This window comes from Chanodichthys erythropterus, chromosome 20 (assembly GCF_024489055.1).
Source record: "Chanodichthys erythropterus isolate Z2021 chromosome 20, ASM2448905v1, whole genome shotgun sequence".
Classification (NCBI taxonomy): domain Eukaryota; kingdom Metazoa; phylum Chordata; class Actinopteri; order Cypriniformes; family Xenocyprididae; genus Chanodichthys; species Chanodichthys erythropterus.
In genome coordinates this window covers 12,702,441-12,820,332 of record NC_090240.1, presented here as the reverse complement: position 1 = coordinate 12,820,332, position 117,892 = coordinate 12,702,441, and the positions used below count along the sequence as shown (strand labels likewise).

Here is a 117,892-nt window from a genome sequence, read left to right as displayed (position 1 = left end):
TTTCTTTCTTCAGTCGACAAGAAACGAAGGTTTTTGATGAAAACATTCCTGGATTATTCTCCTTATAGTAGACTTCAATGGACTCCAAACAGTTGAAGGTCAAAATGACAGTTTCAGTGCAGCTTCAAAGGGCTTTTAATGATACCAGACGAGGAATAAGGGTCTTATCTAGAGAAACCATCAGTCATTTTCGAAAAAAATATAACTGTATATGCTTTATATACACAAAATATCGCCTTGAACGTGCTTCCGCTTTCTGTATTCTTCAAAACGCTTACGCTGTATGTCCTACGCCTTCCCTATTCTACTTACGGAAAAAAAAAACCGAACTGCCGCCGCGTTCGTTCCGTAAGTAGAATAGGAATAATCCTAGAATAGTAGAAAAATCCTGGATTGTTTTCATCAAAAACCTTAATTTAGCAAAATTTTATTTAAAAGTGGACTAAGCCTTTAAATAGCTGAATTTTCTTTAAGCAAGATTCATAATACATTAGTTTTTTTTCAGATATTTTATGGATGTATATATTTTTCAGTTAATTAATTGATATATATATATATATATATTTTTTTTTATTATATATTTTAAACATACATTACCGTTCAGTCAGTAACATGTTTAAATAAATGAATATTTTTATTCAGCAACAACACATTAAATTGATCAAAAGTGACAGTAAAACTTAGGTAACAAAAATATATATGCTACACATACATAACTGTGTGTAAAGATCCTTAATAGTCATCTAAACTGAAACAACGTCCTAACAATTTAGATCATGTTTTAATATTATAGTAGTAATTTAATAATTGATTATAATAATATACATTAATTGAACAGAGAACATTTGACAAACCTATTAGAAGCCACAAAAAAGACGAGGACAGTAGTTATACATGAATAAACTGTCACAAATCCTAAAAAAACTAAGTATTAAATATGTTATATTTTACTATATATATATATATATATATATATATATATATATATATATATATATATATATATATATATATATATATATATATATATATATAATCAGTTGATATATATTTTATTCTTTTTATTTTCAAGATTTTTATTTTATTTTTTTTTTAAGAAATTAATACTCTAATTCAGAAAGTCGATCAAAAGTGACAGTAAAGACATTCACAATGTTTCAAAATATTCCTATTTAAAAAAGTTCTATTTATCAACTTTTAAATATTATAATATTTTTTTAAATGATATTTTATAATATTTATATTTTTTTCCTCTATTGATTTAAGGGTGACATGACATTTCATCCAAACATAAGGAAACAATTCAGCCAGTCAAAACTTTCTCAACATTTTATTAATTATTTGAGGGGTATTAATGCACAGTTAATACACCAGGGGAAAAAGAGAGAGAATAATAGTTTAGATTCAGAACTCTTGCCAACCTAGTTAAAAACTTTAAAGGAATAAAGGATCATTTTGTCCATTACTTGATAAGTATTAATAGATTGAACAGTTTCTAGAGTATCTGAATAAAATGCACTCTTTTGTCATTTTGTACCTCAGCCCAGGGCCGTCGGGATGTGTCCCATCCACCGGAACCACAGGACACGGCGGCCCTGCTCCGAATCACTTCAAATCAATCACAATGACTTTTGTTTGTAAACTTCTTTGAGGATGATCTCCGTCAGAACACGGATGGGTCAAATTCTAACATCTGAAATCCTCATTTCACACAAAAGTTGAAGTAATGAAAAGAATGATTTTTAAAAACTGGTAGGGGGCTCCACTTTCTACAGACCCCCTTAGTACAAAATTCCACAGCACACAATCAAATTCACCAAAATCTCTACCGACACTCCATATTCAAGCCTATTTCATGGGATTACAAGTGCACTAGATACAGAAATACACACCTACACACATTCATGCTCGCACGCACACACACACACGCTCGCACGCACGCACACACACACACACACACTGTGTATAGCGTTTTTGACAAAAGGACATTTTCAACATGTACTTCGACCTGTATAGAAAAGCGCAGGATCATATTCAAATAGTTTAAAGCAACTATGTCACAAAGAAAGAAGCAAACAAGCAAAAGAAAGTGAATACAGTTCGCACCAAGCTTTGGAAATCATATTTAACGTTGCAGTAGTGCTTTCGACTGCAAGATATTGCTGTAATTTTCGAAATAAATCTGTTGCAATGTCATGATCGTACAACGTCTGCATATGTGTACGCCACATAATCTAGGAAGACGGGTAATTGAAGCCACGCACAATATTCCTAGCAGAAACTACACGTCCATCTTCATTTAACATGAGATCGAGCAATATCACGTGACAACTAAACTTCCATTGAGAAAGATACATTCTACTGGGAGAAACTCAAAGCACATTGCTTGTCTATGTTAAAGTAGTTGGTTTTATGGACCCAAGATGGCAACATTACACCAGCTCTGTGACGGTATAAAGACAACTTAATCAGAAATGTCATGGAGCAACACTGAACTCCTACCTCAGTTTTAACCTGCAACATGCTTGAGACTTATGTTGCCTTGACCTCTACTGAAATGTTCTCTAAAGAGGACACCTTTGTGAGGAGAATCTTACTAAACCTGTGAAGAACATGCCAAAATTGTATGTTATCACAAGCTCAAATGAAAGAAATTATATTTTTGCTTAAAGGGGTCATGAGATGAGAAATCAATTGACAAGATGCAAGTTTCATAGATTAAGACATCCTCAACATAAACAAAGTACTTAATCAACCTCAAAAATGGCTGATGTTGAGGGATCTGTGATGTCACATGGTCAAATACATTTGCATATGCCTGCCTCTAGAGCAAGACATCGACGAATGGTTATACATCATCGTGCCATAGGCCCCGCCCACTGGCATTCAGCCACTTAATGGCTGACATTTGCCTACACTGGATGTAATCGTGTTGCGTCAAAAGCAAATAGCACCCATTATAATCACTGTCACGGTCTACACTGGATACAGTGTACAGATGTGCATTCATTTTCCGACATACTCCATGCGCTTGAGTCTGTCGACAACAGGACGAATGGAAGAGTGAAAGAACCTTTGCTTTTTTGACGCGTCCAGTTTAAACAGCACGTTTGCGCCTCTTTACAGACTACAGAAGGATCCCAGCGTCGGAAATAAGTGGATGGTTTATATTGTTGGGGTCCCAGAGGATTTTATGTTTGTTCGGAGCATTTTGTGTTGTAAAGGAGGTACAGTGTAATGGAGAGTTTGCAAAGAAACTTTTGGTGACAGATGAAGCCAACAGTGTTGGATCAGTATGATGCTTTGTCTTTAAATGACGGTTTTATATGGATAATGTTTTCTAAACACTTACTCACGTTCAATAGCGAGTGGTTGTTGATACACTCTAAAAAATGCTTGGGATTGGGTCGTTTTCACCCAGCCATTTTTTTTCAACCAATTTTGCATTTATTTTTTTTAGCCAGCAATATAGTAATATAGTAAAAGGCATGTTTTTGCTCACCCCCAAGTAGGGGCAAATTTTTGGGTTATTTTAAGCTGAAACTTGACCAGACAAAAGACTTATATTACATCTTGTGAAAGAGGGCATAATAGGTGCAATTTAACCCAACCTGCTGGGTTTGCCCATATTTAACCAAGCTTGGGTCGTTTTTAACCCTGCATTTTTTAGAGTGTACCGTTTCCTATGCAATGACGTTAGCCAATCATAACAGTGGGCATTTACTGACGAGCCTTAAAGGAGCCGCATCTTAAAAACAGATCATTTCAGACAGTGTCAGAATGAAGGTTGATAATAATTGTTTTTCCACATATTTATTTGTTTTGTTTTTTGTTCAAAAACCCTTTAAACTCTAAAAAATGCTGGGTTAAAAACAACCCAAGTTGGGTTGAAAAAGGACAAACACAGCGGTTTGGTTAAATGTGTGCCCAACGTGCTGGGCAGTTTTATTTAACCCAATTATTGTTTAAAAATGACTATATGTCTGGCTTAAAATGAACCCAAAACAGATTGGAAGTGAAACATCAGACACATAGTTACTAGAAGCAACAATAATAATCGATAGGTGAACATTTATTAATAAGCAATTTAATAAATGTTTATTGTTTAATTATTAATTAAAATTATTAATAAATGTTCATTTACTAAACATATTCATCCATGTTAATTTTCAACATACTTTAGGTTCATTTTATGCAAGCAATACAGTCATTTTCAAATAAAAGTTGAGTTTTGAATAAAACTACACAGCAAGTTGGGTAAACATTTAACCCAATCGCTGGGTTTGTCCATTTTCAACCCAACTTGGGTTGTTTTTAACCCAGAAAAATCCATGTCATGACCCCTTTAAAGAAACGTATGCTTATGTACAGTATCCAGACATTTATATATATATATGGATGTTCTTCAATGATTTTGTGAGATTCCCCATCAATCTTTTATCAGACCAAATGAAAGACCATTTTTACAGTGCAATAGGGGGATTTCATTTTTATTTGCCATTTAATGCTTGACGCTTTGTTTCTGATGCAGGACAGGTAAAATGAGATCTGCTACAGTATTTCATGTCATAAACGTGGGACTCGATGGCAAGTTTGACTAACTGGTTCACAATTTCATGCGCAACATTCCTTAAGGTAGATTGGCTACTAGCACCTTTTGCCTAAAACCACGACAAACCAACCCTAGTTTTCTTAAGCAACTATGAGATTAAGATCACATTTACAAGTATTAGTATAAAATAAATGTATGCAACCTTGAGCTTATTCTTTTTTTCTCATTAGATAAATATATTTTTAATAATTTATCCTTTTTTCTGTTTGTGACCTGTATGTTAATCATTTTATGGCAATTCTTTTTCATGATTTCAAGTACCTCAGTTAGAATTATTAGGGTTTTGGAATACATAATTTCTGTTGCAAATGATATATATTTTTTTTCAATCTATAATCTTTTATACAAACTGAGGAAGAATAAAAAGACACACTGCTTCCATTAGTCACCTTCGAGGGGACTGTTATGGCTTCAAACATAATTTTAATTTCATATCTGACATAGATTTGCTTTCTAAATTGGGAAACGGAGGACGGGCTCCCTTTGCACGTATCACATGGATCACATGGCAGGCGTTCGGGGTGGCCCGTCTGCGATCAGTTTCTCAAACTCTCGTGGATTTATGTAAAGGAAACTGATCTGAGATCTCACAACACAGAGCCACTCATTTAAGGTTGGGAGAATGGAAGCCTAACAGTGCCTGCAAAGTGCAAGATAAGGAGGGAGGGGGAGGAGGGGTTAAAGTGCAAAACGAGCATTTTTCTCAAACAGGCCTTAATCGGAAAGTTGGGAATCAGTATGTGCAGGACCATTCAGATGTTCAGTTTGTTTTTGGACAGACGCTCTGATTCGGAAACGTTCAGATATAAAGCCTACCATTCTGATTGTGCTCTTCGATGCTTTACACAACATGCTTGTGCACCCAAAACACTCTCACTATTGCATACAGTCACTGAGGTCCTTAAGTGCATTCCACACACATTGCTTGTATTCCTATCAAAAGTTAATGGCTAAATCTCGCAAAAACATGCCCATTTCACCTGAAAATCAAATAGAACTGATATTTTGCATAAATAAAACAAGATTGTTTGCATTGTTACATTATTCTCACATTTTCCTGCCAAATTCTTATTACCGTAGTGCAAAAGAATCATTATCATTACTGTGATAATTTTTTAAAAATTTAAATTATGTTAGGCATTACAACAAATACTACTATAATGCATAAATACATATTAATTTAATATATCACATGAGTAACGAGTGCAATATCACACAAGTGCAGTTTTTGTCCTGAACAGCACGAGTGCAAATGTGGTTTTTTTCTTTTATACAGCAGTTTAATAAATAAGAAGCTAATATTGTGTTATATTTTAGACACAAAGTATTATTTGCTGTATTTATCTCCTTTTGTTTTGTCAGTTTTTTTGCTGCTATTCTAGTTTTTATTTTGTTGTTATCATTTAAAAAAAAAAAAAACAAACAAAAAAAATTCTCTGCTTCTGCTCAAATTTGCCAATGGAAATATTACCTATAAAGCCACAGTAGAACTGTTATGCGTCTCCAAGCAACACACAGCGGTACTTCGTTTCTGAATGAATCCACGATTTGAGCGAATTGTTCGGGTGAACCAATGATTCAATGGCCCATTCATAAAGAGAGCCATTTACAAATCAAATGAATGAATGACTCAATTTAGACATTTACTGCCACCTACTAGCAGTTTTAGTTTCATATTTAGAGTATCATTTCATAAAAAAAAATTGTCCATTTTAAATCAAAATTTCTTTTTTCTAAAGCTACTTTTTGATAATGTCTATTTGATGCTTTTCTCATTTAACACAATAATGACTTTAAATCATCTTTTGGGGGTGATTTCTTAGCTACATTTAATGTGCGATTAATTAGATTGATCACCATGTCCTGTAATTAATTAGATAAAAAATTTTAATCACTTGACAGCCCTAATAAATACTTAACATTTTAAATAATGCATCATTGTTTTATATATATATATATATATATATATATATATATATATATATATATATATATATATATATATATATATATAATTATGAACCAGGAATAAAACCCTTTTTGCATGACGGTAATAAGATTTGGGATGTAAAATGGGCTTAACTGTCATACAATAATTACATAAAAGGAATGAAAACCCTTTTTGCATGACGGTAATAAGATTTGGGATGTAAAATGTGCTTAACTGTCAGACAAATAATGTTGCAATACAAATAAAAATGAATAGTCCTAAAAAAGCTTAATTTCCTTTTAGTGAAATATAATTTTTTTCTTTGCTTTGATTTTGAGGTAAAATCACTCTTGACAGGTTTTGTGAGATTCGCCCAAATTTCCGTTTTTTTTTTTTCTTTTTCTTTTTTTTCTCTACTCGACCACTATAATTTTCATTGGAGCCAGTTTGAGTCTAAGGGGCCGTTCACACAGAAAGCGTTTTTGCATTCCATTGCGTTCCCACATTGTTTTTCTATGTAAACATGCGCTAAATGGATGTGTTTGACCATTGAACGCGCATTCCATCTTTTGCAGCGTCTAAACGCATCTATAGAACTTCCACAAAAATGGCCCCTCAAGTTTAAGCAAGGACTGTTGACATCACAGATGTCAATGGGCATTCCTGTGCTTTGAAGGATTCAATTTGTCCTGCCAACATATTTGTATTCATTTATTAGGCAGCGCATGCCTGCTGCAAACGTTCTATTTTGCTATTGATTTGAATTTCTTTAATCGTCTGCACTGTATATTCCTTCAAAGTTAAGCACCACAAGCTCTTATTCCCATAAAAACAATAGAAAAAAATGAAAGCACACAGCTCTACCAATTTTCGAAGCATTTAAAGGTTTTAACAAAGACCTCCGGGTCAACTGCAGCAAACTACAAACTACTGCAAACAGCCCAAAGGGATGCGGGATAAGGAGTTACACAAGGCTACGGGCTTAGACCCCTCACGATTCTGAGCAAGAGACAGGACAAGAAACCACGAAAGCAACACTATTGCACAGCAGCACACTGTTACAACAGCCGTCGATCTAAATCCAACCCTTCCTTCAGCTGCCACTTACTAAAAAAACCCAAACACATCTGAGGAAAAGCAAACTAAACAATGACCAACTTTTTTTTGACGCACCTTGTTTGAAACTGATGGACGAAAATGAATTGCTTTGAATATATTCATATATAGATATAGATATTATATATACACAGCAGGGTATTACCGGGATAGAATGCAGTAAATTAGCTCATCATGCTAATTGAATGAGTTTGATATTCTTTTAAAAAAAATCGCTCAAACACATTATGAAACCACCGGACATGTTGACGTACTGTAGCTACCCAAAAATTACGTAGAAATGTAACTTCTGCTCTAAAAAAAGATATCAACTGGGAGCTTAAATGTTACTGACCCCTTCAGAGTGAACAACTTATTAAAATAAACTATAAAAATGGAATGAAAAACCAACAGGAGTGATATATATCAGTATACACAAGCACACACATAATGTATATACTCAGCTTAAAAAACACAAAGATCAGTGTGAAATCAATACAAGAGCAAATCGTTGTTTTCTGCTGTTTTTCATCCCCTCGTTCTTCCGTTCATCTTTCCGAGCTCTTTCCTCCGTGTCTTTCTTCATTTCCGTGACCGAACTGAATAAAGTTTACCGGTGTAGTTCGGAAAGCATCCCTTCCGGTGCCGACATAGTGAAAGCCGTGTCACTCAGTGGTCGGCGCTTTCTTAGGTTTGGCTCGTTTCTTTATAGGGGGCGGTGTGTCTCTGGTTTGGGCTGGATTCCCACTGTTCACTGGGACAGAGGGTTTGGTTGGGGTGTTGGTGATGGGGTTGGGTGCAGGGGTTTGGGTTTCTGAGGCTGAGGCTACGACCTGGGGAGGGATCGGAGCTGGAGCAGGGCTGAAGCTCTTAGTCTCTGCTGGAAAGGAGGCTGTCACCAGGTGGTGCTCTTTGGGCTTTCGTCCTCTCTTCTTCCCAGGCACTATGTTTTTCATGTCCTTCTGTAAGCCATTACTCTCTGGCTCTTTTCTCTTGTTGTTGGCCACCTCGTTGGTAGATGCCCGAAACCAGTTCTGTGCACATAGAGACACATCAAGTTCAAAAAGGAAAACAGTCTAAATGCCTGTTAATGGATTTGCATGAATTTTCAGCAGTAGAACATTTTAGAAGGAAACTATTTACTACCCTTTGACATAAAATTTCACAAGGTGATTTTGTGCATGGTACAACATTTTTAGACAATAACAAAGTTATCTTTGTGTACTAAACCTGAAACTAAAGATTGATTTAAAAGCATATATAGAAATATTTCTGTTATGCCCAAAAGATATATAGTGCTACTCAAGTTTGCATCATCACAAAAATATTTTAACGATCAACGCTTCGGTCAATCACTTGCAAGCCTGAGGATGGTCGACTGACCGAAATGTTGCTCAATAAAATATTTATGTGATAATGCAAACTTGAGTAGTATGTGGGATTTATCATTTTCAATATTATATTATTCAATATTTCTGTAATAAAATTATCTCTATATGATGGCAGAAATGTTGCTATTATTAAAATAATAGGGATCATTAATATGTATGACCCCAATATTTGCATATGCCAGCCCATGTTCAAGGCATTACACAAGGGCAGCCAGTATTAATGTCTGGATCTGTGCACAGCTGAATCATCAGACTAGGTAAGCAAGCAAGGACAATAGTGAAAAATGGCAGATGAAGCGATAATAACGATGATATCATGATATTTTTAGGGAGCGCACGATTTAAAGGGGCCGTGCGCTGAATCGGTGCAATTAAAAAAAATCTATGGGGTATTTTGAGCTGAAACTTCACAGACACATTCAGGGGACACCTTAGACTTTTATTACATATTTTGAAAGAACATTCTAGGGCATGTCAGGGTTCTGTCACTTCAGTCTTGTTTATTTCTTGGTTTTGTGACAGAGCTCTGACACTCCCGTTCTTGTCGTGTTTTTGTGTGAGCGTACGGTCTCGAGTGTTCTCGGGGCTGTGCGCTCTCTTGTCTGCGTGCCTTGTTTCATGTTGGGAGCGTGGCGTTCGGATCCCGGCACTCGTGTCTAGTTTGGTTTCGGTTTCGTGTCGGGATTCGGACACTCGCGCTCCCAGTCCTGTCTTTATTGTGAGCGCACGGTTTGTGTGTACTTTCACTTGCCGTGCGCTCTTGTGTCATGTTTTGTGTAGCACGCGGTTATTTCCACCTGCCGCGTGCTTTCATGTTGTTTTTGTCTTGTGTTGTGTAGCACGCAGTCTGTGTTTCAAGGGCTGCATGCTCTCATGTTTCGTTTTGTGTGAACACGTGACTTATGGGTTCTCTCATAGTTGCGTGTTCATGTCTCGTCTTGTGTAAGCACATGGCTTGTGATTTGTCTTCATTGGCCATGTGCTTGTGTTTTCTGTTTTGTTTGGTGTGAGCACATGGCTTGTCATGTGTTTCTTTGTGCCATGTGCTCTCATGTCTATTGTCTTGACCCCGCCCACCTTGTTACCTCATTATTTGTTGATTTGCCCCACCTGTCCTCCCTCGTTACCTGCTTTGTTTGCTCTCCTATTTATTCTCCTTGTGTTTGCAGTCCTGTGCTGGTTCGTTGTCATATTTTCCCTGGTGTTTCCGCTCAAGTCAAGCCAAGTCAAGTCGTGTCCTGTTTTTGTCAAGTCTGTTTTCCCCCACGGGGTAGTTTTTGTTGTGTTTTTGTTTTATTTTTATTAATAAAAAGCCCTTCTTCTCTTGCATTTGAGTCCTCGCTCCTTCCATCACCCACCCAACCTGACAGAACGAACCAGCCATTAGAGGACTCAGCAGAAGGATGGGCATCTTCCTTTTCCCCTCTCCCAGCCCCTCCGCTCAGCTGATGGTGGATCAGCACAGCAAGCTCCTTTCTCTTCAGCAAGGGGGAGCCAGCGTGAAGGAGTTGGCTCACCTGTTCGTGTTCACAGCGGAGGGGCTCAACATCAGCGACGCAGCGCTCAAGGACATTTTCAACAGCAGCCTTAATGAGCCCGTCAGCGCCTGGGAGATGGGAATGCTGGGGATTTTGTCTTTCTGGCAGTTTGTGGGGTATGTATACAATCGCGGAGAAGGTGGCCTTCCCCCTCTTGGTCCACCTCCCATTCCCCTCACAAGCTGCCAGGTCCCCAGTCCTCCGATGACCTCTTCGGGGAGAGGGAGGAGGAGGAAGAACAGGTCAGCCTCATCTGCCACCTGCCCAGAGGTGGCTGAAGCCACTGCAGCGTCTCCAGTGGTGGTTGTGACCGCTGCAGTCTCCCCCGAGGCGACCAAGGATGCTGCAGCACCCCCAGAGTTGACCGAAGAAGCTGCAGCGCCCAAAGAGGAGGTAGGCACAGTGCCACTGCCTCACCCTCACAAGAGGAGGAAGAAGCCTTTCTCCAACCGTCAAGGCCCGGAGGCCTTTCCAGAGCCCGCTTCAGGCCCGGAGGCCTTTCCAGAGCCCGCTTCAGGCCCGGAGGCCTTTCCAGAGCCCGCTTCAGGCCCGGAGGCCTTTCCAGAGCCCGCTTCAGGCCCGGAGGCCTTTCCAGAGCCCGCTTCAGGCCCGGAGGCCTTTCCAGAGAAACGCTTCAGGCCCGTGGGTCCGCTCCAGAGCCCGCTTCAGGCCCGTGGGTCCGCTCCAGAGCCCGCTGTAGGCCCGTGGGTCCGCTCCAGAGCCCGCTGTAGGCCCGTGGGTCCGCTCCAGAGCCCGCTGTAGGCCCGTGGGTCCGCTCCAGAGCCCGCTGTAGGCCCGTGGGTCCGCTCCAGAGCCCGCTGTAGGCCCGTGGGTCCGCTCCAGAGCCCGCTGTAGGCCCGTGGGTCCGCTCCAGAGCCCGCTGTAGGCCCGTGGGTCCGCTCCAGAGCCCGCTGTAGGCCCGTGGGTCCGCTCCAGAGCCCGCTGTACGCCCGTGGGTCCGCTCCAGAGCCCGCTGTACGCCCGTGGGTCCGCTCCAGAGCCCGCTGTAGGCCCGTGGGTCCGCTCCAGAGCCCGCTGTAGGCCCGTGGGTCCGCTCCAGAGCCCGCTGTAGGCCCGTGGGTCCGCTCCAGAGCCCGCTGTAGGCCCGTGGGTCCGCTCCAGAGCCCGCTGTAGGCCCGTGGGTCCGCTCCAGAGCCCGCTGTGGGTCCGCTCCTGAGCCCGCTCCAGAGCCCGCTGTGGGTCCGCTCCTGAGCCCGCTCCAGAGCCCGCTGTGGGTCCGCTCCTGAGCCCGCTCCAGAGCCCGCTGTGGGTCCGCTCCTGAGCCCGCTCCAGCCCGTGAGCCCGCTTCAACCCCAGAGGCCATTCTTGTGCCGCCCGAGCGCCTTGCCCTGCCGGCGCCACCCCAGCTGTCTGCCCTGCCGGCGCCAGCCAAGCGCCTTGCCCTGCTGCTGCCTGCCAAGCTGTCTGCCCTGCTGGAGCCTGCCTGGATGGTCCCTCCAGTACTGCCCTGGTCCTCAGCCAGGACCCCAGACCAGCTGAAGCCCCCCTGGTCTGTCCCGCCGGTCCCGCCCAGGTCTGTCCTGCCTTGGCCCTCAGCCGGGACCCTAGACCTGCCTGAGCCTCCCTGGCTCAACCCTCCCGTCCCTCCCTGGTTTCTTTAAAGACTTTTCATTCTGTTTTGTTGTTTTACTGGCTGACTTGGCTCCCCTCCCTCCCTCCCTCCCTCCCCTCTTTGTCTTTGAGTATTGATTTTCTGTCATGTTGTCTTGTTGGTGTGTTTTTGTCTTGTGTCGTGTATGTTGTCATGTTTGTCTTGTGTCCCTCGTAGGGACGCCAGGTGGCGTCCCTTTAGAGGGGGGGTAGTGTCAGGGTTCTGTCACTTCAGTCTTGTTTATTTCTTGGTTTTGTGACAGAGCTCTGACACTCCCGTTCTTGTCGTGTTTTTGTGTGAGCGTACGGTCTCGAGTGTTCTCGGGGCTGTGCGCTCTCTTGTCTGCGTGCCTTGTTTCATGTTGGGAGCGTGGCGTTCGGCACTCGTGTCTAGTTTGGTTTCGGTTTCGTGTCGGGATTCGGACACTCGCGCTCCCAGTCCAGTCTTTATTGTGAGCGCACGGTTTGTGTGTACTTTCACTTGCCGTGCGCTCTTGTGCCATGTTTTGTGTAGCACGCGGTTATTTCCACCTGCCGCGTGCTTTCATGTTGTTTTGTCTTGTGTTGTGTAGCACGCAGTCTGTGTTTCAAGGGCTGCGTGCTCTCATGTTTCGTTTTGTGTGAACACGTGACTTATGGGTTCTCTCATAGTTGCGTGTTCATGTCTCGTCTTGTGTAAGCACATGGCTTGTGATTTGTCTTCATTGGCCATGTGCTTGTGTTTTCTGTTTTGTTTGGTGTGAGCACATGGCTTGTCATGTGTTTCTTTGTGCCATGTGCTCTCATGTCTATTGTCTTGACCCCGCCCACCTTGTTACCTCATTATTGGTTGATTTGCCCCACCTGTCCTCCCTCGTTACCTGCCTTGTTTGCTCTCCTATTTATTCTCCTTGTGTTTGCAGTCCTCTGCTGGTTCGTTGTCATATTTTCCCTGGCGTTTCCGCTCAAGCCGAGTCAAGTCGTGTCCTGTTTTTGTCAAGTCTGTTTTCCCCCACGGGGTAGTTTTTGTTGTGTTTTTGTTTTATTTTTATTAATAAAAAGCCCTTCTCTTGCATTTGAGTCCTCGCTCCTTCCACCACCCACCCAACCTGACAGGGCACCTTTAACCATTGTTAACCAATTTAATTTCTTCATTTAATAATAAAATGATTAGGCGTAGTTTATAACCTTAACCTAGATCAACTCCTCCAATATAAATATATACATTAATAATGTTTGTCTTTTGTAAGCTGCAGTGCATTTAAATTTAACTTGCTTCATAAATCTGAGAGGGCATGTGCCTCCTCGGTTTTACTATATAACAGTTCACTCTTCGTACAAATATTACGTGAACTGGTAAATTTGTATAGATCGTTTGTCTAAATTATGTTTTTTTTCCCCCTTACATAACATAATGTTGCGTTTTTATTATTGTTAATTTATGATTTTAGCTGTTCAATTATTCAAAATTCAACAATTGCAGCTGTTTTGCAAAATGTCCCTTTGTTCCATTTCGCAAACGACTTTGAAATGCAACTCATTTATTTTTGCCGCGGTGGCTTTTCCGCGGTGGGTAACTCGTTGGCAATAGGCATTCTGGTTATATATATATATATATTCAAAATTGTATTTAAACTTGAAAATATTGTAAAATGTAAAAAAAATGTATTGCTTCAATGGAAGCATTGAAACATCACAGATGGTGTACTTTATTTTTTTCTTGTTCATTTATATCGAACTTGATGTGAAAATATCTTAACAGTACACATTTTGTTATACTAGAAGACTATGAAGGGCAAGTGTTCAGATTACTTTGCAATGAACATACAATTTGACTGAGTGTTTGGTTTACCTGAGAGTGCGTCTTGCTGATATGATACTTCACGCCGCTCTCAGAGTTAAACTCCTTCTGACAGAGCAAACATGTGTACTTCCCTACGTCGCCCCCTCCCTGTGTGGAGAACAATAAGAACAATAACAGCAGTGAAACTGATACAGTATCAGCAATGTCTGAGTCTAAATGTATAACATTATATACAGTTGTAAAATTGATCTATAATTTACAGCTTTTACCTTGTTACAGCTTGCCAAGTGAGCTTTAAGTCCAGATACACTGGAGTAAATAGCCTCACAGTTCTGTTATGGAAATTAAGAGAAATTTAAAGAGAAGAACTGAACAACAAAAACAGCAATTTTCAAAAAAAAAAAAAAAAAATCAGCATTTTCCAGAGCTCTTCAGTTTCTCAAGCAAATCTATATCTACTGATATCATTCAAGGCAGCAGCTGTTAAAGTAATTATTAAATTAAAAACAAGACAATGTTCTTACGCAATTGGGGCAGCAGATAAATCCTTTTTCCTTCACCTCATTCTTCCAGGTCTCCACAGTTTCAGGGCTGAAGTTTGGGAGGCCTGGTCGTGTGTAGTTTAGCTAAAAAAACAGGGTAACACTTTACAATAAGGTTCATTAGTTAATCATTAGTTAAAGGTCCCGTTTTTCGTGGTTTTTTGAAGCTTTGATTGTGTTTATAGTGTGCAATATAACATGTGTTCATGTTTCGCGTGTAAAAAAACACATTTTTCACATAATTTAATTATCTGTATACCGCTGTTTCCACTGTCATAAAAACGGGCTGATGACTTCCTTGTTCTATGAAGTCCCTCCTTCAGAAATACGTAACGAGTTCTGATTGTGCCAGCAGTTCCTGTGTTGTGATTCAACAGCTCTGAGCGCACATTGCCCGGAAAAGTCACGCCTCTTACCATAACGTGGAGATGCACACGCTCAGTGTTATTGTAAACATGTCTTTAATTTTACCATATTAATTTGAGCCGGAATCAGACCCGGTGATTGAACTGCGGGATGAAAATAACAGCGTTTCGACGACATGGCGACAAACACACTCTACAAACGCAACTCTTGTGTATTCCTGTGGACGGAGGTTAGTCAAAAAACTGTTTTAGTGACGTCATTGAAGAAGGAAGTAGAGGGATGTAGTCCAAACTGGCCGTTCGATGTAGGCGACTTCTGTTAAATAAAATATCTCGCTTGGCATTGAACTTTGAGCTTTAATATTTTACAAAATTTATTTATACTCTAACAACAACATTACACACTAACTAAAGTTTGAAACATGGGATCACGAAGAACGGGACCTTTAATATATTAACTAACATGAACTAACTATGAGCAATACATGTGATACTGTATTTACTAATCTTCGTTAACATTAATTAATGACAATGCAGTTGTTCATTGATTGTTCATGTTAGTTGAAAGTCCATTAATTAATGTTAACAAGATTTTTATAATGTATTAGTAAATGTTGAAATTAACATTAACAAAGATTAATAAATGCTATAGAAGAGCAGTTCATTATTAGTTCATGTCAACTAATATAGTTAACTAATGTTAACTAATGAATCTTATTGTAAAGTGTTACCAAAAACAGATATGAAACAAAGTGTGTACAGGAAGTACAAAATAAGTAGACAAATGTGTATATAAGTAATTACCAAAATATACAATCACTACTAGTTAACTCATTTTTTAAGTAGCACAACATTAGCTTTTTGTGGCAACATGTAGTTGTACAGTGTGACAGTGTGATATTTTCAGCAGCTGTTTCCAACCAAAGTTGTGAATTTAACTTGCGCACAAAATTGGAATGTCACATAAATCATTTGCAAATAAAGCAGTGTTTCCATCCCATGTGTTTAAGAGAACAAAATCTTCACTTCCTGGCAAATAGACACAAAATATCTGCAATAAAGATGGAAGTTTCTGCAACCAGGGAAGCCACTGTGGCTTTTTTTTCGTACATTATAAAATACTTGCGCCTCAGAGATCAGAGACAAAATGCTGTCAATAAACACGGTCATATAATCTTTTGTTCGGACGCCTGGTGTTTGAGAACACAATCGTGCGAGTCACTTCTGGGAGGTAATTATGCCAAATCATTTTGATGTTAGACTTGACACTTCAAAATGACTAAAACAACATTTAAGAAGCTGTGCAATGAAATTGGTCTGCTGGTTATTCCAGTTATCCAATCGCATCCTCTGTTGTGGCGAAGTCACGTAAATTTTTTTTGTTGCGCATCGAGGGATTTAATCAGTAAATGTGTTTCCATCATAGTTTATGTGCATGTCGTCTTATCAGAGAAAAAAAAAAATCATTTTTTTTAATGTCCATTTTTAAAATGTATGTTTTCCATCCAGCATTTTTTATGTTATAACCCAAAATTTGCATAAAAATAGGTTGGATGGAAACATAGCTAACTCTGATTCACTGATAAAATAAATATAAAATTTATTTTTAATACTTTATTTTAATTTTTAAATACAGTTTAATACTGTTTATATTTTCATAACTTTTTTTATGAAATGACAAAATAATTGAGATCCTCATTGTTTGTGCCATATAAATACTGCTAATTAACAGATTTAAGACTTATATAAATTACATATTTTGACAAGCCACTTTTTGTCAGTAACTCATAGGTCCGGTTTCACAGACAGGGCTTAGACCAAGCTAGGATTAGGGCCTAGTTCAATTAGGGTATATAAGTAGCTTTTATAAATGTACCAAAGAAAAAATCATTTCTGGTGTGCATCTTGAGACAAATCAATGGCACTGACATATTTTAAGGCATGTCAGTGCAAGTTACATACAGTTAAAACAGCTCAAACATGCATTTTAGTCTAGGACTAGCTTAAGCCTTGTCTGTGAACCTGGGGGATGGTGTTTCAGTTTCAAAGTAGCTTCAGCACTGCCATACCCTTTTGATGTCTGGTACGAGGTCGTCTTTGATGCGTCGTTTATTGCCCCAGTCTTTGGCCAGCTCGTCCTCTGCGATCTCCTGCAGGTGGAACACTGCCACCTGAGCCGAGCGCCGTCGCACCCTGCCGCTGGGCGTCCTCTCCAAATCCAGCAGCTCCTCTACCTCTGTTTTCTCCTCCTTCCTCTCCTCCATCTTCTCCACCTGCTCATCTACTCTTTCCTTTGCCTTCCCTCTGGCATTTTTCAGCTCAGGCTCTTCATCCTCCTCCTCCTCCTCCTCCAGCACATCCTCCTCATCTTTGCTGTCTTCCTGTTTCCAGTCCTCAGAAGTGAGCTAAATGGGGGAAGAAAAAAACATTTTGTGAGATGAAGCAATCTGCCTATAATGTGTATATAACAGATATTTAATCACTGATCAGTAGCATCACACTGGTCGTGACACTTTCCACATGATGCCAGATTAGGACTATGAAGTGTAGTCTGTTTGTGTATTCTCACCGAGTGAGTGGACAGGGCGGTGACAGGATGCTCAGTGCGCAGGTGGTAGTCACGGCCAGCTTTGGAGCGATAGGTCTTTCCACAGTGCTGGCACAGGAAGACAGGCTTCTGAGTGTCTGGCAGCTCTCTGCCACAGCGTTTCTGATGATACTGATAACCCATCAGACTGGAGAAATGAGCTGAACAGCCCTGTTTGACAGAGAATCAAACACACTTCATTAATTCACTCATTGATCTGTGGGTTGACAGTCTGGGTACAGCGTTCCCTTGAAGGGCCTGTTTGTTAATACAAACTGCATTAGCATACTTAGTAACAAATAAGATATTTTTTCAAAAATGTCCACATCTTCTCCCCTCCTCTCTATATTTCTCTCCTCATCTCTTTCACCACACGTTTGACTCAGACTGCCCTGCTGAAAATACAAAATTAGAATTAATTTCCTTGCTGGTTTACACTAGTCTAGACGGCGTACAAATACATCCACGCTTATAGACAGACAGGCAGAGATACAGACAGACACTAATAAAGACAGACAGACAGACAGACAGATAGATAGATAGATAGATAGATAGATAGATAGATAGATAGATAGATAGATAGATAGATAGATAGATAGATAGATAGATAGATAGATAGATAGATAGATAGATAGATAGATAGATAGATAGATAGATAGACAGACAGACAGATAGATAGACAGACAGACAGACGATAGACAGACGATAGATAGATAGATAGACAGACAGACAGACAGACAGACAGACAGACAGACAGACAGACAGACAGATAGATAGATAGATAGATAGATAGATAGATAGATAGATAGATAGATAGATAGATAGATAGATAGATAGATAGACAGACAGACAGACGATAGACAGACGATAGATAGATAGATAGACAGACAGACAGACAGACAGACAGACAGACAGACAGATAGATAGATAGATAGATAGATAGATAGATAGATAGATAGACAGACAGACAGACAGACAGACGATAGACAGACGATAGATAGATAGATAGATAGATAGATAGATAGATAGATAGACAGACAGACAGACAGACAGACAGACAGACAGACAGACAGACAGACAGACAGACGATAGACAGACGATAGATAGGTAGATAGATAGATAGATAGATAGATAGATAGATAGATAGATAGATAGATAGATAGATAGATAGATAGATAGATAGATAGATAGATAGATAGATAGATAGATAGAACAGAGAAAGTGAGACAGAAAGGAGACAGAAATTAGGACATATTAAGGACAGACAGTGCCGTCTAGGGAGATAGACAGACGGCAGTCACCAGTGACAAATTCCTACCTCGTTGGGACATTTGATTCGGCCCATCTGTTTGAGGACGCGGCGTAGCCTCTCTCTCTCCTCCTGCTCCTCCCCAGACACATTTTCACTTGCAGAGGGCTTACAAATGGGAAACAAATACAATGCAGCACATTAGCGTCTCTCCAGAAACTCTTCCACAAGTCTTTACATCAACGTGCTTCCAATTTTCTGAAAGCCAGATCCCCGGCGCTCTTCAAAACCTTTATAGAAGGGCCATTACTCAAGGCATGTTAATGGCAATTGTCAAACTGTATTTTATACAACACTGTATTTGGTCTATTGAAAACATCAGCAGAGGAAATGAGAAATAAGAGGTATCTAAACAGGACACTAGACACCTCAACTCAGCACCTGAGGGTGAACGCTAAGCCTGAGACGCAACTTCAGGCCATTAGGCCACGTCTGCCCCAAAACTGTTAGCAAGTGAAAATGATGGCTAAAATCATGCAGTGTGTACCCAGCATTAGAGTCTCTACCAACCACAATGACTAGTAGCTTTCTGCTTTATAAATTAAGAAGTCACAAACTTCAAAAGGAACCAAAAAAGACACTTAGGAGGAAATCAAGGCAGAAGATCACCCAGCAGAGTGGAGAGTTACAGATAATCAGCCCCAGAAACAAAGTTTTGCAAAGACTGAGAAATTGTATGGTTGATAAACTAGTTGTCCTCACTAACCAGCTATTCAATTATTGTCAACCATCGTTTTGCAATTTGATCATGACTCCCTAAATCGAAATACTGTAAAATTAAATCATTGAGGCACCTAAAGATCCCCATCCCTTATGCCCTTACACAAGTAACTTCTGAAGCAAGATGACTTAAAAGTATTTAAATAAAAATAAAATTGTTAATATATTAAAATAAGCAAACTCAAATATGAATACAAAATGCTAAAAAACATAAAATCAAGATGTAAATTGAAATCATATTTATTTTCCCCCTCAATAACTAGTGTTTATAATAAAGAACATATAGTTTTTAAAATTTCAATCACTAAATTAATCATGGTTGATTAATTTAATACATCAATACTCCCAGTTTCTGTTAATAATGATGAACAAGCAGCTTTTTCATATTACATATTACAGAAGAATTACTGAAAATTATGACCTTTAAAAATTTTGTTGTACAATGGGAGATCCACTAATGCAAAGTCATTTTGATCCACAAGCAGTATTGTACAGTATATTTTAAAAGTTGTCAAGATGTTATAACAGTTATGTCACCTGAAGGAAGAACATATAATATTTATAATATAATTTTTAGTTAGTCCAAAGAAAGTGAAATGATAATTTTCAAGTGTGTCCAGAAGTTTCACTTTCGGCCAAGATGTTTCATTTTGGTGCATCACTATCTTTTTTATATTCTGTTTTGAACTACCTTAGGCCCTGTTTCCACCTGGTATTAAGATGCGTTTTGGTTAATCGGATCACAAGTAGATGAGGGAAACATACTCGTTTACACCTGGTGTTTTAATCCGTCTCATTTTGTCCACTTTCAACCACTTCTGTCCTGATTTCTTCGAGAGGAGGGTCTATGGGCAGGTAAATGTATGGGTTTTTTTTCAGATCTTTCAATCTAATGGAAAAAATAAGCTCACACAAAATTCATATGAACACGTCTGGAGACGACAGAGAAACGTATAAAGAAAGCAGCAGCTTTTGTTTCTGCTTTGACTGCCACAACGAACGCAGCAAGTGTTAGAAATCAGGAATGAATGAGAATATTTTGTCTTGGGTCGCTTGGGTCTTCAAGCGACAACGTTTTAATCCCATCTGGCTAGCGCGCTTCCCATAATATTTACGCGTTATCTTAGTAGGTGGAGAGTAGGCGGTCTCTTGTGGCTGTTCAAATGCATTTGACCACATCTACACTATGAAAGTAATCTGGTCGAATGAGTTTTTGACTACCTCTGGAAGTGGTCGAAAGTGGACAAGCTCAAAACATTTTAGACCCCGTTTACACCTGTATTTAGCATCATCCACTTTTTTTTGATCAACCAAAACACATCTTAATACCAGGTGTAAACAAGGTCTTATATAACCTACCCTAAATTCTCTTCACACGCTTGACGCTCTCTTCTTGTCTAAGTGAGCGCTTCTTGGCTAGAATACTCTGCAATGTGGCCCAGACCTTATGCTGATTCTCAAATGTTTGGCTCAGTCAGACTACTCAGCACCTGGCTCAAATAACAAATCAGAGACCGAAATGCACATCCTCATTGATGTTTCATACTGTTTCTGAGACATTTGGTTGTGCATAATTTAACACATTTCTTTGGAAATATTGTTTGCAGCTAATGCTTGAGCTTGGCAGATGGAGCTTATATCCTCATGGCCCTCTTTATCCAGTTTTTCTCTCATGTTTTTACGCTAAACCTCACAAGGGTCACAAGGGACACCATCATCATTACAGGATGTGCTGTTCCTATTCAGATGTTGGTGAATTTCACTGGAAAAAACAGATGAACTTTACTCATAAGGCAGATTACCATGATTTGCTGTGAAAAAAGATTACTGGCAGGAATGGTGTTAATAGCTCAGGAATGCTGAGGAAATTATTACAGTAGAGAAATCAGGCTGGGGAACAGGAGACAAACATTGTAATTGAAATGCTGCTAGAAGACTGATTTAAAAGGCATTATTAGACATGAGCTAGAACTTTTCCCATATGTCCAGTTAATGGTTAGAGCATAATGGATGCTTTAGGTCTTAAAGTAATGCTGGAGTATGGAGATGGTGTCAGATATAATAGAGATTAGAGGCTGATGTGGACATAGGGCAGCCACTGGTCTCTGTAATAATCACTGAATGTAATATTAAACACTGTTCTGCTGCACATATTGTACACACACAGCTCCACTAGTTCATTAAAAGTATTAAACTACATCTACCTCTGTTGGTTCATATTAAAAGCACATTTCATATAGGCTACATTATACTATAGTTTCAGAATCTGATTTTATTTTTATTCCTGCCTTTTTGCTTGTGGACAGAAATAAAGAAAACCTCACACACTTCCAGAGACTGAATTTTTAATTTATATAGATATATACATTTTTATAAGGTGATGCAATTTTACCGGATAAATAATTTTATACATTTTATTTCTAATCATATTAATTTTGACATCTTGCAGATGAGCTGTACTGTAGATTTATAGATGAATTGTTACAAAAAGATGACGTAAAAATTTGCTCACCTTGGTATGGTCAGCCATGCTGTGGTAATCGAGTCCAGCTTTGGATCGGAACTGTTTCTGACACTGCTTACATTTGAGAGCGTCCCGCAGCTAGAAAAAAAGCAAGAAAGCAAGAAAAAAAAAACAGTTTATGATGTCAACATCAAATATCATGAAATCATGGGTTCTAAATGTGACATTTATATTTCAACATACCAATTATAATCATTCATACTTGACTTATTGATGTGAAATAAATGGTGCAAATAATAGTGGCATTTGTGCTGTATATTGTGGACTGTGAACTGTGATTTGTACGCTTATTCACCTGAAAAGTATCAAAATATTGAACTTGACAAATTTTGACTGATTTTGTTTGGTAATGCTAATGGCACAGAAATGTACACACTTGATCTTTTATAATCTGCTAAAATTTAATAAACAATATTTAATATATATATATTATTTAACAAATTAAAGGCAAATTTTCACCATGAAAAAACAGCTGCCATGGACTTCTTAATACTGGCAAAATTTAATTGTATGTGTAAAGGCTTACCAGTTTGAACATTCAAGTGATTTTACACCATTCAAGAATAACAATATGGAAAACACCCTACTTCAGTGCCCGTGAGCTGTTTTCTGTGACACAGAGAGCCGAGACGTGAAGCCAGATCACTTTCACTTGCATCTTCACTAAACTTTGTCAACTGTATGTGTTTTAAGACTTCCCAGTTTGGACATTTAAGCGATTTTAGACCATCGGATGTGTATCATTATATTGAGCTACTGAGCTGATGCACTGTAGCACACAAGCACTCATACAGACAGTAGCTCACACATCACGTGAAGATAGTGTCCACAGAGGGGAGCACAAAAACTCGTTGTCAACGCTGTACTGTGATGTATCACTAAAGTAGCTTAGAAAAGTCTTGGTTACATATGTAACTCTCATTCTCTGAAGGAGTGAACGGAGATGTCACGTCGTGACCGACGAATTGGGATATTGCTAGAGAGGCCAATCTACTTTGAGTTTAACTAAAACGAGCCAATGCACACTGGCATGCAATATTTGCATCAGCTGTGCCGCCCCGCAGTGTGGGTATTTAATAAGCAGCAGGTGCATCGCATACTTCAGGTTTTCGCTGAGGAGGCGGGCCGGAGTTGGTGACCTGGCGGTACAGCATCTGTGGCGACGAGACGTGATGTCTCCATTCCCTCCTTCAGGGTATGATGGTTACATACGTAACTAAGATGTTCTCTTTCAGTCAGTCACGTCACGACTGATGAATTGGGATCCCTACCAAACACCACAGGTGCTGCCCCTTCCAGTGCCCTGCATAAGCCTGAACCTTCTGGAGGATGGGACAGGGCTTACGCAGAGAAGAGGGACACTGCCCACACAATGAACTTGGATAACACTGGGAAAGCGTACCCTTTCCATAGGAAAAGGAATGCTGCAGAAGCCACATCCTCCACAGGAGTACTAGTGGAGTATATAGATATGGACTAACTCCTTAGGGCCGTACTTCATATGGAAGTCTCTGAGGTGGCCCTCACCCAGTATGGAGGCTACACGTGGCAGAGCGGACTCTGTCAAGGGAAAGACAAAGGCTTCCGTTTAGGAGATTTACCTTGGAAAATACACATAGGATCCCCACAGGGTCACATTTATGGCACCCAGCCTAAAACTGGTTCACATGGATACAACAGTTATAGGCCTGGTGCCAGATGCTCCGCCACATCCGGCTGCTGGGGGTGATGGAGGACTCAACAGGGTCTGCCTGTAAGACTCTCTGGAGCAATATGGCATGTATTGGCACAGCAAGCCAACACTAGGCCAGGGCCTTTAGGTGTCTCTGACTGGAGAACTAAGGAGTAGACCGGCTCAACACGAAGGCTATAGAATCTAGCGAATGTGTTAGGTGTTGCCCAGCCCGCATTTCTACAAATATCTGTCAGCGAGGCACCACGTGCCAGTGCCCAGAAGGATGCAACACTTCTAGTAGAGTTAGCTCGCAACCTGAGAGGGCAGGGCACGCCTTGTGCTTGGTAAGCAAAGGCGATGGCATCCACCATCCAGTCGGCCATCCTCTGCTTGGAGACAGCCTTTACCTTCTGTTGGCCTCTGTAACAGACAAAGAGATGGTTTGAGGTCCAAAAGCTTTGTGTCCAGTCGACGTACATTCATAATGCACAGACGGGACAAAGCAAAGCTAGGGCTGGGTCTGCCTCTTCAGGGGGCAGAGCTTGAAGGTTCACTACCTGGTCCTCGAAAGGAGTGTCAGGAACCTTGGGCTCATAGCCAGGCCGGGGTCTCAGTACCACGTGGGCATCACCTGGCCCAAACTCTGGGCATGATTCGTTGACCAAAAATGTCTGCAGGTCCCCTATCCTCTTGATGGAGGCCAATGCAAACAGTAGCAAAGTCTTTATAGACAGAAACTTTGAATCTACTGACTGCAAAGGCTCGAATGAGACATTCTGAAGTGCTCTAAGCACCAGAGTTCCCAAGAGGGTTTGGAGGGAGGTTGCGGAGGATTTAACTACCTCTTGGGGTGGGTCACTTAGAACCTCCACATCCCATCCAGCGAGCAGACATGGATTTTCCAGAGGTCTGAACGAGGGTGCCATAGGGTGCCCCATCTCTGAGAGGGCTGAAGGTTTGGCGACAGGCCAGTGTGACTTTCACCCGGTGAGTGCCGTGCTGCCATGCCCAACTCGGGACTTGGCCGTGAAGCCAGTGCTGAAGCAGTCTCATATGAAGCAAACCGAGCGGTCTTACTGCTGCTGCGGCTGCCATATGCCCCAGGAGCCTCTGAAATAATTTCAGTGGGACCGCCATCCTGCCTTTGAACATATTCAAGCAGTTCAGCACCAACCGAGCATGTTCCTCTGTAAGGTGTGCTGTCTGTTTGACTGAATCCAACTCCGTACTGAGAAAAGAGATCCTCTGCACAGGCAAGAGTTTGCTCTTATCCCAGTTTCCCCGAAGACCCAACTGGCTGAGGTGACCAGGTCCCTGAGTTCGCATAACTGATCTCGGAACTGTGCTAGTTGTTGAGATAGTTGAGGATGCGAACACAGTGTTCTCTCATCTCTCATATGCTTGACCATCAAACGCAAAGTGCAGGAATGGCCTGTCGAGGGAGAATCGAGAAATGAAAGTACATGTCCGTCAGGTCGATCACTGCAAACCACTATCGGGGACGGTTGATTTTCGAAAATGTGTTTCTGCATCAACATTTTGAATGGTAGCTTGTGTAAGGCTGGGTTCAAAACTCGCAGATCCAGATCCACTGCCTTTCTTGGGTACAATGAAGTAGCTGTAAAACCCTGACTTCATATCGGCTGGAGGAACCGACTATCGAATCCTTCGCCAGTAAGGACTGCAATCTCCGTTTACAAGACATCGAATACAAGAGGCATCGGCAGCTTTCACAGCTTCCTGCAGTGTGCTCTCACTCTCGTTGAAGGTGCCCTCTTACCAGCTGTGACAACAACTTTTCAGCGCTCAACAACAGCGCACTGTAACCAGCTGTGAGAACAGCCTTTGAATTCTTGCTCAACGAAAGGCAAAAAGAAAATGAAAACAAATGAGAGGCTCGACCGCGCTACAGTGCCGTGACACCAACTCCAACAAAGAGAAAAAGAGAGGCTTCTTCCCTGAAGAACAACTCGAATTAGAACACTTTGTTCATAGACTTGAAGCAGAACAATACAACCGCTTGGCTCCGAAGAGAAAAGCTGAAGTATGCAATGCACCTGCTGCAAATATCGCATGCCAATGTGCACTGGCTCAATGTAGTTACACTCGAAGTAGACTGGCCTCTCTAATGAGATCCCAATTCATCTGTCATGACGTGACGTTGAACGTGACAGACTGAAATTGAACTGAACTAGCTTTTATATTTTTCTAATTTTGAAGTAACTACTTACAACCCACAGCTTCACAATTATTAGAGAGATGGTATGACTAATTCACACATGCAATCGCTCTTTCATTAATGCATTCAAATAAACATACTGGCACTGTGCTAATTTGTCTGTATCTGATTTGTAACAAAGACTATAGAATAACACAAGACGTGTCACTCGTATTGTTTTGAATGGGAGAAAGTGTAACGCGCAATATGGTGGAATAAGTCCCGCCTTCTAAAGCCAAGAGCCAATCGCCGACTAGTAAAGTCATTGCGTCACTTCAGCGGCCGTTAGAATCACCGGTTTCTATAGAAACAGTCAGATGCCGCAGAGACGCACATTTAGGTCTGCGCATGCGCATTAGCTTGATCCAGCCTGAAAAAATAGTTTAGAAACTAAATTTATGAGTCGGTTGTTTTTAGATTTCATTGGTGATTTCAAATATCAAATTTAATCGTAAGGTTGACGAACAGTTTTGGAGAATCTGATATTTCCCCATTCAAAGAGATAGGAGCTGCATGATGCCCAGGATGCCCGAGAGACGTTTCAAAGATGGCCGCCGAGTGAAATGACTTGTCTTAAAGGGATTTTGTTTGCAATGAGCAGCAATCTGTAAGAAACGTTACGAACCATAGATTAAATAACTGCTGAAAGTGAGCTGTTATGTAGGAACAATCTTTCATTAGGTAAAAATATCCTACCTTCAATAGTCAAGCATATTTACAGTACAAACCTCGTCAGTAAACTATAAGGGCAAAAAACAAACAAAAAAACAATAAAAAATAATTAATCATAATGGAGGAGATTTTGATTTTAGGTCATATCGTCCAGCCCTAATAATGAGTTTATACTTAATAATACTTAATTGATGCATTACAGTTTAACTAAACCCATTATATTTTATTCGACTAAATCTACTGTAAATTTAGCCAAATAAAATCGTATGATATTTATTAGTCAACTAAAACTAGACTAAAAATAAAACAATTCAGATGACTAAAATATGACTAAAACTAAAAGGGGCCGTTCACATATCGTGTCTTTTGCGTGCTCAATTTCAAATGTAGGCATGCGGCAGGCTCGCTCATAATGGAAGTGACGGTCGCGATGTGCATGTGGTGCATTTTCCAGGCGCATCGAGATGAAAAATTCTCAACTTTTCAGAATGCTGCAAGAGCACTGCAGGTCATGTGACAAGAACCAACCAATCAGCTTCAGCCTTTCCATAACAAAACATTGAAAGCTCAGCTGAACAGCTGATCATAGCTGTACAGGGTGTTTTTTATATCTCATCTCCATAAATATATCTAGTAGTAAAGCTAATGCAAGGGCTAGAAATCAATTTATCCTTTGCTGAAACTTCCTCATTGTCGTGGAGAGCACAGTTCATGGTTGAATGGCGTTCTAAAACTAAATCAAAATTTGCTGTCAAAATGAACACTGAACTGATGGCGTGTGAACATTATGTCGACAATTTGCTTGTTGCGAATCGGCAAATGTTTACACTACAGTTCAATGTCTGGAGTTTTTAAAGTGATGTTGAAAGAAGTCTCTTCTGCTTACCACTGCTGCATTTGTTTGATCAAAAATACAGTAAAAAGAGTAATATTGTGAAATATTACTACAATAACTTAAAATAACTGTTTACTTTTTGTATATTTTTAAAAATGTAATTTATCTCTGTGATGGTAAAGCTTCCAGTCTTCAGTCACATGATCCTTCAGAAATCATTCGAATATGTTGATCTGCTGAATATGTTGAATGTTGAAAACAGCAACATAAAATCTTTTGTAACATTATAAAAGTCTTTACTGGTACTTTTGGTCAATTTAATACATCCTTGCTGATTAAAAGTATTTAATTTCTGCATGGACATACACAAAAATACAAATGAGAATCAGATCAATGATTATCATTTAATACCTTTTCTTTTCCATAAAATGCCCTCTCCCTTAATGCCCATCACAGCCATCATTGATTTCACACAGGGCTGAGGAAGAGGCCAGACAAACTACAATTACTTGTGACCCCGCAATAACACAGCCGATCGATTCAACCTTTAATAGACATGTCATCATTTTTATAGAGTTGTGCTATACACCGGGCTGGCACCATAAGACTCTCCTCCAGATGCACGCTGGGTAGAGCCACTCACTGCATTGCTCTCACAGACGCTCAATCAATAAAATGCCCCTAATGACTCCCTCTGGCCCCATGTGCGACGAGGTCCCGAGAGAGGTGTCTAATTGCATGCCTGAAACATTCTCCTCTCCGCTTCCTCTGTGGTTTGGTTGTATAAACAACTGAGGGAGAGTAATACATTAAAGGTTTGATTCTGTCTCTTTCGTTCTTTCGGCCTCATTCACAAAACGCAAGCAGAACAAATTTCTGTGTAAATCTCTCATAAATTTGTTTATACATAAACCGTCTAGATGAATTAAAGTCACAATTTACGTACAAATGTTTTTACATACAATTTACATTCAGAAAATCTTTCTGCTCGTTTTTCATGAATAAGGCTTTGTCTTTCTTCATATGGAAGAGCTTGTGCACATCTGCTACATTATGTTTGATGTGTTTAGAAATCTGAGACAGATGTTGTCTCAATCAGAGAAGTGGGGTTGTACATACAACACAATCCATTGAAGTCCACAAGGGCAGTTTGGGTTACTAATACCTGAGGAAACAGACCTTCAGGTGGCTGAAGTATCGGTGTGGATTCCTCATGAGGTCAATGCAAACGTCAATGACAGCAGTCTGTCGGTGGCGTCTGACTAGATATTTTCTATTTTCGTGTAGTACATTAGATTTCATGGTTGCTGAATAGAGTGAATTGGCGTCAATATCTTAAAAGGTTAGTTCATCCAAAAATTAATTGTCATTAATTATTCACCCTCATGTCCTTCCAAACCCGTAAGACCTTCATTCATCGTCGGAACACAAATGTAGATATTTTTTAATGAAATCTGAGAGCATTCTGTCCCTCCATAGACAGTTACATAACTACCAGTTTGATGCTTCAAAAAGTTCATAAAGAGATCGTAAAACTATTCCATATAAATTGAGCAGTTTAGTCTAAATTTTCTGAAGAGATTTGATCGCTTTATATGATGAACATATTTAATTTAGCGTCAAAGTGTCAGTAGCGTAGCTGTCAATGGAGGGACAAAAAGCTTTCAGATTTCATTAAAAATCTCTTAATTTGTGTTCAGACGATAACCAAAAGTCTTACAGGTTTGGAACGACACGAGGGTGAGTGATTAATGACTGAATTTTCATTTTTAGGTGAACTAACTCTTTAAGGAAGGATAACATGTTTCTCACATGGAGATCAATGGGTTTGATTTAAAGGTAAAGTGAGTCATTTTTCATCACACACTTCCTGTTTGATTTTTGTCCAACAGATCTTGGACATGCTTGGGATGCTCAAACCACCACAAACTCCACCTTTAACCCTTAAATTTATGAATATTTCACCATTCATTATTACATATTGGGATCTTTAGTTACCCTGATCTATATCTAACACGGATGCTCTCTAACTGCTGCAATAGTATAAAACTCTCTTGATATTTTACAATTACAACATTTTTTAACAACACAAAAAATAAAATAAAGTATATTTCGTTAACTTGGAAGAGTTCAACTTAAGCAGATGCTTTTTTATCATCATCACTGTCCTCATCAGAGCTCATTTCCCCAGTACATTCAGCATCTGACTAATATTCGCAATCTCAGCCATATTCTCAAAACTATCTGAGCCATTTCAAGTTTTGCTGATGATACTTGTGTATTCTGTTGTTTTATGCCTTTGGTAATTATGAGTGAAACATCACCTCATCATTGTGTATAAGACATTACCACCTTGAGGAATAAAGGTGAATTGCTCTTACTGAGTCATCAAAGATTCAATTATTGTTGCACAGAAAAAAATTAACTAATTTACACTATTACATACCTCGGCTCCCTAGTGACCCTATACACACACAAAAAAAAAAAATCGAAAACAGACATTCTTTTATAATTTTGTTTTCTTGTTATACTGTTTATAATTAATAGATTGAGGAATACTAAGAAGGTTGATGTCTAACTTTAAAAAATGAATGAGGAGAGAGGGTAGTAAATGATGTACCGGGTCGCTAAAGACCCGAGGTATGCGTTTAAGGGTTAAACACATTGTTTCATTGGGAATGTTGAGATTAATGTGTGAAATAATATGTCTAAGCCTGCACTTGTGTTGTGCAGCTATCCAGAGTGAGTCCTGACCTTTTGACAGATCTCCATGTGCTTCTTAAGGCCGGGGACGGTCTTGCGAGTGACAACAGAGCAGGTGGGACAGACCACTTCCCCTCTCTCAGAGATGGTGTTCTGCCATTGGGCTTCAGCAGGGGGCACTGAGACAGAGACATTAACATAAAACACATTTAAATAATATTACAGTAATGTAAGTTATAGTATTTTGTATTTTTTGGTTTGTTTTTGAAAGTCTTTTATGTATACCAAGACTGCATTTATAAGATCAAAAATAGAGTAAAAACAGTAATATTGTAAAATTTTATTAAATAACTGTTTCCTATTTCAATATATTTTAAAATGTAATTTATTTCTGTCAAGTCAAGTCAAATTTGTTGTATAGCTCTTTTCACAATACACAATACGCAACTTTATAAAAAATCTGAATGTTTGTGTTTATAATATCATAATATCTCCATTCCTTACAGATGCATTTAGCAGATTTAAGCTGGGTGATAATATAGATATGAAAACTTGTTTCTGCCACTGAATAAAAAAATAAAAAAGATAATTGAGACTTTTTATATTACAATTCTGACTATTTTCTCAGAATTGCGAGCTATAAAGTTGAATTGTGAGATATGAACTCGCAATTCTGAGAAAAAAAAAGTCTTTTTTCCCTTCAGAATTGGACTTTATAACTTACAATTGAGAGTTTATATCTCACAATTCCGAGAAAAGAAGTCAGAATTGAGTGATAAAAAGTCACAATTATCCTTTAAATTGTTTTATTCCATGGTGGAAACAAGCTTCCATATATAGTTATATTTTGCGATGCAATAAAAACAAATTGCTATATTGTATATAACTTTACATGAGTGTAATGTGTGCATGCGGATAAAGTTGGATATAATATACATCCAACTTTATATATAGAGCTGTGTGATAATTAGGCATGTGACGGTATCAATTTTTCATGTTGCGATTAATTGCTAAAGATTTTATCACGGTATACGTTATTATCACGGTATTGAAATAAGTTGCAAAAAAAGTGTTGTTATAGTATAACAGGTTTAAAAACTCTATTTTTTAATAACAAAAAAAACCTCTAAATGTTTAAATACAATAATAAATACACAAAAAATATATAAAGTGAAATTTTCAAACAGATTAAAATGCAAAAGAATTAGGCTATAAAGAACAACAGGTTATACTTTACAATAAGGTCTCAATATTTAATGCATTGACTAAGATTGAGCAATAGCTACATTTGTTACAGAAAGTGTTATTTTTTGTTAATGTTAGTTAAGAAATACAACTGATAATTTCAGGCCCATTAAATAAGTTCTTTTGATTTTAGTAATGATATTAAACAGTAACTAAGAAATTAACATTAACTAAGAATAAATAATGCTTTATAAGTATTTTTCATTGTCAGTTTAATGAATTAACATGTTAACTAATGAAGCCGTATGTCTCAAAGTTTTACTGAATAATAACAAATAATCAGAACATTTCTAATCATTAGGGCATGTGTTAGTACAGATTAAAATATATGTTTGAGGCATTTTAAAAACTTCACCAGCGCATTTGCTTTGTTTATGGGGTGTCCGGGGTAACCGTTGCACTCTGCTGTTCCATCAGCGCCCTCTGCTGTCAGAGAGTGAACACGCACTTTCATTCAGCGCATCTCCTCCACTCGTTCCGCCATGTGCTTCCCGTGCACGTTGGGATTGTTTACATCTGAGCGCGTGTTTTTTTTAATGCAGAATACAGCGGTGTTGTGCATTTTATATGGTTGATGGGGAAAGTATTCTTAAATGCATTATAAAAATTGTAATAATTGGTAACAAATTATTATTTACGGTATTTTGAAATATATATCATGCATATTCATTATCGCGATATATCGTATTACCGAATATCGGCACAAGTCTAGTGATAATACAGTGATTTTACGATATAGATTTTTTTAGGATTCTTTGATGAATAGAAAGTTCAAAGGAGCAGCACTTTTGATCAATTTGCTAAACAAAAGTATGGTGACGTGAAAAACAAAACAAAAAAAAAAACAGATTTTTGAATGTTATTGTACATTTTTATAGTATTCTATTTCTTATTACTTTATTTCACATTTATTCAATTCATATTTTATTGTTTTATAATTAATTATAATAGTACTTATTTACTCGGTTTGTTCTACTGTAATTTTGCTTTATTTGAGCTATTTTGCACTGATTTAGCAATACAAATGTACTGGGCCATGCAGAAAGACTTACCTGAACTGATGGCAGCAGGTTCTTTTCTGGTGTGAGCTTGAACCGACTGCTTCCTCTGTGACTCCTCTGTGAACAAAGTGCCTTCCGCCCTCTTCATCCGACCTGCTTTTAACTTCTCCTCCACCTTATTCATTCCTGTACAACACATAAAAAATTTCATTCAAGGAAAGCAGAGACCTCACAGGGCACAAAAAATACCACTAAAAAGAACAAACAAAGAACAAATGAGGAAATGAAATTCTCAGACTCTCCTGGTGGTTAAAGAGCTTTGTTATGTTGTAATCTGTCTTGTGGTGCAAAGTTTCTTGAACATGTACCATAATAACTTCAACAGGAAATGAAACACCTCTAGAACAGACCTTATAGACCCCCTATTAGCACCAACAGGGGTAATTACTATCTAAGAGTATAAGCTTGCTAATTATAAACATACAGGAGCAAAAATACCACTGAAATATCAAGGAGTATTTGAATGGAGGCCTGGACTAAATTCTAAAAAAGTCAAAGTCTAACAGATTTACTTCAGATATAACAAACTTTTGACAACAAACACCACCATGAAGCAGTCATGAAAAGGAAGGGTCATGGCAATCTAGTGACAAAAATGCAATAATAATGACAAAAATGCAATACTAAAATTGTAAAAAGATTCTGCTATTTTTTATTTAACATGTTATATTTGTTATTCTGGTAACACTTTATAATAAAGTTCCATTTATTAACATTAGTTAACTACATTAGTAAACATGAACAATGAACAGTTGTATTTTTATTAACTAAAGTCAAGAAAGATTAATAAAAACTTTAAAGGGAACCTATTATGTAAAGTTCACTTTTATAAGGTGTGTTCGCAGTGTGTGAGAACAGCCAGCCTAAAATGGTAAAAATCCACTCACTCATTTTTTATAATTCACATAAATCAAAAGCAGTCTCTTCAAACGAGCTGATTCAGATTCCCCCCTTTGAACCGTGCCCGAGCGCGTTTGACCCCCAAAGTCCAGTTCGTTTGACAAGTGTGATTGTTCCGTGCCCGGGCGTGGTTCGTTTAGACTGGCCCGCTTGGAAGAGGTGGGCCAGAGCATGATTCAATTAGGCTGGAGCGCAGTTCGCATGCAGTGTGAGCGCTAACCGTGCCAGAGCACGGAACAGTTACTACTTTTGTGTGCGGTACTGTCATCATTATGACGGCAAACATCTTTATTACTGCTTTGATAGTACACTTATCAATTCACGTAATTGATTCGAGTGTATTTGATTTTATAACGGGTCTGATTCTTACCTTACTGATGAACAGGAATTGTAGTTTCCGAGTAAAGCTGCAAATTCCTCCATTAACGTCAGCTGCCTTTGTAATAATCCTCTGATACGTGCTATTGAAAATCGCTGTGCAGCATAAGTTATAAATAGCCTATATATTAGGCAGTATCTTAGGGAAAGTGCATTTTTTCATGTTTTCTTCCATTCAAAATGTTGCATCGTATATGACGTAAGCGTGCTTCGGCCAGGAAAGTTAATTGCAGTGTGAGTGCAGGCCAGCGGGGGAGTGGGGGACAATCACGCTCGGACTCGGTTCAAGACAACTATCTGCTTATCCAAAGGACATCCAAGATGTAAGTGACTTTGTTTCTTCAGTAGAACATAAATGATGATTTTTAACCCCAACTGTTGCCGTCTGTCAGTCATATAATGGGAGTGAATGGGAACTCGATCAATAACAGTCAAAAAAACATGCATAGACAAATCCAAATGAAACCCTGCGGCTTGTGACGACACATTGATGTCCTAAGACACGAAATGATCGGTTTGTGTGAGAAACTGAACAGTATTTATTTTTTACCTCTAAAACACCACTATGTCTAACTGCGTTTAGCACTCGGTTAGTGAGGTCTGATTGAGCTCTGACAACGGCAGTGATCTCTCACGCTTATACTTCAATGAGAGCGAGAAATCACTGCCGCTGTCAGAGCGCGATCAGACCTCACTAACCAAGTGCTGAACGCAGTTGGACATAGTGGTGTTTTAGAGGTAAAAATTATATAAATACTGGTCGGTTTCTCACACAAACCGATCATTTTATGTCTCAGGGTTTAATTTGGATTTGTCTGTGCATGTTTTTTTGACTCTTATTGATCAAGTTCCCATTCACTCCCATTATATGACTGACAGACTGCAACGGTTGGAGTTAAAAATCATCATTTGTGTTCTACTGAAGAAAAAAAGTCACCTACATCTTGGATGCGCTGGGGGTAAACAGATAAACATCAAATTTTCATTTTTGGGTGAACTATCCCTTTAATATCAGAAATCACTGGTCACAGATCAGGCATTAGAATTAACACAGTTACTCACATGTGTTTAGCGATACTGTTATAAAATATTTACAGCTGTTTTTCTTTTTTATTTTGATTGATTTGTTTGGTTTTAACTGCCATATTTGTTAACTGACTGATTTGGTTTTATATTTTTATGACTACAAAAATATGCCCTCATAAATCCCTCTCAAAATCAAATCCAGAGGGCAAATATTGGGCCTTAATAAAAGTAATTTACTGGTTAGAGGACCAGGTGTGAGGATAGGAAGAGTGCGTATGTGTGTGTGTCAGGTTTTTCATAGCTAACATGGAGTTTCATAAAGGGGAAAAAAAAAACTTTTCACATATAAAATTCCAAAAAGTAATAGGTTAAAGTTAGTCTATAGTAATAACAATTAGCTTTAAGAACAACAGAATTCATTGGAGGTCCCTACCATTATAAAAAAAATGTGTGTATGAGTGTGCCTGTGTTTGTATTACCTTTCAAACCAAATGTTCCTGAAATAGACGGCTGCTCCCCGGTGAACTTCTTTGGAGTTTTCTGCTTCCTCCCTGGCTCAAATGGAGAAGAACAACAACAAGAGGTCAAACATCTCAATAAGAGCTACATTCATGGTTGCTCTATGACAAAATGCAGTGCACTCATGAGTTACAGTCTCATTAATGATGCTCAAACTTCAGCACACCAAATGCGAAACAGCACCTGCTGTTGTTTCACATGCTGCAGTTCCTCCAGTGGAGAAACTGACATGTCATGGGAGCAGAGATCGGATATCCATATCTATATGTTAGCATAGCCTTTGATCGTCAACTTATGTCACACAAACTCAGCTGCTCTAGTGCTTTTTTCTTGACATTTCAGACATCTACACACACACAGATGCACACACACTGTCCTCGCCTCTGGCTCTGGCATAGAACAACAAACGAAAGGATCGTGTACCCAAACAAAAGGCCATAAATAGCGGACTCACAGCATGAGCCACGTCGACATCTCGACACACTGCGTCTGTGCCAGGCAGAGACAGAGACAGCAGCCGCCACCAGGTACCAGAGAGACTTAATGACCAGCGGCCCTCAGTCCTCGGATCTAACACAGAGCACTTACACACTGCTGTTTAAAGGGCCAGGACACCATTTTTTACTACAGATGTCAATGAGGGCATTCTGGGACGTGTTCAAGAGAACTGTTATAGAAATACAGAGATCAAATCCCTGGAAATTGTAGTACAGAAACTACTGGGAGCTTCATCCTTTTGAGTGGGACTACTTTTCTAGATGATGGAACTTCTGGTTATGTATTACTAACATAACCTTTGTTTGCAGAATCATCCACAAGGCAAGTTGTATTGCTCAGAGTGAAACTGCATTAGCATGGAAAATTAAAATTACTTTGCTGCAACAAATGCAAACATTTTAACTGCCAACAACACACAAAAAATAGAAATAAAAAAATGAATTTAAATTTTTAATTTTATATTTACACAATTTATATTTACATTATTTTATATTTTACATAATTTTTAATGCATTGTTTTTTTACATGAATTTAAAATATATTTTAAAATTATTTTAGAAACATTATTGATTATATATTTCTACACAATATAAAGTGTTTCTTTTTTTTGTAAAGAATTTAAAGAATGTAATTTTTTCCCACATTTTCACTGGCAACAACACAGATAATTATTTTTAATTTCATAAAAATTAATAATTTTATATTTACATTATTATTTAATATCATTTTTAAATTATTAAAAAAATATATTTATTATACATTTCTACTCAATCCCAGTATAAAGTGTTTTATTTTTGTAAAGAACTTACAGAATGCAACGTTTTCGCCCACATTTTCACTAGTAAATAAATAAAAAATATATGTAACATTGAATTTAAATATACATTTATAATTTTAAATGTATAATTTTTTCATTTATTTTTTATTATATAATGTTACACATACAATATGTTTTTTATGTTTTTGTATGTTTTTCTTTTTTAACATAAAGAACAAGTCATCACAAACATCACAAAACAATGTTAACGACTTGTCAGTTCACTAGTTCATTACTTACCTGTAAAGTTTAAAAGAGTTGATGAGCAGAATTCATATCCAAAAGTCACAGAAAATCAAATGTTTAAGTTTGCAAAGCAGGCCATACTTGTAGTTATTGGTACTGAATGATTCCCATATTCATGTATTACCATGACCATGGACAGGTGTTTCAGGTGCTTTCATGCACAGAATTAATCTCAGTGTGTAGCAATCTTACTGTGCTTCATTCTCTCAGGGTCCTCCTCAGGGAAGGGTGGGGGCAGACTGCCCCCCTCACTCTCACTGCCCCCTGTGTCCAAGGACGTCCCCTGCTGCTGGGAGCTGTGCTGCTGTCTTCTATATGGCCTTTGGGGGGCGCATTCCCCATTCTGTAAGGGCTGCGACACCTCCTGGGTCTTCTTCACCTTGAAAACTATGGGTGATGGAGGGCTGTTCTCCATGGGCCTGAGAGGGAGCGCAGGGAACACAGGCTATTAAAGTCAATCCACAGAGGACTGGTACCATAGTAACACATGAGGACTTCATCTGGAACTTAATGATGGTAGTGTGGAAAACAAGTCATGTCCTTAAGCGATTTTTGCTGTGTGTCAAAAATTAAAAAAAGCTAATTCGAATTTGCTGCAGAAATGATTTATGCCCATTAAAAGTGGCTAGATGGTCAGGAAAAGGGTATTGAGCTTTCAAACCTTTTTTTGGCATTTCCCTTCACAGGGTTTTTCTGCTGTTTGGGTTCGGGCTTGGGATCAGATTTGGTCTCCAAGGTGACCCTTTCTGGGTGATTCCACTGCTTGTGCTTCTGAAGACGCACTTTGGTGGCAAATACAGCCTCACAGTACGGGCATCTGTGACTCAGCTTCTCTGCCATGGTCGCCTGAATGCACACAAACAAACACACACACACACACACACACACACACACACACACACACACACACACACACACACACACACACACACACACACACACACACACACACACACAAAATAAGTTCAAGTACTATAGGTTTCAGATTTAAGTGAAAATGACCAAGGTTCCAAAGTTTCTAAAGTTAATAAAGTAGGTACTGGTTAAGATGGATGACTAGCTGATCTGTCATTGACTAGTGAGGTTTTTATATTATTAATTATATTATGTTTTATATTAATTATATTAAATATATATAATTGTTTATTATATATTTTTCTTATTTAAACTACCATTCAATATCTTGGGGTCAGTGAGAATTTATTTTAAAAAAAAAAAATACTTTTATCCAGCAGGGATGCATTAAAGGTGCAATATGTAATAATTTTGGACATGCAGCGTAAGCTTTTTAAAGAATACAAAAGTGTGGTTCTGGCGGAACTACTCGGAAGGTGATTATTTGTTTATATAAAGCATATACATTTGCATTTTTTTGTAGAAAATGACTGATCGTTTCACTAGATAAGACCCTTATTTCTCATCTGGTATCGTTTAAAACCCTTTGAAGCTGCACTGAAACTGTAATTTTGACCTTCAACCATTTGGGCTCCATTAAAGTCCACTATAAGGAGAATAATCCTGGAATGTTTTCATCAAAAACCTTCATTTCTTTTCGACTGAAAAAAAAAAAGAAAGACATGAACATCTTGGATGACAAGGAGGTGGGTAAATTATCAGGAAAATTTTATTTGAAAGTGAACTAATCCTTTAAGCAGCACAATTGTTTTTGACCATGATGCAGAAAATTATTAGAATGATTTCTGAAGGATCATTTGACACTGAAGACTGGAGTAATCATGCTTTGATCAAAATTAAACTTTGATCACAGGAATAAGTTACATTTTAAAATATATTGAAATAGCAAACAAATGAAAATTTATTTCATTATATTACTGTTTTTACTTTATTTTTGATCATATAAAGGTCATATAAATGGTTAGCACAAAAATGCAGTATATTGTGCTCACATCTGTGACCCTGGACCATAAAACCAGTCATAAGTCACAAGGGTATATTTATAGCAAAATTATCGATTTTTTTCTTTTATGCCAAAAATCTTTAGGATATTAAGTAAAGATCAAGTTCCACGAAGATATTTTGTAAATTTCCTACCGTAAATATATCAAAAAATGACATTAAAAAAGGTTCAAAGATTCACTGATGCTCCAGAAGGAAACACGATGCATTAAGAATATCAAGGTAAATTGTACTTAATTTTTTTTCCGGGAAGTGGCAAGTATCTTCTGTTGGTTCCGAAGGGCAGTACTAAATGAAAAACAATGATATTTAAACAAAATAAGAAAAATTGTGACATATTCATCCTGTTCAAAAGTTTTCACCCCCCGACTCTTAATGCATCGTGTTTCCTTCTGGAGCATCAGTGAATGTTTGAACCTTTTTTAATAGTTGAGTTTGAGTCCCTCAGTCGTCCTCAGTATGAAAACACAGATCTCAAAATCCTACAGCCACTGCTGGAAAGGGTTCAAATATGCAAAAATGCTTGAAAACGTCTCGGGTTACGAGTGTAACCCCTGTTCCCTGAGTAAGGGAACGAGACGCTACGTCGAATGACGTGATGGGAACCCTCTGTATTTTGTGTTCGTGAAGCACCTCTGTATCCAACCAATGAGAAAGACGTGACGTCAGAGGCGGGTGACGTCACGGATCAGGAAGCTATAAAGCATACCCAGAACAAAGCACGCTAGCTTCTGTAATATGTCTGAAGCAAGCGCTCCAGGTATGTAGGAGGTACGGCAACGTGACGTAGCGTCTCGTTCCCTTACTCAGGGAACAGGGGTTACACTCGTAACCCGAGATGTTCCCTTTCGTGGGAACTATCGACGCTACGTCGAATGACGTGATGGGAACGCTATCCCAACTACGCCGTATCTCCGAATGCCTGGCTGTTGTCTTGTAGAACTCTGGCACCCGGAGTAACATTTAGGTTGAGATTATAAAATCTAATGAAGGTGTGCTGAGATGACCATCCAGCCGCACCACATATGTCGTCCAGAGAGACTCCGGACAAGAGAGCTTTAGATGCCGCCATACCTCTCGTGGAATGAGCACGCACGACTAAGGGACATGGGAGTCCCACTGTTTCATAGTGAGATGGCCTCAACCACCCACTTACTCATCCTCTGCTTGGATGCTGGGCCCCCTTTCTTAGGGGACCCATAACACACAAATAACTGATCTTTTTTTCTACACAGGGCAGCTCTGTGGACGTAAGCATCCAGTGCCCTCACAGGGCAAAGCAGATTTTTCTTTTCCTGATCTGGATTTGTGAATGGAGGCGGGCAGAACGCCTCAAGTTTGATGGGACCTGGGACTCTCGATGGCACCTTGGGAACATAGCCTGGTCTAGTGTGTAGAAAGGCCTTAACCATGCCCGGTGCAAATTCTAGACATGATGGAGCGACTGACAGCGCTTGTAGATCGCCGATCCTTTTTAGTGAAGAAACAGCCAGTAGGAAGATGGTTTTTAATGTCAGGAATTTATCTGACACTTCTTCTATTGGCTCAAAGGGAGCCTCGGCTAACCCTTGAAGCACAATAGTCAGATCCCAGGTCGGGGTTTTTGTGCGCACCACAGGTCTCAACCTGAGTGCGCCACAGAGGAAGCATATAACTAGGGGGTCTCGGCCCACCGAAGAACCCCCTACAGGATTATGATAAGCCGAAATGGCTGCAATATAAACCTTCAGTGTTGAAGGGGTTAAGCCTTCTGAAAACTTTTCTTGAAGGAACTGTAGCACATAGCTGATAGGAGACTGGACAGGGTCCAAATTACGTTGTTCGCACCATGTAGCGAACAATTTCCATTTATATGAATACAACTTCCTCGTGGAGGGAGCTCTGGAGTGAAGTACGGTCTCCACAACCTCGGTTGGGAGACCAGATTCTATGAGCCTTGCCCCCTCAGAGGCCAGGCGCACAGTTTCCACATTACCGCCCGCTTGAGACAGGAGGTCCTGTCTGAGAGGAAGCTCTAGGGGAGAGCCGCTTAGTAGTGACATTATGTCTGAAAACCATATCCTGGTCGGCCAGTAAGGGGCCACCAATATTAGGTCGAACCTTTCCTGGCGGACCTTCTCCAGAACCCCCGGGAGCAGTGAGACTGGGGGAAATGCATACAGACGCAGCCTCGGCCATGTCTGTAGCATAGCGTCCAGCCCTAGAGGTGCTGGGTGCTGTAGGGAATACCACAGAGGGCACTGAGCTGATTCCTCTGTGGCAGATAGATCGACTTGAGCTCGACCGAAAGTTTTCCATATCAACTCCACCACCTCGGTGTGGAGTTTCCATTCCCCCGGTCTCGCGCCCTGCCTTGACAGGGCGTCCGCTCCCACATTCAACCGCCCGGGGATGTAACGAGAGGAGCTTTCCCTGGGACCAGAGGGTTGTCCGTGCGGACCAACACATGGTGATCTCTCAGGTCTGGGAGGAAGTGTTTCAATGCGAGAAACACCGCCATCATCTCCAGCCGATTTATGTGCCAGGAGCGCTGATGGTCCTCCCAGAGACCCTGAGCCGAGCGACCACTCATGATCGCCCCCCAGCCCGTGAGGGAAGCATCTGTCGTAAGCATTACACGACGACCAGAAGTCCCCAGCACGGGTCCCTGGGATAGGAACCAAGGCTTCTTCCACATGACCAGAGCACGAAGGCATCGCCGCGTGACTTTGATCATGTGAAAAGGATTTCCCCTCGGAGAAAACCCCTTGGTCCTGAGCCACCACTGTAAGGGTCTCATGTGCAGGAGGCCAAAAGTAATAACGTTGGACGCGGCTGCCAACAGACCCAACAGTCTCTGAAACTGTTTTACAGTGAGTGACTGGCCTAATTTCACCCCATTCACAGCCCCGAGAATGGAACTCACACGAGCAGGGGACAACTGCGCCTGCATCGTGGTGGAATCCCAGATTACTCCTAGATAGTTTGCAACCTGACTCGGGACCAGCACACTCTTCTTGGCGTTGAGCCTCAACCCAAGCCTTTTCATGTGTGACAGGACAACATCTCGATGTTGAACTGCTAATTGTTCTGTTTGAAACTGAAACCTGTCGACGACGGTTGACATCGCGTCGCCGAACAGGCCAGCAAGAGACAGCAGCGCGTCCATGAGCGTGTTTTTATCTCTTTCTTTGATATCAGAGAGATTGAGCCAAAGGTGCCTCTCCGTGGCCACCAAGGCTGACATCGTATGAAGGCATGCAGCCGCCTGACCTGCTGCCGAATAAGCCTTGCCCACCAAGCTGGAAGTTGTCTTTAGAGGCTTGGTGGGCAACGTCGGGGTCTTAAGGGACGATGCCGACTCGGGCGAGAGATGGCTCGCGAGCGTCTCTTCGATCCGAGGCATCGCCCCATAGCCATGATGTTTTAGGCCAACAATATTACTATATAGAGATGTCTGTGGACTGTATAGCCGATACTGAACCGGTCTCTTCCACGACCTCGACACCTCGGTGTGGAGGTCAGGAAAAAACGGCAGACCCCGACGCTGGGGTAGTGACCGTGCGGGGAGAAACCTTTCATCTAACTTGCTTTTTGGTTTACTGTCAGGTCTCTCCGCGGGCCAGTCAATATTTAATTTCTCTACTGCCCTGGTCACCACCTCCAAAAGCTCCTCATATGCAGGGGATGAGGCTGGCGGTTCCTCATCGACGCTCTCCACATCAACCTCCTCGGAGGAAGATACGTTGAGCATCGTTGTCTCCCTTCGGGGGGAAGAAACCGCTACGTGTGCTTCCGCCACCAAAGGAGAGACACTGGGTTTAGCAGGTAAGGGAAGCGACAGGGCAGCGCCCGTCTCTTCCCCCTCTGCTAGATCCATCTGTGAACCCCACGAGTGCAGCCTTCGCTGTGCCTCAGCAGCAGCGGGACCAGACCCGCGAGGAACACTCGCCCCGGCGCCCTCCTCAAAGAGCGCCCGGCGCGATCGCAGCACTCAGAGGGTGAGCCGTTCGCAGTGTACACAGACAGCTCCCTCGAGAGCCGCCTGTGCATGCTCAACCCCCAGGCATTTAACGCACATGTCGTGTGTGTCTCCTTCCACAATGAAACGCGGGCAAGGAGGAGCACACTTCCTAAACTGCTGCTTTTCCGCCATTCTTATATATATATATATATATATATATATATATATATATATGTGTCTTATTTGTGCTTGGGAACTCTTGTCCTCGGACAAAGAGACCACAGTGTGTATGATAGACAATACAACAATAAATAAGACAGACAGATACAGATAGCGCTTGCTGAAGACAACAGAAGCTAGCGTGCTTTGTTCTGGGTATGCTTTATAGCTTCCTGATCCGTGACGTCACCCGCCTCTGACGTCACGTCTTTCTCATTGGTTGGATACAGAGGTGCTTCACGAACACAAAATACAGAGGGTTCCCATCACGTCATTCGACGTAGCGTCGATAGTTCCCACGAAAGGGAACTGATGAATTTGCAGGAGCTGGAGGATTTTTCTGAAGAACAGAGCTCAGTTTAACTGCTCAGGACAAACAATAGACTCATGAACAACAATCACAAAACATAAAAACAGTCGAGGATCATCAGGTAACCACACACAGTATTGAGAATCAATGGTTCACATACTTATGAATGGGGTTATTTTTGTCTTGTGAACTAAATGCAAACATCTTTTATGTAAAATATCTTACTCAGGACAATACTAAACAAAAAATAACATGAATTTTTTATTATCCCTCTTATTTTATTAAAATAATTCTCATTTTCACAGATTCTGCAAGGGGTTCACATACTTTTTCATGCCACTGTACGTATATATCAGTGGCGAGGGGTGACATTTTTTTTTACGTTTGATGGGCAGCTGCTCAGTTGCTTACTCTCATGACACATAGCAACATAGCCGAAAGTATTCCTTGTTTGTAGCCTACATTTAAAACTGCCTTCACGAGCACCCGTAAAAGCTGCTTGTTTTGGGTTTGAGTTGAGTCAGACAAGATGCGCGAAAGGGCTGTTTGCAAAATATGCTGTATTTTTGTAATTCCGCTAGGTGGCAGAAACTATGTTTCACATTTGAATTATTGCGATACATAACAACAGAGTGAATGAGCAAAAGCCGCTGTAGATCCGCATACCCGGAAGCCACCGTAACTGGCAGATTTAAAATAAATTACTGTAGTTTGGCAAATAAATAAATTACGGACAGTTACATAAGCATTACCAACATTTTATCATGTAGGTTTTATGGTACACCTCAAACAAAGGAATATATAGCAATTTATAGTGTTAATGTTAATCAGTGAGTCCACGAATGGCTTGGGTATGCAGAGCATTTGCAGCTTAAATGGACCGCACGCCACTGATATACAGTATATACATATATATTTAGGTATGATAGATTAATAATACATTTGTAAAGGGGAACAATTTAAAGAGCCCTCACAATGTTTTGGAGAGTTTTTAGTGAGCTGTGTTTAGCATGCCAAAACCCTCAAAGAAGTTGTGTCTCTAAATTCATCCCCTTTAACAGCCAGTCAGACACCAAAACACTACTTTTCAAATTGAACAATGTCAAGGAATTTCAAAACAATTACCTTTACCTTTACTTTAAAGGGCTTCTTATGACTAAGTGACTATTTGAGTAGCCGTTCAAACAACCAATTGATTGTAGTGTGGATTTTAGTTTTTACCCCTTGGCATCGCTGATAGTGATATTTAAGTCCGTAAATACTGGGGAATTCCAACCAGCAGCCTAAGCTTGGACATTTCACCCTGGAACGATTCTTAAACTCCTCTTTCCACTGAACAATCATATGGGCCTACGTGAGAGAAACACACACACACATACACACAAGAGGCATTAGAAACTATTAGCAATCAATTCACTTACACACACCCCTCTGTGAGATGTTCTTCCTCCAAATATAACAGTTGGAAATAGTTTGGAAAGTCCCTTTACTCCGTTCACAAATGGCATAAAAAAACACCCGAGACCCCAATCTGGCGTAGCTTCATTCTTTCATCAACGGCCAAAATGGATATTTTATTGCTTTACTCACGGGAATAATGCGCAGCTCCTGCACTTCCACACGAGGACGCCCTTTCTTCTTGCTCTCTGATTTTTCATGGTAGGAGGAACCTGAGAAAATGTCAACATGAAAGAACATTTCCAACCATGTTACTTACACAATGTGATGCATAGCATAGCATACTGTCAAGTCAAGTCACCTTTATTTATATAGTGCTTTATACAATACAGATTGTTTCAAAGTAGCTTTACACTGATAACAGGAAAATGATGCATTTCAGCTGTTGTTCAGCTGAAGTCAGTTCGGTGTTGAATGGATTTATTTTTATAAGTAAATTGTGGGTGGGTGGGGGGGGAAATATAGTGTATGATTTTATCTATATCCATAACTTTTTTCTCACTTCTATCATTATTTGTTGTTATTATTTGCTGTTAACTTTATTAGATTAACAGTAACCATCAATAAATTACTTTTGGCAAGATTTTTAGAAATACTGCATTTTTACAACAGTTATCGGATACAATTCCTGTGTATGTACAGTGGATCCAAAAAGTAATTGGACAATTAAAATGTATGAATGTCTTGGCAGTAGGCATGTGACGGTATCAAATTTTCATGTTGCGATTAATTGATGAAGCTTTTATCACGGTAGCCTATAGCAAAAGTTGCAAAACCATTTTTGTCATAGTTTAACAGGTTTAAGAACTCTTTTTGTAATAAAACAAAAACAACTCTGACTGAAAAACAGATTAAAATGCAAAAGAATTAGGCTATAAAGAACAACAGATAACACTTTACTCTATTTAATGCATTAACTAAGATTGAGCAATAGCTACACAGAAAGTGTTATTTTTTGTTAATGTTAGTTTAGAAACACAACTGATCATTGTTAGTTTTATCTCAGGTCCATTAAATAAGTTTGATTTTAGTAATATTAGTAAACAGTAACTAAGAATTTAACATTAATTAATAATAATGAATACTTTATAAGTATTTTTATTGTCAGTTTAGTGATAATGAATTAACATGTTAACTAATGAAGTTGTATGTTTTCAAAGTTTTACTGAACAATAACAATTAATCAGATTCATCAGAACATTTCTAATCATAAGGGCATGTTGTAGTCCAGATTAAAATATAAAAATGTTTAGGTTTGAAAATAAATATCCTTTTATGTCTTTTTTTTAAGTATTCAGTATTTGGTTCTGTGATGAACAACACTGAGATTACAAAAAAATGAATAGCTGTTTGAAGCATTTTAAAAACTTCACTAGCGCAGTTACTTTGCACGGTTTCCGTGGTAACCGCTGCACGCTGCTGTTCCACCAGCGCCCTCTGCTGTCAGAGAGTGAACGCGCACTTTCATTCAGCTCATCTACTTCACTGGTTACGGCATTGTGCTTTTCGTGCACGTTGGGATTGTTTACATCTGAGCGCGTGTCCTTTTGACGCAGAATACAGCGGTGTTGTGCATTTTATACGATTGATGGGTAAAGTATTCTTAATTGCCTTATAAAAAAATGTATAATTGGTAATAAATTATTATTTACGGTATTCTGAGGTGCCGACGATTACAATATTGTGCATATTCATTATCGCAATTTATCGCATTACCGAATATCGGCACAAGTCTACTTGGCAGTAACAAAATGTTGATTTATTTGAAATAAATATAGCACAGACAAACTTTTAAAGCAATACCTTTCATAAAAATAAGCATTTGGACACATCGTGGTTGTCAAACATTACATGTCCATGGTTACTCTACATAGTTCATGTGGTTAATCTGTGTGGTTTATTGAGTTGTGACTTTAGTGACCAAAAGTGTCTTTCTGGGGCCATTTTAACTGTTTGGTAACTGGTTAACATTATATTTTCCGCCCATGTGTGGAGAAAAATTGAAAAAATTGTAAACCTGTTTTTCTTTAAAATAACATGCACTGACGAATAAGACCAGGAAAGTGAATAAGAAGGTCAGTGATTTCATGGTGGTTTCTATGGAATTCCAATCTTATCCTCTCCTTTTTAAAACACATCGATTTTATCAAAGAAGAACCATTAACCTTACTTCAGATTAATGATTGGCTTAGAAACTGCCCTCAACACCTTTCAACATGGCAGCTCTCCATATGTTCCAGACGTCCCCTCTGGGACTTTAGTGAGGCTGAACGAACGTTTAGAGACACAGTCAATTGCAGATGCATTCTGCGTACAAATTAGTGCCATTGCTTATTTCATGCAAGTCCCAGGAGAACAGAAGATGATAGTGTGTGTTGGCTTTCTGGTTGGCGGAGGTCATGGAAGGTTGCCACAAATCCATACTAACGGTGGCAAGGTCAAAACATTGAGCAAACGGCAGATAATTACACATTAATACTCCATCGAGGCCCGCTGGCTTATGGCTGCTAAGCAACTACATAATAAGGACACTTACAAAGTGGCTTCAGATAAATTGTCTGCAGTGAGTGTGTGTGTGTGTGTGTGTAAATGAGAGTGATAAAGGCCTTTCACAGGCTAGAGTAAATCAGCCATTAATCAGCCATTTCTTTGACAGCACTAAGAGGATACACTCCTTGAGTTAAAGGAATAGGTCACCAAAAAATGAAAACTCTCTCATTTACTCAACCTCATGTGTCATTCCTAACCCATATGCTGTTATCCGTAGAACACAAAAGGATCTTTTTTTGTACATTTTCACACAGCTCTTTTCTATACAATGACAGATCAAGCTCCAAATCAAGATCAAGCTAGAAAAAAACAAAAAAACATCAAAGTTAGGGGCATGCAATATGACGATATTATATTGTGATGGATTATCCACCTTATTCCTGACGAGCCTACTGCATTTTGAATTATGGGTGGCACTTCCGGTTTGGGGAAGTTCCATTCAAAAAGACTGAAACTAATCATTTCAAATCATAAGGTTGCCCTACAAATTATCCATCAGTTTCCTTCACGTTTTATTTTCAGACATCATGACAATAACGTGTTTTTTAACGTGAATATCTATGGAAAGCCACTACATTCTTTTCCTCATTATTATTTTCTTTTTTCCCTGTCCCGATTTACTTTACGATATATCCCATTAATAATTCAATGGAATGCACAAAGAATCTCTCATTTTTCACCTCAAATCCTCACCTCTTTTTCAAGTTTTTTCACAGCTTCATTCCCCTGTATCTGTATGGTACTTCATCCACTGTCACTTCCAATGTATGTATGATTGTTATGTATGTGTTTGTTTATATTAGTTATGTGTTCGTGATTTAGATAAATAAAACTTTTGTACAAATTCATGTGAGTTTGATTCTGGTCACTGCTTGTAAATCAACGATCACAGCTACATGCTAAGAAAGAGTTATTTTTCTGTGGCTACGAAAAATATCCTTTATAAGATTTGATAGACGATCAATACTGAATGTCAGCTGGAAGAACAGATTAATTGATTGTAATATTAATTCAGCTACATCAAGTTAATTATATTAACTGATCCAAATATTTATAATTAATTATAACAAGTTATTATTAATTATTCATATTTCCCTTTTGAGCTAATTTGCTACATTAGTATCATTCTAATGTTATTTGTTTATTTGATGTTTTATTCTATGTTTTTTGATTATTATTGTTTTTGATTATCATATTTATCTCGGTTACTCTCATGTGACATTGCAGTTCTTCACCATCCCGTAAGCTTATTATTTTCATGTTTGCATGTGTTTTTAAAGCCTTGCCAGTTTAAACTTTCACTTTTAACCGCACACTACATATTTGTACGCGCCCACAGAAAGACGGCTGTCACACAGCGTCTGAGTACTGAAGTAAGTTCTCTTTCGTGTCGTATTGTCAAATACACACAAAAAAAAAAACAGATAAGGTGCACATAAACACAATCAGTGATGTATCAGTGAATCAGTTGGGAGAAAATCAGATGTGTGTCAGTATATTGGATCAGTGCATTAGGTCTGAAAGTGACTGTAGGTATGACAAGGGACAAATTGTGATGGCTAGATGACTGGGTCAGAGTTTCTCCAAAACTGCAGTTCAACAGACGAGCTACTGTAGCTCAAATTGCTCAAGAAGTTAATGCTGGATCTGATAGAAAGGTGTCAGAATACACAGTGCATCACAGTTTGTTGTGTATAGGGCTGCATAGCTGCAGACCAGTCAGGGAGCCCATGCTGACCCCTGTCTGTTCTTCAAAACATGTCATTTCATGTTTCACAAAAGAAAGTGATACAGGTTTGGAAGAACATGAGGGTGAGTAAATGAAGACTTGATGAATTTTCAAGTTTGGCTGAAGTATCCCTTAAGAATCACACACACTCTCTTTTCTGCTAAATTTTCTCTCTCTCTGTCTCTGGGTATGGAGGGCAGACTCCTTCACTGGCACAATCCTCTCGTTCACAATTAGCCTTGTCCTCCATCACAGCAGCTCTGCCAGCCCTGCGACTCTCCACAGAAGTGTGTGGGAGGGGTACAGAACGCTGGGAGAGTGAAGAGGAGGGGGAGGAAGGGCGGGTCTGAGACCAGACAACGTGCTAATTAAATGTCACCAAGTCCTGCTATCAGCCCCTTTCACAACTGAGCCGTAGGAGCGGCTGGTTTGCTATTTTGCTCTTCTCCTCACTGATGACCCTGTTAACCAGGGTAGCTATAGGGGGCTGACGCTGCCGACCGAGGCTCTTTTGTGTGTTAAAAACAACTCAAAATCTTAATTGATCATAATTGACCTATTTATTTTGTTAATAAATGTTCCTGATCTTCTTCTGCAGAATAAAAATGACTTAAAATTAAACTTTTATATATACATATGATGAGCTACAACATTATGGCCAGTCACAGGTGAAGGGTATATAGTTGATACACATATTAAAGTCTAGTATAGATTACATGGTAAGCAAAATCAGTTCTCGTTATTAAAAGGATTAGATCACTTTAAAATTAAAATTTTTACTCACCCTCAAGCCATCCTAGGTGTATATGACTTTATTCTGATGAACACAGTCAGAGTTATATTAATAAATATCCTGACGCGTCCAAGCTTTGTAATGGCATTGAACGGGGGCAATGAGTTTAAAGCTCACGAAAGTGCATCCATCTGTCATAAATGTACTGAAGCGAAGCGGTGCATTTGTGTAAAAAAAATCCATATTTAACAAGTTATAAAGTAAAATATCTAGCTTCCACCAGACTGCCTTCCTTATTGAACTTACGAAGAAAGTGTAACGCCTCTCACAGTTCAAAACACTTACTACGTCCTAAGCCTTCCGTATTCAACTTGCAAAAAACTTTTTCCGTAAGTTAAATACGGAAGGCGTAGGACGTAGTAAGAGGACGGTCTGGTGGAAGCTAGATATTTTACTTTATAACTTGTTAAATATGGGTATTTTTCTTACACAAACACATCTCTTTGCTTCAGAGGCCTTGTGGAGTTCCATGTGGAATATGTTTATGATGGATGGATGCACTTTCTTGAGCTTCAAACGTTGCCCCTGTTCACTGCCATTATAAAGCTTGGATGTGTCAGGATATTTATTAATATAACTCCGATTGTGTTCATCCGAAAGAAGTCATATACACTAAGGATGGCTTGAGGGCGAGTATCTTGGATGCAGGAGAAGTGGGCAGGAATAAAGATCTGAGTGACTCTGACAAGGGCCAAATTGTTATGGCAAGGCACCTGGATCAGAGTATCTCTGAAACGTCAAGACTTGTGTGTTGATCCTGGTCAGCAGTGATGAGAATTTACCAACAGTGGTTCAAGGAAGGACAAATCACAAACCAACGACAGGGTGCCCAAGGCTCATCGATGCACAAGGGCAATGAAGGCTATTCCGTACTGTCATAGCCAACAGAAGGTCTACTGCGGCACAAGTCAAAATGTTAATGATAGTTAACTCTCTGCTGCGTATAGGGCAATCAGACCTAATGATGCCACCTAATGATGCCAATGATGACCTCTATCCATCGTCGAAAGTGCCTTCAATGAGCCCACGAGCGTCTTAACTGGACCTTGGAGCAATGAAAGAAGGTCACCTGGTCCGATGAGTCCCGTTTTCTTTTGTGTACACCATTTGCCTGGGGAGCTGATGGCAGCAGGATCACTGTGGGATCACTCTGGGCAACATTCTGCTGGGAAACCCTGGGTCCAGCCTAGAGGTGTGCATAGGGCTGTGAGAGTAGGCATGACAGGCATGACAACCACGCCACCGCGGTGGTGAAGTTGACACCGCAGTCGTGGAGTGTCACCGGCGGTAGTGTGACATTTTATAAATATGTATAAAATATATATAAGAGGTCGCGTTAACCGAAAATTTTCCGTCATTGATGGAATTTTTTTAGCAGTGACGGAATAAATCTGCAGCCCGTCCGTCATTTTGACAGATTATGTAGCTTGTAACTGTTATTCCCACCCCTGTCCAGTAGGGGGTGAGTGCGCTCCAGTGGCAGCAGAGTGCAAGTTCAGTCTCCAGAATAAAATGAAAACAGACGAGCACCCTAGTTTAAGTAAATTTTATAATAATAAAGTTACTTATGCTTACTTACATAATTAAGTTTTGTTATTTTTCTTGCTGACTATAAGTTAATGGTCAACACATGGCTTTTCTGAGGTATAATGTTACGTGACATTGTTTGCAACACTGATTGAACTGACGTGATACAGATTTCGGTAAGCTAGTATCTTTCAACATATTTTTTGATTTTCAATTATGTTTATTTCGTTCTGTGTAGTAAAGAGGAAAGGATGAAAACTGAAAAGTCTTTGATCAACTTTTTTTTCATAATATAAATAAATGCATAGCCTATGCCTATTTGCTTATCCTGCAAGTTCGTGAATAAAAATGAAAATGTGGACGAAATCAGAAGCTATTAAATGACTTAACAAATATAAAAATTCAAATGACGGGTAATTATTGACGGGTTTCCCTTTGGAACCCGCCACCGCAACACCGGTGGTTGTTGGTGATTTACCACCGTGGTAGTAAAAATTTGCCACCGTCACAGCCCTAGGTGTGCGCGGGACTGTTTTTTTTTTTTTTTTCGGCCTGCTCTCGCTAGGTTTTATTCCGCACCCAACTTAAAAGCTCCCACTTAAAATTCACTTTGTGTTGATCCGCTATCCACTTAGAATGATTTTCTTTCTGACTCAACGTATCCGCATTGTTTAGGAATGGGTTGAAGAATATGATGAAGAGTTCAAGGTGTTGTCCTGGCCTCCAAATTAGTTTTTTAAAGACATTAATGCTTTTATTCAACAAAAATGCATTAAATTGTATTAAAATTGCATTAAATATATTGCATTAAATATATGATTATAATGGAAAATGTTTCTTGAGCATCAAATCATCATATTAGAATGATTTCTAAGGATCATGTGACACTGAAGACTGGAGTAATGATGCTGAAAATTCAGCCTTGATCACAGGAATAAGTGACCAGCCTTGGTGAGCTTAAGAGATTTTTTTCAATAGCATCTTATCATCCTGGTATGTTAAATTATATATTACAATATATAACATTTAAAATTTCAGCACATACTGTTTAATGGCATATTAAAATTGCTGGTTTGTGAATAAAGTAAAGGGTTTTGCACTGTTCTGTTAAACTGTTTAGTGAATTCACCATTTCCCTTTGTACATAATTAGTTCTCAAAAGCTTTAAAGTGTCTTAAAAGAGATGAGGTGAATTAGATTCATACTATTATTTGACCCAAAAAGATGTACAAACGTTCCTGGGGCTTCTCTTTGGAGGTATTCCTGTTAGTTTTGTGGTTTTAGTCCTGTTGAATAAAGGATTAAACCTAATCTTTGATCTCAGGAAAGTCAATAGCAAAATTATATGCTGTTTAAAAGAATGTTTGGGAAGCTTAAGGGAAGAGCCACGCTTGGGTTAGAGGCTATTGTGGATGGATTTGAAAGCAAACTGTTTATGATAACGAGAATTAGAAGAGATCTGTTCAGGCTGAATTAGGCTGACGCACATATGAAATGTACCTTGTAGATTGTATTAAGTGCGTGCCTGCATGTGTGTGTGCCTGGTATTCCCTACATTGTGGGGGCCAAATGTCCCCACAAAGATATTAATACCAGTAATTTTTGTCCTTGTGGGGACATTCTTTGGTCCCCATGAGGAAAACAGCTTATAAATCAAACGAAATGACGTTTTTGAAAATGTAAAAATGTATAAACATAGAAACCCAATGTGTGTGCGTGTGTGTACACTACAGTACTTAAGAGATAAGAAGTATGAACACAAACACATTACAATGACATGGGAGTTTAGTTGAGAAAATGTTGTCTCTCATTATGACACTTCTGCTGAAAAGGAAATGAGGTATGAATTTTAATTTCTGTCTGCAAATATACAAGTCCTTTAGATAAAGAGCGTAATTAAAAAATGTTGCTCTTGGGGAAGACATGTTTGTGTTGCTATGGGAATGAGAGCCACTTGTCTTAATATCTGTCAGGCCACACTTCCAGTGTGGATGTACTCACACACATTACTACCAAAGAGGTGCGCACTAATAATACATACAAAAACTTTTTCATTAGTGTTTGCTAAGGCAAGCTCAAAACCCATAATCATTAGTGTTACACTTCCTCATGCACTGTTTGTGCTATGGCCATGAATGACATCTAAATAATATGGCTTGTAGAGGAAAGATATTCTATTACTGTACTTTTCTAAGTAACCATACTTATACATTTAGGAGCCAAATCTAGAGATAAAGAATAGAGCGGTGCAGTGATGATGTATTTTTGTAGGCCATCTCGTAAGTCAGCATCACCCTGGTTCCCTCTACTAAAAACAGAATACGATTTTTCTATTGGCTTTTGGATTATAGCAGAAAATAAGATCTGTGACTAACAAAAGTTCATGATTCTTACATTTTGTTCCAGATAACCTTCATAAATGAATACATTTTATGGATTATGAAGTCGAGATGCAGTATAATCGCCAGAAGTAAAAAGCTAAAGATATAAACAAACTACACCATGGTCTCACGACTTCCACGTCACCACCGCTATTTCAACAACCCTTTCAGATTTTATCTAAAATCTACAAGTTGAAAAGTTTGAGTTAGAATAGTTTGCAAGAATGTGACTAAAAGTGGACTAATGATGAGTAGATTGTTCTGCTTGGTGCGAGGATGGTTAATGTGTCCTGGGTATTACTGATGTATTTTATGTCATAGAATAAAACTTAAAAAATATCTTGAGCTTGTGTTAACCACAGACCTTATTTTAGGCATTTAATCAAAAACCCAATCAAAAAACACATTGACTTTGGGATATAGCACAGTAAATCATAAAGACTTTAAGCTGGGCTCTGGACTCCAGCCAGTAAGCAACCAGAAAGTTCAACACCCTAGCAACCACCTAGTAACACCCTAGTAACCTCCCATAAATCCATAGAAATGTATGAAAACTATCTACAATCCTTGGCATCATGGCTGTTAGTTCTGCACAGATAAGACCATTCAAATTTACTTAAGGAAACTTAAAAGTCATGTTACCACCAGTGTCTATTATGTTTGAGCTGTTCATGCAAGGACAAAAAAAAATTAAGTTTTAATAATCATTCTAATTCTATGAGAATAGGGAGTCCACACCACAACTATAACAATAACGACACAGAGGAACAATATTGTTGGAATCACTTTCAGAGCACTTTTTTACAGGTCGCCTGTTTTTTCTGAAAAAAAACAAACAAACAAAAAAAAAACAGTATCCACTTTAAAGAGAAATCTCACCAAAAAAATTATTTCATGATTTACTCACTCTCAAGCCATCCTAGGTGTATATGACTATCTTCTTTCAGAATAACACAATTGGAGATATATTTAAAAATATCCTTAGTCTCCAAGGTTTATAATGGTTGTGAATGGCAACCCAAGTTTTAAAGAAAAAAAAAGCACCCATCCATAAAAAAATGAATCCATACAACTCCAGTGGGTTAATAAAGGTCTTCTGAAGTGAATCGATACATTTGTATAAGACAAATATCCTTATTTAAAACTTTTTAAAGTAAAATAATCCAGCGCGACAGCCATACGCATAGGACGTAGTACGTCCAAAAAGCACTAACTTCCGTGACGTAGTACACAATACCATAATGTTCTACACTATGCCATGATGTACTACGCATTATAGTAATATAGTAGTAGTATTGTCATGAATTGTATACTACGTCGCGGAAATTAACGCTTTTTGGACATACATCGAATGTGTATGGCTGTCACACCGGAAGCTCGTTATTTTACTTGATATAGCTTTAAATAAGGATACTGATTAACAAACGCATTAATTTGCTTCAGAAGGCCTTTATTAACCGCCTGGAGTCGTATGGATTCATTTTGTTATGGATGGGTTCATTTTTTTGTCTTCAAAATTTGGGCTGGCATTCAAAACCATTGTAAACCTTGGCTTAAGGGTGAGTAAATCATGGAATAACATTTTTGGTGAACTATCCCTTTAATATACATGCGTCTTAGTACAAGATACTAACTGTTCAAGTTCTTTAAACACACACACACACACACACACACACACACACACACACACACACACACACACATTGGGTTTCCATGTTTTATGGGTACTTTCCATAGACAGTGATTTGTATACTGTACAAACTGTATATTCTATTCCCCTATACTAACCCTACCCCTAAACCTTCCCATCATAGAAAAGTTTTAGCAGTTTTACATTTTCAAAAAACTTAATTTCACATGATTTATAAGCTGTTTTCTTCATGGGGACCAAAAATGTCCCCACAAAGACAAGGATTTTGGATATTGGCAACTTTGTGGGGACATTTTTCCCCATAACGTAGGGTTTACCAGGACCACACACACGTACACACACACACACACACACACACATACACAAACACTCATTGTTTAGCCCAAATAAACCACTCTCTGTTCTTCAGCAACACCCCCTTAAAAAAGCCTAACAAAAGGTGTGTGTGACAGACACATTCCCCAAGACACAAGAACAACTATTGTGAAAGATGTTGTACATAATTATAAAATGGTAAAATCTGCTCATGACCGCATACACACATACACACACACACACACAGATGGGTATGCTGTAATTTTTGAGAGAGTAAGACCCTCCCAGCTGTCTTTGGCTGCAGCTGCATATTGCTCATTTTCATCCTCACTGGAGCAGGAGAGAGAGAGAGAGAGACAGAGAGGAAGGGTAGAGCCAGAACGGAGTGCTGCCAACTGCATAATGATCTCAAATAACCCAGCCACTCTCCTCTTTGCTTTGCCTGCAACAACTTCCTCACTCATTCACTCACACACACACACACACACACATGTTTGTTTTTGTGAATTGTGGGGACTTTCCATAGACTTCAATGCATTTTACACTGAACAAACTGTACATTCTATCCCCCTACCCTGCCCCTACCCCTAAACCTAACCCTCACAGGAAACTGTGCAAACTTTTACTTTTTCACAAAAACTCATTCTATATGATTTATAAACCCATTTACATTGTGGGGACCGCTGGCTGGTCCCCACGATGTAGGTGAACTCAGGTTTATATTACATCATGGGGACATTTGGTCCCCACAATGTAATATAAACAAAAGCACACACACACACACACACACACACACACACACACACACACACACACACACACACACACACACACACTCCTTGACCCTCTTATTTTCCCCTCCCGTCTTCCACAATTCATACGGCTCCTCTCATGGGTCTTTCTGTGTACAATAATCAATTTTTATGGCATACAAACAGTATCAACAATTACAAATGAAAGCAATATCTGGAGCTGATTGCAGGTATTAAATACATAACTGAATGAACACATCACTCTCAGTGTTATGAATGTTGTAAAAGGTTATACATTTCTTCAGCTGTACTTAGAATAATAATATATTATATAAACACCATACTCTAAATACAATTTGACTTTCTGTGCTTAATTAATTCATTAGGTATTCATGAACTGTATTCATGTATTCTTTAACTTTCATAAGATGCTCATAATGTTTACTTTAAGTTTCCATCACGTTTTCTTTATGTTTCCTTTATGTGTTTATAAGGTATTCATAAGGTTCGTATTATTTCAAGGTGTTCATATGATTTTCATACTGTATTCATAAAAAAGGAATACCAGTCAATACTAATAAAGAAATGTAACAATTCCAGTTAGTTTATATACATTTTTAAGTAAAAATTATTATTTGCTGTGGTATCAAAATTGGTATCAAAATCATAAAATTGTATTGTCGTAAAATGTAATCAGTTATTGAAATGATCATCTATCATTAGGTGTTCATTAGGTTTCTACACTCAAAAATAATTTGGTGCTAATGCAAATTAATTTGTTAAAATGAGCAAATACAACACAATCCTTGAACATTTTCATGATCATTGCCGATAATATCCTGTCAGTCAAAAGGGGGCAGAAAAACGTGCAACTCACACTGTGTGTAAAGAAATTCTTGAGTTGAATTTAGAGCTATCTATGTGAAATTACAGCATTAAAGGTGCCCTAGAATCAAAAATCTCAACATAACACTGTTACATAACAGTCGGGATCATTAATATGTATGACCCCAATATTTGCACATGCCAGCCCATGTTCAAGGCATTACACAAGGGCAGCCAGTATTAACGTCTGGATTTGTGCACAGCCGAATCATCAGACTAGGTAAGCAAGCAAGAACAATAGTGAAAAATGGCAGATGGAGCAATAATAACTGACATGATCCATGATTACATGATATTTTTAGTGATATTTGTGAATTGTCTTTCTAAATGTTTTGTTAGCATGTTGCTAATGTACTGTTAAATGTGGTTAAACTTACCATCGTTTATTACTGTATTCACAGAGACAAGAGAGCCATCACTATTTTCATTTTTAAACACTTGCAGTCTGTATAATTCATAAACACATCTTCATTCTTTATAAATCTCTCCAACAGTGTGTAACCACAGGATCCAGAGAGGAGCAGACAACAGGGAGAGCCAGGGAGGAGACGACAGAGGCAGAAGCCATGGAGGAGACAATGGCCGGAAGAACCAGGGTGGAAAGCCCGGCAAAACTTCCAGGATTTAAACCCACGTCAGAGTCGAGGGAGGGAGGAGCCATGGCAGGGACTTGACAGGCAAAACCAGGGGGCTGACCGACCTAGACGTAGCTGATGGTTGTGGAGACCCAGGCGAAGCAGGAGATCTGATGAGATCGGGTGACACAGAGCTGCGGGGATGAGCGGACAAGGCAAAGCCAGGGTGCAGGAGGACTGAGCCGAAGCCGGTGATCCCGAGGACTGAGGTGGAGCCAGATGGAAGGAGAAGCCCGGCAGAGCAAAAGGGGTAGAGGGACCAGTCACAGATAAAGACCCGTAAGTCCATGGCGACGGTGGAGCAACAACTGACAAAGGCAGACCTGAAGGGATGTTGTGGAGCCGTATGGACAATGGTCCCAGGTGGAGCCGAGGGGGCAAGGAGCCACTGTGGAGCTGACAGGTCGATGGGCTGAGGTGGAGTGACGGGCTTGGAGATTCTAGGCTAAGCAAATGGTCGACAGTCCAGGGTCGGGCTGACGAACTATCAGTCCAAGGAATTCATCTCGGGATGATGTTAACAGGGTTCCACACCATCCCCTCATATTCCACCAGTATTCTATCAGTGACGGACGATGTTGCTGGCTCACACACCTGGTCAGACTTGTTCTCTGGGGCGATATATGGCTCAGGCATCAGCTCTGGCTCTGCGTCTGTGGTGGGCACAGGCTTCACGTCCATTGGGACGTGACGGCAAGTGGCACAAAGTGAGCAGTGTGGACGGTTGCATTGTGATCCTCCTCTATCTCACCAATGATAAAAATGAATCCATAGTAAAAAAGGACCCAGTCCACAAACTCCTTAAAGCTCCCTCGAGGTCCGTCTCCAGGCAGTCTCGTTCGTTTTGCCATTTAGGCCTACCCGGAAAAACACAGAGGCTGTCTTCATTGAAGTGTACCAGATGGACAAGGTCTAAAAATTCTTCTGTGTGTCTCTCAAGGGAGCGGTCCCTCTGGGAGAGGAGGAGGATTCGAACTGCTACTAGATCCATATGTGTTCAGTCTGTTCTTCTGTCAGCAATGGTTGCAACAAATATGAAGAAAACGTCAGGACCTAAGTGCAGCAGTTATTTTATTAAACAAAAATTCAAAATATATATATATTTTTTTTAGAATATTCTGGCCTAGAAATAATCAACAGAAACTGAACAACCAACAATATCTGACAAGAACAGACAATGAACTGAACAAAACCAAACACAGGGCTTAAACAGAGCAAACTAACCAATAAATGAAACAAGCCACAGGTGTATAACTTAATCTATAAAAAAAACATAGAAACAAACTGAAACACAGGAAACTGAACTGAAACACGTCAAACCCACCCAAAACAGAAACACAGATTACCCATGACAATGAGAGGGCACCCTGTATAGGCCTAGTTTACAGAATTAGAGATTTTTTTCCTTAAGAAAATCAAACTATCGATATAGGCAGATATCATTCTGAATAATCAGCTCTTGGTATCAATGGAGAAATTTAGTATTTGAGCATCTCTAGTAATTATTAATGTAGTATTTATATTAACTCTAGTATTTAATGTTCAGTTATATTGGAGATTTCGAAGAGTTTTTGTAGTTACACTGTGCTGAAGGGTGGGTGTGTTTCACTCAATCAACTACAATTGTGCAACTGTGACAGTACAGAGACCAGGCTCTTCCTACTTGCTTATTATATACAATGCATATAATAATAAATAAAATTGCCTTCAGCATACTAACATGTACTATTGTTAATATGACATGGAACTTAATTGTATTAAGTTGGTTCATCAAAACATTTGTATAAATGAAATTGTGTTATTCTTGTTGTACCAACTTGAACTTCAGAATTGCATGGAAAAGTTTTCCTTAATTTAATGGTTAATTGAAATTTTTTTATTGAAAATAAAAACCTAATTTACTTCAGAATTGTGTTGCTGTTTTCACAATACCATCTTTCATTATTTGTCAGAAAAATGTCACAATGTAAGCATGTCACATGTAGGCATGTGAAATTTTCATATTATCACGATATTGAAATAAGTCACAAAAAAGTGTTCTCATAGTATAATAGGTTTAAGAACTCTTTCTTATAACAAAAACGCAATATACGCAATACACAAAAAATATGAAGTAAAATGTTTCAAACAGATTTAAGTGCAAAAGAATTATAAAAGACTACAGGTAACACTTTATAATAAGGTCTCATTATTTAACGTTAGTTAATGCATTAACTATGATTAAGAATGAGTAATAACTATATTTGTTACAGAAGGTATTCGTTTTTGTTAATGTTAGTTAAAAAATACAAAAAAACATGATCATTGTTAGTTTTAGCTCATAGTAACAACTTTTGATTTTTGATTAAACTAAGTGTGAAGTCACTAAATGTTACTGAACAATAACAAATAATCAGAACATTTTCAATCATTAGTGCTGTTACATGTCATGTTCCAGTCTTCCCCCTGTGACCTAGTTTCCCCGTTCTGTTGATTAGTTCATTTGATCCACCTGTGTCTTGTTAATTATCCCGTCACCTTGTTTAGCTCCCTTTGTTAGTCACCTGTATATATACCCTGTGTTCTCCTTCACTCCTTGTCCATTCTCGTTGATGTCTACATGTGTGTATGCTGTCTATATCCCGTTGGAATCCCCTATGTTAAAGTATTGTGATATCGGCATCTTCGTCTGCATCGTGCTTGCTACTACAGCTACCCGTAACCGAAGAATAGACCAAAACAGTTTTTCTTGCAGCATTTTTCTTCAGTTTTTATTTTATTTAAATCAAAGAACTAAGTATAACAAAACAAAACTAACTAAAGTTAAAGGGCTAAACTAACTAACAAAAGAAAATGCAGAAAGAAACATCTTCAACGTTCAAAACGCTATAACTAAACCACGCTGTCTAACCAAACAAAACATACAGAAATAGCACCACTCGTTAAGGCTAGTGTGTCTAATACATATTTCTTCTGCGTGTGTAAATGTAGGTCGCGACCTGCTTACCTGACTCGCAACCTCTCCAGCCAGGCTACATAGCTTTAAAACAGAATATGAGATGAAGGTTTCACGGGTCAGCTTTGAACCGGAACATGAGATGAAGGTTCCGCGAATACAGCGGTCATAAACAATCGGCATCCTAGATAAAGCATGTATCGAACACACGAGCACAAACGAACATAAGCACTCCCAACACAAGAGAAACTGACCCAACTGCAAGATAATAACAGCAGTAAAGTCGCAAACACTGATCAGTCTCTCAAACTGGTCTCTCGAACGAGAAAACCATCCTCACAGAGAATGTCCTATCTCCCCAACCCAGAGTCTGTTTTCGAGCTGCCGCCATTGAAGTTTTAAGCTGCCCACAAGCCGCTCCGTAACCCGCGATTGGTAGCGCGATCCCTGACGTCAGACCCTTTCGCCAGCAGGTTGACAGACGGATCGTCCAATCAGAAGTCACACCTGAAATGGAGTACAGACACGCACATATATGCAGCGACATGAAAAAAAACAATTACATAGCGCAGCGTACGTAACACCCCTCATGGATCTACCCGCAGTCCAGCTCCTTTGCCTGAAGCAGGAAGACCGCTCGCTGGAACAACACACTAGTGACTTTCTCCAGCTTGCGTGCCTAACTCACTTCCCGGACCGCTCGCTCTGTGTTTTCTATCACACCGGCCTGAGCAAGCGGTCCAAGGCACGCATTCCAGCGGAGTGGGTGGAGTGGGTGCTGGTAAACAACTCTCCGTTTACCATCGGCCCCGCGGAGGATGACTTCGCCACCAGCCCCACTCCACTGCCAGAAGCCAGTCAGCCACCATCGACTAACGTCACAACGGAGATGTTTCACGTGCCCACCGCAGACCGAGGAGGCCAGCCTGCCGCGATGGATGAGCCTAGACCAAGGAAAGGATCGGACAGTACCATCGCCCCGGAGCCAACCTCACAGCAAGGTTCTGACCAGGTGCGCGAGCCGGTTACATAATCTGACGTCGTGGGAGTGCTTGTGGAGCTCGAGGGCTGGGAGGAAAGCTCCGCCCACAACACACCACGATTGAAACAAGGACTGACACGGGCAAATTTGCTGAGGAGCTGAGAATATTTTTTTTTTTTTTTTTTTTTTTTATGGCTGATTTAATAGATTTTTTCGAAGAGGTGACTTCCCATTCCCCCGATTCTCCTGTTTTTAATGATTCTCCTGAGCCTCCAGAGGACCAATCTCCAGTGTTCTCCAGTTCTCCGTCTCCTGGGTTCCCTGTCTGCCCACCCAGCCTCCCTCTCCCGCCTCCTCCGTCACCCAGTCTCTCAGCCAGTTCCTCAGCCCCACCATCATTTTTGCCCTTCAGCCGCTTGACATCTCTCACATGCCAGGTGGGGATGTCAAGCATCTTCAGGCCCTCCACTCCATCCTTTCAAAAAGATCCGCTGCCTCCACTTCCGGCCTCAACGCCCCCTGCTCCACCTCGGCCCATCCACACTTCGGTGTCACCCTGGCTCCTCCCTCCCTCGGCTCCACCGGACACCATCGGCCATACAGCTTCTCCGGGCTCCCTAGTCTTTCCGGCTCCACCTTGGTCAGTCATGCACCTATGGTTCCGTCTGGCTCCTCCTTCCCTCCAGCTCCGCCTACATCCTCGGTCCCACCGGCTCAACCTCTGCCCTCTGGATGTCCGCATCCCACCCTCCACTCCCCCTTGGACTGTCTTTGTTGTTTTCTATGGACTCTTTTTTTCTTTTGTTTTGTTTGTACTCCGCCCTCCTCCAGAACCCCCTCCCTCCATCCTCTGGACTCTTACGACGGGAGGACGCGCCTATCCGGGAGGGGGCGAAATGTTACATGTAATGTTCCAGTCTTCCCCTTGTGACCTAGTTTCCCCGTTCTGTTGATTAGTTCATTTGATCCACCTGTGTTTTGTTAGTTATCCCGTCACCTTGTTTAGCTCCCTTTGTTAGTCACCTGTGTATATATACCCTGTGTTCTCCTTCACTCCTTGTCCATTCTCGTTGATGTCTACATGTGTGTATGCTGTCTATATCCCGTTGGAATCCCCTATGTTAAAGTATTGTGATATCGTCATCTTCGTCTGCATCCTGCTTGCTACTACAGCTACCCGTAACAAGTGCATGTTGTAGTCCAGATTAAAATGTTTAAGTTTGAGTCTTTAAGTATTCGGTATTTGGTGCTGTGGTGAACATTGCGAATTCAAAAAAACTGAATGCCTATTTTAATCATTTTAAATACTGTTCAGTAGCCTAGCTGCTTTGTTTATGGGGTTTCCAGGGTACCTGCTGTATTTCTGCTGTTCCATCAGCTCCCTCTGCTGTCAGAGAGCGAACGTGCACTTTCATTCAGCACATCTCCTTCACTAGTTCTGCCATGTGCTTCTCGTGCACATTGGACTTGTTTATGTCTGAGTGCATGTGTCCCTTTGCCGCATACAGCGGTGTTGTGCATTTTATACGGTTGATGGGTAAAGTATTCTTAATGTATTAAAAAATTTCAATAATTCGTAAACGTAATAAATAATCAGAGTTCATTTGAAAAAAATCGGCACACACACAGGCATGTGCGCATACACAAACGCAAAAGGACAACCAAGGCTTCAGCATGTAAGACGTGTATGGTGTATAAGGACTTTATAAATCCTCGATCACTTTTAGGCTGAATCCCAGTATCGTGTACTTGTACTCTTACTCATTAAAATGCTCCGATATAAACAACCGATCCCATGCAGCATGTACAATACAGTGTTTGTGACAAAGAAACATAGACAACAGAGCAAACAGAAAGCAGAATGGATATATCAGAGAAGGATGTCTATGAAGTAAATGTATAAAATTAATAGGAGGCTAAACAAATGAAATATTTACAGCTGGGGTGCCTGAGCCGATAAGCGAAACACATGGCGTGGACCGAGCGCACAGAAGTGCGAGCTTGTGAAAAATTGTAGTTTGGTCGGTTATGTCAATAACACAAAGTAAAACCAGACACATGTTACTAACGTTGTCAGCTTATTTTAATTCCTCATTTGGCAATCTGTAAACTCATCCCTAAGAGGTGATAGCAAGTCTCTGAAACTAGACTTATACAACTTTCTAGCAAAATCAAGACACAATTAAGTTGAGGGTACACAGTCAAGAGCATCAGAATTCCCCAGATATCTTCGATCAAGTATAATTTTACATACTTGTTTCTGCACACTTTCAAGGCTTTTGGCTTGATCTACGGTCAAGGAACTATGCCAGACTGGAACCGCATACTCCAGCACTGGGCACACGTACCCTTTATAGATAGTAACCAAATGACCCCCAAAACTTTAGTACTGTCACAAATTTCCAAGGTGTTCTGTTCAATGGTGAATAAAGGCTTCACCGGGCAATTGTCATGTCATCCACATATTTTCAGTGGCCTGTAATGTCCTGAAGAGCACTGTTAATCAAAGCTAGAAAGATTATAGGCCCAAGTATAGTTACTTGTGCAATGTCACACTTTAACAAACTTGGTGTTGATCGCATTAACAATCAATGCAAAGTCTTGAGGATCAATTCCTGGAACCTCGATTCGCTCCACCTTTTCCTGAGATCTGCACATTGATTTAATTTTACTGTGCCAGATTTTACTGTGCCAGATTTTTATCTTGCCTTCAATTTTGGATTTATAAAACTGCTTTTTTGCTACATTTATTTCCTTTTGTTTTTTTTTATGTAAAATTTTGTCAGGAAACCAGCCTTAAAAGCTTTTGTCTCAAATGGACAAAGTGATCCATTCTAGGAGTGATCAATGGCTTATCCGAAGGATAGATTTTTACTGTCTTCATAGGGAAATGTCTATCTATTTTGGGCAAGAAAGTACTATAAAAGGCATCAGTGTTTTCCTTAGTACCAACTGCGTCCTTTACATCCATAACTGAGTAGTAATCCATCTCCCAAACTCATTCAGGCTAGAATCTCTCCAACGTACTATCCGTTTAATACACTGAGGTGGTCTTAATTGTGATTTAGGGCTCCAAAGGACACGATTATGGTCACTTGAACTGATGGGGGGAAGAATTTCAGATTTCATGTACACTATTTTCATTTTCATGATAATCATTTTAAGAATTGTGTTATTTTGAACTACTTGGCAGAGTTTGTCATCCAGACAAATATCCTGAACTTTGAGGTGATTAAAGTCTCCAAGTACAAGTCCAATGTCTGGGTATATGTAATTAAAACAGAATTGGTTGAGTGAAGATTCAATGGCCTAATCATAAACAACTGCTTCATTCTTGAATGATTCAGCATTTTGAACGAATTGGTTGAATAAATAACTCTGTGACTCACTCATTAAGACGGTCACTTGCCGCCATCTACATGTTTAAAAGTATAAATTATAAATTTAGTATAAAAGTATAAATTTCCCACCACCATTTCTTATTTGTATACTCAACAATATTTTAAGAATCTCATTATATTATTGAATGCAGTTGTACTTTTTCCAGTGCAAATCATTTAATTTGGTAACAATCCTATAGTGTCTTACTATTTTAATTTATCAAATGTAAGAATGTGAAATAAAAGATGAAACATACATTTAATTAGATTGGGGGGGGGCTTTATAAAGGTTAATATAATGCCCCCAGGGTAAATAACAAAAATATGCAGATTTAAATATGTCACTGCTGATAAAACACTGATAAGAATGTTGAGGGCTCTCTCAACTTGTTATATTTTACAGTTTGTCATATGATATGATTTTGTAGTCTTTGCGTACACATGCACCCCTTGAAAGCCTGAAACCACAGAGCCCCCCCCACATAACAAAATCCCAATTTAACCCCTGATTACAGTATATCTAAACATTTGAACCACTGACCCAACCGGGCTAGTAGAAAAAAATCCTTAGCACTGAACCCTGCTGAAATACGCACTGTGCTATTAAATTAAAGATATATGATATGATAGAATGAAAGATCTATGATAGCAATAGAATGAACAGTGGAAGTAACAGAAGCTTGTACAATACATTTTCACAGGCATAATTACGCATGAAAATAACTGAAGGAAATATATATTCACTAAACAAATTAAACCAATGAATATTCTTTTGGTTTCTCTACCTAATATATTTCAAAATTACAAATGCAATGAAAATTCAGGTATCAGTATCGGTATCGGCCTAGTTATGGAAAAAGGTGTATCAGTGATAGTAGATAGTATGTTATTTGTTTAAATATTTTCCAAGCAAGTTACATTTTTTAGTACGGCTTCATTTTACTGCATGTGGTTCTAATTAGCAATTAGCTTAAAGCCACCCTGACCCCCTTTGTCCAGCCTTTGTCCAGGCTTTCCAATAGCCTTGGCATTAGCACAGCAAAACTGTGTTTCATAGAGAAGATGGAAGAAAATCAATTCCCCTGAAGAATTGAAGACAAAACACATCCTTCTCTGTGAATGTTGCTGTGACAGCTACTCAGCCAAGACATCATATTTCCACTCCAGATTCAACACTTAAAACCCACAGAAACAGTTCTCCACCTTCTCCATCGTTACCAACCTCCGTCACCATCCACATTCAACACAGAACTCCTGAACTCTCTCAACTATCTTCTCCAAGACATCTCCTCTGATCTTTTGCCTTACCCATTTTCTGCCACCTTCTCAAATGTTCGGCTCCATCAGAATCCATCATTATACAACATAAAATATGCTGTATTCCACCATTCAGATTCCGTCATCATGTCAATCAGAAGCATTATCCAATCACACACTTTCTCTTACCACTGAATTGTAGGGATGCTCCGATCTGCCTTTTTCACTTCCGATACCAAACCTGGGATTCAGTATCGGGCAATACCGGGCAAAAATAAAAAAAAAGTGCTGAATTACCTAATGAACTTTATGTCTCGTTGTGTGGAAGAGACTGGGATCATTCTTTTCTGAAAGGCATCAGGCTTGACTTAAACATTACTTTCCTAACTTTGTAAAACAAAATAACAACCAGACACAAATGCAGTGAATTATTTATTAAGTAATTATGCATCAGTGCAACAACTGTAAATAAACCAATGGCTTCACTAGCTTGGTAGACATTCAAAATAAACAGTCCAGCTGACTCCATCCATGACTCATGACTTGTTTTTCATGAATGTTTGAGTCATACATGACATAAACTAAATATATTTATATATCAAATATATTAAATTGTAATAACATTTTGCAATATTACTGTTTTTATTATGTTTTTGCAACAAATAAATGCAGCCTTAGTGAGCAGAAGAGACTTCTTTCAAAATCATTCAAAAACAACCGACCCCAAACTTGTGAACGATAGAGTGTCACAAATTTAGCAACACTGTGTGTGATGGACCAAATAAATCATGTGACTGAGAAGCTCATTCCAGAGAACAGAGCTGTGGCACAGGGAACCACTAAGGACACCAAGTCCTTTGTTTCAAGCCCAGGCTGAAGTTGTACAAACTGAAAAACATGAAACACACACTAATACAGAACAGTGTTTGAGTATATGTGTCGGGGGACACAGAAATCTGCAGTGACAGTCACAGTACAGAAGCTATAGAGGGTCTGCTGAAGCCATTATGGGTGTACAGTATCATAACTAACAGCTGGACCCCCTCTCTCCATTTCCCACTTTCTCTCATTTTTCAAGACTCATTGTTCATTTGCTCAGGCTTTGGCCTTTTCCCAGATGAGAACAGGGGTCAGGGCAGCTCAAAAACATAACCTCATTTTACTCTGAGGAGAGATAAAAAACAAAAAAGTTTCTCTTTCGAATCAAGGTAATATAATAATTACTCTCTGAATCATTGGTCATTTCTTTGTGCGATATGACCAAAATCTAATTTAACAATTTGAGAAAATATTATTTTACAATAACGATATGTTTCTTTTGTAATTAAAAAGAAAGAATCAAATTACAAACAATAGGATAAATACAACTGAACAAATATTAAAAATTACATAATTATTTCCCGGTGCAGTAGGTTTATTTGACATGTAGTATGAACAGAAACTGAATAATTCAATGTAAAAATAAAACACTGCATAGGCTTCACTGTATGAATTGGAATTGTTTCTTATTCTTTATGAATTATACATTTATTCTTATTAAAAATACAAGATATTCAGTCAAGATCAGTGAGTGATTTTTTATGTCTTTTGTGGTTTGATTAACATTGAAGTCAGCATGAAAAGTAAGTCTTTTCTTCCCTACTGTGACATACATCTGAGAGAAAAAGCTTCTTGAACAAGAAACAAATGTAGGGCGGGACTACTTAATTTTGTCCATGGGGAATTGATAAGATGGTTGTGGTCTACTATTGGTTGATCTCATGTGAGTGACAGGTTGCCCCGCCCTCGTGACAGTAAACACATCATCAGAGAAGAGAAGAGATGTTGCTGCGAGAAGGAGGGGAAGTTATTTTGATTAAAGATTAAGAGGTTACATGAATTTAAAAAATAATAATGTGCACGAATAAATCTTTTATAATAAATACTGAAATATTCCATAAAAATATGAATTGTCGATTTTGATTTCATGGGGATTTTAGATGGCAGCCAGTTTATTAGGCTTCAGTCTTTTTTAACATCATGCACATCCTGCTTTTTTCTCAGTCACAAATGTTTCTTTTTCACTCTGAAGTTACTTTTAGTGGTAATGTACGTATATATATACACATATATGATATGACAATATATATCGTCATATCGCCTAGCCCTAATGCACACATACAACATGTGCTCTTGTGGTGACAAATATAAATGGATGATGGTTTTGCACTAAGCATGGACAAAGCATCAGTTTGTGAAAGGAATGGCAGTGCCAGGTAAACATAAAGCAGATGATGAATCTACCTCAAATGTCACAAATACCAAAAACCAAGTGTCTCTAAACCAGACACGACAAAAGCAAATAGAGCCCATTATAATCAGTGATGCTGTCTACACTGGATGCGGCGCAATGCGACTCGACAAATCCCTGACAGTAAACTGATGCCCTGTTTGTGTTCACACACAGAGAAAGACAAGAAAATATGACGAGGCATATCTCTCCCTCGGATTCACCAGTACAACGGTGGGTAATGAAGAGAAACCACAATGTGTTGTGTGTGTGTGCCTCAAAATATTAGCTTCTGACAGTATGAAGCCAAACAAGTTAAGACGCCACTTAGAGACTCACATAACAAACTCAAAGAGAAGACTGACAAGTTGTGGAACTGTATTAATAACAATGTTTCACATAAATCCTACAAAGATTCTGCAAGTAAGGTCATGTGTGAGAGTGTCTTTATGTGGGTGCATGTAGGTGGTGGGCTTGAAAATATTTTCTTCTACAAAAGAGGGGCCCAGCAGAAAAAGTTTGCAAAGCTCTGGTTTAGAGCTACATAAGGATTATGAACTCTTTTGAATATTTGTGTCAAGCATGCTTTCTCAGAGTCCTTTTTTATTGAGAGGGGTTACAGCCATGAACCTAATTCAGTTCAAGTGTTATTAATGATAAGTCTTATGATTTGACTTAAAAGATTGACATAAAAGATTTTGCTCTTTTATGTCTTACACTTTTTACTCGCGTAAAGAAGAAAGATTTTATCTTCTGGTTAATTTGTAACGACCGGCCCTATCGGTCGATTTTACACGTATTAAAATGGGGTCAGATTAAACTGTGTGAGAGGTTTGGAGTGTTTAAAAACATGAGACAGACAACAGAAATGAAGTGAATAAATAAAGTGTATTTACAATTTCCACATGGAACTTAAAACAACACAATAAAACTAGAAAACTTAGGCTGTTAAAAGTTGGGAGTCCGTTTACACCATACCCTAAAACAGTCCTTAAGAGTCCTAGTAGCGTGCTGAAAGTCCCAATGTGAAAGTGTCCACCGGTGTATATACAAAGTCCATGGAAGTGTTAATCCAAGTGAAAATGTGGTGAAGTGCTGGAAAGGCAAGTCCATAAAATTAAACTCCACAGTCCAGCTCACAGGTGATCACGTTTGTAATGGGTGGGGTGATTGTTTGCCATGCTGCCTCCTTTATGCTGGCTTACTTCCTTGTTCCTATCATGTGATCAGTCACATGACAGGCAGACCCAGACTCATTTAAAGACATGCACACATTAAATAGTTAAGAGGAATAAAATGGACTATAAAAAACATGTAAACCAATTAAAACTCTATTAGACATAAAATCATTGTAATAAATAGAGCGGTAAAACATGTATTTTATGTGACAGTGTTACAAATTTATGTGTTGGAAAAAGACAAAAGTACTGGCAAAAAATTAAGAATAAAGGAATAAAGAGTGGAATAAAGAGAAAATGAGGCTAATAAAAGTAGAAAAACTCTGCTCACTTTTAAAGGGTTAGTTCTCCCAAAAATGAAAATTCTGTCATTTATTACTCACCCTCATGTCGGAAAAAACAAAACGACGAAATAACGACTTATATAGTGATGGCCGATTTCAAAACACTGCTTCAGGAAGCTTCTTATGAATCAGTGTGTCAAATCATGATTCAGATCACGTGTCAAACTGCCAAACTGCTGAAATCACGTGACTTTGGCGCGCCGAACAGCTGATTCGACACGCTGATTCATAACGCTCCGAAGCTTCCTGAAGCAGTGTTTTGAAATCGGCCATCACTATATAAGTCTTTATTTGTTTTTTTTGCCGCACCAAAAATATTCTCGTCGCTTTCTAATATTAATGTTGAACCACTGTACTCACATGAACTGATTTAATTATGTTTTAGTACCTTTATGGATCTTGAGAGGGGAAATGTCATTGCTGGCTATGCAGGCCTCACTGAGCCATCGGATTTCAACAAAAATATCTTAATTTGTGTTCCGAAGATTAACAAAAGTCTTAAGGGTGTAGAACGACATGAGGGTGAGCAATAAATGACAGAATTTTCATTTTTGGCTGAACTAACCCTTCAATGTGGAATGCAGCTCATTAGTGTCAAATGTATTGTATCTTGCCTGAAATAACAAAACAATTCTCAAAAGAATACCACATGATTACATTTAATAAAACTGTAATTAGTAACTCATCTGTCCAAATTCATTTACTCACCCTTATTCCAAACCTTTCTTTTTTTATCCATTTGTGTGTAAGGTAACTAATGTAAACTCAGGTTTACTGTCAGGTCTCCTCTCTCTTTTGCTCCCAGACTGCATCACAGCTCACAGCTAATTTTAGACAAATCCAAAATAGAAAAGAACCTTCATCTAGAAGCCACTCTTACCCCTGATGAACAGATAAGACAGCACAATGTCTGTTCAAACATTAAACTCGTGTAATTTGCTCTTTATTTACAACAAACGTACACGTGTACAAATTTATTTACAACTCTAAGGGCCAAAAATGAACCACCACCTAAAATTAACACTCACCAAGTGCCAAACATGAGTAGATTTTGGCTTCAATGAGTAAATTAGTTTATATAAATTGCAACATGGTTTGAATTTAAATTTAGCAATAGTTTGACTCTTATTTGGTACATTATCAAGAAATATTTAGTTAAAGTTGCATTACGGAAGACGTTGTGGTTAAATATTAACTTAATTATATTATTAAAGTAAAATATATAAAAAAAAAATCTAATTCATATCCTCGTCTTATCCCAATTTGCTACGTTAGGCTGACCATAATGATTTATGGTTTAGTCTGTCAGGGCAGATTTTGCAGGAGAATAGCAGGCTTACTGTTATAGATTCTTGTGTGTTTATGTATCTGTAAAATAGCAAGTAACATGGACACTTCTAAACAGCAACCCTACTTAGCAAAACAAAGAAACCTCGAATTGCGGGGAGTCAACAAGGGAAAGTGACCAAAACTCGAACCACAGCGGCATTTGCTCAGATTATTATTTTTTTCTGATAATTGTAACTCTTCTTACTATCAGTGGGGCTTGATGTAGCATGACAGATCCACTCAGAAATGATGATAATAGTAACAATGCAGAAAAACAACTTGCTCCCCAAGTAGCCTCCAATTTTATTTTTAACCACAGATGGCGATAGAGAGGCCAGCTTTAACAAAAAAATAAATAAATAGGCCATTTTACAATAAAATGAATGAATATGGCATGAGTACTGGCAACATTTAATAAACAATTAACTCTAATTTTGATTGCAAGTTGGTTTTGCTTCATAACACAGCTACTTAATTTGGTTTTATTTGTCTTAAGAATCTTCCTTGCGATTAAACATCTGTTATATAATTTATTGAGTATAACATTGCTGTTAAATAAATTATAAAAGAGCACAGCAGGTGGTATTTTAACAAGCTGCAAGCCAAACTCAAATGACTCACTCAAACTCAAACACTGAGCAAGTGTAAAAGAGCAGAGCAAACTGAATTTCTGAATGGATTCAGATTTCTGCAGCAACAGGGACACTGACCGAGTGGAGATGGGTGGGAGTGTGTGTGCACGGGGTCACAAAAAGCAAAGAAAATCGGTAGGATCCATTTCCCTTGACTCAAGGTCCCTGCACTGACTCTTAAGGTCTGAATCGATTTTTAAACTACTCTCCATAAAGCTACAGCACATCATTGGCCTTGCAGAGCTTGTTCTGGGCATAATCTCCAGCTATCATCTGCTGACACAGGGCCAAAAGTCTGCGGCAGTCCCAGCATCCCATAATTCACTGCTGCTGATAATGCTTCAGGAAAATGTTGCCCTTGTACACTAATGTAGGAGCAGACTGAATCATAAGCCTCAGAAGCTACTAAAATAATTTTTAGAATGGCCTTTTTCTGCTGCTAACATACAATTTTGGTTCCTCTCTAAATAAAATGATGCTAAATCTAAGTAGCGTAGTGGTTTAATCTGCCAAATATTTCTATCTTATCAGTACCCTGTTGTTCAGGGATAATGGGTTATCAGATAAAGGAAGAAAATGATCATGTGTATTTGGTGGACTATTACATCTGTCATCACGATATAATGTCAACAGTCTGACAGTGACTTGATGATACAGGATAAAAGGACTATCCATTTTATGGCACAAAAGAAAAGGACAAAAATCAATATCTACACTTACTGTGTGTGAGAAAGAGACTTTACTAATGCCTGTAGTTTACAATTACTTGTAGTTTAATACAATAAGTTAGCTTTATCTCTTTTCACATTGGGTTAATGTCTTATAAACAACAGATTTACGGCATTTAACATTGGATGAAGCAAGACTTGACACAAGTAATTTTGAAAAAGTGGGTAAGTACCAATTTTGCGATATACCTTTCCTGCTGAAAAATCAAACCAGCATGAATTCCATGTTGGTCCAAGCTGGTTTATGCTGGTTTAGTGATGTCTAGTTGGTGGACCAGCAAACCAACAACCAGCATCCCATACCGTATGTTGTTTACCAGCATTGCTGGATGCTGTTAAACTTTGATAAGAGAGAGCATGGACTGATACAAGGCTGAAAATGACACACTCAAACTTTATTTCTGCATGCTATACTGTTTGTGTTCACACCTAGCAGCTCTCTTCAGTAATGGTGTGAAATGGGCGTTGCTCAGGCATGGAACAGATGGACGCTATGCAGTGGGTCAGAAATGAGCTGCATCATCCCTGGCGGCCTGGCACCTGACAGCATCAGCACCACAGCAACACCGCCGTCCAATAAAAGAGCGGTCAATGAAATTCTAGGTGACTATGTACATGTAAAAAATTATCCAGTGACATTCGTCAACCAGAAAGTGCCCAAATACTTTTAATTTTATATACTTTTACATACACTCACCAGCTACTTTATTAGGTACACCTGTTCAATTTACTCAGCCTTAAGTTGTTCCAAACCTATTTGAGTTTCTTTCTTCTGTTAAACACAAAATCATTTTTAAAGAATGCTGGTAATCAAACAGCTGACATTATAGCCATTGATTTCCATAGTATGAAAGTCAATGACTACCATCAACTGTTTGATTACCAGCATTCTTTAAAAAATCTTTTCTTTTGTGTTTAACAGAAGAAAGAACAAAATGAGGGTGAGTAAATGATGAAAAAATTTTCATTTTTGGGTGAACTATCCCTTTAACGTAATAAATGCATGGTTGATGCCAGAGGAGAATGGCCAGTCTGGTTTAGCTGATAGAAAGGCAACAGTAACTCAAATAAGCACTCGTTACAACCGAGGTCTGCAGAAGAGCATCTCTGAACACACAACACATCCAACCTTAAAGCACACCGGTGCAACTCCTGTCAGCTTAGAACAGCAAACTGAGGCTACAATTCACATGGGACACCAAAACTGGACAATAGTAGACTGGAAAAACATTCCCTGGTCTGATGAGACTCGATTTCTGCTGCAACATTCGGATGGTCGGGTCAGAATTTGGCATAAACAACATTAAAGCATGGATCCATCCTGTCTTGTATCAGCGTTTCAGGCTGCTAGGGGTGTAATGGTGTGAGAGATATTTTCTTGCCACACTTTGGGCCTCTTAGTATCAATTGAGCATTGTTTAAACACCACATTCTACCTGAGGATTGTTGCTGACCATCTCCATCTCTTTATGACCACAGTGTTGATCTTCTGATGGATACTTCCAGCAGGGTAACACACCATGTCACAAAGCTCAAATCATCTCAAACTGGATTCTTGAACATGTCAATGAGTTCACTAAACTCAAATGACCTCCACAGTCACCAGATCTTAATCCAATAGAACAGCTTTGGGATGTGGTGGAACGGGAGATTCACATCATGGATGTGCAGCCGACTGCAGCAACTGCAGCAACTGTGTCATGTAATCGTGTCAATATGGACCAAATATTTTGAAGAATGTTTCCAGCACCTTGTTGAAGCCATGGAGAATTAAAGCAGCCGGACAGTGTATACAAACCTGTTCAAAAGTTTGGGTAGGGTCAGTAATATTTTTTTAAAGAAATTTATACTTTTATTCAGCAAGGATGCATTAAATTGATTAAAAAAGACAGTGAAGACATTTATAATGTTACAAAAGATTTCTATTTCAAAAAAATGCTGTTCTTTTAAACTTTCTATTAATCAAAGAATCCAGAAAAATTGTATCCTGGTTTCTTGAGAAGCAAATCATCATATTAGTATGATTTCTGAAGGATCATGTGACACTGAAGACTGGAGTAATGATGCTCAAAATTAAGCTTTGATCACAGGAATAAATTACATTTTAAAATAGTTTCAAATAGAAAACAGTTTACTGAATATTTAACTTCTTTCAGCAAAATTTACTGCTTGAAAAGTGTGCTTGTGTATCTTTTGGTCAATTGCAATGACATACTTTTTGAAACCACTGTGAAATGGAAAAATCCAAATCAAAGTTGCAAGACATTTGTAACTATTTGAATGATGGCTAATGATTGGTTAAGTATTATATAGTTAGGGTTAATTCATTAAAAATACTTTTATAATGCAATATATAAACCCGATTCCAAAAAAAGTTGGGACACTGAACAAATAGTGAATAAAAAAGGAATGCAATAATTTACAAATCTCATTAACTTATATTTTTTTCACAGTAGAATATAGATAACATATCAAATGTTGAAAGTGAGACATTTTGAAATGTCATGCCAAATATTGGCTCATTTTGGATTTCATGAGAGCTACACATTCCAAAAAAAGTTGGGACAGGTAGCAATAAGAGGCCGGAAAAGTTAAATATTCATATAAGGAACAGCTGGAGGACCAATTTGCAAATTATTAGGTCAATTGGCAACATGATTGGGTATAAAAAGAGCCTCCCAGAGTGGCAGTGTCTCTCAGAAGTCAAGATGGGCAGAGGATCACCAATTCCCCCAGTGCTGTGGCAAAAAATAGTGGAGCAATATCAGAAAGGAGTTTCTCAGAGAAAAATTGCAAAGAGTTTGAAGTTATCATCATCTACAGTGCAAAATATCAGAGAATCTGGAACAATCTCTGTGCGTAAGGGTCAAGACCGGAAAACCATACTGGATGCCCGTGATCTTCGGGCCCTTAGACGGCACTGCATCACATAAAGGAATGCTACTGTAATGGAAATCACAACATGGGCTCAGGAAAACATTACTTCCAGAAAACATTGTCGGTGAACACAATCCACCGTGCCATTTGCTAAAACTCTATAGGTCAAAAAAGAAGCCATATCTAAGGCCATCCTTAAAAATATTCTTGTTTGCCGTAACCCGACCGACCCTGTCAATTTAGGGCCGACTAAAATTTGTATTTTTTTTTGCTTTAAGTCCGACCGACTTGCCAGTTGTAAATTTGCGTTAAGACCGACCAATTTTTTTTTTTTTACTCTTCAAACAACTAATACAAAAGCAATAAAATAATTATAATTATAATTTAGTAAGTATTGTAAATATATAAATAACCTAGGCCTACATCCAAACGAAGGCTACGTTCTTTCTTTTAAATAAAAACCCGTGACGTCATCTATGTTTACCCTATTGGTTAACGGATGTCACACTATGGCCGGTGCGTTCGCTTCGTCTCAACCCGTTGAGAGACGAGACGTGCTGACAGATAAAATAATTACATGATTGTGATAACCTACGTATATTTGTCTGATTTCTTCAAGCCGTCGTATTTACCATGTTTACTATGGTAATAGCGCGCATAGTCTTGGTGATCAGAATCCACATCGATCCACATCCACAAATGATTTTAAAAGTCTTTAATGCTGGTGTTAGCTGATAATCTACATTTAATCATCAGCGCCTCCGTCTCCACACCGTGATAAACTCCGCCTTTGCTCGTAACCACTCCCTCCTCAAGCCCGAGCTGGCTCACTCTGGACCAATGTATTCGGCGGGCCGAAAAACCCGGGCCGTTGGCACCGAGGAAGCCCTGATGAGGCATGATCAAGCCCCGGAAGTGACAGTGGAAACGCGACTGGCCCTGGCACGCACTAGCACGCCAGCTTTAGGCTTCCCCCGAAGGCACAGGTTGAAAGACCCAGTCAGTCACGATATGCTAATTTGTTTAAATTCATACCTACGTAATCACCATCACCAAAATTGTACTTTTTTTTTTACACTGAAACTTGAAAAAAAATAAATAAAAAAAAATAGACCTACCTACCGACCCTTTTTTTTTTTCTTTTTTTTTTTACTGTTACTGCAAACCAAAATATTTTTAAGGATGGCCTAAACATGATCCAGAAGCGCAGGAATTATCTCTGGGCCAAGGCTCATTTAAAATGGACTGTGGCAAAGTGGAAAACTGTTCTGTGGTCAGACGAAACAAATTTGAAGTTCTTTTTGAAAAACTGGGACACCATGTCATCCGGACTAAAGAGAACAAGGACAACCCAAGTTGTTATCAGCGCTCAGTTCAGAAGCCTGCATCTCTGATGGTATGGGGTCGCATGAGTGCGTGTGGCATGGGCAGCTTACACATCTGGAAAGGCACCATCAATGCTGAAAGGTGTATCCAAGTTCTAGAACAACATATGCTCCCATCCAGATGTCGTCTCTTTCAGGGAAGACCTTGAATTTTACAACATGACAATGCCAGACCACATACTGCATCAATTACAACATCATTGCTGCGTAGAAGGAGGATCCTGGTACTGAAATGGCCAGCCTGCAGTCCAGATCTTTGATGCGACAAAGAAGACCTAGAAGACAGTTGAGCAACTAGAAGCCTGTATTAGACAAGAATGGGACAACATTCCTATTCCTAAACTTGAGCAACTTGTCTCCTTAGTTCCCAGACGTTTGCAGACTGTTATAAAAAGAAGAGGGGATGCCACACAGTGGTAAACATGGCCTTGTCTCAACTTTTTTGAGATGTGTTGATGCCATGAAGTTTAAAATCAACTTATTTTTCCCTTAAAATTATAAATTTTCTCAGTTTAAACATTTGATAAGTCATCTATGTTGTATTCTGAATAAAATATTGAAATTTGAAACTTTCACATCATTGCATTCTGTTTTTATTCACAATTTGTACAATGTCTCAACTTTTTTGGAATCGGGTTTGTACATAAAGGCTTTACGTAAAGTCTTTCAGACTGATATGCTTTAAATGCTCTGATATATAACTGTAAGAGTTAACCTCAAGCCAAAAAATGAAACTATTCTCTCATTTGCTGTATGTAATAGTTTTTCCAGCCTCTCTGACAGGAAAGAGGCCAATTATACAGAGGCATATGTTACACTCGCACAAAAAGGTCTTAAGACACACAGTCAAAAAGCGTGTCTGCTCTGCGTTCACTACAATTACAGCAGTCAGTAAGAATGACCTTATTTGTTCCTACTGCCTATTTCAGCTGCACTGGCCAACTGCACACACACAGCTGTTGCCAAAGGCTTTCCAATGCCTCTGCAAGCACTGCGATCATTCTGCTTTCCACAGGGAAGCTTTCCTAATGCTAGGAGAGAGAGACAAAGATAAATAGTTTCAAAGTTAGAGAAAGGGAAAGGGAGGAAAACTATGACAGGGATTTTATTAATGGGCAGTACAGTTCACGCACACTACAAAAAGTAAACACACTGTAAAAAATTATTTTCATGCAGATTTTATATACTAAAAAAAAACTAAGCAAGAAAATAAGCTTGTCTAGTAACTTCATATATCTTAACAATCAGTGTTGGGGAAAGTTACTTTTAAAAGTAATGCATTACAATATTGCGTTACTCCCTAAAAAAGTAACTAATTATGCTACTTAGTTACTTTTTATGAGTAATGTGCTACATTACTTTTGTGTTACTTTTTCTCACCTGGGCTGGACTTGCTTGTTTGTTTTTTAATAACAATAGCAAATGTTAAGGCCCTTTCACACCAAAAGTGAACTGAATAAGCCTCAGGCTGAAAAAAATGCATTATTTACACCTGTACACAAGAGGGCGCAGCTCAAACAAACCTTTCAGATGTGCTACAATTCTGTATTAAAGAAGAATATACAGGAGAAGGAAGTTCAACACTCTTGTTTCTAAATCTAATCTAAAGCCTCCATATTCAACTTATGGAAAATGCTTAACAGATGTGACGTCAGTTACGCTTTCTTCCTAAGATGAATACGGAAGGCGGTCTGGCGGAAGCATGTTAAATATGATTTTTTTACATACACAAACACATCGCTTCACTTCAGAAGGCCTTAATTAACACCCCAGAGCCTTGTGAAGTACGTTTTGCTTTGGATGGATGCACTTTCTTGAGCTTTATACTTGGTGGTCCCGTACACTGCCATTATAAAGCTCAGATGCTACAATGGGAGAAACTAATCCTTTAAGGAGCTATGTGATCTGAATCTTAAAATTCCCTTGCGCTTTCATTGCAATGTAGGTTGGGGTCAGTTATATTTAATACTTTCTACATTAATTATATAATCAATTATAATTTTTTTGACTTGACTTTAACCAGTTCATTTTTATTTTACATTAAAATATTTTTTATTTTACTTCATTTTTATTTCCAGTTGCCACTAATGGGTGATATAATTCAGAAAATATGTTTTCTAGTATTATGGGAGCCTTATAGCAAGAGCCAAGTATATAATGAAAAGAAGACGGCAAAATCCCCTGTGGGGATCTGTGGGCTTTAACTGTATACAACTGTATACAAAACAAAATGGCTGAATTTAGCCAAAATGTTTTTATGCCCACCTACAGTATATGGCGAAAAAGACAAATCATTTCAGTTTTCCCACCAAAAGAAACCGCTAAACACACTGAGAATGTTGATCAAGTAGTGTAGAAGGGACTGCAGTGACTACAAAAAGTGTTAAATTGCAGGTTTTTGAGATGTGAAAAATGAATCAAAGATAAACCATGTCTTTTTCCACCTTTAATACTATTTTCAAACCAACAAAGATCAAGTAACACAAATAAATAGATGATGGGACAGATTTTGACATGGTTGTGTCCTGTGCACGGCCATGTCTGAATGCCCCTGGGTGATCTAATTTCTCGTTCAACAGGGGTTTGGGTGGGAATGTGGCTGGTGGTTGCAGCCCTCCGATTTCTCATTTTGGCAGGGCCGGGTGGTTGGTGGTAGGTGGGGTGTTTTCGGTCATGGCGCTCCGATTTCTCATTCAGCTTGGGGGTTGGGGTGCCGACAAGGCCCACCCGCAACTTGTCTGAGCCCCCCTCTGGTTTTGTGCCCTGGGCACGTGCATTAATCCGTCCCTTGTTTTACATGATCTCAAATCCTGCCATTTTCACAAGGGTGTGTAGACTTTTTTTACAGGCACTGTAAATCATGGAAAGAAGGATTTTTTGCCTCTTTGGAAATTAAAGAAGAAAGTCTTACGAATAAGTCAAAACCCCTCCCCAGTCAACCCAAACCATTTACAAAAACTAAGCTCCAAAAATGTTCGCTAATCAGACACTGCTGCTTCTCTCCTAAACTGTAGTGCAGATGTCAAATTTTCAGTGAATATAAATTTCATTCTCTTCCTCACAGAAAACAATTGTATGACTCCAGAGCACTTGGGATGTTGAGTTGTATGAGTATTTTTGCAATACTTTTATGATGCTTTGGCTCCAACTAAAGATGTACTAGTCGACTGGCCATCAATCGGAACTGTTGTCAGATATGTTTAATGTACCATAATTTCACAAAACTTAAGTCAGACCATTCCAGTTTTGGATCAAGTCATGCAGTCAATATCATGTGACAGGATGTGACACCTGCAAAGGACCACATAGTCGTGAAGCAAAGTAATTAACTCTTTAACTATTTGAAAAATTAATGTTTTCACTTGCTCATATGCTCATATGTCCCGAAACATCAGGTCATTCGGTACAACCACTTTAAAACATGGAAAATGTTGGAATATTTTAAAAACTTATACTAATCATAACATTTTGGATTGTCCTTTTGCTAGATATCAGCCTATTAGCAAAATATCATCATTCGGTAAAACAGAAATCTAGGTTAAACTGAATGACTTTTTTGGTGACAAATTGTGTACATCTTGTAAAAAAAAATGACAAAAGCAGTGTTAATTGATTATAAAAACCACATAAATCTCATTGTAAACACTTAATAAAACTTCAAAATTTATTATATCTCCATTATGTTTTTTTTTTACACTTTTTTTAAACCCTTCATCAATGACCAAGTGCATATCTTGACTAACCTTACAAGTGACTTTCCCACTCAATTGATTTATCGGTTAATAAATATTGGGTTTACAGATAAATAGCTCCATCTGGTAGGTCTCTAAATATAGCACATTCAGCAACACCATTACACAGCTGCAATTTCAACAGGAACCAACAGTGTCACATGACTTAATATTTTAAAGATAACATGCTGCAAACGTGTTGAATATGGCCCTTTTAAGGTAAGATATAGTAAGTTCCAGACATAAGAAACTAAACAGCTGCAAGTGTGTAATTCAGCTGCCGACATCTAAATGACTAAGACCAGACAACTGTTTCGCAACCTTGGCAGAAGAAGCCATGCACTGTCTCTCAAACACGTAGATGCTTTCACACACAGAGTTCAATTAATGAACAACATCCCAGGGAATGGCCTGAATGCTTCGGGTTCGACCTACTATTCGGCATTGTGACATCACAACCGCAGCTAGGAAACAAACACTATTGTTTTATGTCTGAAATCCTTCTAGACATATTGTTTACAAGCTAAAAGCAGTAGCCACAACCACAGGCCACAAATAGGAAGCCAAAAAGAATATGTAAATAAACAGAAAATCTCCATTTTCCATAATGTAAATCCTTCTGATGAACAGTTGTTGTCTCAATACAGAGAATGCACAGAAAAAAAACACACTCATGTTGATAGTTTCCTTTAAAAGATTGTCAAAAGGCAAAGAATATAATGTGTGTCAATTGATCAATTAACCCGCTAACCCACTTAATCAATTCCCGGTGCCTGTGTCACTTACTATTGTATAGAAGGCATTCAGTTCTGCCTCAGTGGTCCGTGGAAAAACAAACAGCAGATTGTTGCTCTACAAAAGCCGACATCCATTCCAGTAAGTGTTAAATGAATGCATTAGGAACCTGCTTTAGAACATGTAGTCTGTGTCGAAGAGAGGCGCTCAGCATATAGAGGCTGCAAACTCAGCGATAAATATTCTCCGACAGAGACTGTTTGGCCTGACGCTGTGAAAGCAATAAAATGCTCTTCACAATCCGCAGTAAAATTCAAACAGCATGGCCCGGCACAAATATCATTCTCCTAGCTCATTTGTGAGTCAGCAGCATCAAGTTTGTTTTCCACCAGTCCTCTGCCAGTAAGACGGGCTGCTTTCGCTTCAGTCTGAGCAAAGAATTATGGGTTTTTAAGTTCACAAGTTCTAGCTTAAATTTAGCTTACTAACTAAAACTGTGTGCTAAAGCTGGCACATTTTACATTTACCAAAATGCTAAACAAATGGAACAGCTGAATTACATAATTGTAGTACCATAAGCCTCTCCATTTAGAAAAAAATCCATTATCATTAAAGCCTATCAAATTATGGTTACCAGAGAGAGCCTCAATTACTAATAATGCCCATGCTGACCTAATACTGACAACAAAAAAACATGAAAATGGAACTTCCTTTTGTTCTCTTTCAAAGCACTTAACTGCCGTAAAACGAAAATGAGCAGCGCTAGTGGAGTGAATGGACCAGAACGCTGAAACATCGCTTGTTTTCACACAATAGCTTGTTAAACAGCAATACATACTCAATTTCCCTTATTGTGTCTCAGATTGGTGGTCTGGATGTGAGTGATAGCTGCTTATTGTCAGAATATCTCTCACTTTAGATCTGAGTTTTAACACTTAGGGCTAAAACGAGTAGTCACCATTTATACATTGCAGACGAAGCTCCAGATGAACTCTTAAGAAAATGTTAGAGCCAATAATGTTGCACTGTAAGTCTGGCCTATAATAATATCATCCCCTGTCATGTATTTGAATACTTTGTTATGGTACTTACATCGCAATACAAGCCACGAGAATCATCATATCTTTAATTTTGCTCAAAGGTGCACTATGAAAGGCTTTTTCAGTAAAAATGAACAAAAATCAATTAATGGGTACATTAAAAAAAAATCTGTGTTTTTGTCTTAGCCAGAATCACAATGGTAAGCTTATAATAATGATTTATAATTTGAGCTGTTGGATCGGATTTTGTTGGGAAATGTCCGTTTTTTGTTGCAAACAGAGATTGCGATTAGAGTCCAGAGTTCCATAGAGCACCTTTAAAGGTGAAGTATTTAGTTTCTGCGACACTAGTGGCACCTAGTGGAATTTACCCTTCACCGGAAGTTTGATTGACACGCGATCTAACCAATCATAACGCCATTTTGTCCAACAAAGCAGCCAGGAGTTAGAAGATTATCCTCGGTGGACTTTGACTTGAAAAATGGTGTGTACTGGCGTCTCTCCGCGTTCTAAACAACATTCCTTCTGAAGTTCATTCATGTTTATTTGATGCTATAAATTAACTAGTAGGACGAGATGATCGGTTCACGAGCCGCTTAAGCTGAGGCGCTACAGTAATCTGTCCCAACACATTAAAGAGCCACAAAACGTTTTTTATTGTTTGAATTTCTTCAAAAATTACACAATTTGAAAGCTGGGACTTTGTTTAATATCATAAGTAACCTGCTCTGTCTTGTCTGTCAACGTCTTGTCAATATCCTTTTTGCTCTGCGATGTATTTTTCACTCTGTGTGGCATGACAGCACCATGGCTTGTCGGACAAAGCAACAGTAACTAAGGGGGACGGGTCTTTATGAAGGGTCAATTACACACAAAAAACATATTTTCAAATAATCTTCTGACTTTTTTCTCAGAATTGCAAGATATAAAATCAGAATTGCGAGGAAAAATTTCAGAATTGCGCATTATAAACTCACAATTGCAAGATATAATTTTGCAATTCTGACTTTTTCTCGCAATTGCGATATAAACTTGCAATTGTCACTATATCTAGCAATTCTGACATTATAACACGCAATTATGACTTTATACCTTGCAATTCTGACTTTATAACTCACAATTACAAGTTTATATCAAGTTTTATCTGAGAAAAAGTCAGAATTGCAAGACGTAAACTCCCAATTGCGAGAAAAAAAGTCAGAATTGTGAGATAAAAAGTCGCAATTATACCTTTTTTATTTTTTATTCAGTGGTGGAAACAAGCTTCTATAATCTACACTGGACACATCAAAGTTAACGTTATAAACTGGTAATTTGTCTTCCTGAGCAGACATATGATGATGCTGTATTAGTGCTGTCAAAAATATTGATACTTCGATACGTATCGATACTGAAATATCTGTTCCAATACTCCTTTTCTGCAGTATCGATTCACCAATACCAGCTTCATGTTATCGCAGACAGCTAATTGACACACGTCTCATCTCACTCACTCGTCTCTTTCGATCCGGTTGGATTCTGCTTGTATTGTGCATAATTTTACTAATTCCCACATTTCGTGCTCACATCAAAAGCGTGTGCACCACTGATTTATAAGTGGCGCACACATAAACCTGCCTCTCAAACAGCTCGTGAGTACCAAATTGAGTTATTTTTCCTAGCTTATTATGCTTAAACTGTCAAATACACACAAAATGCATGTCTTAGCGAGTTTTCAGGTAAAAACAGTCAATTTTGGAACGCAAATAGATAGTAAACGCCTTGCATGCGTTCTTAAAGTGACAGCAGCCTGCAATAAACCTGCTGCTGTCTGTCATGTTAATAAAAGAACAAAAGAAAATCACTCACTGCTCTTGACTGAATAACTTTTGTAACTGTAATTGTAAGCATTAATCTGTATTTAAGTTTTACAATAAAGACCATCCAGTGTTATTTTAAATTTGATTACTTTATTTAATTTGTGCAGTATTTCTTACCTGAATACTACTGTTAGACCCACCTGAAAAGCCATGTTTATTTCATTTGTCTCTTTATTCTAGTGTATTTATTTGTGCTATAGTTTGCAGTTTGTTTATTTGTTCTTATTTTATTACTGACTTTTTATTTTTGTCTCCTTTTTTTGTTTAAATTTAGTTCAGTTTCAAATAAAGCCTCTCTGTGCTGTGTGTATGCTATTGCAACAAAATTACCCAAATTATAGGCTAAAAATAAAAAATAAAAATCTGTATTGCAGTATATATGGCAGTTTTCCCCATAGTATCGGAAATGTTGTCTAATATCAGTATTTTTCAAGGTAACAACACTATGCTGTGTATGGCATTGAAGCACCCATTGTAGCGTGTAGCATCGTAATGCCCGTTCATTTGAAGGTCTATTTTTGGACTAAATGCAGTGAATTTAAGGCTTGCACTTCTGTAACCAAAGCTGAATGTCTTTTCCCATGTAGCGCGTCAGTCACGGTCCACCAGCTGCTAAACACCTACAGTCTGTTAATTTCCGACCTTGATTATGATAATCCAAATGTAGTATTTACAATTAATTTGGCTGCAAAGAAACAGCAGCATGCAACGGTCTGGTAAGTGTGCATGGCTGCGTCACACTGGTTCCATCTTGTAAACAATCTTTGAAGATTGCAGTACGAAACATTTAGATGTTTAGATGCATTTTAATTCCGATTGTAGATCTATTCATGATAATTGATCGGATCATTCGCACCAGTGTGCCAAAATATTTTTTGTTACAGTCGCACACAGTTATTTTTAGGAGCAAAAGCGAGTGAAATGGGCGCACTGCAGAGCCCTGATATGGCATGTGAGGATGCTGCAGGTAATGGATCATTTATAGCCTTTTCTCACAGCAACTGGACTAATTAAACTAATCATTTTGATGGTGGATTGTAATCTAGAAAGGTCCAAATCATCAGTGACGACTGGAGATTCACCCGTAGTCAAAAGCAAAAGACTTCAGACGCTACAGGTAAAGGTAACGCTAATACACACTAAATACACACAGTCACAGAATGCTGATGTTGTAAACATTAACATGTTGAGAACAAAGTATAACAATATTAATAATTTGCATGATTTGACATGATCCGAGCTAAGCGTTCGTTAGATTTAATCACCATTGGTAGCGTGATTTATTGTAAAGCTTATTGTAAACAAAAGAGGCAGACATGTTACTTACTTGTTCAGATGATATTTTCCAGTGAAAATACTTATTTTGGTCATATTTCCAAGATGTAGAATCTGTGATTCTTAAGTACTGTATCTACACCGGTGCGGTGACTGACAGCAAACATTAGATTCATCTGAGCTGAGGAGCCGTGCCAAAGCACAACCCACGTAAAGATGATAATTCCACAAATAACTGCAATTGCAGGTTTCAAACACAGATGGCGACAAAGAGGCAAGACTTACGGACTGCAGCTCTAATGCTGCGTTCACGCTGAACGCGTCTGGGGCGTCAAATTTGCACCAGATGCGTCTAGTTGAACGCTTGAACATTTTGAAGTCAGACGCTTCAGACGTGCATAACATTCACTCAATTTGCGCGTCTAAACAAAGTGTGTTCAGACGCGAATTCGCGTCATGGGAGGGGCTTTCATCTCTTTCTGCACAGATCCTCTGAATAAACACATAATCTCGTCAGTTGGAAACCTGTAGCGGCAATTTAACTTGGTTAATGCGGCCGACTTTTGCTAGCTAGAAGGTGGGCTAGTATCAACGGCTAAAATCATACAAAAAGTTTTACAACTAACCAGATTGTCCGATTTCTTCGCTTATTCTCTTTCAGGCAAGGTCCTTTTTATTCCTGTCTCGATAAAAATATAATGACACATCATAGAGCTCAGGGTGGCCACACACAGCGACATCTTTGTTCTGGTCTCCACCGCTGATCACATCATAAACACGTTACTACCAAAGCAGAGTCCCTGATTGGTTAACGCACCGCGAATTTACGTCAAAGTTCAGATTTTTCAACTCGGGCGTTTGGGCGTCAGACGCTCAATTCACGCGTCAGCCGCGTGAACGCTCAATTCGCGCCGCGCCATTTGTGCATCAACGGCCGATTCGCGCCGCGCTAGACGCACGTTTACATTGACTTAACATGTAAATCAGACGCCTCAGATGCCCCAGACGCGTTCGGTGTGAACGCAGCATAATAACGTAATGTCGCTTTGACTGTCCAAATTTTAGCATTTAGCATTTTAATCAACGGTACATTTTTTTAACCTTTTATCATATGTCTTGGAGTATCACATGAGTTCAGTATCATGATATGTATCGAATTATGTAATGAGGGTACCGTTACACCCCTAGTAGTTACTATATTAAAAACAGTCAATTATGCATAGTTACATAGTTACATGCATAACCCTAAACCAAACCATAACCCTAATTATATAGTAAGTACAATGATTCCATATTGAATTTTCACCTACTTCATTCCATAGGTGAATCGACTTTAATGCATTTTATTGTTTAAAGGGACAATAATGCAAATTGCAATTCAAGTTGAAATGTCGCAAAAAAATAAATAAAATGAAGCACCATTTCCAACAAGAAAATGCTATACTGCTGGTCTAATAAGTGCATAACTTCTTTCCATTCTGCTTGTCTATTTAGTGCTTTGCTTGGGAACTGACACAATATTCAGTTTTACTCCAGCACTGAACATTTGTATAGACCTGAAGTTCATCTAAGTTCAGCCATGCAGGGAGATGGTATGTGTTTCACTGACATTAAATTCAACCTTACTACCAGTAGGACTTCATCTGTCAAAACACCTTTCACCAAAATAAGACAGCCATCATTTCCACCATTAAGCACACAAGTGTGAAATCACTTGTCAAAACCTCAGTGTAGTTTGTAAAAAAAAAAAAAAGGAGAGCTATTTAAATGTGTAAACATACTCTACAGACTTCTGAATATGTGCAAACAAAAATCTAAAATTGATGTCAATGATTTTACAAAGTTGTTGTTGTTGTTTTTTTTCCAATATGCCTACCATTCAAAGATCAGTGTTTGGTGAGTGCCACCTGCATCAACCAAGTGTTTCGCTTACACTTTGCATGCTCTGTGTGTGTCAGATGTAGCTCTTTATTGTACTTCTAAACTCAAGCAGCTTGTTCGTACCGTGATTGTCGTTTTCAGTGCTGCCCATTCGGGCCATCTCGGCGGGGCGGGCCTGTTTGGCAGCGCGCCCCTTTGACAAGCCCGAGGAAGGCTTCACCACCCTGGCACCGCTGGAGGTGTCCATGCCTGTTTAGGACACAAATAGATCAGACCAAAGGCAAACACATCATCTGAATACAAACAAAATAAACACAAAGATGCATTCACTGTATTTGAAAGTATTTAAATCGGGGATAAACACCTGCTGAGACAGTACAGCATTCACACAGAATGGCATAAATTGCACATAAACACATCTAATTTTCATTACCTGATTGTATGGGGGAAATTACAATTACAGTCTTTCAGCATGGTTGTCTTCACATGCCAGAGAAACGTCATGAATGAATGGGATATTTCTATCTATCCATCTATCTGTCCATCCATTCATCCTTCTGTGCATCTATCTATCTATCTATCTATCTATCTATCTATCTATCTATCTATCTATCTATCTATCTATCTATCTGTCTGTCTGTCTGTCTGTCTGTCTGTCCGTCCATCTATCTGTCCATCCATCTGTCCATCCATCCATCCATCCATCCATCCTTCCATCCATCCATCCATCCTTCCATCCGTCTGTCTGTCTATCTGTCTGTCCATTCATCATCCATCCATCCATCCATGTCTCTGTCCGTCCATTCATCATCCATCCATCCATCCATCTATCCATCCATCTACCTGTCTACCATCCATCCGTCTGTCTATCTGTCTATCCATCCATCCATCCATCTCTCTGTCCGTCCATCCATCATCCATCAATCCATCTCTCTGTCCGTCCATTCATCATCCATCCATCTATCCATCCATCCATCCGTCCATCTACCTGTCTACCATCCATCCGTCTGTCTATCGGTCTATCCATCCATCCATCCATCCATCCATCTCTGTCCGTCCATCCATCATCCATCCATCCATCTCTCTGTCCGTCCATCCATCATCCATCAATCCATCTCTCTGTCCGTCCATTCATCATCCATCCATCCATCCATCCATCCATCCATCCGTCCATCTACCTGTCTACCATCCATCCGTCTGTCTATCAGTCTATCCTTCCATCCATCCATCCATCTCTCTGTTCGTCCATCCATCATCCATCAATCCATCTCTCTGTCCGTCCATTCATCATCCATCCATCCATCCATCCATCCATCTATCCGTCCATCTACCTTTCTACCATCCGTCTGTCTATTTGTTTACATCCATCCATCCATCTGTCTATCTGTCTACCATCCATCCATCCATCCATCCATCCATCTATGTCTGTCTGTCCGTGAATCTATCAGTCTGTCTATCCATCCATCTGCCTGTCTGTCCATCCATCCATCATCCATCCATCTATCTCTCCATCCATCCGCTTGTCCGTCCATCCATGTATGTGCCTGTCTATCCATCTGTCTGTCTGTCAGACTATCTGTCTATCAATCCATCCATCCATCCATCCATCCATCCATCCATCCATCCGTCTGTCTGTCAGACTATCTGTCTATCAATCCATCCATCCATCCGTCTGTCTGTCCATCCATCCATCCATCTCTCTGTCCGTTCATCCATCTCTCTGTCTGTCCACCCATCCACCTGTCTGTCCATCCGTCTATCTGTCTGTCTATCAATCCATCCGTTCGTCCATCCATCCATCTGTCTATCAGTCTACCATCTATCCATCTATCTATCTGCCCATCCGTCCATCTGTCTACCATCCATCTATCTGTCCCTCCATCTCTCCATCGCCTGTCCGTCTATCTATCCATCCATCAGCCTATTCATCCGTCTGTCCATCCTGTTCGTCCATCCATCCATCTGTCCATCTATCTATCTATCCATCTGTCTGTCTATCTATCTGTCTGTCCGTCCGTCTACCTGTCTATCTATCCATCATCCATCCATCCATCTATCTGTATGTCCATCATCTATCTAGTTTTTGTGTTTCTCCTATTTAGCACACATACACACACATATATACATACATACACACATATATATAAATAAAACAAAATTAATCGAGTTCAATCTCCGGCTGAATATATTTTTCTTTTCACAGTCACCAATCCAGAAGGGAAATGGCCAGTTCACTGCAATGAATGAAGCCTGACAATGAGTAATTAAAATAAACAGCGCACTGATTAGAATGTGATCATACTTTCTTATTAACTTAAATCAATGTCATTTCAGTTCTTCATTAGGCTTGGCCTAATGGGTCACTAATTTGTGTCTTTTTAAACTTCCATTAATTTAGTGTTCTATTATTTGCTGAACAGTGGCCGGGCATATGGCTGCATGATTTATCATGTGTCAAAAGAGATTTTATGAACATCACAGATAAACGTTTCGTCTAATGCATGCCGTGGGAATGTTTCGCTGTCAGAGGCACTACTACATTTCCGGTGAGCGCTATTTGAGAGGTTTACTTTTGCCAGTAAAGCGTGATCATTACAAACTTTCATACGATTAAAAGTAGAAATGCTACATGAACTGAAACACACACATTCAGTATGTTTGAGAGACAAGAAATCACACTCTTATCATCACAGGATATGCTATAGGACGTGACAACCCTTCTGCATTCAAAGGCCAACCAAAACAACAGGTACTGCACACAGTTCACTGTGCTATTAAACCACAAAGCAGCCCGCATCCTGTATCACCATATCAAAGAACGGTCCTCCCATCACCTAACCCACATAAGAACGATGGATCTTCAAGTGCTGAAGATCATTAGACCAAATTATTTATGGCCCAGAGACTGAAGCTCATTTGTGAGCCAGAAGTTTATTCCAGAAAGGAAAAGAGCAATAAGGTAATAGGAAAAGCAGCTGGTAGGACTAAGTGCTATGGTATTTGGGGAATTTATCACACACTTTAGAAAGGCTGTGAATGGACGTGTGCCTACACAATCAGAGAAACACACACTGCTCATTCCTGCAGTGCCTATCAAAATGTAAGTTTAAAAAGAATAAATAAGCTCAAGTTGTAATTGAATCAAGTATTTCTATGACAAAAAAAAAAACAAAAAAAAAATCCAGACTTTCTGAAATGCTCTGGGGTCAGGCTCAAGCACTTCAGTGATATTAATTACAACTTTATTATTTACACAACGGCAGGAAAATTAAGAGTGATTACTTAACAGAATGGAAATAAAGAGCTGCTTAAGTTAATCATTGCTTATTGAGAAACTGAGTTAGCTTACATGATGATGCCAACTTGATATTTTTTATATATATTAATATTATAAGCATTATATTTTCGGTCATTTTAACAGAATGATTTGTTTTAGAATGGCAAAAACCAACTAATACCACAAAACATCACACAGCTCCTTGCTAATAATAATTTACAAATGGATTTGTTGTTTTCCCATGAAAAATGATGTCACTTTCTGGAGGATGATGTCATTAAAGAACTTAATTGGTTTGTTATTTTCAGTTGGTTTTGGTTTAACCATTAACATGATGGAAAGTGATATTGAGGGCACAGAGAAAAAAAAAAAAAAAAAACATATTTTGACTGTCGATTAAAACAATATTCCCAACAACAAAAACACCTGCGATATTTAATTGCCTTTCATTTTCAACCCATGGGAAACTAACATGTTTTTCATATTTAAGACCTATTTTGTCTGAAAACTTAATATTAGACCCAATATACTACATGACAGGGACATGAAAATGTAGGCCTACTTCAGAATGACCCACATAAGTCTTTCTAAGTGCCCAAACTGTGTTTGAGTGTTTATATTAGGTCTGACAGTTCATACATAAACACCACAACACATTTCTCTTGTATATTTCATTCCCCCAAAAAGCTTTAACACACTAAACCACGCTAAGGAAAGGCGAGCTTGTGCATTTATAGGCAGTATTGACAGATAATCGACTTCTCGAAGACCACACCTACCTGGAAAGCCACCCAACACTGGCGGGTGAGCGGGTGAGAGCGGGTCACCCACGTGGGGTCAGGCTGTAGCCTTTACTCTCGCGTCGCGCCGCTTGACTTTACATGGCAAACACACCTGGCGCGCGGGGGGTCGCGGACAGACGGGCGTTACGGTCGGTAGCCACACTCACAGCCCCCGCTGTGCGTATCCGCGGAGGGAGATGATGAAGAAGGAGGAGGAAGAAAAAAAAAGAGCAAGCTGATGCAAATGCCCACAAGCTGAACACTTTCACCGTGTTTCCAGACTGCACTCGGCGCCCCTCTTCATTAATATGTAATCCACGAGCTCTCTCGTTAAATTCCAACTCAAAAGCACGCGCACAAATACGCGGAAACGCCGCCAAAAATATGAAAATACAAGAAGCTTTCATAGGCAGTGAAGCAAAATGGCGACTTTAATACGAAGGAGGAGTAAAAAAAAAAACCCTCGCGCTGTTGCTAAAGGAGGCACGGGGATATGTTTAGTGCAGTAATCGAGGGTGGAAGAAGTGAACGCGACGGAAAGAAAGCGGAGGGGAAGGCACAGCGTCGCGCAGTTTCGCCGCAGCCCCTCGATTCCTGTCCTTACCTCGGGATTATGCCGTGTATTTGTTTGATAGGGATATTATCTCCGCGACCGTGTACAGTAACAGTATGGGTGCTGGGTCACGCGCGTATCCGCTGCTGCTGCCTTTGACAGTTGTGACTACAGTCGGCAGGCAACTTGCAAACTCTCGCGTTATTATTTATGATCACTCATTTTGATATCAGGCCAATCATTTTGGTATTTCTGCATAATAAAGCCCCTGCCTGAATGGAAGCGTTTGATGCGGCTCGACGTCATGCCGCTCAGTTATGACGAAAAGGCTTCGGCTACAATGTAGCTGTATAGCGTGCACAAAATTCGATAGTGTTCCAAACATTATGACGTAGTCTATGCGATTCTGAGTTTGGAGAAAAGATTACGCAGTTTTTAAGTCAGTAGAATATTCATACAATTATGACGTCGTCCGCGTTGGATAAAATATTTGGATTAGTGTTAAACATACTTTTGTTTCATATACGGATTTTCCCATGGCGTTTTCATAAACAGTAATTATCTGGACTTTTGCCAAATGTAAATAATTTAAAATGACGTCGCATCTCTGAAAATATTAAGTTATTGTTTGTGTCTGTACTTGCCATAATAAAACATATTTAATTTTTGCCTACACTAATTAAATGGAACTTTTGCATGCGTAATTTTGAATATTTTAATTTAATTGATCAAAATTATGAACATTTCTCAAATTCTTTTAGGCTTCTCAAATTATTCATATTTATATTTTCTGAATAATTAGCGACTGAGGTCTCATTTTCCACACCTACGTCACGTCACTCTTTAAAATGGCTTAATAGAGACTTTGACCCATCTTTTTCTCTCTCTCTCTCTCTTCACACTATGACGTAATGTAACTAACCACCATTACTGGGTCCACCAGGAGGGGGAGGCAAATGACTGCTTTTCTGAGGCTGGCTGAGACTCCAAATGTGGAAAAAGTGACACCCCAAAACGAATTCTTATTTTATACTGGCTGTAAATGGAATTGTCCAAATGTAACCTCAACCCCTCAAAAACAAAACAAACAAAAAAAACACCCGGAAGTCCAACTTTAGCAGACAAGCACTTGGATAGCATACTCTGTTTACTTATCTATTTTACAGCATTAGTTACCATTACTATTCACACCATTATTACCTTCTCACTTCGTCTCTCATATACGTTTCATTCTCAAAAGTGTCCACTAGTTTGCAGTATAGTGCAGGATTATTTGACAGTATATGATGAGTTTATGACAGATGATAACAGGCGATGAGCACTTAACACGTCTGTGGGCTGTACAGGCCTGTCCCTCAAACCATCAATCACATGACTTTAATAATGCACATGAAATATAAATATAAATCCTGTAGGCTTTTGTATGTTATTAATACATCCGTCATTTCCGCACAATTCGCCAGTCCAGAGATAGTAAGTCAGCTACAGAAAATCATATGTAAACGTTCAGCAAAGCCTTGAATTATATCTACCGGAGGCCATAAACGCTACACACGAACCTCGTGTTAGTGACTGGTGAATGCCGACCTACTCTGAAATGGACAGAGTTACAAAGTACTCATACATAATGGACAGTTCATGTCATTTGGACACATTCCCATAACCCTGTGGTAATACTGTATGTCAGCAGTCCAGCTGTATTTTAGGCCATGAAATGAAGTAAAGCAAGCTGTGTGAAAATCTGCTCCAGCACCGAGTAACTCCTCACTGTTGAAATCCAAGAATAACGGAAGACATGGAGAGAAATTTCTTTTTGCTGCTGAGATTGGCAGTGTGGATGTTATTTTTGTTTGATCAAGAGCTGTTATAGTTCAAAGATAGAGCAGCTTCCTTTGGGTTTCCTTGACTTTCCAGTTTGCATAGAGACTGATTTAACTATCAATTCACTTTCCAGAAGTCTTCATCTGGAATCCTTAGGGGATCCAGCATTTATGGTTTGATCACAAGCTTCATATTGTAGAAAAAAGTAAACAGAAATACACTATTAAAGGCCCACTGAAGAGTGTTGGAACGCGCAGCATTGACGTAATTTCAACTGAAACAGGAAAACGGCGATATATCAAACAGCCCCGGCCCTTTTTTGAAACAGCCAATAGCGTTTTGTTTATGAAAGAGCGTTTTTGAAGCGAAAATTAGGCCGCTGCCAACTTAGCAGCGTGTCACCGCACGTCACTCCCGGATAACCGAAAATGGGCAAAGAGGCGGGACGTGCCTGATTACTGAAAACACGCCCGCCTGGCTCAGTTATATCAAGTTATATCATTAGAAAGTTCTAAAGGTTTACTGTCAATCTACGGTGTCCTTTTTATGATATAGATGCTCCAGCACCAGTTACTGTAATTTGCGTCAGGTGTGCAAATAACAACATGAAAAATAAAACGGGACTTCATACCTTTATAATTAAATTGCGATCGGGAGATGAATCCAATTCGTGGCTCTTGGGTAAAAAGTCCATAAGTGTCCATTGAAAAACAAAAAACAGTACTTTTTGTTTACAAAAGCGTTAAATCCATGAAATATTGATATATTATCCACTGTTTGCATCTCATTTCCATCATCGTTCTTCAAGAAATTATGCAACCTGAGCAGCGTTGTAAAACTGTATATGTTCGTATATATCTCACAAACAAATGAGCCTGCGTCCAAGGTATAATTTTTCAAAATGCAGCAGTTTTATATCATCTGTGATCCATTTTAGTGGAAGTGAGAGACTGTAAGTTTTGAATGCTTATATCTCCTAAATGCGAATTTTGTCATTGTTTTGGACACACCAGCTTATTCATAACCTTAAGGCTAACATATTCATACTAAAAGCTAAAAAACTTTGATTTCAGTATGGTTTCTGAAGTGAAAGTCATGCAGAATGTTGTCCCTCTCATGCTAAATAATAATAATAATAATAATAACTTTATGTTGTATAGTGCTTTTAAAAAGTAATTTCTCAAAGCGCTTTACATAAGTAAGAATTAAGATAAATAAAATAAGCAAAATAAAGATATTTATAAACAATAGGGAAAAAAAAAACATCCCATGACAACCACAAGAATCACTTTTCACCCAAATGCTTCCCTAAAATAATGAGTTTTAAGTGATGATTTAAACATTTTTAGGGATGCTGCGTTCTAATCTCGGAAAGGCAGAGAATTTCATAACTTTGGGGCAACTGAAGAGAACGCCCTATCACCCATTTACAAAAATTACCCAAAATACATTTATATATTAAAATGTAACTATACAGTGATAAGTATTGTTTACTATATTTTTTTTAAAAAAGACAATAAGGTAAAAGTATGAGCCAAACAGTAAATAACGGTATCGTCCACATAGAAATGAAACCTTGCATTAACAATACTGAAATCAAGACAGTTTATGTATAAAGTAAATAATAATGGCCCCAGCACAGAACCTTGGGGGACTCCCTTTACAACCTCCATTAAATCTGACTGAACACCTTCCAATTAAATATTCTATATTCATGTTTAATATCAAAATGTTTTAAATGTATTCATTATTTTAAATACAATGTTATTTCTGAATTTATTTGACTTATAAATCATAATAGTAATTGTAAAACTATGTGTGTGTGATTTTTTTCCAGTTTATCTTTATTTGATATAAATTGTGTTCTTTCTCTTTATCTCCCTTTTCCCATCATATAATGCTGCTGAAATGAATGGTTATGCTTGATTGCGGATCGACGGAGCATAAATCTACTTCCAGTGGTGCTGATATATAGATTTGTGTGTTGCTGATAAAGCAGAATGGTGTCATAGATCTTGAACACCATTAAGCAGATTTCTCAACACTTACTGGTCAGTTTACCATTAGGTGTTCACTTACCTTTGAGTCACGGCCCAGTGGTTGCAGGGGAGAGTCAGGAAAAGAGTTAAATGATAAATAGGATGGCATGAGAGATACAGTATTGGCTGACAAGGGTTTGTTTGAGTGTGTATCTGTTACAGCGATGATCGATCACACAGAACTTTCAGCTTAAATAGATGGAGTGTGTAACATGTGTTTTGTGGAGCACAACATGAACAGAACCCAGGGGAAAGTGCAGTCATATATCACAATAGCAGAGCAGTTCAGGGATCTCAAATAAATGCTGCTGTCACAAGTTCACTGACAGAGAAACATATGCGTCCACGCTGCGCTTGACTAGTTTTGAATTTGCCCCATCACAGACGGCGTTGTGAATAATGAAAGAGAACATACAGAAAGCCTTGCTAAAATAGCACAGAGCATTTGTGCGTAGAACCTACTGGGGAAAAAAATGTCTGGTTAGCTGGACCAGGGGTTTGTTTGCTGGTTTTATAGAGGATTTGGGATTTGGATGATGACTGACCAGCTAAACCACCTGAACACCAGCTTGGCCAGGTTGGGACACCATGTAGACCAACTTAAACCTGCTAAAGGACGGTTCAGACATCTTTCAAACATTTTTGGTTCATAACATGCCTTTTTAAAGTATCCTTAATTGTAATCACTTTGAGAAATGCATGGATTTATGCTGCCTTTAAGGATTTATTTATCTCTTTTCACTTCCTGATGAAAAAAAAGAGGAAGATTTGAGGTGTATTTAAGGTGAGAAGAAAAAATATGTTACTACTTTTACTTTAATATAACATCACACATCATTTTTAGAGTCATTAAACTGAAGGAAAAAAAATGGTAGAAAAGTGAACATGAAAACAAAGAGTACATTTCTAAGAACCTGGTACATGTATATGTTCATAAGATTTTTTGGATATTAGGTGTCTTTAAATATTGTTACTTAAATAAGAATAATAATAATAATTTGGTCCAATGTACTTATTGTGTTGATGTTGTATTGCAAAACACATGTGCTGCTATTGAGATCAGATACGGGTAGGTTTAAGGACAGGTTTGGTGTTATGGGTAGGTTTAAGGGTGGGTTAAAGGATTAGTTCACTTTAGTTACGACAAAGTTCAAAGCAAAGGGAGATATTTTCTTTTAAAGAATTCTCTGTTTAAGGACTACAACAAACGGCTGGTAGGGACTACAATGAGCTTCTTCCTGGGTTGATGACATCACTAACCCTAAAATTTACATAAACCCTGCCCTCGAGAACACACAACAAACAAGTGAGGCTATGTTATTGAAATACAGATACGTAACACAAATGCAATAGCATGTCATAAAATCAAGATAACAACATGACAAGTTATAACCATAATTAAACTAAACCATACCTTGTCTGTCTTCATGCAGCATATATTCTCTGGCTCTGTAGGATCTTACAACAGTTCCCACATGAGCAATTTATAGATTATCATGACAGAATATGCTAATCAATGACTTTAAGATAGTTAACTCCACATCAGCTACATAAATTCATTAACCAGCCATTCATAAACGTCTTGTTGCATTCTACATGTTGTCACTTCTTCTTGAGTCTCTCCATCATTGTCCGACTCCGGTTTGAACAAAAGGCTGAACAGTTTCTAACATTTTCAGTGAGTCTGTGTGAGGTAATCGGTGCTGCTAACACGAGCTCTTGAAACTCCGCCCTCTTCTTGTGAGCAGCAGCTTATTTGCATTTAAAGGGACACACACAAAAAGGGAGAATTTTTGCTCACCCTCAAAATGTGACAAATTTAACATGCTATAATAAATTATCTGTGGGGTATTTTGAGCTAAAACTACACATACACACTCTGGGGACATCAGAGACTTCTTTTACATCTTGTAAAAGTGGCATTATATGACCCCTTTAATAAATATCATGACGCATCTAAGCTTTATTATGACTTGAACGGGACTAACGAGTATAAAGGTCAAAAAAGTGCATCCATCCAAAGCAAAATGTATCCCACATGGCTCTGGGGGTTAATAAAGGCCTTCTGAAGCAAAGCGATGCATTTGCGTAAGAAAAATATCCATATTTAATAAGTTATAAAGTAAAATATAAAGCTTCTGCTAGACCGCCTTCCATTTTCATCAAGTGGTAACCTCCCCCATTTTCTCATGAAGCCAATACGGAAGTGACTTAAACTGCGATTCATCGACTGGCCGCTAGGGACAGGCTGCAGAAGAGAGCAGAATCTCATTGAGTCCCATGTTAAACTGGCCAAGTTTACAGCAGAAAAAAACATGTTTACAGTCTGGTTCATATTGTGTTTTTGATCTGTATAGCTAATTTTGCCCTTCATGACAACTCTGTGGGGGGTGAATTTTTTTATAACTCAACCGTTTAAATTATACTAAGCCTTAAAGTTCTGCATAATTAAGGGCGCGGTCACTTGAGTGACAGGTAGATTTCTGCTGCTGTCTGTGAGCCGTCATGTTACCACAGCAGCTAATTCCAGCCGCTGAATTTGGCATCTCAGCCGTATTTGTGCTTTTTTCTCTCTCTTTTTTAATACAATTATAAAATATGACTTGCTGCATTAATAGTCGAGACTGATGTGCGTCTAGATGTGCACGCATGAGGAACAGAACACACGTTGTTGTAACAGGAGGATATAAAAATCGTCTCGGTTACGTATGTAACCCTCGTTCCCTGAAGGAGGGAACGGAGACGTACGTCAGTAGTGACCGACGAATTGGGATATCGCTAGAGAGCCCCTATCAGCTTCGAGAGAACTAAAACAAGCCAATGGAATTGGCGTGCGATATTTGCATAATGCGCACCTCCCCTAACAGGTGGATATAAAAAGGGGGGCAGATGCAATCGCACTCTGTTTTTCGCTGAGGAGACAACCGGTGTCCGCACTGCAGCGAGGGTACAGAAACTGTGGCGACGGGACGTACGTCTCCGTTCCCTCCTTCAGGGAACGAGGGTTACATACGTAACCGAGACGTTCCCTTTCAGTCGGTCACGTTCGACGTACGTCAGTAGTGACCGACGAATTGGGATCCCAACTAAAACGCCACAGTTACGAAACCCCTTCCAGTGCCCAGCGCAGGCTCTAGCCGCCCGTCGCACCAAGGGGACGGAGAAGGGGGCGAGCTTACGCCGGAAGTCTACTGCTGTTCCGATATACCCACTAAGTAAACTAGACTACACTGGGGAAGCGAACCCGTAAGGAACGCTGCGGAACCACTACCTACCCAGAGGGGAAGGAATTTACATGGAAAACATATGGACTGGCCCGCAGGGCAGAACGCATATGAGTCCCTGGGATGGCTCCACCTGAGTAGGGGGAGACTCATCTGACAGGAGAAAGCAGAAGCTCTGCTAAGGGAAAGACACGGGCTCACCGTAGGGAGTAACCGTGGACAATACACATATGGAATCACTCACGTAGAGGGATTGCAACATATGGAACCCAACCAACAGACAACATCGAAGATGGATGTTGGTCTGGCATCAGACACTCCGCAATGCCCGAGCCGAAGGTGGAGGTGGAGGAACTCGACAGGGTTCACCGAACGGGGAACACGACTGGAGTCAACAGATGCACATATCCTGCCCAGGGGGCGGGAGTGGCATTGCAAGCCGACACGAGCACAGGTTCAACGCGTCTACCGGCTGGTGGAAGCGAGTACACGGGAAGAACCAGCTTACACGTAAGCTAAAAACCCTAGCAAACGTGTTGGGTGTCGCCCAGCCCACAGCTCTACAATCTGTCAGCGAGGCGCCATGAGCCAGCGCCCAGGAAGAGGCCACTCAGGTGGAGTGGGTTCTCAACCCGAACGGGCAAGGCACGCCCTGGGAACATAAGCCAGGGCGATGGCATCCACTAACCAGTGGGCCATCCTCTGCTTGGAGACAGCCTTTCCCTTCTGCTGGTCTCCGTAACAGACAAAGAGCTGATCTGAGGTCCTAAGCTTCAAGTTCTATCCACGTAAACACGCAGGGCGTGAACTGGAAAGAGCGAAGCTAGGGGCTGGGTCTGCCTCCTCCGAAGGCAGCGCTTGCAGGTTCACTACCTGATCTCTGAAGGGAGTGGTAGGAACCTTGGGCACATATCCAGGCCGGGGTCTCAGGAAGACGTGAGAATCCCCAGGCCCAAATTCAAGGCACGATTCGTCGACCGAAAATGCGTGCAGGTCCCCTACCCTCTTAACATGAGGCCAATACAACCAGGAGGACGGTCTAAGAGACAGTACTTTTAACTCGATTAATTGCAAAGGCTCAAGGGATGACGCCGAAGTTAGCTAAGAACTAAGGTGAGATCCCTAGAGGGTAAGGAGGGTGGGCAAGGAGGAATCAGTCCCCTCGCCCCCTCAGGAACCTGATGGTCAGACCGTGTTTCCCCCAGGGCTTGCCATCAACTGCATGGAGATGTGCAGCGAAGCGGCAACATACACCTTGAGGGTGGAGGGAGACAGCCTTCGCTCCAAGCCCTCTTGCAGGAAGGAAAGCACAGATCTGACCGAGCATGATCGGGGGTCCTCTCGTCTTGCGAGAGGAGCACCATTCAACGAAAAGGTTCGACTTCAACGCATAGAGGCTCCTCGTGAAGGAGCTCTAGCGGAAGTGATGGTGTCTACGACCGCCTGCGGGAGATCACCCAGAACCTCCGCATCCCGTCCAGGGACCACACGGGAGGTTCCACAGGTCGGGACGCGGGTGCCATAGGGAAGCCCCATCTCTGAGTCAGGAGGTCCTTCCTCAGAGGAATCGGCCAAGGAGGGGCTGTCGTGAGGAGCATTAGGTCCGAAACCCGGGTCCGAGTGACCAATATGGAGCCACTAACAAGACCTGCTCCTCATCCTCCCTGACCTAGCACAGGAGCTGTGCGAGAAGGCTCACTGGGGGAAAACGCATATTGCGTAGGCCCCGGGGCCAGCTGAGTGCCAGGGTATCCGTGCCGAGCGACTCGCCGGTCAGGGAAAACCACTGGCCGAGGGCAGTTCCTGGGGAGGCAACAGGACTACCTGGGCCTCGCCGAAGTAGTGCCAGATCAGCTGGACCGCCTGGGGATGGAGCCGCCACTTGCCCGCAAGTGGAGGCTGCCGTAAGAGCTCGTAGGCTGCACGGTTAAGCACACCTGGGACATGAGTGGCCTGAAGCGACCTCAGATGCTTCTGACTCCATAGCAAGAGATGGCAGGCGAGTTGCGATATGCGACGGGAGCGTAGACCAGCCTGATGGTTGATGTACGCAACGGCCGCCGTGCTTGTCCGAGCGGACCAGTACATGCTTGTCTGACAGCAGCTCCTTGAAGCGGCCCAGTGCAAGACATACTGCTAGCAACTCGAGGCAATTGATATGCCAATGCAGTCGAGGCCCCGTCCAAGACCCGAACCGCATGCCCGTTGTACATGGCCCCCCATCCGGTGGTAGAGGCATCTGTGTGGACCACAGCGTCCAAGGGGTACTCCCGCCCGCAGGAACAAAGGGTCCGACCACCGGATGAGGGTAGGGCGGCAGCTCCGTGTCACGAGGACACTGAGCGTGCTGCGCTGCCATGAACATCTCGGGACCCAGTCGCGGAGCCGGTGTTGAAGCGGCCTCATATGGAGCAACCTGAGCGGCGAAACGCGGCTGCAGATGCCACATGCCCCAGGAGCCTCTGAAGTCTTTCAGTGGGGCCGCCATCCTGCGCTTGAGCGAACTCAGGCAGTTCAACACCGACTGGACGCGCTCCTCAGAGAGGCGCACAATCCAGGCGACCGAGTCTAGCTCGAGACTGAGAAAAGAGATCCTCTGCCCGGGGGCGAGTTTGCTCTTGTCCCAGCTGACCCAAAGACCCAACAGGCTGAGGTGAGCTAAACCATCTCCCTGTGTACGCACAACTGCTTCGCGAGCTGGCCAGGAACAACCAGTCGTCGAGGCAGTCGAGAATGCGAACGCCCTGTTCCTTGAGGGGAACAATGGCCACCTCCGCAACCGTGTAAGGCGTGGAGCGACAGGGCCAGCCCGAAGGGTAGGAGTTTGTACTGACATGCTCGACCCGAGCGCAGAATCGAGACATGAAAGTATGCATCCTTCAGGTCGAATGCTGCAAACCAAACCCCGGGACGGACGCACTCGAAAATGCGCTTTCTGCATGAGCACCTTAAACGGCAGCCTGAAGGTACCGGTTCAAGACGCGCAGATCCAGGATTGGCCATAGCCCACCGCCCTTTAGGGTACAATGAAGTAGGGCTGAACCTGACTTCAAATCGGCTGGAGGGACCGGCTCGATTGTATCCCTCGCCAGGAGGACAGCAATCTCCACTCGGAGAACAGGTGCAATGTCCAACGACACCTAAGTGAGGTGGACACCCCTGGACGCCGGAGGACACCGGGCGAAATGAATCGCATAGCCGAGTCTGATAGTACGCATGAGCCAGCGGAACGGGCTGGGGGCACTAACCAGGCCTCCAGATACCGAGCCAGCAGAACCAAACGCACCACAGACGTACCGGGGGTGGGGCAGCGAACCAGAGTACGGGGACCCGACTCGGGCGGCGTGGTAGTGGCCCAGAGTGTGATCAGACTCTGCGAGGTAGCAGTGCGTATGGGAGACGGCACACGGGGCGCGGCCTGCACCAACACACTGACACCTGCTGGCGAGGTGAGAGGGGGCTGGGAGTAGCAACGCGGGGCGCTGCACATCGCCAGCCACACTCTTGGGACGTAGAGGATCGGAAAACAGTTCTTAGTGGGTACCGCTGGACTCCGGAGAGCCAGCGGCGGAACAGACCAATTCTCCACCCGGCCCTCCTCCGGGGAGAAAGAACCGTTTACGTCAGCTCCAGGTCGCCATATCTCCAGGACGTCTCCCGCTAGTCAGGTGACTGCGGGTTGAGCGGGCTGGGTTCAAGGCCAGTTTGTGAGATGAGCGCATCGAGAAAGCACACTTTGACGACGGCACATCCCAGCAAGACTCGCCAGGGGTGTTTCTGGACCACCATGGTGGACATTGTCTGGGCCAGGGGCCTGCGCTTTGATTTGCATCCTGCGTAGCTCAACCCCGACTCAGAACTACCCACATGCAATGAGTACTTTGACCTACTGCAGACTTGCCAGGGGCCAAGACTCATGCAGGGCAGAGGTGGTGTGCCCGTAGCACTGCCACCCCACCCTAGGGGGTAGTGAGAGAAAAAACTTGTAGTGCAGATTATGACCCTCTTGGCGTTCCATATTAACGCCAAAAAAGGCCACAAACTGCCAAGTTTTTTCATGCACATCCGGGCTAAGCCAGGGGGCGCGGCAAGGCGAGTACGCGTCGCACGACACCCCCAGGGGCCCGGGAAAGCATGGTTGCCAAGTCTGAATCCGATTCGGCATGAGCACGCCACAACCGTGGGACGCTCAGCCTCATCTTCATGTTCAGAGCCCAACAATACTCTCTCCAATGTAGCAGTCGACATCTGATCGTCTGCTGGAGCCCTGACTAAGATGTTAGGTCCTCCATATTTATTTTAAGGAGGACCAGCAACACATGCAGAAGCTACCTGCCATGTTGGACAGTGAACGTGGCCGCCCAACTGGACGACACACGGCACCCTGGGCACCGACGTGGCCATGTATCTAAACATGATCCACCCACGAACATAGTCACAACATGTTTGCGATGCACGAGAGGAGTGGGGGGGCCCACGGAGAATGAGTCGGCGGGTATTGCCCCACTGTGATCCTCTGGTCACCCAGGCTTATTAACCAAAGTAGCACTTTTCTGATTCAGAAAAATAACTAGATCGGGGAATAAGTGAGGGGACTCCACCTCATTAAAGGCAGCCGAGTCTCGACCGTGCATCTAGAGCGCCAGACAGCGCGCAGGGTTGCCGTGGCAACGCGCGCTGTCAGCCGGCAATTCGACGGCACACGGCGCGCTGAGCGCTCAAGCCCTTACGAGAAAGGCGAGCAAACAACGCGCCGACGTGGACATATTTCCATAAGAAAATATGACCACCCACAAACAGTCTCAGCACGCTAAGCAGACATGAGAGAAAGTGATCGTGGCCGTCAGAGAGGATAGGAAACGACCGCCTCCAGAAACGCACAGACAGAATGACATCTTGAAAAAGACGCAGTGTCTGTCTGTGAAGCTCTTTTAGAAGGGGAAACTTCAGCTCTTTTGTGTCGAGACACACAGGGAGCGTCACGACGTGTTTAGAAAAACACAGGAGGAACCAGACCAAATCGCAGACCAACCAGTGGAATTACAGCGGAACGCTGGGAAAACATTGGATGTTTCCACCCGGCTCACTCCAACTCGCGACCTCGCTGCAGGCGTCGTCACACCAACACAAGCGCCGAAACTTCTTCAGAGGCTTGAAGTTCAAACAGCCGCAGGACACCAGGTAGGCTCCGAAGCGAAAGACAGAGTGCGATTGCATCTGCCCCCCTTTTTATATCCACCTGTTAGGGGAGGTGCGCATTATGCAAATATCGCACGCCAATTCCATTGGCTTGTTTTAGTTCTCTCGAAGCTGATAGGGGCTCTCTAGCGATATCCCAATTCGTCGGTCACTACTGACGTACGTCGAACGTGACCGACTGAAAGGGAACCGACAGCACTGCTTGGATATTATAACTAAAACTGCTGCACTATTTTGAAAAAATATACTTTGGACATATACTTTGTTAGATACGATCACACACAGTTTTACAACATAAAGGCTGCTCAGATTGCATTATTTCTTGAAGAACGATGATGGAGAGCAGATCATTCAGAAGAAATGTGATGCAAACAATGGACAATATATCAATATTTCATGGATTTAACGCTTTCGTGGACAAAAAGTACTGTTTTTGTTTTGTTTTGCAATGGACATTTTACCCAAGTGCCACGGATTGGATTCATCTTGCGATCTCTATTTCATTATAAAGGTATGAAGTTCCGTTTGATTTTTCGTGTTATTTGCACACCTGACACAAATTAATTACTGGTGTTGGAGCATCTATATCTTATAATTCATTAATATTTTAGATAGTAAGATAGATAGCTCCTGCTAACATGGTCACGCTAGGCGGGCGTGGTTTCAGCAACCAGTCACATCATGGGCTCCAACCACGTCCCGCCTCTTTGCCCATTTTCAGATGTTTTTTTTTATAACTTGTTAAATATGGATATTTTTCTTACAGAAACGCATTGCTTCGCTTCATAAGGCCTTTATCAACCCCCCGGAGCCGCGTGGAGTATGTTTTGCTTTGGATGGATGCACTTTCTTCAGCTCATACTCGTTGTTCCCGTTCACTGCCATTATAAAGTTTAGATGTGTCAGGATATTTATTAATATAACTCTGATTGTGTTCATTAGAAAGAAGAAAGTCATATATACCTATAGGATGGCTTGAGGGTGAGTAAAGCTTGGGCTAATCCTTTAAGGTGTACAGTGTCATTATAAATGTAATTACAGAAATTAATTACAGATGTAATTACATGCATGTATTTTTCAAATAAGTACAGTGTAAAATGTACACAATAAGTGAATTGTATCAATTGATGCATTGATGCAATTAATATAAAGTGGGACCCATTTTTCCTTTTAATTTTCTTGTCATTGGTCCTGATAAACACAACACTGGTGGTGTTCATGTGCACTCATATAAAATCATTCGGACGTGACTTGAAGTCCGCACACACTGCATTAGTGCATTTCTGAGGCAAAATATATTCAGGTGGCAGATTTGCTACTGATTCTGGGAATGAGACAAAATACCCTCTGGACAGTATCCCACAGCTCTAACTGCCCTCTGTACTGTCAGCATTTGATTGGTTAAGCCATGTGGCAGCCAATGAGGCATAACCCCCGAGCTCCAGCACTGTCAGATACTGTCACATAATGTCACGGGCTGCTTATAATGTGCGTATTTGTGTGTGTCTGTGTTCCAAATGCACAGATAATTATGCGGCTGCAATATTCCATGTTGTGTGGTAATTGCCTCTCAAGGTGGTGGTGGAGATCGACCGCTCTTTAATTATCTGTTTGTGTGACAGCTGCTTCCACAAGTGACACTCAGAGACACAAAGGTGCGCCGAGTGCCAGACGCACTGGTCTGTTCTCTGTCGCAGAACTGCACAGTCACTCAGGACTTTGGGCTGACAATTTTCCCTGCAGGAAAAAAAGGAACAGGTGGTGAAAGAGAGGCAATATGTGGAGATATGACCTAAGTAGTTTGAATTGTGGTGTAGTGTTTATATTAGAGAATGAGAGAAGTGGATGGGAAAGGTGAAACTTCAATGTCCTCTGATGCCATAAAACAGCTTTTAAGAGTAGTACATTCAAATTCTGTGTTTATTATACACAGGGCCGGCGCAAGCTCAACTGCCGCTGTAGGCAAAACCCCGTTCAATTAAACTCGATCTTTGAGATGTGAAAGACTGGAGGTTTTGTTTATTTATTTATTAATAAACTTGAACTAATATAAAAGCAAAAGTACAAGCATGTTTTTTTTTTCTTTTTTTCACTCTGCAATGTAAAAAATAATCAGCACAAATGCAAACACTTATGTTATATATAGTAAGAACATCTCCTGGAAGATTCAGGAGAATTCCTGGTAGGCTGCTGATAAATTGGGCGGGCAGTAGCCTATTTCGACATAAAGACAGTTTACGGGAAGCGCAAAGCAAGTCTCTAGTTCATTTTCAATGAGAGAAACACGAAAGCCACAAATCGGTGGAGATTCTAGACCTGCGTGAAGTTGGCCCCCCACCCAACGCAAAACGTCGGCAAAATAGTCTCAATCGTTTGTGCTCCATTTGTGCTGGTTTGAGCCGTAAAATTTTTCGTTTGTGCTGCTTTGGTTTTTTAGATATTAAAAGAATATTTATAGGTCATTCTGAGGTCACCAGCCCCCCCACATGTTCCAAATTCACTGAAAATAGTCTCAATCGTTTGTGCTGGTTTGTGCCGGTAAAAGTTTCGTTTGTGCTGCTTTCGATTTTAAAATATTAAAATAACTTTTATAGGTCATTCTCAGGTCACTCAGCCCCCCCACATGCTCCAAATTCGCCCAAAATAGCCTTGTTTATTTGTGCTTCGTTTGTGCTGGTTTGTGCCGGTAAAAGTTTCATTTGTGCTGCTTCGTTTTTTTTGTTTTTGTTTTTTTTTAAATATATATTAAAATAATATAACATCTCAGGTCACTTAGCCCCCCACATGCTCAAAATTCACCCTAGATAATATATATACGCCAAACTCATTTTGGCGTATATATTCTACGAGATTGCAAGCCTACTATTGATACGCATTTTCGTGTGATCGGGCTCTTCATTCTGAGGTCTCTCAGCCCCCCCACATGCTCCAAATTCACCACAAACAGTCGCAATCGTTTGTGCCGGTAAAAGTTTCATTTGTGCTCCTTCGCTTTATAAATATTAGACTTTGATTGCATTGAATTGAATGAAACTGAACAGCTGCAAATGCAAATCGCATAAGAGCATATTAAAGTAGGCTATTAAGCTATATACCAAAGCATATACATTTAACAGAAATAGTAGGAGCAATGTGATTTCAAATTAAGTCTCTGCTTTCCTCCTTTTCGGTGACAAGCGCGTGTCAGAAACGGTAAAAGCTTCAAAAAAGCTGCATCAGTCCGTCTAATTCCTTCAATTAATTAGCCTATACGACGAGAAAAAACGACTTATTTAATTGTGTAACTAAACCAAATCGAACAAAACAAATAAAGGTATTCGTTTAATTTGATTTAAAAAAAAAAAAGACAAATAACTTTTTAGGCCTATATAAGACTTTGAGTTTTTTTTGTTTTTTTTTACGTTTATGGGTTAGAATTAAATTAGTTTATGCTTTAAAATTAGTTTCGCATGTGTGGGTGGCCCCTAAAATACTAATTTTGGCTTTATGTGGTGTAAAACAATATTGAGGAAACTTGTATTTATTTGTATTTATTTTATTCTTAAAAGGCCAAAGTACTGATGCAACATGTTTCACTCACTTTTTTTTTTTTTTTGGTTTTGTTTTTATTTTTATAAAATAATAAATTTGTGTTTCATTGGAAAAACCTAAAATATCAGAAAACAATGGAAGGGATCGCGCAGGCGCCTCCGCGGACAAGAGAAGTGTGTTGTTTTGCTCTGGACTAGATGGCCTACATTGGCAAGAAATATATGGAACAACCAATTAGAAGAAAATGTAACTAATATGCAGAGCAGTATAGCCTACATCAGTGGTCGCCAACCCGTCGATCGCGATCGACCGGTCGATCTTTATCACTGTTCCAGTAGCTCGGGAAATTAACAGAAATATGAGTACAAACATACATTACATTTCTCCAGTCTTTGTACTGTATTTTTGTATTTATTTTTGTGTTATTTTCTGGAACTACTGGGGCAGACAGATAAAGGTAAATAGCCCACATTACGTCTGAGTCTGTAAACGGCCGTTAACAAGAGGCCAGAGACGCTGAAGACGTACGCGAAGAGGAGAAAATTCTGTAGCAGGCAAAGCAGCTCACTGTTCACGATGCTCGAAATATAGGAAGAAAATATAAATATTGAATTGGGGGTGAGGGATTAGGAATCTCCTAAAAGGAGATTAATCTTCAGGAAGATTTCGATGGCAATGGCATTTTATTTTCCTCTTACTTCCGAATAAAGTAGCTAATTATTAGCGCATTTCAGCTTTGTTTACAGCGGTAACCAAGGAAACACTGTATCACTGCTGCTCCATAAGCGCCACCTGCTGTCAGAGAGTGAATCTGCGTCTCATTCAGTCTGCTGTTTTTTTTTTTTTTTTATGCCTTTTTTGTGTGTGTAGCATTTATAATTTCACAAAGATACAGTCAGACCGTACTGTTTTTGCTTTAAATGTTGAAATTAAATCTAATTCAAATAAAAACTCTGCTGAAAAATCCAGCTAAAACCAGCCTAAGATTGTTGGCTGGTCTTAGCTGGTTTAAGCTGGAAGTAGCTGGTTTTAGCTTGTCTCCCAGCCTGGGTTAGCAGGTGTTCAGCTGGTCAAAAGTCAAAACCCCTCTAAAACCAGCTATGACCAGGCTAGGAGACCAGTTAAAACCAGCTAAGCCAGGCTGGGAGACCAGCCAAAACCAGCCTGACCATCTTAGGCTGGTTTGAGCTGGATTTTTCAAGAGGGAAAACAACTGCTCATGCAACGTGCGTAGCATCTTTGTTTGGATTGTGATTAAAAAGCAGTGGTTCCCTCTAATTTGAAATGGCTATATATTTTTGATTATTATAATAATATTAATAATAAATATCTGCAACCAGTATCAGAATCCGGCCAATTTGCTTGTAAAAAAATAAATAAATAGGCTAAATAAATCAGAATCTACATTGACCACGAAAAAAATACTAAATACAATATGGGCTGTCTTTTTCTATGAAGTAGATCTTGTCTTTCAAAAAGGTCGAGGTCAGGGATCTTGGGCTTAAAAAGGTTGGTGACCACTGGCCTACATCATATGAATCTGTTTTATCTGTTTCTGCTTCTTTATCATATTTATAGTGTGTGATTTATAAATTACCTTATATCCTACATCACATATTTTGATTTTGGACATCTGGTCACTTTATATCTTATATCAGAATATTATATAACTGTTAAGCCTACTATGAATATTAAAATACACTGAACAATGTGTCCTGTATCATAGCTACATGAATGACTTTTGCAGAAAAAAAACCCGCGTCAAAATCAGTTCGTATTCAGTGAGATATATGATTAATTAAATGTGCTGACAGCTCATTGCACCTGACAAACAAGTTACACTGAGTGGACCTGGCGACCGGTCCAAGATGGCGGCTCCACGGCTCGTCCGTGCCAATAGGCAGTAGCGTTCGATAGGGCGTCTACCTATATGATGTCTATGGATATACCCCTCTAGGTTGGGGCGGGGTTTGGTAGTCAGTAGAATGAGGGAAATATCATTTAGATTTAGAATAACTAATCGGGTGATAACTTTTCGATACGTGTAATAATTCCAAACGAATGTCCCAAAAAATAAATTAATTAATTAACTTAAAAACTAAATCCCTCTCTTTTTTGCCGCCCTCACTGTGCTGCTGCCCTAGGCGGCTGCCTAGTTCGCCTAGGCACGTTCTTTGGATTCATAAACCAGAAGTCCCTTTCACAGGAAGAGAAGAAATCCATCATTGATTCTCACATTTATCACCAAGGAGTGGCCACTGGGATTTCTCCTGGTCTGCCCAATGGCCAATCCGGACGTGGTGACCTGCTTTATTTCATGAACAATAGGGTCTGTCTGGGTCACAGAATGCATTTTTTAAATGAAATATTCATGTTGTGAATATAATATGTGATTTCATTCATTAATATGAATACCAAAAGGAATGTACCAAAATATTTCTCAAAATAAATATATACGTTTCGTGATACATACAGATCCTTTCATCATTAAACTCAGATTTCAGAGCAGAGAAAAAAGTCAGAATTTTGAGATATACACTCAAATTGCAAGATAAAAAGTCAGAATTGCGAGTTATAAACTCGCAATTTCGAGAAAAATTATATTTTTAGAAATAAAGTCAGAATTGAAGGATGTTAACTTGTAATTCCAAAAAAAGTCAGAATAATGAAATATTAACTAAAAATTTTGAGAAATAAAGTCAGAATTCCAAAAAAGTCAGAATCGCAAAATGTTAACTAAACATTTAGAGATACAAAGTCCGAATTGCAAGATGTTAACTCAAAATTGTGGTATATAAACTCACAATTGCAAAAAATATAGTCAGAATTTCGAGACAAACACTCATATTGAAAGATAAAAAGTCAGAATTGCGAGTTATAAACTCAAGATTTCGAGAAAAACTCACAATTTTGAGAAAAAAGTTAAAATTGTAAGAGAGAATCTTTAAAAAATAAAAAAATCGTGAAATGTTAACTCAAAATAAAGTCAGAATTGCAGGATGTTAGCTCAGAATTCCAAAATAGTCAGAATTGTGAAATGTTAACTAAACAGTTCGAAATACAAAGTCAGTATCACAGTTAACACAGAAATTTGAGAAACAAAGTCAGAATTGCAAGATGTTAACTCAAAACTGTGAGATATAAACTCAGAATTGCAAAAAATAGTCAGAATTGTGTTCTGAGAAAGTCTGAATCGTAATTCTGACTTTAGCTTCAGAGATGTTATGTCAAAATTGTGAGTTGCAATTACCCCCCTTTTTTGTGGCAGAAACAGGTTTCCAGACAATATGGAAGACTAATTCTTTTAAAGGATAAAAGTTGCTAACAAATTGATACATAAGGATGACAACAACTGTCCAGTTCGTCATAGATAAACTTGTGTTCTTACGTCAGCAACTCCACATTTGAGGTATGAATATGTGTAATTTTTTCTAAAAATCCATTGAAAACTCATAAGGGAATCCATGGCTTGAAAATGCTAATTCTGTTATGGGTTTTAGCATGCAAACCGAACAGCTCTTTTGAGTATTGAATGATTTCGAGAGGCTTTAGAAGCGGTTTCAAAACATGAAAATGAGAAGGGGAGAAATAATGGATGTGGGCCAGATGCACACAGCGGGAAATAAACTGGTGATTACAGGAATGTGGAGGAGTTTGAGGAAGATCATAAAGAATGGTTGTCTTTCAAAACCTAGTGTGCTGCCTAACTAAACAGTGTTTTGGGGCATCATAGCCAGGTTTCAAGTGCATCAATCATGTTAAGCTAGTGGGCTAAGCAGTTAGCTTGCTAAGTGAATAGACCCTTTTACAGCCCACGTGATCAAATAGTTGCGCGCGCATTTTGGCAACGGAAGTGGTGTTGTTGCGTATTGGTTTTAACGTGTTAGCAACTCTGAAAGTTTTTCAGGGCTCTCAAGTGTAACGCACTGAGCGTGACAGTCACTCATTTGGGTCTTTTGTCATGCACTCCCGCCACACATTGTATTTTTCACACAGAAATACTATTTTTCATATATTTGGCAGGAATCAAGCGCGTCTCCCCTGGAGTAGCCTGCCACTTATCAGCCAATCAAAAAAAGAAAGAGGCTACACAGTAGCCAATCAGAAAATAGCACTACTGTATCTGGGTAAGATTTAACGCAACAACCAATGAAAAAAAAGCATATCCTGGAATTGTTCAACATCATCCTCGTTCACCCACAGAGGAAAACACTAGAGCTCTGAGCATCACTTTAAATACAGAGTAAGTCATGATCTCCTATTTTAATGTTACAACAAATTCACAGCTTGTTTGACACAAACAATGACAACTTGACTGCTGTTAGAGAATGTTTCCCAGATAATCCGCATCAGTTTTTTATGAGTGTCTGAACTTAGTCAACAGTTTTACAGCCTGTTCACTGAAAACACCTGCTCAGTAGTCTAGACCTAGTTATATTTTCGTTATCACATGATGACTGACACTTTGTCACATTAAACATCTCTCTCTCCAAATAGGCTTGATAATTTTATTAGCACTAAATAAATTATAGTGTATTACATCGTCGATGTTATTGGTCACTTTCAAAATCATGTCATGTTGTTGGATATTTGTCATTCTTGCCTGTCTTTAAATCTTGAGAGCCCTGGTTTATGTATATATATATTTGGCCATCTGCTAACATCTTCTATCCACTCGACTACACGGATCTGATAGCCGGATACCATTTGATAAAGTCAACTTTTTAAAATAACTTTATCTGTCTGTGTTGCTTAATCCGCTCGCAAAGCTGTAGATATATATATATATATATATATCACTTTCGGAGTTGCTAACACGTTAGAATCTATAGGGAACAACCAGTGCCCAAGGAAGTCGACCAGAAGTTGAAGTCGGCCGCGTGCCGCCATCTTGTAGCAGAACTTCACTTGCGTTAGCATCCTATTGACTCCCATTCATTTTGCCGTCACTTTGACAGCGAATAACTTCACATCTGAGCCGTTTAAAGACTCCATTTGTCCATTATTTATTTCTAAACATACATGACAATGTATAAAGGGCTCCATTACCTTCTATGTTACATTATGGCCCCGTAGAAACAGTTTTTGTAAAAATAGGCTAACGATTGCGTCATAACCACTCGACTCTCTGTCGCACAGTACAGAAATTACCGTACAGACAGGAGGAGAAGCTCGCAGACAATCGGGGAGATTATCTTAATATGGCGTACTGGCGTTACATTTTAAAATACTATACAAAATAATTAATCAGAATACTTACTCCTGCTCACTCACGCCAAAGAACTCCCCGCTCAAGCTCGCCGTCTCTGCAAGATTAACGATGGCAGTTTGCACGCACAGCTACTAGAAGATATACATCTGTCAGACAGGTTGCGGACGTCATCAAGCTTAGTGTGAGTCTGCGCGTCAGAAGCGGAAGTGCTAAAAATCGCTAAAAATGGGCTTCACTTGTCTCAATTGAGTTCCAATGGGGTCGCTGTGTCCATTTCTTTTACTGTTTATGGGAACAACACCACTTCCGTTGCCAAAATGTGCGCACATACGTTGCTACGTCATCATTGTGTACAAACAGTAAAAGGGTCTATAGGCTAACTGAAAAACAAAAGAAGGGCAGTGTTTAATTTAACCTTATGTAGCTTCAGTCAAATATTATTATATGTGATATAGATGTCCTTAGGACATGGTGTCACTACAAAAGTTTTTGATTTTCATATGTAGGCATAGCCCACTGTGTTCTGGTTGATTCAGTCAGGACAAATAATTCATTTGAGTTGTATTAATTTAACTCACCAAGGCAGTTCACCCTTCACAAAAGGGTGAAAAAGACAAAGGTTGGCAACAATAAAGATAATAGGTAAACATGTTTGAGATATAGTTAAGCTAAAATAAATATTTCACTCATGGCATGTGTACTTTTTGACCATAGGCCTGCTGACGTAAATCAGCTTCCTGTGGTGTGACCAGGAGAAGCTTGAGGTATTCAGACACACAGCTCAGAGGAACCTCATGAATAAAATAGCATGCCGACTAACTCCTCTCCATTGCAGCCTGCACTGCACTGGTGCGATGAGATTCTGCTCAGCAGGAGCGGATAGAACACCTGTGGATGTAAGAGAGAGATGGGAGTACCGGTGCACTGCAGGATGGGTAAAATCTCTGATGGTGACGGCAACTCTTTCGATCAACTTTTTCTGTTTTGGTGCATCACATGTAGTGTGAGAATAAGCTGTATTAAATCAAAGCATTCATCAAAACAGAAAATAGTTCTATAATATGGGGCATTAGCGGTGTTTCAGTTGTAACAAAGCATCGTTCTCACTTTCATGCACAGAATATTTTTCTGAAATATGTATATGTACTAGCAAATCAGCATAGAATGATTTCTGAAGGATCATGTGACACTGATAATGCTGTGCCATCATCGGAATAAATTACATTTTAAAATATATTCAAATAGAAAACTTTAATAATATTTGTTTTTTATATTATAATATTTATAATGATCATGAAAACTGTAATAACATTTCACACTATTACTGTCACAGCTGGTTGCAGGAAGGGAGAGAAGAAACAGGATCTATTTGCAGCAGTCACTTTTATTTACATAAGACAACAAACACTGGAGACCAGGAGATTGCAGGAAATAAAGCAACCCAACATAATACAGATGAGAACCATGAACTGAAACAAACAGGGATTAAATACAGGCCCGTCGCCAAGGGGGGTCATTGCATCTTGTTTATGTGTTTTTGCAGCGTTGAGCAATGTAGCCAATCACAAACATATCTGTTGATTTCTTGAACACAATGACCAATCAGAGGTATTTAAGTTAACATTGGCATTTTAAGCGGTTCTAATATCCTGTCATTATAACAAACAATTACAATACATTTATACATTTATAAATGACTATCACTTGGAGAACCGTCACCTTCAACTATTTTAATGGTGAGTGTACACTCAAAGTTACACATCTATATACAACAGATGTACATATTTTATTGCTATTTGGTATGTATTGTTTTTATCATTGTGTTGTCAGAGGAATTAAAAAGCCTTGTGTTTATGAAGTATATAGGCATAATGCAAAAGGGTTTAGTGTAGTTTGTAGGATCGACTATCTTGTTTTTTGGTGTTAATATAGAACTTGGTCTATTTCAGTATTAATACGGGATCTTATTGTTTTGGTGAAAGTTTGTTTCTCGGATCATAAAAATGTATGCCTTTAAAAACAAAATGCACTCCCCCCATTCTGTATGTTCTGGCGACGGCCCTGATTAAATACACAGAACATAACGAGATGATTAACTAGACACATGTGCAAATCAAAAACCATAACATCATACAAGGGAAAACTCAAACCATGACAAAACATGGAAAAACACAGATGAAACCTGGTATTTACACCCCTTCCCAGTAGGCACCTCTTGGCGGCATAAATAAAAACATCACCAAAATGGAGGGGAGTGGGTTACCAAAAACTCTGTGGGTGGGAAGGAGGGCTAAACTGGCTGGAGGGATGGAAGCCGCAGGACCATAGTGCCAAGATCTGTGGACAAGGCGAAGCTGGGATTTGGGAACCCCGAGGACACACTGGTGGGTGCGAGGACAACAGAGCCGCCAAAGAGATGGAGTAGCCTGGTGGAGCCATAAGACTACAGGAACCAAGCGTAGCCACAGGCCTGGAAGTCCAATGTGGAGCCAGGGGGACAATGGACCAAAGTAGCAATGGTGGGACGAGGGAGCCGTAGGGAAGGCCAGCCACGGTGGAGCCAAGGGAACGAGGAGCTAAAGTGGATCCGATGAATTGCAGGTCCAAGGTGGAGTCTTTGACCCAGATGCCTGAGGTGGAGGCGGGTGATCCGAGGGCCAAGTCCAAGCTGGAAGCCGGGAAGCCCGAGGTGGATCCTATGAGTTAGACGAAGCCAGAGGGGAAGGAGGTGCCGAGGAGCTGGTTGGCACCATCAAAGTTGATGAAGCCAGGAAGCAGGGCGGAACCAGCAGAGACGAAAGAACTTGGGTGCTGGGCAGGACTAGTGGAGATGAAGAAGCCTGGCTGCACAGGAACAACAGAGATGAAGGAACTTGGCTGCTGGGTGGGACCACTGGAGGAGGAAGGGCAATGGAACAGGTCAGGAACAGAGAGACCATCCAGCCAGTCAGGAATGGTGAAGTGTGAAGGAGTTTGAAGGTGGGCAGAAGGGAGATGACAGGCTCTGTGACCTCCAAGCCATTCTTCAACTTCTGGTTCTGGCAGGGACCAGGAAGTGGGTTCAGACTTAGGGATGTACAAGGTGACGGGCTCTGACTCCAAGACGGGCATGGTGGCTGGCTCTAGTTTCGGGATGGACACTGTGGTTGGCTCTGGCTCCATCTTTGGCACTGGCTCAGGCTTCATATCTATGGCAGGCATAGGCTCTAGCTCTTGGTCCATGGTGGGCATGGGCTCTGTATCTGGGTCCATGGCGGGCATGGTGAGGGAATGGATGGGCTCTGAAAGGTGAGTGGGGACTGGTTTGGATGCTGTCGGTTTGGGACCATCACAGTGAAAAAGCACCCAGTCCACATACTCTCAAAGCACTCCTCAAGGACCATCTTCAGGGTTTTCGTCTGGGCATTGAGTCTCATCCAGAAAAACACACAGAGGCATCAGGGTAATGAATGAGGTGAGCCAGATCTAAGAAATTCTGTGTGTGGTCCTCAAGGGAAAGATCCCCCTGTGAGAGGAGGAGGATCTGTACTACTGCTGGATCCATCAAATTGGGTCAGTTCTTCTGTCTCGGCTGGTTGCAGGAAGGGAGAGTAGAAGCAGGATCTATTTGCAACAGTCACTTTTATTTACTAAAGACGAAAACAAAAAACACACTGAAGTCAATGAAAGAGCAGGAGATAAAGCAACCCAACATAATACAGACAAGAACCAACCATGAGCTGAAACAAAAAGGGATTAAAGCACATGAGGCTAAATCAAAAACCATCACAACAAACAAGGGGAAACTCAAACTAATAGAAAACAGAGAAAACACAGATGAAACCTGACAATTGTAATTTCAATAAAATAAATGCTGCCTTGGAAAGCACAAAAAACATCAAGGGTTTTCTTTATACACTAAACTTTTGAATAGTAGTGTACATTTATATTTAAGACTTATGTTTAGATTTAACATTTGACATATTATTTGAAAAAAAAAAAAAAAAAAAAATATATATATATATATATAATTCCCCCTTCAATATGTAAAGCGCTTTGAGTGCCCAGAAAAGCGCTATATAAATGTAAGGATTATTATTATTATAACATGCTTCACTTTGCATTTGCATGACCATACCATAATTGTTTCAATCAACTGTGAAAGAGAAACTTCACATACCTTGAGAAATCTTTATTTTTAAAACTTTATTCCAAAACACACACTTACTTCTGTCTTTGCCACACCATGTCTTGTATAATCATGTTTCTAGCAAGTCATTACATAACCAATGCTCATTTCTCTCATTTTTTGCATAACGAGATTTAAAAGAAACCCACTGTATGTCTAGAGAGAAAAAATGCTAGTGTGTCAGGATGCAGGAATCAGCAAAAACACTCTGGAAAACCATCTTTAATTCTCAGAGAATTCCACCCTGTCACTCCCACATAAACACTTTTAATCTGGATGGACAGAATTGGTTTGTGTCACGTGGCCAGATTTCCGTCAGGTTTGAGTACATTGGGCAAAAGCACTGAATAATGACTGGTGTCATGACCATCAAATAAACCTTGAGATTGTAACTGCTTTGTGAA

General features: G+C 39.9%; 1 protein-coding gene across 3 annotated transcripts; it reads right to left on the bottom strand.

Annotated features, from left to right (window-relative positions):
• Positions 1–1,278: 1,278 nt before the first annotated feature.
• znf512b (zinc finger protein 512B) lies at positions 1,279–92,532 on the bottom strand. Of its 3 annotated transcripts, none has more exons than XM_067370413.1 (17): positions 92,346–92,532; positions 87,806–87,931; positions 44,780–44,859; positions 44,411–44,539; positions 37,462–37,646; positions 36,993–37,219; positions 35,200–35,271; positions 32,408–32,542; positions 30,162–30,289; positions 21,996–22,085; positions 18,773–18,871; positions 17,437–17,625; positions 16,937–17,272; positions 14,485–14,586; positions 14,230–14,292; positions 14,009–14,107; positions 1,279–8,671 (listed from the first exon to the last, which is right to left on the bottom strand). In XM_067370413.1, exons 2-17 carry the CDS (start codon positions 87,927–87,929, stop codon positions 8,303–8,305), a joined length of 2,427 nt encoding a protein of 808 aa, XP_067226514.1. In that variant the 5' UTR covers positions 87,930–87,931; positions 92,346–92,532; the 3' UTR covers positions 1,279–8,302. The 3 variants fall into 3 exon arrangements, with proteins under 3 accessions (XP_067226514.1, XP_067226515.1, XP_067226513.1); XM_067370412.1 differs by having other exon boundaries at positions 1,280–8,671; positions 91,739–92,532; XM_067370414.1 differs by lacking the exon at positions 44,411–44,539 and having other exon boundaries at positions 91,739–92,532.
• Between the last annotated feature and the right edge of the window lie 25,360 nt (positions 92,533–117,892).

Excerpts from the sequence above, each read along its gene's own strand:
- znf512b (XM_067370413.1), bottom strand. The coding sequence starts at position 87,929 with ATGGACACCTCCAGCGGTGCCAGGGTGGTGAAGCCTTCCTCGGGCTTG. Across the intron at positions 18,872-21,995 it reads GCATGGCTGACCATACCAAG|CCCTCTGCAAGTGAAAATGT; the intron begins GTGAGCAAATTT and ends CCCATTTGTAAG. Across the intron at positions 14,108-14,229 it reads ACTTGGCAAGCTGTAACAAG|GGAGGGGGCGACGTAGGGAA; the intron begins GTAAAAGCTGTA and ends TTCTCCACACAG.